We start from the raw sequence: 144179 nt of genomic DNA on the forward strand, positions 1-144179 counted from the left end.
TTTCATAGTTCATAACATGGACTGACATTAGTTAAACGAATACTGAAAAACAGTTTCTGGATAGCTGTTTCTTTCCAGGAAGTATCCAATACCCCAACTCTGAATCTCGTCCAGCTTCAAAAAGAAGACACTGATCTTCAGCACGAGTTATCCTCAACAACTCTAAAACTGCGTATTAAACAGATGGAAACAGGTAAGGAAACCTTATTATGTGACACATCTACAGTTAGGGATCGACCAATAGTACCAAAGCATTATCGACACAACGTCTCCAATACGTTGCAAAATCTTTCTCATCCAGGTGTTCGTGCGTCCATCAAGCTTATACTCGAACGGATTTGCTGGCCTGGCATGACGAAGCTTACATTATCGAGAAGCAATCTGCGTCAATCGAAGAAAACGTACAAACAACATAAACACAGACGTCCATTAACGGCCCTTCGTTAAAAAACCGGTAACCATGTCATGAAAAACACTGATACAAGTCAACCATTATTTATAATCGAACTTACATTGATACCATAGGATATTAGAGATATCCCACGTTAGCGGTAAATAAATCCCCAAAATCAATAGCACTGTAAGTGTTCGACACTGGATACTGATCAACCAACGGTACACATAGACCTCAGGTTAATGAGGGAACAAATGGCGTGCGAATCTATTCGTGGCCACTGACTACCATGGAACTACATATTCTAACGTTGTCTCAATGACTTGCGGACCAGTCTCCAAGTCTAAGGCCTGGGGAGTGGCTCCCTAAGAAAACCACTTACTTCGGTTTGAACAACCGGAAAGTATCCCACTGTAGCTGTAAATAATTCCCCAAAATCGATAGCTCATTAAGTGTTCGACATTGGATGCTGACCATGTTGTTTAAGTGGACTTGTTTAACTGAAGGCTTTCGGTCATGCATCCGTACCAGATCACGTTTCAACACGGCGTGGGACACAGCTCCTACGTTTCATTAGCCAGCTTATAGAAAAGGTCCTCGATATATTGGTAACGAATCAAATATATCTTTCCTGCCTCTTCTCGTCTGACTTCTGATTTCTATCTGACTGGGAACGATCGAATATAGAAGGTGCTACTGGTAGCTAGTTGTAAAACTAGAACATCCGTTGCATCGTCATTGGTGAGACCGACGTGATCTGGTACACCAAGTCAATATACTGTGAGTCTTCCATTTTGGAATATTATTATTGTTATTCTTTATTTGAATTTTATATATTGTGATATACTTTTTTTCGCGAATTTTTTTTTCCGGATATATTTTAATTAGACATTTTTCGTTATCTATATTACTATGACGGAACACTCACCCAAGGTTTTTAAGTTTAAGTCTATTCCCCCTATTTCGATTCAGTTAACGCCATTTTGGCCCGACAATATCGAGTCCTGGTTCTGCTATGCAGAAGCCGATTTTTGCATGCACGGAATCACGGACTCGCGCACACGTTTCCTCGCGGTAGTTAAGGCGTTACCGCGCGAGTTTAACAGGTACGTAACACCTAGTATGTTTACTAGTGATGTTGCCGAACCTTACGAAACGCTTAAACTATCGATTTAAAACGTGGAGACCTAACTGACCGACAACGGTTAGACCAACTCCTTAACAATATCGACTTACAACGTGGTTCTGCGACGGACATGTTGCTTAGAATGAGAGAAGTCATTGGCCAACGAACTTTCGATGATGGCCTATTTAGACAACTTTTCTTGTCTAAACTCCCTCAACAGGTGCAGGCAGTGCTTGTTTCATTTCAAAACAATGCCATAGATGAACTAGCTGCATCTGCCGATCGAATCTTGGAAATCACTAGACCTTCTAAGGCCGAGGTTTTTTCCGTCAAAGAAAAACCCCAATCGACCTCGACTGACATGGCCGAACTATGTCACACGCTTACAAGATATCTTAGAGTTCGTAATGACCGTAGTCGGTCAAAATCCTCACGTAGGAGCGTTTCACGTAAGAGATCTGTCTCTCGTGGTCGAGAGACAGACAACCCCGACTGGTGCTGGTATCACAACCAGTACGGTAAATCCTCTAGAAATTGCAGGAAGCCCTGCAATTATCCGACTCCAAAATCGAGTGACACGAAACACAGTTAGGGAAACTTCCCAGCCGGCACGCGTTAACGGCAACCGTAGCCGGCGAACACAGCCGTCTGTTATACGTCACAGATGTGACAACGAAAGTTCGCTACCTCGTCGACACTGGCGCAGAAGTTAGCGTTCTTCCAGCAAATCCCGACGACAGACTTCGCGAGTCTGTTTTAAGTTTACAGGCGGCAAACGGAAAGCCGATCGCTACTTACGGTAAAAGGTACGTCTACCTTAATGTGGGTTTACGCAAACCCATACACTGGATTTTCGTTGTTGCAGACGTCTCTATGCCAATCATTGGTATAGACCTGTTACAACACCACAATCTACTCATCGACACACGCTCACGAAGGTTAATAGACGGAAACACTAAGTTATCCGTTTGCGTAACTCCTTGTTCTGGTTGCAGGTTATCCCCAGTCACGATTAAGCACTCCATAGACCCCTTGTACCAATCAGTACTCGACAAATACCCCGGGATATACCAATCGCAATCGAAATTACCTTGTGTAACCAGCAATGTTACACATCACATCTCGACTACAGGACCACCTGTATTTTCGAAAGCTCGAAGACTCGCTCCCGAGAAGCTTAGGTTAGCTAAAAACGAATTTGACCACATGATGGACCTAGGGATAATTCGACCATCGAATAGTCCATGGGCATCCCCATTGCACATGGTCCCTAAAAAGGACAGCAATGATTGGCGGCCAACTGGTGATTATCGGCGTCTGAATGCTAAAACCATTCCCGATCGTTACCCGCTGCCTCATATTCACGATTTGACAGCTACCTTGAAAGGTACAACTGTCTTTTCGAAAATCGACTTGGTTAAAGCTTATAACCAAATACCGATGGCACCTGACGACATTCCTAAAACCGCCATCATCACTCCTTTCGGTCTTTACGAATTTCTACGAATGCCTTTTGGTTTAAGAAATGCGGCTCAAACCTTCCAAAGGTTTATCGACGATGTCTTCCGAGGTCTCAACTTCGTACATGCGTATGTTGATGACTGTCTAATAGCACGTCCGGACAGAGAATCGCATCTCAAGCATCTGGACATTGTTTTCGATCGACTCCAAAGGCATGGCATTACTGTCAACATTCAGAAATGCCAAATCGGGACTAACTCCTTAGACTTCTTAGGACACACTATTGATGCCCAAGGCATCCGACCCCTTAGGAGCAAAGTAGCGGCCATTCTGGATTACCCAGAACCGACCACGATCAAGCACTTACGAACTTTTAACGGACTCGTAAGTTTCTATAGACGGTTCATACCTAAATGCGCGTCCCTTATGAAACCGTTAACCGATCAGCTTCGTGGAAATGCGAAATCAATTAGTTTAGACGACATAGCCCGTAAAGCATTCGCCACAGTTAAGGAACACATCGCTAAAGCAACCCTGCTTGCTCATCAGGACACTCAAGCGCCCATTAGTATCGCAGTAGACGCATCCGACTCAGCAATCGGAGCAGTCTTACAACAATGGGTTAACAACTCGTGGCAACCTCTAGGATTTTTCTCGAGACGGTTGTTAGACGCGGAATCTAGGTACAGCACGTTCGGTAGGGAACTCCTAGCTATGTATTGTGCTGTACAGCATTTTCAACATTCCATCGAAGGAAGAGAATTCACGCTTTTTACCGATCACAAACCTCTTACCTTCTCTTTAAATTCATCTTCAGACAAGTACTCACCGCGAGAGTCTCGACAACTCGAATACATTTCGCAGTTTACTTCAGACATACAACATATTTCTGGAGCAAACAATGTAGTCGCAGACGCCTTGTCTCGAATTAGCTCCTTGAACAGTTTCCAAGGAATCGACCTTCTTAAACTCGCTCAGCTTCAAAAAGAAGACATTGATCTTCAGCATGAGTTATCCTCGACAACTCTTAAACTAAGTGTTAGGCAGATGGGAACAGGTAAGGAAACCTTACTCTGTGACACATCTACAGGTAGGGATCGTCCAATTGTACCAAAACATTATCGCCGCAACGTCTTCAATACGTTGCACAATCTTTCTCATCCAGGTGCTCGTGCAACAGTCAAACTTATAGCCGAACGCTTTTGCTGGCCTGGCATGAATAAAGACGTGAGGGAGTGGGCACGCTCCTGTGTTAGCTGTCAGAAAGCTAAGGTCGTAAGACACAACAAATGTCCCTTAGGCTCTTTCAAAACCCCTGACGCTCGTTTCGACCACGTCCATATAGATTTGGTAGGACCCTTACCCGACTCGAACGGATACTCATATCTCCTAACATGCGTGGACCGTTTTACTCGGTGGCCAGAAGCAGTACCGATTAAGGACATTACTGCTGAAACCGTGGCCCGCGCTTTCGTCGAACGATGGGTAGCAAGTTTCGGCTGCCCTTCCACAATCACTACAGACCGCGGACGCCAGTTCGAATCTGGACTTTTCCGTTGTCTAACCTCACTTTTAGGAATCACGCGCTTCCGAACGACCGCCTACCATACACAAGCAAACGGGTTGGTAGAACGTTTTCATCGACAACTAAAAGCCTCATTATCAGCTTCAAACGTTTCACAGTGGACAGACGCTCTTCCACTCGTCTTGCTAGGTATCCGCAATGCAGTGAAAGCTGACATTGGATACACGGCATCTCAACTCGTTTACGGAACGACACTCCGACTCCCAGGAGAATTCGTGGATCCTTCAGCTTCTTCATTGAACATGGATCTAAACTCTTACACGAGTAGGCTTACAAACGCTATGCGTTCAGTTAAACCTGCTCACACTCGACCTCAATCAACTGATGTTTTCGTTCAACCCGAATTACGACATAGTACACACGTCTTCGTTCGTCGAGACTCACATCGACGACCCCTCGAACCAGCATACGAAGGACCCTTCAAGGTTCTTCAACGTGAACCTAAGTACTATATGGTCGATAAGAACGGTACGAACGATAGCATCAGTATCGACCGACTCAAAGCAGCGTACTTAGAAGGAAACCCTAGCTACGTCGATTTTCCTTCGGTACAAGCAAACGACACAGCTACTACACTCGTAGTACCCTACACGACAGCCGACACACAACTTGATACTTCGTCAACATCGATAGATAAACCTAAAACAACGCGTTCTGGAAGACGAGTAAGATTTCCAGAACATCTTAACGAATATTGCACGTAGGACATAAGCTTTATCTTGAATTACCCTTGCATAGTTTATTATAAAATTTTTTTATATGCTCATTTTTTTTATTTATATAAAAAAAAACAAAAAAAAAACAAAGCATTTTTTTAATTTTTTTTGAGCGTATATATATATTTTTATATACAAAAAAAAACCAAAAGAAAACCATTTTTTTTTTCCGATCGCTTTTACGCTTTTTGTAAGTGTATTAGTTTATTCTTTTTTTTCCCGCTCATCTTGTTTCCCTACGCAAGTACGAGTGTATTTTCGATATGCACTCACACGTTCTATTTTTCCTCTTTTCCAGGACGGCTGGAAAAGAACGACGAAGTTTTGCAAGGAACCGGAATTTTTCATTGTACTATATTTCTTTATTGCTATGTTGTACATTTTGGTCCCATAGTTTAAGGAAAGACGACCAGACGCTGCTAAACGAAGCAAGCTATCAGAAGAGTGTTTACCAACGACAAACTCGTTGGGTTTAAACTTCTGGCTGGTCACGTCTTAGGGGCATCACTACCTCACTAGGGGGGGGAGTGATCTGTAGCTGTAAATAATTCCCCAAAATCGATGGCTCATTAAGTGTTTGACATTGGATGCTGACCATGTTGTTTAAGTGGACTTGTTTAACTGAAGGCTTTCGGTCATGCATCCGTACCAGATCACGTTTCAACACGGCGTGGGACACAGCTCCTACGTTTCATTAGCCAGCTTATAGAAAAGGTCCTCGATATATTGGTAACGAATCAAATATATCTTTCCTGCCTCTTCTCGTCTGACTTCTGATTTCTATCTGACTGGGAACGATCGAATATAGAAGGTGCTACTGGTAGCTAGTTGTAAAACTAGAACATCCGTTGCAACGTCACCACCTCTTACAGAAATTTTGTGTGGCACATATAAATGTTGGTGCCCTTTTGTACCAAGGTTTGCGTTCAAATAAATAAGTGTAGGATTAAAATGGTTTGTGCTGCACCATCCCAAACATCTGTTGGCACCCAGTGGCTAATCAAGTGCTTAACATGCAGCACAAAGAAGATTCCGGTACACAAAATCTGATCAGAGCCCAGAAACTATACCGTGAGTTTCAAGTCTGATTTCAACGATCACTGATGATAGTTTGGTGTTATCATAAAGTAGGAATGCAAAATCGTATTAAATCGGTCTTAATTGACACTATCATTGATACCTAACGTGATGTGATACTGAGACGCACATTATATCTACGTAACTAGTCAATTCCTAAATGTCAGTCCGAATTCATTTTAGTTCAACTTTTAAAACACAACAGTATCATGAGAGAGACAGAACACAGGCTTAAGATATTATACTCTATATGCATAAGATCTCGGCGACAGGATTCTGAAAGCAGTCACTGGACTGTGTCGCAAGCTCGTATGTGGGTGTAAAGGGACAACATGGACACTTCGAGTTTCGTATTCCCATTGAAAACACTTGACAAATTGAGTACTATTGAAGCTGCTTTGAAGGAGCAATAGTTTCTTGATCAGTTCGTAAGTTGTGACAGGCGTTTATAAAAGTTTAGGTGGCCAGATTGTTGGTGATCATTCATGATAATCCTCAGAAATCAGCCAAGACATACCTAGCCTACGTGCTGACGCCGGAACTGGCTATTATTTTTACCTTATATGGGACTAAAAGTAACATAGGTATCAGCAGTAACAGATTATATAATATTATTATACTTATAGGTGTTCTGTGTTCACGGTTACCAAGTGCAACCTGCCCAGAAAAAGAACACAAGCCATGGATGTTGCAAGCTAGACTTTCTTACACGACGCAAGTGATAAAGTGAATAGGCGTGGGCAGCTAAATGCAACCTAAAAGGCAAGCTAAATACACTTTACATCTGCGATTTTACATTACATCTGATTTTATATTAGTTTCTAATAAAAATGTATTCAAAAATAATTATCTATTGTCCATCTTATTTTTGACTGGATTCGAAAGCGTTAACAAACCCAACTGTACGTTTTTTTTATTAGGAACTCGTTATTGTTATATTATTGGTGCGTAGTCAACCTTTTACATGGTATTCAGGATTCATAAGTTGGATGGTTTCTATGACATTTGTTCGTCTACTAAAGAGTAACTTTCCTTCTTTTCGTTGAACATTGTGAATGATAGTTCAACACCTACCTAATGTACTTCTCCAAAACATACGATCAGATATTAAGAATTGGAAGAAGTTGTGTATCAATGGATAATTTGTACTTCAACTTTAATTAACACTTTCATGTGTAACGTATCAGTCTTTTAATTATGGCAATGCTGATTTATGGCAAAAGAACGGTTCTTTCCACCGATTATAAATAAATTGCTTTGGTACTGTGTTTACTGTGCTACGATAACAGGAACTAGTGGAATAAATGAGTATGAACTTCTGGGTACTCATTATTAAATCGCCAGGCTTTTCAATACTATCGGCCGAAAATTTTGAAGAAATATTGGGAAAAAACGAAAAATTTATCGACAAATATGGACAGATTTCCCCAAGGTGGTATAAGATTCTGGGGAAATATTGGAAAAAAAACAACATTTTGAGAGTTTTGTGCCATTTCTCCAAAATTCCTTCAAAATTTTCTACAACGGCTTCCCCAAAATTTCCCCGAAATCGGAAGATTGGGGAACCGATCAGTTCCACGAAGTATGCCCAGATCTCACAGTGACTACTTACAACAGATTTAATAAGTCGGATGGTTAGTGGGTATGTAACACGTGCAACATGAATGTTGGGGTTTCGCTGAACAACATCATCATTCTCTTGACAGGTCGGCTCAAAACGTTGTCAGAAAACTTGATAAAAGGCAGACCTAAAATGGGATAATAAACAAAGATGAGCAGTGAAGACAAGAAGAGGGGCCCCGACAACGCTAGTAGAGACGGAGCATTCAGTGACACTAGTGAGGACATCCCGAAGCTCAGAACGGTCATAACATTGACGGTACTAGACTCCCTCAGTGAACTTTGGTCTCTCAACATAGGATCCCCGAGTGCAACGGTGGTTTCCCAAAAGTCTGTTGGCGATCGGACCCCTGTCAACAAATCCAAAAAAGACCGGGTGTCACCGTCTAAGAAGGTGAACATCCCAGGTATTACGGTGAATTTAGCTGGTGATTTGGCCTTACAATCTACCTCCAAGACTGTCCATTCGGTCAGCAAAGAACACAGGGATCTGAAACGCACTTCAACCACAAAACAACAAGATCATCAACCTGTACCTGTACCCGAAAACGTGGGAGAACAATCATGGTTCACGAGGATTCTCTCATAATCATGAACCTTAGAAACAGCACTGACCTCCTCCTCAGTTTACAGAACATAAATGACAGGATGCTTTGGTAAGAGTTAAACAAGAAGCTCGAACTTCTCAAGATAGAGCCTTTGACGGTCACTCACTCACTCACTCGGGGAAAGAGCTTCAAGCAACAAAACGCTCACTAATTCTGCCAACGTAGGAGATGTGTTACTGGCTAGTTGTTTACTGAAATCAGGTGGGAATGTAAGAATACTGCCTGATATACCGTATTCTGAGCTCAATCTCATCCAAAACACTCCTGAGTACCCTTATGAATTCTTACGTGGAAGAAATATCACTGTGCAAGGTGTACCAGAAAACACGAACCCTGACCGCTCAAACTCTGATATTCGGTAATGGTAATTAGTCAAGCAGTCCTTGAAACTCAAAAAACATATTGACTTAACAAGTGGTGAAACTAGACAAGAAGGACGGGGATTCTAGACGTCGGCTGATGAAGGCAACCTTCCCATCCTCCCATATGGTGGCTGCAGCTCTCGAAACACTTCGTGCCAAACCATGCCGGTTGCCAACTGGAGTCCTATTGCATATAGACAGGATGCATGGTGCCATGATCAAGAACGAGAGCAGGTTGGAGCTGACTATTCCACTTGTGGACTGTCAAGACCACTAAAAGACGTAGGAAAGACCGGGGTTATCAACTCGAGAAACCCTGTGTAGGTGGGATACCTGTCCATTCACACGAGGCTCATATTGATGAACTGGACGGGAAAGCTCACGCGTTTCAAACTGAAAGCATAAACTACTTATATATGAGTACCTCGAATTTACCGAACAAAATGGACAAGCTATATGAACTCAGTGATGCCAATAAAGCGCATCTGAAACATAGATATCTTCTCAGTTTACTGTCCGGGAGATATCACTACCCGAGATATCTTTGTTTCTTAATGATAGAAGAACTGAAATGAGGGGCAGAGTATCTTTATACTTGCGATCTTGCCTGCAGGTATATCAAGTGCACAACCAAGAGTTTATCAATCTTGATGATTCCGTATGGTGCTCATTAAAATTGTCTGTCACCTCGAGATGTCATCTAAAGAAGGCTTACTGCCAACATTGAGTTGGACAGTCGTGAGCTGGAAGGATTATCCCGCTCACCCCATCTCGGATTCAGTCATACTCTGGTTCTAAGAGACTTCAATCTTACTAAGGTCAATTTCGCGGAACATACATACATAAGAGGTAGAAACTCTACTGAGCCTCAGTCTTTCACCCCCATTGAAGATCTGAGATTATTTGGTAATGTGAAGTCGGCAACTCGTTGGAAAAACATTCAGACACCGTCGCGCTTGGACAGCGTACTTACAAACGACGAATTCCTCATCGAAAATCTCTCACTCCTGTCCCCTCTTTGTAAAATTGATCATGCCGTCATAGCTTTTGACCATATTAGCAAAACCAAACCAAAACATCATACTAACAACAGGCGTCGGAATTACGAACGTTTGGTTGTGTCAGCTTTGCAGGTCAATCTACAGAAGGTGGACTGAGAAGCTCACCCTCAACTTGCTGTGAACTCCCATTATTATTTCTTACTTATTGAGTAGATAAAACAAGTCACGTTGGGACTCTGAGAAAAATATCGCCCCCAGAAATCCACACACAACTTTGTGGTTGTTGAACTTTTGACAAATTAACAGCAGCTTTTTTGAAGGTCGTGATGAGAGACGAAAGAAAAAGGGTTAGAGATCAAGAAGGTCAGTACAACCAGATAGTTCTTGTATAATTATTTTTATATCCTGTCACCGAGATCTTATGCATATAGAGTATAATATCTTAAGCCTGTGTTCTGTCTCTCTCATGATACTGTTGTGTTTTAAAAGTTGAACTAAAATGAATTCGGACTGACATTTAGGAATTGACTAGTTACGTAGATATAATGTGCGTCTCAGTATCACATCACGTTAGGTATCAATGATAGTGTCAATTAAGACCGATTTAATACGATTTTGCATTCCTACTTTATGATAACACCAAACTATCATCAGTGATCGTTGAAATCAGACTTGAAACTCACGGTATAGTTTCTGGGCTCTGATCAGATTTTGTGTACCGGAATCTTCTTTGTGCTGCATGTTAAGCACTTGATTAGCCACTGGGTGCCAACAGATGTTTGGGATGGTGCAGCACAAACCATTTTAATCCTACACTTATTTATTTGAACGCAAACCTTGGTACAAAAGGGCACCAACATTTATATGTGCCACACAAAATTTCTGTAAGAGGTGGGATACTTCCCGGTTGTTCAAACCGAAGTAAGTGGTTTTCTTAGGGAGCCACTCCCCAGGCCTTAGACTTGGAGACTGGTCCGCAAGTCATTGAGACAACGTTAGAATATGTAGTTCCATGGTAGTCAGTGGCCACGAATAGATTCGCACGCCATTTGTTCCCTCATTAACCTGAGGTCTATGTGTACCGTTGGTTGATCAGTATCCAGTGTCGAACACTTACAGTGCTATTGATTTTGGGGATTTATTTACCGCTAACGTGGGATATCTCTAATATCCTATGGTATCAATGTAAGTTCGATTATAAATAATGGTTGACTTGTATCAGTGTTTTTCATGACATGGTTACCGGTTTTTTAACGAAGGGCCGTTAATGGACGTCTGTGTTTATGTTGTTTGTACGTTTTCTTCGATTGACGCAGATTGCTTCTCGATAATGTAAGCTTCGTTATTTCTAGCACTTATCTGACAAAAGTGATTTCTAAATGGGATCAACTAACAGCACAACATCATTAGAAATATAGTACAGATGTTTTTGGCGAAACGTTGCTCCGTTGACCTTGAAATGGATAAGAAAACAGGCTAACAAATTATATCGGTAAATCTACTCATTGGTTGTTGGTTTGGGTCGTGGCCTAAAGCATGTCATAGAGCGTGGCATATACAATTCGTGGTATTATTATCTGGGAACGCTAAGTATTATTGCGTCAAGTCAGTACCAGTGACTTACTCTTTCCAATACTTGTGTCGCTCTAGATAATGGACATGCCTCGGATAGACCATAATTTATAGACGACCTTTGAACGAATCTTCAATGACCTTGAGCAATGTCGGCCAATCAGTAAACAGTCAGTATAAAAACATGTTATACAAAACCAAATAATTAAAGTGGATACACTTTTTTTATATGGTCCAAGACTTATCAAGGTTAGGAGAAGGTTCAAAGGTTCCAAAGTTGTAATGCATAAGGTAGAGGAACTCATCCATATGGCTCCATAATAGTTGGTCTCTGGAGCTATGATGAGGTCACAAAAGCCCTTTCAGCCTCGACCACATAGCTTCATTATTGTTTGTGTAATCCAGTTGTGTAAGTTTATCATTTTTATTATGGATATGTCTCTACAATACTCATACCACTGAACTTCCCTCCCAACCATCGATTGCTATCATCGATGGTTAGAGGCCTTGAATGACATGGCTCAAAATCGTTTGCAATGGCACAAATGCATCCACTCTTCGTGTTCTCCCAAATTCTAATCTGAATTGTTAATTCATTTAGTATTGTTTGTTTGAATCTTCCCGTCGATGTGTTAGGACTGCAACTGGTCAGTCTCTAATTGGCATATGTGCATACTGTGCGTATTGCCTCGATAATTCACAAGCATGGTAAGCAGAGATGGATAGTGGCTAGCAGTGAATTCTTAATGTTTCTTTCTTTTTTCTCTTTCCAAATTTACTTCACTGGATTGCACTCCTTGAATAACATTTTCAAACCCTAATCTTTCCGAATGCCCCCAAATGCCCTGGTACGGCCGAGAGTGGAGAGAGTCCGCTCTCCCTCTCGAAATGCTCTCATATGGCCAGCGAATATATAGCCTCTGCCAGGGAAGTCCTACTCACTGCCTTCTCGTGGTGGGGGTGTTGTTTACGAAATTGAGAGGACGAAAAGCGAATGTCCGGCGCTTTAACCGGGTTGGTGGACAAGGCGAGTCCACCTAGGGGAGTTGGGAAACCCTGATTTCAAACCAGTGGTGCACATGGGCTCCAGTATCCTGAGGGGACAGATGGCTTACGAATCAACCGTTGATCACCGGCTACCATGGGACTGCATCTCCCCACGATGCTCCACTGCCTTGTGGATCAGACATTCAGGTCAAAGGCTCCGGGTGTGGCCCCTTAAGAAAACCACCTGCTTCAGTCTGGGCACCTGGGCAGTATCACAGCCCTCACACAAATCGAATGAGATTTGTGAGGCGCATATGTATTTGGTGCTTCCTTGTACCAATATCTATGTGTCTAAATAAATAAAATAAATAATCTTTCCGAATACTGCTTATACTCTTACCACTTCTACCACTATGGGATTTGAATCGACAACTGCATCTCTGTGCTAATGTGGTATGGCAACTCGAACTGATGTACATGTGTACGCACAAAGTCCTACGTTTCTGCTGACTGACTGACTGATTTTTCATGATATATGAATACGTAACAATTGGAGTTGATATAGCACTGAATCGAATCATATGTTGTTTACTAGTGAGAACAAATACCTGTTTAAAACTATTTGTTCTTTCAGACCTGTTCTGCAATATTCATTTCTGGAAACATAATCAGTAATTTTTTTAGTTCTGCACGTAACAAGTGTGTAGAGATGAGATGTCAAGGAAAACTACCAATCAGAAATAATAGATGTTGTATCAAACAAACAATGAGTTGGGGGTAAACTCCAGTTTGCATTGCATTCTGTACATTTAAGTTGTGTTGGTTGTAAGCACAATGACTTGTGTTCATTACGTATATTTTGAACTGAGTCTTCTAACTATATATTATTAAATGCTTTTGTGATATTGGTTTACTAATATTTCATTAATGTTGAAACTGTTTCTTAATGGGTTGGGCAGTTTACCAACGGTAAACCGACAAGTCTATCTAAATTTTATCAACTGATTTATAGGTTACTTACTTCTGTGGTGCATTTTTCTAATGTATATCAGACTATTTGAATTAATGAGCCGTTTGTGTGAGAGGGTTTTTACAAACTGCAAACGAAATTATTACTAGACTATTGATTTATCTAATGAATGTATTACTTAGCTGGGTTATTATCTATCCACTAGGGATTAAAGTAATTTCTGATTGTTGCGTACATTGGACTCATCGTTAGTATAAATCGTGCTTGAAACCTTGTGTTATTCTAATCCTTACTTTAAAAGTATTCATTCACACACTAATTGTTATGCTATATTTTCAGGATCCGAGAAACGTGATAGTAGACGTCCTCTAACTGTTCGAGATGTGAGTTTGATTCGTTTAGCAAAGAATGGGGATTTGGATTCAATCAAACAAATGATAAAGGAAGGAGTAAACATAAACGAGCAAGATGAAACAGGTAAGGAAGTGCACCGATAGAAAAGAGGAGATTGTGTTTTATATCCCTGGAAACATGTGATTGTGTTTCTGTATAGAGCCTAAAGTTATACAGGATAAATTATATATTTTATATTGTTGTAGATCAGTATATAGACAGAATATAACAAGCATTTAGGTTGGATCAACTTAATTGGCTGTTTTTATTGTCTACTGATCTACGATTTGTGCGTCATATGATCTAAGTCACTTGTCTTACAGCTTGGCCTTTTAGACGTGGAATCTACCACTTAAAGGTAGAACTCCTTAGTATCTCAATGTAACTAGTTGTTTTTGATCATTAATCTCAGTTCACCGGACTTTTGTTTCGATCACTGATGCATGTTAGTACTTCATTTCATTACAGGGGCTGTTCTTCATGCGTTTCCACTTAAATTTGTAGGTTGGACTGTATTGCACGAAGCATGTGTGCGGAACCTTCCACGTATGGTTGATTATTTGCTGCGACATGGAGCTGATCCCAGTATCTCAAACATAAACGGTGACGTAGCACTTCATTGTGCTGCGCGAGTAGGATGTCTGCGTATTGTTCGAGCACTCTTATACTACAACGCCGACCCTCTGTTATCGAACCATAGGGGTGAGAAACCTTTGGACTTGTGTCATGACCCTGAAGTATCCAGTTTTCTCAAACAAGTATGTCTTGGCTGCATTTTTTAAAGGTTACATTTTGTAAAAAGGATTGTGTCGTAGGAATATCAGAAGCTTATCAAGCAGACCAGTTTCTCGAAAGAATTGTACTTTTGAATATTTTCTTAAAGACACTCCAAAAGCTTATGGTGATACTTTTATGCTATGACAACCCGGGCCGACATATATCTGTGACAGGCTCTACATTGATGCTTACTGACTGACATCTTTATTTATGTGGCCTTTAAACTTGAGATGAGGCCAGACCATGGTCGCTTAAGGGACTATATTATCAGATGATTGCGGAACTACAGTTCGATGATGACAAGGAGGCAGTTGTGAGGTTGGATTTTTACATCCATTGGTTGTATCACAGAAAGGTGGATGAGTGTGTTCAACATTTGAGAAATTCATTGTCTCTCAAACTTGAACCTTTATCTTTCGACACGATCGTTGCTTATATTTCGTCGACTGGCCTTCATTTGATGAGATGTACATTTGATAGATGGTTGCTCACATTGGTTGGTCGTGTCCATCTACTTTATTATGGTCAACTAAACAGTATTTTGTAAATGTGGTAGCTGTATTATGTGGATTAAAGTGATTTCCCCCTTTGTTGAGCATAATTTTTATTTCCAGATTGTTTATTTGATTATAAGTATATACGTCATCGCTGTCGTTAATTGAGAACACCGAGTGAGTAGTGGTAATGTTGCGGTTAGCATAACAATTAAGTGTTGTATCGGTTGGTGAGTTTATAAACTTTCATCGACTGTGAGAGGGTTGGGGCATATGTAATGCCTGATCAGCCACTGACCACCAGTGTGTCATGGAGGTTAGTATATATATGGGGTAGAAATAGGTTAGGGGCAACTAAATCGATTTATAAGGTCAACTCATGAAGTTAATGACTATTGATATGAGCTATACAGGGAGATTCAGTCTCCTTGATCGCGATTTGTGAGACAACTGTAGTCTGTCTATGTTGCTTGTTAACTAGGTGATGAGTCGAAATAGTTCCAGTGAATGTATACACATTTCTCAACATCTTGTAAATGTTGGACAATCAAGTATTATTTTGTATCTTTCATTCGTTTCTGGTGACTCGCTTATCTTCCTCTTCGTTTTTCGTGTCTGTTATTCTCCTCTAAATCTTGAGTTTCAGTTTTCATGCTTTTCACCTTCGATTTAATTAATACTTTTCTAAACATACTTTGTGTATTTAGTTTCCACTACTATTGTTATTATTATTATTTCGACTCTTTTTCATCTTTTGAACTTCCTGTTTCTACGCTAAAGTAAAATTTGGCAACTTGAACCAATTGTCATTCCAGCCAGTTCGTACGCAATATATATATGAAACTGCTCAATAATCTCTTCACTAATTGGTCAAGTTTTACTGTTTGCTGGATATTCTTTATTGTTATTGTGTTTATATTTTCAGCATACTGAAACTAACCAATCACACATGTTAGCATCTTCTGGTTCTGGGAAATCATCACATTTGAAAGTCCGCCAACATACACACGGTACAAAACATCTGATGTCCTCTTTTTCTGGTACGACAGTATCCAGCTCCATTGAACATCACGGTGGTGGGGGTAAAGATAACAGTAGTATAGCAAGTCCATCGAATATTTATTCAGACTCAGAGGATGATGGTCATTCACTTTCAGGTTTGAATATTACTACCAATATATCTCACCATAATATTAGTCCTAATAATACTAACCAGCAGTTAGATTTGAATTGCTTATCATCTACCGGTCATTATAACCATCCAACATCTAGTCCATCATTGCCGTCTGTACCCAAATCCGTAACTGATATGCACATCTCTTCATCAAAGTCATGTGAGTGTTTTTCACGTATGTATGCTTCTACATATCTTCTTCTCATTACAAACTGTTTTGCTTAACGTTTGTTGTAAATTTTATGCAATATTATGGTGTATTATTCCAATAACTATTCACAGATCTCGATCTTTGTTCGTGTTATATATAGTGAATTTTACAATAGCTATCAATACTAACTGACAGACTGTTTAGATTATACATGAGAATCGATAAATGTACTCATTGTTGTATGGATGAAGGTGTCTCACTTGATTATCAAATGTTATGCCTCACTCACTAGTTTTCGAGGTGATAGCAGTACAGGTTTATGATGTTTAGCTCCAAATATGTTGGTGTTGGAAAAAAACAAACTGAGTCCTGGTTAGTGTATCTTTCATTAGATTGTTATTATGATTACCACCATTATCAGATAATGCCTAATGGATGTATTATGAATAATAAGTAACTAGGTACCCCTTAACTATGACCTTACAAAACTGTCTAGTTATTATCCACTGAGTTTTGCGAAAGATAGGTGGGAACTTATGTGATTGCCGTGTACACCTTGTTTGTTGTTGGTATAGTAGAATCTGATAGACGTGTTTATCGACTTATATTATCATACTTCTGGTTGACATAGTGATTCGTTAGAATTATATGTCTGTGGTGATAAAGTCTTAAGGTAGGGAGAATGCTTCAAAAGAAAGAATAATATAGCAAAATGTCGAGTATGAATTGATATTAAGAGTCAAGATGAATACAACTACAGCAGTGCTATTGGTTACTCGTGACCGTGGTTAGTTGGGAATAGTTTGTTGAGATGAAAGTAATGTTTAGTAGCCGGTGGGATAAATTACAGCTCTACTATATGAATCACAAGTCGATCGGTTAATGGCTTCGTATCATACAGTCGGACGGTCATGATGTCAGATTTGAGCTGTATCATCTTGTACGTATTTGCCTAGTTAACGTTACCCAACAGTCAGCTGAAAGTAATGTTTGTTCTACATTTTTAGGATATTGTTTATCTTTATATTTTAGTAAACGGAATTCACTCATTGAGACATTATTATTGTAATTATTATCACCCTCAAAAATAAGTATATATATTTGGGACTGTACAACCTTGAAAAGGAATTTGCCGGAAAGAGACCTCTTCGCGGAACCAATCTTTCTTATTTAATGTCTTAATTTGTTCAGCTTATTTAAGTTCAATGTTTGCATTTGCGTTAGTGTATATACTATTGATGTAATGAAAGATATGTGGGAAATGACCTATATGTGTTTACGTTTTTCCATGTTTGTATGTCATTTGAACAGTAGTGTTCACTGATAACAAATGCTAAGTTATCATTAGTAGTGGCATTTGCCTTCATTAATCTCTTGTCTGTGAAGTGCGCATGTGTTTGTTTGCATAAACAAGCAGTCAGTTGGTCTAAATGTTTGTACAAATGAGTGACTAGATAAAGTTGTCATTTGTTACTATGTGTTTATGTTTGTGTGTTATTGTTTGGAGTAGGTAGGACGCATGGGTTGGCTATTTGGTGTTTGTATTGTTGTGTTTGTTTGTATATCTGTATATGTCTGTTGCAGTAGAATTATCATTCGTAATTACAATAGTAGTAAGTAATGAAATATACTGGATGATGTATGTGTGGGTTGTGTTTAGTAGTCATAGCTACACTAACTCATCTGTTGGTCAGGGGTTTAGGAAGTTTCTTTGCTTTTATTGTATCAACAGTCAAATAAGCGTATATACTAGTGATACACATGCGCATGCAGGCATACACTTGCGTAGAGACGATGATTAGGAGAGGGAGGAGGCGATGAAAGCAAACACTCACAACCAGCAGTTGCATACAAACAATTTTTATGCCAATAAATAAGCAAGTAAAAGTCTTCGTATTAGCTTTTAAATAGTTTCAGTGTTTTCGCATACGTCTACTGTAGTGGTAACGTTGGTGTGAGCGTGTAAATGATCATATTGTTCATCATATGAAGTACTTTTTTCATGACAAGTCAAATATGAAGTTATTTGGAGAAATACGATCATAATTGTTGTTGCTATTTTTGTGGTTTTCACATTGGAAATATTTCCATTATAACACTGGTCAAGTGTGTGATCACTTATTAGAAGAGACAAAAGGTGGGACATATATATATATATATGTGTTTGTGCATGATAGTAGTACATAAATAATAATCATAATAATAATAACAGTAACATACAAGTTGTTTGTTGAGATAATCGGCTAATTGTGATCTCTGTGTCTTTGTGTACGTGCTCATGTGTATATCTATCTAGTGAAGAAAGATCCCTATGCGTTTGAAGATGATGAGAATGATGAGACGGTGAACAATTCTGGGAACTCACTACTTCATCCTGCATCTGGTGTTAATAATAGTAATAATACCAATACACAGGCAACAGGCCATATTGGAGTTCATTCTAGTTGTGGTGTTAGTGTTGGTACTCCAGTCAATTTCAATAAGTCAACTTCTTCCAATTCTACCATTTCTACTACTACTATCACCACAATCACCACCACTACTACTACTATCGTCAATACAAATACGAATACTAGTCCAAATAGTAATAACAGTATTGGTAGTATTGATTCACTATCAAAGCACACACGTCAACTGTCTTCTTCCAATTTGTCAACTACTGTGGAGTGTGGAAATATAATTTTGGATAGTAACAACGATAATACATTGACAGGTACAATCAATAGTGCATTTACTACAACTATTGCTCCCAATAATAGTAGCAATTACACAACTAGTAACAATAACTGTGGTAGTGTTGGTGGACCTCCGCTTCGGCTTCGTTTTGCGAAAGAAGCCGGTCAATATACTTTGATGGAACATCAACAACAACAACAGATTGATTTATCCCTTTCGAATTGTGAGACAAATCTTGTTCCTTCATCAAGTGGAATTATTTGTACAACAAGTGAAGCGTCTCATGTCACTGTTGTTAGTGATAGCGACAACGATCACAACAACATGAATTTTCAAATGAATATTAATAATAATAATGGTAGCGACAATGTTAGTAATGAGCATAACTCCAATATGGGTACATCGATGACGATAAAAAGTGAGCCAGTCACCGTATCAGGTGATGAAGAATTGAATCATGTAAGTCAATTATTATGACATTAATCGTAACTGCTCTTGAGTGTTTATTTTGTACAAATTAACAACCAGCTGATTAACATTGTGTTGGATAAATGTGCTGAGTAAATTTTTTGTATATGTGTGTGCAGGGTAGTCAAATGTAGTCAAATGTTTAATCACCGTTTCCAGTTTGTTACATTGTTTGTTTTTATGTCTAGTGTATAGGCTCTGTCGTTGAAGTATTATGGAGGTGTTAATGTGTATGTGTGTGTGTGTTTGACCGATTTAGCGTGTTCTGTTTGTCAGTTCAGTTGTTTGTAATTGAGTGATTTTTTTCGCATTGGCATGCGTACAATGACTGACACTGGTTATTTGAGAATCCGTTTTCGGATTTTCGAAGCTGTCGAGTTACGAGTTTGTGAACCTGAGTGTTGGTCAGGTTATTATTGTAGGTTTAGACATTCACTTTTCAACCACTTTCGGGTGTGTTGAGAGCGGATAAGTGGTAAAGCTAGCAGTGAAACACACAGAGAAAGTATGAATCACAAAGCCGAGCTCATGATTATGTACATTTTGATTGTTGGCTTGTATCTCATCTTGATTTTGTAACCATTAATTTATAGTTCATACTTGTGCCCCCATCTCCCTATCTTGTTATTGTGAGTTAAAAACAGTAATTGAGCTTAGTTGTTCTGGGGATAGAATAGTGGAACAATAGTTTAGATACTAAACCGCTCGTTCTGTTATAGATCAAGTATCCGTTGTCCGTCCGTCTGTCTCGTAACCGCACTTACTGTAGATAGTACTGTTATAATTTCTCTTCATATGACCCAGTTATTCCTATTGCTTAGTATTCTTGGACACCAATACATTCGACAAGTTCCCAAATCAGAACACGTTTGAACAGGGGAGAAATTATATTCCGAATAACAAGGATAAATGGAGGTAAGAAGTGCAATAAGAAATACGTTACTATATTTATAGTTTTACATGAGAAGATTCTAGAGTCTTCTCCAGGTATCGGCTATAGCTGATTGGTTAAGAATTAGCCAATCAGAAATTGGCCAAGTAATAGGTACACTTGGTTAACCAGGAAATGACTTTTATTGCTGAGAGATGTGATATGCCCCAGTGGTGTCTTAATTTAGTGAGAAATAAATATATGTATGTGTGTGAATATGTACACACACGGTCGATTCGGTGTAGTCAATAAACTTCATTTTTCAGTTTCAGTGTTTTCACTGGAGTTGATATACGGGAATTTTGTGTATCAGTATCATCTATTGGAGACCTCATGTCACAATAAATACAATATTTCAAGTTCTGATTAGTGTTACCACCGGTTGTTTAATGAATGAATGAATGAGAATGTGATAAGGTTGATAAGAATATGTGACAGCTCATGTTTACTGTTGTTGTTGGGGAAATGATTATACTTTGCTACCATGATAGAGTTGTGTATATATATGTGTTTGGTATTGTAATGGGGTTTTAAGTGCCGAGTTTCTACGATATCGACTATGGTGAATGTAAGGAAAAGGAGTTTATGTCTTTGAATTGATTGTCTGAGTTGGTAAATATATTTTGTGATGGTTGTTTGTTTTGAAGAGAATTTGTTATGGGATTGTGTGTATTTGTATTTTATAGTGCTTCAGATTTGGAGCGTTGGTGTAGTGATTGTGGTGTTTGACGTTCAGACACTAAATGGCAGTTTCAAATCACGCTCCACCCATTTGGGTTCGGGCTACTGGGCAGTACCATTGGCCGTCGCTGTAAGAGTGCGTCTCATAAACAAGTACTCGGCGAATGAGTTGATGTATAAATGTTAGTCCTACAAAGGAGTTCGCTTCCATTTCGTCACGTTCTATAATTTAGACAGTATCCTAATGATTTTCGGAGTATGATGATTATTTTGTTTTTTATATTCATCTATGTCTACGAGGTCTTTCTTTTCTGTTAATTCTCTGTGACAGGTGTCTACATCATGCCATTCAGAGTCATCAGGAGGCGAAGAAATCTCGGCACAGAAGGTTCCTCCTTTACGTATTAAATTTGCTTCGGGTACTTCTGGAGATGAATCGTCATCAATGACTTCATCGTGTATGTCAGTTGGAGCAACTTGTGGTGGATTGATAACTCGTCCTATTAATAATGTGGAGAATAATTCGAGTAATGAGTCGAATATGAATGATAAATGCGACGTGAAACCTCGTGTGTCTGATGACGGTTTGATGACTGTGAATAACAAAAGTGATGGTAAGGAGGCTGGAGTCACTGTCACTTCTATCGTTTCGACGAGTGTCGTTTCAGTTCCTGAAAAAGTTTCATGTTCAAGCGTGGAGAATATCGGCGACGGTAACGACGGCAGTGGTGCTACCACCATTACTGCTACTGGCACTACCGAGACTGTCCACGATCAATATTCTAGCCACCATGAGAAGTTATCTCAGTCTTATGATCATGTTGTTGCAACGAATGTACACCATAACGAATTGAGTACAGAGTTGTCCATATCTTGTACTCCCCCATCGACATGTACCACAAGTACTGGGATGAACACTAGTGTGAATATTACAAGTGGTGTTAACACTGTTGAGATGAGTAGCAATCGTAGTAATGCAAGTAATGCTAATCGGGTGAAAGTGGATAATACTCTGGAGACGAGTGAGTGTCATGGAAAAAGTGGCAATAATAATAGTAATCATAACAACCACACTCACAATCGAAATAATAGTAATAATAATAATACGAATAATGGTAATCGAGAAGTGTCGAAAGTGAGTTTACGTGTTTTTGTATGTTTGTTGATGTACGTAGTTGCATTAGTCACTTGAATGTTATAATTGTGACAGAGCGTACTGAAGTGTAGTAAGATGTAGCTATTGGTGAGAAAGTAGATAGAATTTTGATCAGAACAACTTTTGGGAGAAATTTATCTATTCTGAATGTGAAGAAGACGGAATTTTCTTCTGCTTGAACTATTTGTAAACATATGTGGTTTACAGAATAAAATTGTGTGATGAGAATGTTTCACGCTGGCGTTGTTGTTGTTGACGATATAGTTTTTATTGTCAGTCTTGTGACAGTGTCTAGTGTGTGGTTATTGACGGTTGTTACCTTAAGCTTATTGTTCCAAGGGTTGTAATAGAAAACAAAGATTATGAGGAAAGTAAAGTGGAACTGATCACGTTGAATAATGAAACGAGATTATCAGGATAGGTTTAGGATGCGAACGAACTGTTTTTGAATACATAAAAGGAGTTTCAGTTTTCGTATGGGATTTGTTACTTTTTGTATGAATCTTTTTCAACTTGTCTGATTGTTTCGTTTTTCATGTATTCATGTTGTAGGATACTCACCGGCATCGTAGTGGGCGTACATTACGTTCACATACAGCTGCTCAACGTGAAAAAGAAGAGAAGGAACGTCACAGTAAGCATTTTGTTAGTGCAGTGTTTGTAGTGTTTTGATTCCATTTCCTCTTTATTGACAGGAAACAGTTTGTGATGGATTGTAGAAGAAATTGGTGTTGATTTGATAAGGTAGAAATAGGAGTGTGATGGAAGATTTGTGTATGTGTCATTAGTACTATGTAATTTGGAACTTATGAATTACCCTGTATTAAGTGGATGAGACGTGGCGACGACGAAGTAATGGTCTAGTAACTAGATTATATTCATAGTTTTGCTTGCATTCGTGTTGACTGATTGATGTTTGTAGTGTAATGGATAAATGAATGGTTTAATTTTGTAATAAGCTCGAGTTTAATACATGCACATTGTTATGTTGCCAAAAGAGTTAACATTGTATTTGATTGTGTGAATATGTAAAAATGTTATAACTCATCATTCAGTTGGTCAGCCAATCTTTGGTACCATAAAGCATTAAAAAGTGCATCATCATCATCATCACATAGAATGAATGACACAAAACTATTGTGTGAATCAATTGTCAAGGTAAAAATGATGTACTTGAAGTGGTGAAATACTTCAGAAAAGTAGCTCGCGTAAAACCGAAAGTGAGTAAGATTTGATTTTTCTTGAACATTTCATTGTGGTATTTATCAGAAAGAAACAAGTGATTGATGGAAGGCTTGATAACAACTTCGAATCTATGTTAGGAAGTCGTACATCTTTTATGAAGGCAGTTCCAGAGTGTAGAACTCATCTGTGAATGGCGATCGTTGATTGCTCATAAAGTCAGTGAGATTGTGATAATGTTTTCGATCAGTTTTGTAGAATGTATTTAATGTGCGTTGGTGACGGTACTTTTTTTTCTATTTAGCGGATGATGCTACTCCGATTAAGAAGCGTAAACTTCGTTCTCGTTCGGATACTGTGACAAATCATGAGAATATCAGTCAACAGAGTCGTAGTGGTAGTGGAATTGGGACAGTAAATGCAAATAATTCACCTATAACAACTGTTCATGCTGGTTCGTCAACTGAATCTTCTAATGTGTCGTCTTCAAATGCTGTTGCAAACATGGATGTGATTGAAGATACACATGGTTGTTTAACTGTGACTGTTTCTTCTCAAAGTGACAGTCACATGGGTAATGAAGAGAAGAAGGTGTCTATGGGAAGTTCTCAGTGTACAGTGCTGACTGATAAAGATACTACTGATATGCATATGACTTGTGTTTCTGAAATTGAAGGAGGACATTCTGTTTCATCGTCTACCACTACTATTACTACTACTACTGACAATGATAACAGCAAGAAAATGGAAGTGGATGAAAAACCAGAGATGTGTGGAACTGCTGTGTCAGTTGCGAAATTGAATATGGATGGATCGAATGATGTGGATGTTGTATCATCAGTCTCAGAAGTAGGAGCAACGACGGTGGTAACAACAGCAGTAGGTGTAGCAGGAATAGCAACATCGACTCCATCATCATCATCGTCATTAGTGGAACAGACAGGTGGACGTTCTAGTGAAGCAGATTGTGACATGAGTTATTTATTTTGTCCGTCTGCTCCTGGAGATGAAGATCGTAAAGATGTTGAGTTGTTGAAATTTCAAAATCCATATGGCAAAGCTGCTGAATTGAACAAGAATGTAAGTGTATGATTACAAATATATTAATTTATTTATAAGAATGTAAGTGGTTTCAGTCAGTTAGTATTAGTGATGATGAATGTTGACTGGTTGGTTGGTTGTTGGATGGGGATACATTTGAGTAGTATTTGTAATAGTGTAATGTTTGTTGAGAGTGTTAACAGAAATATTATAATTATTGCTTTGTTTTGAGTGAAATAACACTGTTTGAAGAGTTATATTTCGATAAATTTGACTATGTATGACAAGTGTACTAATGAGATTTATAAATTCTTTGCATGGTTTGTTTTGATGGATGGATGTTTGATGCAATCAACTATACTACTTCAACAGTTACGTGAACTTGTCAATAATTTGGTGAAGGTCCATCCGAAAGCACCTTGTGGTTATCAAGATTACCTGTTGGTTACTCGTAATTACCTATTGGCTAATCAACTGTCATTTGCTACATATGTGAAACGTGTAAGTTCTTTATTATTTTGTGCATTATTTTTTAGTAATGAGTGAGTGTTTTGTAGTGATAGTGGTAGTATTGGTTGTATTTAAATGATAATTATGGGCTTTGTATTAGTTGTAAATACTGTTTTGTTTGGTGGAAATGATTTATAATTTTAGTTGGTTGAATATGGTGTGATATTTGGCGACTTGAGTTTATGATTGTCATTCGTAAGTGTTTATTGTTCGTTGTGAAGTGTGTATCTTTTTGCTTTTTACAACCGCCTATAATAAGAACTGTTAATAAAGACAGGCTACTTGAATTCGCCACATCCATGTGTATGTACCAGTTGAACTACTTCTGTGGAGCCAGTTATGTAGGGCTAACGATTCGGCAAGTCCATCATCGCATTGCAGAGCACCGTCCGTGTTGGTTAAGCAAAGGACAGATAAGAAAGGTTAAGAGTTCTATTCTCGCTGACTTTGTAAACACAGGTCATCAAGTTGACTTGAATAAAGCTTTCAAGGTTATCTACCATATTCCATCAAATTTGCTACATGGTTTACGAGTTCATCTGTTGCATGTTACTGAAGCCATTGGAATCCATATTCATAAACCAAACCTTTACATCGGAAAGAGTCTTGTACAACCATTCTTGCCACCTTGTATATCCGTATAGAAGTGAGTTTGTAGCTGAACTTATTTGAAACCCTTTCCTTTGAAAAATATTTAAATTATTTTCTAATTTATCTCACTTTTGTATATTTACATATTCTCAACATTCGTCTCTAGATTCTTACATAACTACAATCATACTGACCTTTCATCCAAATATTTTGTTAGTCCCTTCTTTTTGTATATTATGCAATACAGCAACTGTTCAAATTTTCGAATGATTATTTTGATTACTATGGTCCCCCTCTTTCCAATTACTCAATATTATTTTGTAATGAATGTGTTATTATACAATTATTATGTAACATAACTACTCTTGCTTCATAACTTTCCTCCTTCCTATACTATATCCTTATATTCAACCTATCTTTTATATACTACCACTACTAAATGAACTACTTCTATGAATACAGTGTTCATCTTGTTGTGCTAACGAGGTATGGCAACTTGGACCGATGCATATATTTGCCTCGTCCTACGTTGTAGCTGACTGACTGAGTGAACATAACTACTCGATGAGTACTATTTCATTGCTGTAAATGATACATATATACATTAGTGTAGATTCATGATGAGAATGTATTTGAAAAGAAATTTCTTCATTCGATTCGTTTATCTTTGTGTTGTTTCAATATTGACTTGAGTCGAAATGAATTGATTTGTTTGTATATGATATTTTGAATTACGTTAGTTGCTGTGTATGGTGATGTGAGTGAGGTTTGTGTAGTGGTCCTAACTACGTTGATGATAAGTGACTAATTGATCATTCCAGTGAGCTGTATGACCTGTTATGTGATTGCACTCACTGATGGATGAGTGCCTACACTGTTAACTATTTGGGTGACCTTGATTGTTAATTTATGTACTAGAATGAGTAAGTGAAAACGGAAATATTGTGGTGTTTTACGATTTAGTAGTTATTCTAGCCATGAATGATTAAATGATAGGATGAGACGTATAAACATTGAGGCAGTTTATTGTATGAGTTATTTCGAACGTTGTTTGTTCTTTTTTGAGTTGTTTATCAATCAATCAATCAATCTGTTTGTCTTATTTGTTTATCGTGTAGTCACCACCGAGTCATTTGGAAGCGACATTTGTGGAATTATTCAATGAACAAGAAGAAGAACGCTATGCTCAGGCATTGAAACATCAATCAGAACGAGTGAGTGTTAGTATTCACTGTGTTGGATGTATTTTGTTTGTGTGTGGGGATGATTAGCAATAAAGTGATTGGAAGCGAAATATTTTGTCAATGTTTATTAGTAGTGATCTGAGCAGTATTTGTATGTGTGTGTGTGAATTTGTATGACGACAGTGTTGTTAAGTTAGAAGATATGACATATAGGAAGTGTGACTTGGAGTTATGTTAGTTGACGAAGATCGTTGACGAGAGTAATAAGGAATTAACTGTCCACTGTCATAAAAATCGTTTGGATGAATGTGAAATGTATTATTTTGTTGTATGAACAAGAGAATAGACAGTATTTGTTTGTCAATGACGAGGAAATTGGGATGGCATTAACGTAGTGTTGATATTTGTGGATTATTTTGCCAGTCTTTTTTATTATTTGAATTGTAATTTTCATAATGGTTAATTGATTTCAGGTCTGTATGTTTATGGTAATGACAAGTGTTTGTTTGGAATACACTGAATGTTCATTTCAACTGACTTTTTTTTAGCCTTTTATTATTATTGTTTGTAGGAACATTTACAACTGGGTGCAGAACAAGCTGTTTTACGTGCTCAAACACGTGGTGCATTAGCAGTGGCCAATCAATCGAAACCATATTCGTTTTGTTCAATATTATCTTATAATGATTTGACGTATATTCCACCGGTTGGGAAATTAGAGAATCGAGTGAGTAATAGTAGTAGTATATTTGTTTTCTCTGTTTTGTTTGTTTGTTTGTTTATATTGTGCATATAATTCGAGTTTATGAAATGAATCAGTGATGTGTTGTAATATTAGTCGGAACTGTGTATTGGAAGGTGGTGTTGTTGATGTTGTCAATCCTTTCTGTTTATCATCTGTTGGTGATATGGTCTATGTTCGTTTTGTATGTATGTATGTATTGTGTGCGTGTGTGTGCTGTGAAGCCAAGATTTATGTATTGGTGCTGGGAGTTAGTGAAGATTGTTTTCAAAATGATCGACTTGTGTTGAGTGTGCTTGTTTAGTTTTCCATGTATTGGCTTGTAAAGCTGAGTTTGTATGTGATTTGGTTTTTGGAGTTTTCTGTATGTTTCTTAACTTCGTTGTTCTCGTTACTACTGTTGACACAATACATTGTGAAATTGTGGTCTTTCTTGAGATCAAGATCCTTCTTCGACTGAAAAACGGAGAACAATTTGTTGAAGTTCTGCTCTCCATTGCTTAAAATATGTGTAGGCGTATATGCTGTGTTTGTTGACTCATATGTACATTTGTGGTGTATGCTACTTGTGTTGACAGACGTGGGTAGTATGTAACAGTAGTCAGATATGGAATGTCTGGCAGCGAAAGCTTGGGAAGATTGAACTGGAGAAATCAGAAAGGGAAACTATCAAGGAATTGAGAAGTGGAAAAATCATGAAGGATGTAGAGGATAATTGATGGATGATTTGCAGATGAAGTATTTGATGTATGTTTTGAACAGTACATTCGGATTCATTTATCCAGTTGAATTTTCTGTTTACTAATCTTGTTTTTTGTGGAATTGTGTAATTGTTTATGAGTGGTAGTCGTAGTAGTAGTAGTAGTTACAATGTATGCTTCAATATGAACGATCGCGACTAGTGTTGTCCTAGTGACTTCTTGTTGCTGTGACTGATTGTCTTGTTTTGAAATTTTTCTTCAACTGTGTGTTGTGTTGTTGTGTATGACTGTTATTGATGTTCTGGTGACTCTGTAGTTAGTTGAATTGTGTAATTTTGGCAACTGGATTTTGTTGTGTATTATAATTTTCTAAACCGAATTTTGTTTTACTGCTGTCCAAGTAAATTAATTGTTCACTGTATTCGATTGTACATGTTGTGAATGAGAAGAATACTGATGGTTTGTTGCATGTTGTTTTGTTGAGATAGGAATCAGATCACTCGGTGTAGTAGTGTAGTATGAGACGTCTGATGGTAGAAAGTATCACGTAACTACAACGGTTTAACTGAAGACAGCGCATATGAGTGTGGATATTTAATTGATGATTTACAGTGTTATCGCAGTTGTATATTTGTGGTGGTGGTATTGTTGTGTAGTTGTTGCATAGAAGCAACATTCTTTATTTGTCTGACATTTACTTGTCGATCGTTTGAACTGTGGACTTTATCAGCTGTGTGAAAATGACACACATGAAATAGTGTTTATGATTGTGAATTGCTATTCATCATAGGTGTATTGTTTTACATTGTTGTATTATCCGTTTATATATATATATTTCCAATTGTGTGTATGTGTTTTGATGTGTTACTGCAGGAAGAAGAGAATATACGTGATCGTTTTACCCCTCGTACATTTATCGGTTGGCTTCAAGACATTATCGATACATTTCAAAATGAAAAGGTGAGCTGAAGCATCATTAGATTGTCATTTATTTGGAGGTTGTGAAGCTACCTGATAATCCTGAACGTTTTAAAGTTAAACTCTTGATTGATTGATTGATTGATTAATATGGTTGAAGTTGTTTTGCGGTGAAATAACAAGATGAAGGAATTTGTCAGGTATGATGGATGAATAGAAATATTGATACAAACGACGAAGTCATGCATCTTGACGATGAAATGAGATTATATAAAAGAGCACTTACCATATAAAGTGTTAAGCTTATGAGTAAATAAAGTGTTTCGATATTATGATGGGCGGTGTCCGAAATGTGATACTGATACACGACGTGCTACATGCTGATCCCCTACCTGACTACTTAAGCGAAAATACATGATTGAACGAGAAAGTACTTTTCCCTACCGAATGACATGCATAAATGCTCATATATATATATATATATATATATATATATATATATATATATATATATATATACGTCGTAGAAAATCAACCCATTTCTTAACGAGTGATGTACAATAGTTCTCCAGATTAGTTGTGAATATGATCGAGTGACCTTCTCGTTTGGACACTTCTAATTGTCTCATTATGTCACTTGTCAGATGAAAGGTTAATTCAGTCAGTAATAATACTCTATGGATGAAATCACTACACTCTGTTCACGACTCTGTGACTAGGGTGTTATGGTTGTCTGATGAAGTTTGGTTGTGTATGTGAAGACGTTGCGGATTGATCGTAGCGTGTGTACTGTAGAGAGTGTAACGACACCAAGTGCTTTGTTTTATATCTGTTCATGGTCCTCCACTCACTTGTGTGTTTGTGTTTGTACATTTTCGTATTTAGAAGAAATTACTCTGTCGACAACTTCATGAAGCTGAATCATTGATGATGGTACAGAAACTTGATTGGGAGATGAAAACTCGTGAAACATTGGCATCGAACATCGATTGTATTGGTGTTGTGGATGTATTTAAAGACATTCCAGCTAATTATGTTCCACTGATCCCAGTGCCTAATGACTTTCCAATATTTGCTCATGATCCGGTACATCGAGCGACGACGACGACGACCATAACGACAGCTGGGCAGGGGGTGGCAACAGCGACGACAATGTCAACCATACCGAGTACTCCGATCCCCATCACTCCTACTACCAACACCACCACACACACGGCTGTGAATAATAGCCCAACAGTATCAGCAACGACAACTACACCGACTATCAACTCATGATCGACATGAAGAAGGAGATTTGTTTTCATTTTCTGAGTAATGAAATCCATGTATTTTGTCATACTTCTCATTTCTTAGCCTCGATCTGATTTCGCCTTCTCATCCCAACAAAAACAACATATAAACTGACTTTCTCTCCTTCTTCCTCTTCATCGTCATATTGATTTTGTGTTTTTGTGTGTGTGCATGTGTCTGTTTGTTTGTGTACATATTTTGTATGTTGATGGATCGACTGATTTTCTATGATTTTCTGTTGTCATCATCCTTGTCGTCGTCAGTATTTATGGGATAATAATGTGGTTACTGAATGTGTATCAGGTGGATTGATGATGATGAACAGTTTTTGTGTGTGTATGTGTTGGGGTCTTATTTCTGTGTTGTGGTGAAACTGTTTTTATGATGTAATTTGCCAATGTCAATATGATTGGTTATAATAATTACTAATTTTACAATGATTTGTATAGTTTCCTTATTTATGTATTCATTCACTTATGTGTGTAATTAATGAAATGCATGTTTATGTACCTGAATTATGCAACTAAATATATTTATTTTATCCTTGGAATCCCGTGGTTTTCCCTATTTTGAAGACATCCTATTCAATAGTATGGTACCTAAGTTTGGAAATATCCCCAAGTGCACTGATATGATCGAGTGTGAGGAAAGTCCACCCACCTCTAAATGTTCACTTGGCCACGTGAATACAGCCATTGCGAGGGAAGTCGTACTCACTGCCTTCCCGTGGCATTGCTGTTGTTTACAAAATTGAGAGGACGAAAAGCGAATCTTCGGCTCTTTAACCGGGTTGGTGGATACGGAAAGTTCACCTAGGGGAGTTGGAAAATCCTGATTCCAAATCGATGGTGCACATAGGCTCCAGTATCCTGCTGAATGAACAAATGGTGTACGAACCAATCGTTGGTCACCGGCTACCATGGGACTGCATCTCCTCACGATGCTCCTGCACTACCTTTAGGTCGAAGGCTCCGGGTGTGGCTCCCCAGGGAAACCACCTGCTTCAGTTTGGGCACCTGGGTAGTATCACATCCTTCACACAAATCAAATGAGATTTTTGTTGTGTATATATATCTGGTGCTCCTTTGTACCAGTATTCATGTGCTCAAATAAATAAATAATTAATTAAACATATTCGATGATATACAATCTCTTTAACTTAGTAACAACAATATCTACAAAAAACTTTGCAACTCATTATTGATTTATGGTTAAGTAAAATGATTGAATATTGAAACCAATCACCTTGAGTAACTAATCATAGACAAAAAAGAATTGTGCTGACATATATAAGTAAATATCTAACTAATATGATAGAAGTTTTCTTGAGCACTTATTTAACTAAAGTCAATACGTTATTCATACGTAAGTTTGCGTAGATGCATATGAATGGATATGTGTATATATGCAAGTGACATCAACATTTATTCATTAACTTAAATATACCAAGTAAGTGATAAAACTGGAAAAAGACATTTATATATGTTATAAACGGCAGGTTAGCTTTGTCTACGCAAAATACTCAACATCCATTGGCCGGATACTATCAGCAACAGCGTTTTATGGGAGAGGACAAACCAGCTTCCAGCTGAACAGGAAATTAGGAAAAGACGTTAGAAGTGGATAGGACATACATTAAAGAAGTCACCAAGCTGAATCACGAGACAATCGCTAACTCAGAATCCGGAAGGGACGCGAAGAAAAGGAAGGCAACAGAACACATTACGCCGGGAAATAGAAGTAGATATAAAAAGGATGAATAGAAACTGAAACGAATTGGAAAGGAAGGCTCAGGACAGAGTTGAATGGAGAATGCTGGTGAGCGGCCTATGCTCCTCGACGAGGGGTAACAGGCGTAAGTAAGTAAGTAAGTAATGAACGGCAGGATACTTGTTAAAACTCTACGGTTTCTTGTTATAACAGTCCAATTCACTTTTTACACGTATGTGGGAAGTTAATTTACCTTAAACGAATATCTACACTAGATTCCCCCGCTTCAGTGTCTATTCTACATGACTTCAACACACAACTCAGATCAAGAACACGAGATTAGCCTGACTAGAACGTCAATATATTTCCACACCAAAATCCGACACAGTCCAACAACAAGGAACAGTCAATCAATAATAATGATAGGGGGATATATAACACCTGTTACACTATCTACGTGTCTGATTCAGCAAAACAACCAATCATTGTCATTCTCTCCCACACATCAATATATCATTTTTATATGGTATTGTAAAGATTTTGTTTGCTTTATAGAGGAGGGGAGAGGGAGGAGGATTTTTCCTGATGAATTGAAAAGCAGGAAGTGTTAAGCAGTAGAAGTTTCTGTAATGAGAGTAGAATAAAAGAAAGCTAGGGGTGACCAATTTAGTTCATGCAACTATTTACTGTTAAACTTAGTCTTCTTGGTAGATGCGATCTGTGAAGTCATTGTAAATGATGGTTAGAGACGGGTGTTGGTATGGGTCGTTATCAGTTGTAATGGTCCAGAAGAATCCATACCTTAGATCTCTTAGATCTTCAGTATATTTGTTTTACGAATTCATTCGTTCTTCTCAAAGTGTATTTTCTATTACCACTGATACTATAACTATCTCTACTACTCTGAAATTTCTCTTGATATGGCGTGGCGACTTGATTCGATGAATATATGTCCCAGGTTCTATGTTGCTTGTGAGTGGCTGGTTGACTTACCGACTGACTGAAATCTTCAACTAATACCATCAGAAATTTATTTTAACACTCCTGTGTTGCTACTGAACTTCACAAGTCAAAACTACTCACTACAGGAATTTCAGGTCAGTTCTGGTTATTAGTAATAATTGCTATGTTTGAAGCAATTACGAGTTCACCTAGTCTGCGAATGGAACAAGGACCTGTGACCAAAAACCAATAAGCTAGCCATTCTGATGCGTCTCAGCGCTGCCGACTAGAGAGAGAAGTCGAATATTATTATAAATGTATGAATCACTATAAAATATTACCCCGAATGAAATATCATAGGTTAGTACCGTAGTTCTATTGTACAATCAAAACGCAACAAAACTCTAAAGGATTTTAAAGCAGAATACAATTAAAGCATACTATGCTTTAGTTCGTATAAACGATAATATTCCCTTGATGTCGATACAGAAATGTTTCTACATATTAGACTGAGTTGATTATGATGTTTATATTAAAGAGTTATCTGGTGAAACCCTGACTCGAGTTAAAGTACATCTGAGGTACATAAAAATACCATCTAATTATCCTATAGTGATAAATATTATGACTTTTGTCCCCATCAACCATCACTTAACAAAATCGTCTATCAGAATATATCGATTTCTAGAACATTGTCCCTGAGCTAAACGAATGACACATCAACCAGAACTGGCAGCCTTTAGTCAACTCTGAATCTTTACTGGTTCTCGATATATTAGCATTTCGCCTAGCCCTGCCCGTTTAATCTAAGACACAAACTCAGCCTCCACTGTATGAATAATATATTTCAGATGTACGTAGTTTATATACAAACAAAGCAGACCACATTACACCACAAAATGAAAAATAACAATTATACAAGATCAAGCCAAAAGTAGCTGGAACTGTGAAAGACTATAACTGCTAGATTAGGAATAAGTTAAGAATAATAGTAACCGATAGGCCGAGTGAAAGCTTATTTATTTATTTAAATTATTTATTTGAACACATAAATATTGGTACGAAATGGCACCAGATACATATGCGCCACACAAATCTCATTTGGTTTGTGTGAGGGCTGTGATACTGTCCAGGTGCCCAAACTGAAGCAGGTGGTTTTCTTAGGGGACCACACCCGAAGCCTTTGACCTAAAGATCTGATCCACAAGGCAGTGCAGGGGCATCGTGAGGAGATGCAGTCCCATGGTAGCCGGTGACCAACAATTGATTCATACGCCATTTGTTCCCTCAGGTTACTGTAGCCCATTTGCACCATTTGTTTGGAATCAGGCTTTTCCAACTCCCCAAGGTGAACTTTCCATGTCCACCAACCCGGTTAAAGCGCCGTACATTGGCTTTTCGTCCTCTCAATTTCGTAAACAACAGTAATGCCACTGTGAGAAGGCAGCTAGTAGGACTTCGCTGACAGAGACTATCTATATACGCGTGGCCATGTGAGAGCGTTTAGAGAAGGAGAGCGGACTCTCCCCACTCTCAGCCGTACCAGGGCATTTGGGGCGAGTGAAAGCTTATGATAAAAGGAATATGAATACACATATAATATGGTTACTTAATAGTTATACAACAAAGATATTTGTGTAATAACAGTTTATAAATAGTTCCCGGAAGTTACCAATAATTTAATCTTCTTAGTAAACAATAATAAATATGTTTTTGTGATATCCCAATGAGTAGAAAAATGTATTTCTGACGTTTCGTGACTCAATTTAAACCACTTCTTCAGAGTAAATAAATAACCGAGACAAAATTAACACAATTTTAAATATCAGAAGGAGGTTTTGTGGAAATCGTGAATACGCACTGCTGAGGAGTCCCACAATAGGACGAAACTGTCGTCCAGTGCTTCCAGGTTTTCCATAGTGTTCTAACTTCAATTGACTCATGATCTCAACTATATAACAATTTTAAATAGTACAACGGATACAAAGTAGAACATATTCAGTACAATCAAAATCACAATAGGTGTGAATATATCCTGTTTTGGTCAGTGTGGTTCTATAGGACATCACTGTATCTATTTGTGTGTATGATGTTGGGCATGAAATATGTATGATTTGCAATATAAAATTGTGGGGTTGACATTGTGTGTTTGTGTATATAGATTGTGTAGAAAAAGAAGAGTCAAATGTAGATGTTTGGATAAACAGCCTAACCATAAAGAAAGGTGAGTAGCTGAAGCTTTTTATTTATTGCTAGATCCTGTTACCCTCAATAAAAAAGAAGATTTACCATCCATCCAACTTGGACCATTTATCAAAGCTAATATATTTAGTTCTATTCACATCTCACACCATTATCACAGATACAAATTCAACTCTAACTTTTACACTATTACATTTTTTGCGCTAATTAAAATGAGCACAAATACACAACCATGTATCACAAAAGTGACCTTGATCTGCGCTATTTTGCTATTATACTAAATATTTCTGTTTCGTCCCTTTGTACTTCTTAAAGTTGTGTTAATTAAATTCACTTATTTGTTTTTGTTCTCTGAAGAAGTGGCTTGCACTATGTCACGAAACGTCAGTGTTATGTATTTGACCTAGGCTATAGCCAGTTGTTACGTCTGACCGATTGTGAACGCTATATTTGCTTCCCTAAGCTAGTTCCGTACCCCCGAGCTAGAACTATACACCGACTTGAAGACCAGAGAAAAGGCACAAAGTGTGTAGGAAGCGCTTTACTACATGATTCAATTATGTACAGAAAATACAGGGATTTTATAGTAATTAAGAGACCTTGAGTTTCCATAGTAGCAGTGTGTTAAACAGCCAATCAGGATCTCGTTATTTTAGTAGCATAGCTGATTGGTTGGGGCTCTTTATGAGCCTCTGGAGGCTCTGATAGAGTTAACTGTAAGCCGACTTAACAGTCAGAAATTTGAATTTCTACTCATTTGGATATAACAAATATCTCCGTCCTCAGGTCTACCTTACATTTGCTGAAAAGTTCAATTTGTTCTTTTGATGTCTACCTCCAATTGTCGGCGGAATATGTTCTCTGACCTGCCTCTTTTCCTTTAGCCTTGAGAATTCCTAGTTACAGCAAGCCTTGAGTTGAAGTTTTGTGATTTCCGAGATGTATGTCCTATCCACATACAGAGGTCTTTGCTTCATTCCCTCTTTAACTGGAAGCTGGTTTATTTTCTGTTACAGTAAGCTTCTGGTGTCTGGCTATGTGTAGTTCGTTTATGTTCTCTGTCCTTATCCTCTTCTCATTAACCCGTTATTTCTTGTATTTTTGTACTACTTATCAGTATTCAGTAAACAGTGATACTCTTAAGAATTTCTACGCTTATACAGTAACGCAAATTTATTTTTCGCATAATATTCTAAAGCATTCATATATACTTATAAAGTCACTATACTTAACATTATAACTATTTGCCCTCAACCTCTGTAACAGTTATTCTCAATTTTATATAGTCCTTGAATCTTTGTTTAAACGCAACGACTTCCATATTTATAAATAAATAATATATTTGTAATATCCCAATGAGTAGAAAAATTAGATTTTCTGACGTTTCGTGACTTAGTGTAAGCCACTTCTTCAGAGAATAAATAACCAAATTAACATTAATCCAAGTTTAAATAGTACAACGGAACAATCAAAGAATAATTAGGTGATCAATCAAAAACAGATCTCAATAAATCAATGTCAAGTCATTTCATTTCGGTTAAAGTGATTCATAAGGGATATGTATGTAATTTTGTGTGTATGTATGTATTGTTAATGACGAAAAATGTGTGACCTTTGTAATGACAAAGGATAGAGTTTAATTTGTAATGTAATGGTGTGAAATTGTAAATAATATTAGACTGGTTGACTAGGATAGATAGTCCAAGTGGGATGTATGGTAAGACCTTCTTTTCTATTGAGGGCAGTGGGATTAAGCATTATACGGAAAGCTTCAGCTATTCTTCTTTCTTTGTGATTGGAAAAACCTTTCTGTAGTATTTTGATGTTTTTGTGGGGAGTAGTGTAACGTCATGTACTATATTACACCTATATAGTTTATTCTAGTTTCTGGACAAGCCAATTCACCTATAATGTTATGAGTCATATTTTGATCTTGTTAATTATTCGCTTATTGACCTTGACTATATTTTTTATATGAGCGCATGTGTATGCACATTTCGTATCTTATTCATCGCATGTCTGTCATTCATTTTTGTCTGACTATAAATGTTGATTAATGCTTGCTCATAGTGAGTTGGCTTCCCAGCCATCTCCACTATGCGTCATCTTTCCTTCGCTTGCTTACATTTGCTAATGTGCTCACTGCCTTCTAGCCCATGTTATTTATCAACAAAAATGTAGTTGCTGCTTCCCTTTGTCTTCTGATATTATACACCGTTTACGATGATATAATAACGGTTATCGAGACTATCGATTAACGAAGCACTCCACTACATATTGGTTAGCCCGAAATGCGAACACGCAACATAATTGGATGCCTCGCCGAACGAGCACGGATCAGAATCGACAACCTCGATGTACGAACTCACAACATAATTGGCGACCGCAACGAGCGAGCACAAATCAAAGATGCAAACGCCGACGACATATTCCTAATAATCATTATATGCTCATTATTACAATAATGTCATATCATCATCTAACGTGGAATTATTACTTTTGTTCGTATTAACGTTAAACTATGACATTTACGCAGTCAACTCACTAATCGAACAAATTATAATTATATGAACATTACACGTTATGATATTCGAAACTCACTGGATTATTTTTATTATCCAATGACGTAAATTATTCCTGATTCAAGTGAGTTCTTTCCAATTTTTTTCATGTCGTTTTCGGTCTAATATTACACTCTATCATAGACATAAGTTTGGAGTCATACTCCCGATAGTAGAAACTTATGTTCTCGACGCAACTAATGTCTATTCATCTCATTGGTACGCAGCAACCGTCGTGTTTGACGCCGCATTACCAGCCGATTAGTAATGATTATGTTCATATTATCTATTCATTCACATGTATTACTGAATGCTGCATTATCCATTACCGATAATCACAATTCAATTACTGCGATTAATTTTCTATTCCCATTGCACTGTACTCCAGAACATAGAGTTTAGAGCTGGTCTCTCAAAGATTCACTCTTGTTCGTCACATTCAAGTCAGTCTCATTCGCTGTCATTTATTATCATATGTATTGGTATTTTTATTACGCCTTAAAACGGTTTCGTAACAAATGAGGTTGAGTGCATATCCCTCTAACTACACAAACCACGCTAGGCTTCTAGACCAAAAAGGAATACGACTTCGCATATCTCATCTAAGCAGTCACTATCCTGTTCCTCTGGTCATTCTACTAATACATATTTAACGATAACTCAACGCAAGCGACAACGCACACTGACTTCTCACTTTATTATCATTATCAATAGCAGTACAGCAATGAATTTCAACCGTTGATGCAGTTATCATCCTAGGACTCGATTATTTTTACCACACACGAACTCCAGGTATGCGAATTCGAATCTACTAATCGCTGATCGACGCTATTTACTTTACTGCGGCTTATCGGAACATATTTTGCTGTCCTTTATCCTCATATTCAATCGGTACTACAGACCAATTTCTATTATATTCTATATTACTTATTTCCACGATTTATTCCGCTGTCATACCTATTAACGATTTATTACTCTATTTTCACGATATTTCGAATTGCTTATACGAACATGTTATTTTATTATTAGGACAGTCACTACATAAATGCATGTTAAATTTTTTTTTGTACGCTTACTAATTTGCTCATAATCACATGCTAACATTTCCATTTCTGTCCTCATTTTGAGAATATTCATGTACCTTTTTACATAAGTATGACACTTTCGTTTAATAAACTCGCTCCTCGATTGACACTAACTTATTCGATATAGTACAACTTTTTTTTTCTCTACATATTATTAACGTTATCCACATGCCATTTCAGTGTTATTTTCAAATTAATATGCTAATACTTTAATTTCGTTTTGTGAACGCATATACACCTCCTCTCCCTTGTTTATTTTGCATACCAGTGTTTCCTCCGGACACTCTGGGGGGAGCTATGTGGGGAGTAGTGTAACGTCATGTACTATATTACACCTATATAGTTTATTCTAGTTTCTGGACAAGCCAATTCACCTATAATGTTATGAGTCATATTTTGATCTTGTTAATTATTCGCTTATTGACCTTGACTATATTTTTTATATGAGCGCATGTGTATGCACATTTCGTATCTTATTCATCGCATGTCTGTCATTCATTTTTGTCTGACTATAAATGTTGATTAATGCTTGCTCATAGTGAGTTGGCTTCCCAGCCATCTCCACTATGCGTCATCTTTCCTTCGCTTGCTTACATTTGCTAATGTGCTCACTGCCTTCTAGCCCATGTTATTTATCAACAAAAATGTAGTTGCTGCTTCCCTTTGTCTTCTGATATTATACACCGTTTACGATGATATAATAACGGTTATCGAGACTATCGATTAACGAAGCACTCCACTACATTTTTGAAATCAATTTGATGATTATTGAAAATGGCATGAACCGCTAATATCGATTTAATTTGAAGTCTATCTAGTCCTACAGGATTATTAGGAGGTTTCTTTGTGTACCTAATATGTTCTTTGGCGCGAGTCATGATTTCGCGAGATGACTCTCCAATATAGAAGGCATCACAGTCGACACAACCTAATTTGTAGACGCAGTTCTGTGTAGACATGAATGGTATCTTTTCTTTTAATCGAACTAAAGTATTTCGAAGAGTGTTCGTTGTTTTGTAATATACTTTAATTCTGTGTTGTTTTAAGATTCTTTGGAGTTCTTCAGTTGTGCCGTGACGGTATGGTAAAACTGCAGTACCAATCCATGGCATTTCATTCGAATTATTGTTATTATTACGTGCCGAATTGTCTTGTTTTAATATGCTTCTGATAACAATCCACCCAATGCTCAATTTATTCAAAATTATCAAATCAAAACTTGGTAATGATACCTACGACTTCCATATTTGTTTACTTTTGGTTCCTTTTCTCCTTGTTGATAAACCGTTGTCAACATTAGACACAGCTACCATTTGAACCATCCTATGCTATAATTATTCTTTATATTATTACTGAAGGAATCCTTTTTCCTTTCAGACCTTTTTACTCATTAAGCGCCACAGACAAAACGCCCTGTCGCTACTACTGATTGAATGGTTTAGTGAGGTCATTGGATCGGCGTCGTTGTAGTGGCTTTGTCGCTCGACTGATGCTGAGAAGATAACCTAATTTGACTATTTAGAGGAAGTAAAAGTCGTAACAAGGTTTCCGTAGGTGAACCTGAGGAAGGATCATTAACATGACCCAAAAATATATAATGATGAATGTACCTGGCTTCGTGCTGGAATGCATGTACCCTGGCTTAGTGGTATTTACCCTAGGCTTCAGTGGTTGAATCAAGAGCCACAGACACCTCACAAGTTGAGGTTTGTAACTAATTAGTTTATCCTTCAATAAAGAACTGTTCTTTAGATAAGTCATTTTTGTATGATATTTGGTTTCGTGCCTATCTGAATCGTGTGATTAGACACTTCGATAGAATTAATAATTTATATATACAACAAGATATAGATTATGTTTTATACATTGAAGAAATCACCAAACTGTATCACAAGGCAATCTCTAACTTCGAATTTGGAAGTGAAGCGGAAAAGAAGAAGGCAGATGTGAAAAGGATGAAAAACAACTGGAGAGAACTGTAAACGATTGCCCAGGACAGGGTTGGATGGAGAATACTGGTGGGCAGCCTATGCCCCTCCACGAGGGGTAACTGGCGTAAGTAAGTAAGTAAGTAAGTAAGTAAGTAATAGATTGTTTTGTACATGGCATTCAAGACGGATTATCCTAATTTAGGATACGAATAAGAACCAGGAAGTACTGGACAACTACTTGGTTCTACTATGAAATTTGTTAGCACTACACAATATTTATCATCTTAAGAATCAAACTCAGCATTTGCTGGTCCGTCAAATTACTTAGTTGACATCTATTAGTACACATTTCTAACTACAATCAGTTCTCAATGTAGGATAACAATCAATCAATATAATTGATAAGACCTGTGAATCACAAATCACTAGTGAGTACAACGCCCTCAAATGCCCTGGTACGGCTGAGAGTGGGGAGAGTCCTCTCTCCTTCTCCAAATGCTCTCACATGGCCACGCGAATATATAACCTCTGTCAGGGAAGTCCTATTCATCGCCTTCTCACAGTGGCATTACTGTTGTTTACCAAATTGAGAGGACGAAAATCCAATGTACGGCGCTTTAACCGGGTTGGTGGTGTAGTGGATTAATTCCTCTATATCTGACTCCAATAAATAAATAATATCCCGCTAACTGATTATTTACTGCAGGCTAGATCTCCTAGTAGAATTACGGGTTTACTCGAGATTATTCAAAAGCCTGAACACCAGTTATAGAAATAGTTTATTGTTGAAGCTCGGTAAAAAATCCACAAGCGTACAGATAGCAAGCACACCGGGAAAACAAGTGTGTGTGTGTGAGTGTTAAAAATCCATATATATTTATGAGTGTTAACGGTTGTGGATAAATTATTGATTGTCTTTGTTCACAACCAATGAGAGAACAGATTAAAGATTGATGTGCAGACATGCGCTCAATCAGACTCACACATAAATTTACAGTTGGTTAAATGTTAGGATTACAGAGAGCACACAAAAAATACAGTAGTTGAATGGGCTTGCTACATAAGCTCCCATCCAGAACGTAGATGTGTTTTTTTCATAAAAAAAAAGATTTTTTTTATTAACATCTATGTTCGACAAAGTGATAAAAAAATTGTTTATAAAATAAATGTACAATCCGATGTGATGAGTAAGCGTTAAGCCGTAATAACAGTTTGTATGTGTTGAAACGTTTTATGTATGTGTATAAGGATTGCATGAAGTTAAAAGTAAGTATAATGAAGTTCCGTGGGGCCAATAAAGAACAGTTAATAAAAATAGAGAACAATTTGTAGCATTTGAGCTAGATAAGTATGGTTGTAGCTACGTACCTATCCGGAAAGTGTACTCTCCTACCTGATCTTGTAGTAGTTTCTGTAGCCGTTGAACTTCCGTATGAAGTATTGATTGTTACAGGTAGTTTGTGTAGTGCTTGCTTTGATGCGGATTTGCATGATTTCGTTGTCTGCTTCTTGATGTGCTCTGAAAACGCTGGTTTTATTCTGTCGATGCTAACAGTAGCATGTTTACCAGCTTTTTCTATCGTAACTGTTTTGTTGTCTCTTCGGACAATTTTAAAAGAGCCGTCGTAAGGGGTCTGTAAAGGCTGTCTTGGACGTGCAAATACTAGTGGTCCCTCTGTCTTAGTGTGGTGTACGACAGTATGTGTCCGTTTGTCACCTTTGAAACACGGTTTGTCATTCTCGCGATGTGGTTTGACCAATAAATGTATAGACTTCTCATTAGATAGAATTCCTTTGATTACGCTGCTGTGATCGGCAAGTACCAGTTTCCAGTTTCTAACGTCTACAAGTATTTTATGTGATTGCAGGAAATCAACACCGATAATGGGAACAAGAACATCAGCTATGATGAAGTTCCATGAGAAGTTGGATTTGGGACCGAAATGCAATTGTAAATGTCTTTTACCGTATGTCTTGATCTCGGATCTATTCGCGGCTCTTAGTTTCAGTATGGGGTCAGGTGTCTTTTTCTCGAGTGCAGTAGGTGGTACTACACTAACCTCTGCCCCTGTGTCGACTAAGAACTGTGTTCCGGTTCTTCTGTCCGTGACATATAACAAACGACTTTCGTGTGAGTTGTGGTCGGTGACCGCAGTCGTCACTAATTGTCGGCCTTGATGTTCCCTTTTCCATGTGCTTGCAAAATTACAGGGAGGAATACACTTTTTAGCTTGTTTACCGAACGTTTTATGGTACCAGCAAATGTTATGTCGGATGGTGCTTGGACTACGACGTGTACGACTTCTGGACCTTCCTCTACACTCGCAGTGGTGGGCATTCGAAAGTTGTAGCTGAGCTATCTGTTTAGTGAGGGCGTCGACTGTCTGTCGTAACTCGGCGATCTCGTCGGTTGAGTTTGTTTGTACGTGTGATACCGAGTGAGTCCTGGTCCGCTCGTAAATTCGATCGGCTATGTCTGCCAGCCTATCAAAATCGATATCCTCGTCTCCAATTGCGAGTATCTGCTGTATGTTTTGTGGGAGGCGTCTGAGCCACAATTGATATAATAGACGTTTATCAACTATACGATTCCCTAAAACACTTGTCATATGGCGTTTTAATTGGGAAGGTGTGTTATCACCTAGCTCTACATTGGCTAAAAGTTGATCGATAGTCTGCTGGTCAGAGAGAGATGTGACACGTATGACCTCTCTTTTTAGGCAATCATATGGTGAGTCAGGATCCGGTTTAAAAATGACGTCAGGCACTTGCTCAATAACGTCATCCGACAGCAACGAATTTGCGTAACTAAATTTCGTGATCTGGCTTGTGATTTTGTTTGTAACAAAAAAACTTTCTAAGCGTGCAAACCAGAGTTCTGCCTTTCGAGGATTAAAAACAGGTAAAGGTACAGAGATGGCACCCACGGAAATAGACTTAGATGAAAGGCTAAGCGAATTATCGAGTGACATGATACAAAGAAATAATATCTGCAGTAATAATAATAAGCTGTGGATTGAGATATACAATATGAAGAAATAACCAATAACAACAAAAAATATATGAGAGACTCACCGAATAAAAAAAACTGTCACTTTGGGTACAAATATGTGAATATATCGATATAATTCCAAAGGAACAAAGTTATGAGTAAATAGATTATGACTGTCAATGAATTGTTAATAATTGTAACAGTAATTCCAATGTGAAGTTCTTTATGATATGATTAGAGAATGTTCAGCAGACTTGTAGAGAGATGGTGCGCGTTGAAAAAGCGGATCATAAACTTTGTAGAAAAATGGTGCGTGTTCAAAATGCGGCTCACCAATTTTGTAGTGGATATCGAGTCAGGGACGAACTATGATCACCACTACAGTGGACACGGAATGTTCATGTGGGGGAGTTGGAAAAGCCTGATTCCAAACCAATGGTGCACATGGACTGGCTCCAGTATCCTGCTGAGGGAACAAATGGCGTATGAATCAATCGTTGGTCACCGGCTACCATGGGACTGCATCTCCTCACGATGCTCCTGCACTGCCTTGTGGATCGGACCTGTAGGTCAAAGGCTCTGGGTGTGGCTCCCTAGGGAAACCACCTGTTTCGGTTCGGGCATCTGGACAGTATCACATCCCTCACACAAATCAAATGAGATTTCTGTTGTGTATATATATCTGGTGCTCCTTTGTACCAGTATTCATGTGTTCAAATAATAATGAGTACACTTAAAAGTTAAATTAATCATCACAACACCCCCCCTCTCTCCTTTGAACTAAATTGATTAGTTTTAATTATTCGATTATTTTTTTTAAAATTTATCAAATGACCTTGTTCTCGTGTGTCTATTTTCCTATGTTTGTATGTATGTGTGTGTTCATCTAATAAAAAAGAAATATAAATATGAGTCATTGTTTAAATTTGAATTCATTTAAATTCATTTCACTTTTTTTTCTTCTTGTATCCAAGTTGAATTATGCAAGTAAGATTTATTTAATTAAAATAATTTATTGCGTCATTGAAAGAAAGTTTTAATAGTTGAGATCATGAATCATTTGAAGCTAGACCACCATGAAAAAAGCCGTTTCGTCCTATTGTGGGACTCCGCAGCAGTGCGCATCCACGATCCCGCCTCGTGATATTCGAACCCAGGAATTATCAGTTCCACGCTCGAGCGCCTAACCACTAGACCACTGAGCCGGCATCCAACGATGTTAATGTCTAACTTCTCTTCTCGACGAAATCATTCACTAAAACTATACATTCGTATATGCATAGTTGTGTGGTAAATAGATACCTGTGGATGTATAGGAAAGATTGGATTATAAATGTATTATGGATAAACTTCTACTTTGGGCCACATCAATATACATCTATAAATTTACTTGCTCATTTGGGGTAGGTTAGATTGGCCGCACAAAGAGATCACTTTCCAAACGCATCTGAGAACACTATCCGGTATGGCTTTTAAAAGGAAAATTCAAAACAATTACTAGTTCAATACAGGAGCATTTAATCAACTATTGATAAATCGCTCCAAAGGAGTCTCCTTGTGAAATAATCTACACAGTCAAAGGATCGGATCGAATGGAGGTTTAATCAAAACCTTATGCACTGCTAAGGCAATTGGCAATCCACCAACTCAAGCCCGAATTTGACGTACAAAATCGATATGTCCAACTTCTCATCTTTCCTTGGCCCTAATTCCCTTTTGTAGTATGTTTTGGGTTTTATTTTTATTACTATCACCTTGAAACACGTTCTATTGATTATTATTCGGTTTTTATTATTATGACCTTAATGTTTTGCATTTTATCCTAATATCTGTCAATTGGACAATTATCTGATCTGTAAATTATTTTCATCCTTATATTCCTTCCTTAACCCTTGATTATTGAATGACCTCATTTGATAATAATAGTCTGGAATCAATTTTATGATGCAATCTTTCCTATCCTTCTATAGACATGTATTTCCCATATAACTATACGAATGTACAACGTAAGTAAATGATTTCGTCGCGAAGAGAAAAAATTCCTCGCTGAATTCTCTTTAAGATATACATATTTTAGTAGTTGAGATCATGAGTAAATTGAAGCTAGATCACCATGGAAAACCTGGAAGCACTGGACGGCCGTTTCGTCCTATTGCGGGACTCCTGAGCAGTGCGCATCCACGATCCTGCCACATGAGATTCGAACCTAGAACCAATCAGTTTTGTGCAAGAGCGCTTAACCTCCAGACCACTGAACCGGGATCCAACGGTGTTAATGTCTAACTTCAACCAATCCATGAAATTGAGCGATACATCCACCAATGTCTTCAGTGAGTTACTATCTCACAACAGACCTGGTTGAACTCCATTTACCACTGCTTCTCACTAGAACTCCAGGAAATACCTCCTGAAGCCAGTCACTAATGAGCAATAGGACGAAACGACCGTCCAGTGCTTTCAGGTTTTCAATGGTGGTCTAGCTTCAATTGACTCATTATCTCAACTGCTAAAATTACTATAATATCTACAAAACCCCTTCTTGTATTTAATATTAGTTTTAATCACTGCATAATATGTATGATAATTGATTATGTACTTTAAAATTTTTAATCTTAGCTATCAGAATTAATTTCAAATGCTATACAATATAAGCAAAGATGAATAGTGGCTAGCAGTGGAATCCAGGACTTGCGTTTCGTCCAATTTGGGACTCGTCAGCTGGATGTACCTGCATCTCAGAGTTGATGATCACTCAGCACCTTTCTCTTCAAACGCCATCGCATTATCTACTCAGCTACTGAGTCCTGGATTCTACTGCTAGCCGCTATCCATCTTTGCTTATAATGTTTGCGAATTAAGGCTATATCGCAGCAATACGCACAGTATGCACATATGTCAATTAGAGACTGACCAGTTGCAGTCCTAAACATCAATGGGAAAATTCAAACAAACAATACTAAGTGAGTTATACAATATAGTTTGTTTGTATTCACTAATGCTTGAAATGATGTGGTAAGCATCAATATTGAGATTTAGGTAATTCCATTCGATGAGTATCAGATATGTTAGTAAACATTCAGCTTAGATTACATTGCTAGTTAGAATTATGAACGAATAAACTTTTGTATGATATTTAAAAACAATTTTGGTTGAAATTAAATGTGTGATAGTAAACTTTTAAAGATCAAGGTTACTTACTTACTTACTTATTTACTTACTTACGCTTGTTAACCCCAGAGCATAGGCCGTCGACTAGCATTCTCAAACCCACTCTGTCCTTGGCCTTCCTTTCTAGTTCTATTCAGTTGTTGTTTATTCTTCTCATATCTGTTTCCATTTCTCGGCATAATGTGTTCTTTGGTCTTCCTCTTCTCCTTTGGCCTTGAGGATTTCATGTGGGGGCTTGTCTTGTTACGCAGTTGGTTGCTTTTCTCAAAGTGTGTCCTATCCACTTCCAACGCTTCTTCCTGATTTCTTCCTGCGCTGAGTTAATCAGTACATATTCTATGAATTGACTAAAACAAATGTTAGATAACTAATAATCATATAAAGGAATGTAGTTAATAGCATCAGAATATTATGTTATTAGAGGTAATGGAAATTGTTGAATTTTGCAACGTCACATCACTAACTGACTTTAGTTGGACAAAAATGATAAAAATTAAGAATCATTGGAAATCTAAGTCGTCTAAGTATAAGATTCCAGATAAATGAGGTTTCAATGTTCAGTAAGTGGTGTAAAATTAGAAAATCCGACAATTTTCATAACAATTTGTGTTAAAAAAATCATCAAACGGTCACTGAAAACTAATTTTGAGGGGGAGTTTTAATAAGAATAATTTAATCACTTATCGAATAATATCATCAGTGTTAGTGTGTGAGAACTCCGCCTGTAGTTGTTCTAAGGTTACTGCCGGTCCCAAGACGGGGTGAAGGAGGAGGATTGGAAGTGAGGTCAGTAACCCCATCCTATAGAAAACAACCTTGCCAATAAAAACGTTAACCAGAATAAAAGAAAGTAAGTAATGTATGTTTCTCTCACAATATCGTCAATCAATTGAATTTATGTATAACATCAGATGCCAACCCAGTGTTTAACTGAAAGATCCATTTTGGATTTCTGACGCGGCCGTTGGTACAAACTCTTGCAGAGTGTCACATTGAACAGAAAGGAATATTTATTTTTCAAAAGAATATTTCACGTGAGATCTATCCACGACTAATAAAGAATAGGTTTGTCGCTAATAAACATTTGTTTGGCAGAAAAGTACTTTATTGTTTGAGACAGGGAAAAACTTAAGTGTGAACGGACAAAAATAATAGAATAAGGAGTATTGACGATAACAAACAGATCAACTCAGTACAGTAAATCAATCAAATTAACACCAATTGCATCATACTGATACATAATCAACAAATTAATCACATATAACTTCAAATGCAATCACAAAAATAATTGGGATCGACTCGAAACACCACGACCACCACAACCACAAATGACAACAATCAGTCACAGTTGCAATCAACACAACACATTGTCTACTTTATACAATAGAGGAAATCCTATAATCAAATATTACAAAATCAATAAACCAAGATAACAACAATATCATTAATTAAACATACATCAAATGTACTGTAGTAACATAAGGTAAATCCTGGAGTTCTAGTGAGAAGCAGTGACCAGTGGAGTTCAAACCACGTCTGTTGTCAGATAGGAACTCACTGAAGACAATTGGTGAATGGTTGCTCAACTTCGTGGATTGGTTGGAGTTAGACATAAACACCATCGGATGCCTGTTCAGTGGTCTATCGGTTAAGTGATCTGGCGCGAGAATGATAGATCCTGGGTTCGAATCATACGAGGCGGGATCGTGGATGCACGCTGCTGAGGAGTTCCGCAATAGGACTACAGGGCCGTCCAGTGCTTCCAGGTTTTCCTTGGTGGTCTAGGTTCAATTGACTCACGCTTGCAACTATGAAAAATCATCAACTACATAAACTGACGTCACGTGAAATTATTGTCTATTTTTTTGGTTGTTCTTGAATCCTTCGAAATGTACAAAGTGTCAATATACTTATCAACTAATTGACGATTCGTCTCAAAAGCACATTCTCCTTGACTGTACGTTTTCACTATTTCATCGAGAAATCAATGATGCTTACTTTCACTAACAACAAAAGTTGTTCAATAATCAATCTATTCATTGTGACACAATTTCATACATTGATAATCATACACCGACTCAGAATTAAATGGACATTATTTCAAGAAAATGAGACAAGTGAAATGCCAGCCATTCAGAAACTACTTACTTACGCCTGTTACCCATCGTCTAGGAGCATAGGCCACTCACCAGCATTCTACATACAACCCTGTCCTGGGAAATCACTTCCAGTTCGTTCAACTTGTTGTTCATTCTTTTCATATCTGCTTCTATTTTCCAGCGTAATGTGTTCATTGGCCTTCCTCTTTTCCGCTTCCCTTCAGGATTCCAAGTTAGCGATTGCCTCGTGATGCGATTCGGTGATTTCCTTAATGTATGTCCGATCCATTTTCAACGTCTTTCCCTAATTTTATCTTCAGCTGGAAGCTGGTTTATCCTCTCCCATAAAACGCTGTTGCTGATAGTATCCGGTCAGTGAATGTTGAGTATTTCGCGTAAACAACTGTTTATAAATACTTGTACATTCTTGACGATGAATGTAGTAGTTCTCCAAGTTTCAGCTCCATACAGTAGGAGTGAATGACTTGACGTTCGTATTGAAGATTCCGACTTTGAAGTTTGTTGAGAGTTGTTTTGAGTTCCATATGTTCATCAATCGTAGAAATGTTGCCCTTGCTTTGCCAATCCTCACCTTTATATCTGCATCCGATCCTCCTTGTTTACCAACGATGCTTCCCAAGTAAGTGAATGTTTCCACCTCTTCCAGATTTTCGCCATCAAGTGTGATCGACTTGATGTTCTCCGTGTTGAATTTGAGAATCTTGCTTTTTCCTTTGTGTATGTTTAGGTCTATTGATGCAGAGGCTGTTGCTAACATTTGTTGTTTTCGTCGCTACTAACCATATCAAATTGGTTGTACATCACACTTTCAATACTGAATCGTATAATTCACTGAATCAACTATCATTCACTTCTATTCACTCCACATAAATTCCCTATCTCACTCTTTCTTTCTTTTTCTTCCTCGCCCTCTCATATGAAATACAATGAATACGAAAATCACTTCATCATCAAATTCATTTTGTTGCCATGGTATGTTTGAATTTTGTTTATGTAAACATAGTTATATAATTCATGTGACAAGTGGTTTAAACTTGCACTTTTTCATATTACTAACGAAATAATCATTCTATATACAGATTCACTCGATCATATGATTAAGTCACTGGTACATTCATATCAATACTGTTCCAAGTATAAGTACAAGTTAATAAAATAATTAAGAATTATCAGAAGGAGGTTTTGTGGGGATTTTAGTAATTTTATATGGTTGAAATCATGAGTCAATTGAAACTAGACCACTATGAAAAACCTAGAAACACAGGACGGCTGTTTCATCCTATTGTGGGACTCCTCAGCAGTGCTCATCCACGATCCCGCCTCGTGAGATTCGAGCCCAGGATCTACCAGTCTCTCAAGCGAGCGCTTAACCGATAGACCACTGAGCCGGCATTCAACGGTGTTAATGTCTAACATCAACTAGTCCACGAAATTTAGCAACCATTCATCAATGTCTTCAGTGAGTTGATATCTCCCAACAGACGTGGTTGAACTCCACTAGTTACTGCTTCTCACTAGAACTCCAGGAAATACCTCATGGAGCCAATCACTAGTGAGTATATGATCATTATCAGAAGAATGAGACAAATTTATTAATAAAATTATACTTTTAAAAGTAAACTGTTATAATCTATAAACATATATGATGATAGGATTGTTATTGTTGAATGTGTTTAACTGTTTGTATCAGTAACATATGGAAAATTGAGGACGAGAAATGTTTATATTAAATGTTAAGTGGATATCCATCTTTAGTTGATACCATCTAGATAATTAATTTGATGCCAAACAATAAACTTAAAAGTGTTTCTTACTAGTATGAAACTTGTAATCTGTTAATAGCTATAATCCTAAGAAATAACAGACTTAGGATCCCTGAGATTTGCGCTTAATCTTTAGACTGTTAAATTAGAACCCTATGGTCAATATTTCAACTTTAATTAACTCATGATATGATTTGACAATCATCAAATGCCATCAACTACGATCTTTCCACTCATCGCTAGGGTTAAGTCCACCAGTCATAACTTACCATTTGAAGTGAAGGAAATCATCTCGCAGTAATTCACTAACGAGATTGCTGAGTCTTAAATGAGATCATGAACCGATCATTATTACACCATCACTGAAGACCCGGAAGCACTGGACGGCCGTCTTGTCTTAGTATTGGACTCCTTAGCACTGAACACCCATAATCCTGTACGAAGGACTCGAACCCACTATTATATTATGATGAAAGATATCTTTGAATTAAAATGACTTCTTCAACAACCACAAGCGAAATATGAGAAATTTTTAAATTTGGTGGTCACAATCAACACAACACATATCAGTATGATATACTTACTTACTTACTTACGCCTGTTACCCCTCGTCGAGGAGCATAGGCCGCTCACCAGAATTCTCCATCCAACTCTGTCCTGATCCTTCCTTTCTAGTTCGTCCCAGTCAACATTCATCCTTTTCATATCTACTTCTATTTCCCGACGTAATGTATTCTTTGACCTTCCTCTTTTCTGCTTCTCTTCAGGATTCCAAGTTAGGGATTGCCTTGTAATGCACATTGGTGATTTCCTTAATGTATGTCCGATCCATTTCCAACATCGTTTCCGAATTTCCTCTTCAACTGGAAGTTGGTTTTCCCTCTCCCATAAAACGCTGTTATTGATAGTATCCGGTCAGTGAATGTTGAGTATTTTGCGTAGACAATTGTAAAAAATACTTGTACCTTCTTGACGATGGATGTAGTAGTTCTCCACGTATCAGCTCCTTACAGTAGGATTGTCTTGACGTTTGTATTGGTGTTAATTTGATTGATTTTTCATTCTTACTGTCATTGTTCGCGTAGTTCTTTGCTACTGTTAGTATTCCATGTAATTATTATTGATAATTAAATTACAACAGATGACTCAAATAAAGAACATTTTTTTGTGTGATTGTGGGTATTTCCACCAACCCTCACTTTCAGTGAACATGTTATTTGTTTACCTGGATGAAAGTTCTTTGTAGTATTGTTTCGGTATCGAACATTACCTGAGAATATCTTGAACACATAATATGAACAAATGTAAGTGTTAAATGAAGATTTCTTTCTCAGTTACCCGAAGTGTTTTTCACAATTTCTCATTGCTAATACTTCATGAAACGCTGTTCTTTTAAGCAGATATTTCAGGTTTATCCTATTCATAATGTTTATTTTTAAAAGGAGGTGATCTGTCTCATTGAGGGCTTCATCCACGCTTAAAACTGCCTGATGTATATTTACATCTGCTAATGGGGTATTGAAACTTGAACCGATGTACATACGTATAGATTCTTCCTTGTGACTAACTTACTGACTGACTGATATGTACATATATATATTCACATATAAGGATATGGATATAGATACAGATATACGCCCTTACATACTCGAATAGTTAAGTGGAAGGCTGTGACAAACCTACATTACCCCAATTGTTTTATGACTTCAATTCTACGGTATGAAATGAACAAGATTATTCGTAAGTATATCGAAATTATATTAAAATTATTTCTTCAAGAAAGACTAAATATCAAAGATTATTTTGCAGATAGAAGGATTAAATTTGTGAAATAAAATATGATAAATAAAATGGTAGCTCAAAACTGAAAAATAGATAAATAATGCCTATCTACATTATTGGAAAAATTATTAAATATAGCTTAAGTTACTTATTTTTAGTAAGTACAATATGTGGTTTGAATAATTTTTTTCTGGAACAATCAATCGAATGGAATTCATCACTCTACACTAACTTCATTGACTACGAGAAGGCATTTGATAGCGGGAACAGGACGACACTATGGAGGCTTCTTCGACACTACGGCGTGCCTCAAAAGTTAGTTAATATCATACGAAACTCCTATGATGGACTAAACTGCCAAATCGTCCATGGAGGACAACTCACCGACTCGTTTGAAGTAAAGACCGGTGTTAGGCAAGGTTGCTTACTCTCACTCTTTCTCTTTCTCCTGGTGATCGACTGGATCATGAAGGCGTCGACATCTGGAGGAAAGCACGGGATACAGTGGACAGGCATTATGCAGCTTGACGATTTAGACTTTGCAGATGATCTGGCTCTTCTATCACAAACGCAACAACAAATGCAGGAGAAAACGATCAGTGTAGCAGCAACCACAGTAGTAGTCGGTCTCAATATAAACAAAGGGAAAAGCAAGTTTGTCCGATACAATACAACATGCACCAATCAAATTACACTTGACGGAGAAGCTTTGGAGAATGTGGAAACCTTTACATATCTGGGCAGCATCATTGATGAACACGGTGGATCAGATGCAGATGTGAGGGCGCGGATCGGCAAAGCAAGAGCAGCTTACCTACAACTGAAGAACATCTGGAGCTCAAAACAATTGTCAACCAACACCAAGGTTAGAATTTTCAATACAAATGTGAAGACAGTTCTACTGTATGTGGCGGAAACGTGGAGAACTACGAAAGCCATTATCCAGAAGATACAAGTGTTTATTAACAGTTGTCTACTCAAGATACTTCGGATCAGATGGCCAGACACTATCAGCAACAAGTTACTGTGGGAGGCAACAAACCAGATTCCAATGGAGGAAGAAATCAGGAAGAAGCTCTAGAAGTGGATTGGGCACACTTTGAGGAAATCACCCAACTGCATCACAAGGCAAGCCCTCACATGGAATACTGAAGGCCAAAGGAGAAGAGGAAGACCAAAGAACACATTACGCCGAGAAATAGGTACAGACATGAGAAGAATGAACAAAAACTGGATAGAACTAGAAAGGAAAGGGCAGAACAGAGTGGGTTGGAGTATACTGGTCAGCGGCCTATGCTCCATTGGGAGTAACAGGCGTAAGTAAGTAAGTAAGTAAGTATCTTTCTACGATTAGTTCTTTGATTGATTCCCAACAATCCCTCACATATCATATCTTAACTCAGATTATCCATATTTATTCTTATATATTTTAGAAAGAATATTCATCCAGTATTCTACATCAATCCAATCCAAGTCATAACTCATTCAAGAAAACAAAATTATCCCCCCAAAAAATCAATAAAATTATTGAACGTTTAACAAACTATGATAAAACAATTGGACCGCCTGAATCAAATAGTGAAAAAATTTATTTAGGTTATGGTAGATATGAATATCCACATAGAAAATATTTCAATAATGAATCTAAAAAATTAACTCAAACAGAGGTAATATGAATAACGTTTCTTTTCATTGGAGATTATTTTAATATAATGCAGAAATCAGTCAATCAGTTGGTCAGTCACAGCGTAGGACTTCGTACGTACGTACATACATCAGTTCGAGTTGCCATACTACATTGGCACAGAGATGCAATTGTCGATTCAAATCCCATAGTAGTAAAAGTAGTAAGAGTATAAGCATTATGTGAAAGATTAGGGTTTGAAGATGTTATTGAAGGAGTATAATCCAGTGAAATAAATTTGGAAAGAGAAAAAGGATAAAGACATGAGGAATTCAGAGGATTAGAATTTGGTAGAACACAAAGAGTGGATGCAACTTCGCCATTGCAAACGATTTTGAGCCATGTCATTCAAGGTCTTTAACCATCGGTTGCTATCATCTCGCGAATCCCAACCAAGTAGTCTACACCTACCAACATGACTCAGCCCACTTGTCAGTGACTTCATGGATTTGTGCCACGTTTTGGTCTGGCCGCCCCTAGCTTTCTTCCAACCTACTCCTACACCATGAAACATTGCACGTCGGGGCAGTCGGTGATGGGGTATACGTAACACATGTCCCAGCCATCTCAACTGATCAAGTTTCAGTACTTCATCAATCGATTTGCCAACCTTACCTAGTACCCTTTTCCCAACAACTGCATTACTTACTTGGTGGTCCCAGGATATACTAGTAATGCTTTGAAGACACCTATGATCGAATACTAGTAACATACGAATATCCTCTACTCTTACCGGCCATGTTTCACTGCCATAAAGTAGGACGAAACGAACTGCTGAGCAGTAAACCCGTCCTTTGGTTGCTAGACGGATATCTCGCCTACTCCATAAATGACGCAAGTTGGCGAAAGCTAGACGAGACTTCTGTATCCGTGCTTCAGGTGCCAATGCAACCCAATCCTGATTATTTGTTTAATTTTAAAAGATGAACTACTTTCTAAAATATTTCATTCATACTACATTAGCACAGAGATGCAGTTGTGGATTCAAATCCCATAGTGGTAGAAGTAGTAAAAGTATAAGCAGTAATCGGAAAGATTAGGGTTTGAAAATGTTATTAAAGGAGTATAATCCAGCAAAATTAATTTGGAAAGAGAAAAAAGAAAGGGACATGGAGAATCCAGAAGATTAGATAATTCAGAAATAATGATATAACAAAATTTGGAGAAGAATTGAGTAAAGTTCATGGTTTCGAGCTAGGGGGGATCTAATTAAAGAATCCTTAAAGGAACCTCATTGTTGATCAGATGTTAAATTTAGTTAATATAAGCGATTGTCTCACGGTTATTCTTTAGAATCTTTCCAATGAACATCACATTTTCTTTTTTCCCTACAGATAAACCTTGTTTGATAGGATTGTTAAGTCTATAGGCATCAAATCCTCATGCCTACATGCTATTTCAAGATTAGAGGATGAGTTAAACATTACTAATGAGAGACAGTTTTAAAAGAAGTCACTAATGCACCTACTGAAAGTCTCAGTCTACATTTCCTTGTTTGAATGGGAAGGATAATCACATCTCTACTTATGATTTGTGTAAATGATAATTCAGTTTGGTAGTTAAACCTTTATACCAACTATAGTCTTCTCATTTGCTTAGAGAGTTTAGTGTACCTTAGGAAGTGTATATCTTAATTGAATTCAATCGCGGAAAACAGCACAGTTATTATCATTGTTTTCTTGCTAGGCCAGTTTGTAGAAATTATTCCAGTTTTAAGACAGTTTTTACAGAAATAATGAGGAGTCCCCTAATATAACGAAACGGCCGTCCAGTGCTTCCAGGTTTTCCATAGTGGTCCAGCTTCAATTGGCTCGTGATTTCAACTATGAAAAAATACTGAGATCTCCACAAAACCCCTTCTGATTAATAATGCTTAAGTTAAAAAAACTCAACTTGAGGTTGAGAATTCAGGTTAGATGAATTATTCTACTTCAATTCGTATAATTGTGTTAAGTCTTGAAAAGAATGATTATGTCTGTTAGAGTTTCTGGTTGACCTACAATGAATTCTATCTATGAATGATTGAGGATTTCTATAATATAGCACAAGGAATAGGAACTTGAGTAGACCGGATATCTACCATACAACATTACTTCAACATTAATAATCATTACATTAATAAAGAAGATAGGACTTTGGAAATTACTTTAGATTCTGTAAAGAAATCGATAAGGAACAACTTTGTCAGTAGCACTTAATGACCATGAGACACATAACAAGGTAAGTGAACTTAAAGCGATAGGGACTAATCAGAAATATAAGTCAGAAACTTTTTGTTGAAGTTATTCTTAAAAGAAAGAACTAATATATAATAACAAATGAATATGATAATCTGTGTTATAAGTTGTGCCCTTGTGCCCTTTTAATATATTACGTAATGATATCGGCAATTAGAGAACAGTGATTTATCGACCAGACCAATAACACATAAACCCATACAAGCAGTCTAGAGTACTTATCGGTCCTTCTCCATGTCTAGCCCTGTTTGTTGAGTTCAGAACACAAATCCCAGACTGTGAGGTAAGAATCGTGTATTTCAAACATACTGGGTTTATATACAAACCAAACAGACCACATCGTATCATAAAATGGAAAATAACATTTGGACAAGATTTAGCCAAATGTGGCTGTGGATATGGGGAACAGTAATTAGTAGACTGGGGATAACTCAGGAATGGTAAATCGTACAGTAATAGTCTATGGGTCAAAATAAAGCTTATAATAAAAGGAACATAAAATATGAATAGTTAAGTTACTTAACAAGTATACAATAAGAAATATACATATCATATTGGTCCATAGATAGTTCTCAAAGTTACCATTCATAATTCACTTCGGGATAAAACATCTAAACACTGCAATTTGAATACATTCGGTAGGTAAGAATCATTCGCTTCATATGAGACCTAAAGTTTTTGGATTTGATGTCATAGTTACTAAATTTAAAAGATTTCTTAATCAGATATTAGAAAATTGTAAGTAGTGTTGCTCAAATTCAAGGCTGAATGAATGATATTGGTGTAACTATAATTTATGGACGACTTTTGAGTGACACCAAAGTGACTATGAGAATGTCCACCTACTTACTATGGCTCAATGAGGGTTATAAAGCAGTTTGAAGAATAAGGATTATGATTTACAGTTGATGATTAGGGTTAGGAATTAGATTTAGGGTTTTCATCACGAACTGACATCAGCTATAATGCTGAAATGCTGTTTAACCAAATAAATGAAAGAATTTCGTGTCAAAATCCGAGACTCGTTATCCTAAATCTGATTGGTTTGTCCATAGATTATAGTTTCGCCATCATATTCATTAATAATAATAATAATAATAATAATAATAATAACTTACCTCTCAATTACCCACTACTAGATTTGACTTCACAATAAAATCATTTAGGCAAACTAGGTTAGGCAGATAACGGAACCGACAAGTGCTCTAGACTGCTCGCACAAATTTTGTGTATCATCAGTCCGATCAATAAAATCACTCCTCTCCAATCGGCGGTCTTATCACGTGATATATTAAACAGGACACTCAGGCCACACAGACAGAATTGCGACACTACGGGTCATCGTTGAGCTATCAGTTGAGTGGAATTCGTCACTATACATCAACTTCATTGACTATGAGAAGGTGTTTAACGGTGTGGACCGGAGAACATTATGGAAACTTCCTCGACATTATGAAGTTCCTCAAAAGATTGTCAACATTATCCGGAACTCATACAACGGACTACAGTGCGAACTGGTGCATGGAGGATAGCTGACAAATGCATTTCCAACAAGGACAGCAGTCAGACAAAGCTGTCTACTCTCACCCTTTCTCTTTCTTCTGGTGATTGATTGGGTTATGAAGACTTCGACATCAGAGGGGAAACACGGAATACAATGGACATCTCAGAACCAATTAGACGATTTGGACTTCGCAGATAACTTAGCCCTCCTATCTCATATATACGAACAAATACAGACGAAAACAACAAATGTAGCAGCAGCCTCTGCATCAATAGGCCTCAACATACACAAAGAAAAAAGCAAGATCCTCAAATACAACACGGGAAACATCAACCCAGTCACACTTGATGGAGAAACTCTGGAAGAGGTGGAAACATTCACGTACCTGGGAAGCATAGTTGATAAACAAGGAGGATCTGATTTAGATGTAAAGGCGAGGATTGGCAAAGCAAAGGCAGCATTTCTACGATTGAAGACCATATGGGACTGAAAAAACTGCCAACTAACTTCAAAGTCGGAATCTTCAATACGAACGTCAAGTCATTCACTCCTACTGTATGGAGCTGAAACTTGGAGAACTACTACATTCATCGTCAAGAATGTACAAGTATTTATAAACAGTTGTTTACGCGAAATACTCAACATTCACTGAGCGGATACTATCAGCAACAGCGTTTTATGGGAGAGGATAAACCAGCTTCCAGCTGAAGATAAAATTAGGGAAAGACGTTGAAAATGGATCGGACATACATTAAGGAAATCACCGAATCGCATCACGAGGCAATCGCTAACTTGGAATCCTGAAGGGAAGCGGAAAAGAGGAAGGCCAATGAACACATTACGCTGGAAAATAGAAGCAGATATGAAAAGAATGAATGTTAACTGGAAAGAACTGGAAAGTATTGTTTGGGACAGAGTTGAATGGAGAATGCTGGTGAGTGGCCTATGCTCCTCGACGAGGGGTAACAGGCGTAAGTAAGTAAGTAAGTAAGTAAGTAAGTAAGTAAGTAAGTAAGTAAGTAAGTAAGTAAGTAAGTAAGTAAGTAAGTAAGTAAGTAAGTAGGTAAGTAAGTAAGTAAGGCCACACAATATAACACAAACAATAACCAATGGTTTTTCTCATCTTTAATCTCGCGAATCTCGCAAGGCGGGATCGTGGATGCGCACTGCCACTGAGGAGTCCCACAATAGAACGAAACGGCCGTCCAGTACTTCCAGGTTTTTCATGGCGATCTAGTTTCAATTAACTCATGATTTCAATTATATAAAATTACTAAAAATCTCCACAACCCCCCCCCCTTCAAATATCTATCTATATCTATATTCTTTTTTATTTCTTAGATAGATAATTTAATTGATAGATTAAATAATGAAAAATTACCAAACCTACCAAATACTTCATCTTATCCAAATACTATTTCATCTATGAAATGTAATTCAAAAAAATTACAAGAAATTATTGAACATTTAACCGCTTATAATCAATCCAAACTTCCTATAGAATCAACATTAGCTAGAAAATATCTTGGCTTTAATCGTTATGATTATGGTTGGTCATTTGAAAGTCAAGCTAATCTAACAATGAAGAAGTTAACTAAAGAAGAAATTTTGAATGTTATTGAACGTTTATCACAATATGATATCAATAAATATCCACCAGAATCTAAAGGACATATTAAGAAATTATGATATTACTTAAATGGGTATAATTATATTACTTAATTCCAATAATCAATCATCTTTATTATTGTCAGTTTTATCAATGAATATTAAATGGTATATTATTATAGTGTTGTTATATTTCATAGTTGGATATAGTTGTCCCCCCGAAATACCCTGGTACGAACGAGGGTCGGGAGAGTCAACGCTTTCTTTCGAAATACTCTCACATGGCTACGCGTATGCAGCGACTATCAGGGAAGTCCTATTCATTGTCTTCTTACGACTCCAGTGTTGTTTCCGAAATTGAGAGGAAGAAAAGCAAATTTCCAGCACTTTAACTGGGTTGAGGGATGAGGAGGATCCATCTACGTGAGTTGGAAAACCCTGATTCCAAATCAATGGTGTACATACGCTCCAAGATCCTGGGGGGACGAATAATGTACGAACCAATTATTAGTAACCGGCTACCATGAGACTGCATCTTCTTACGTTGCTCCACTGCCTTGCAGGTTAGACCTTTAGGTCAAATGCTCAGAGTGTGGCCCTCTAAGAAAACCACCTGCTTCGGTTTAGTCACCCGGGTAGTATTACAGCCCACAAACAAATTAAGCGACTTATGTGGCACATATGTATTCGGTGCCCCTTTGTACCAATGTTTATGCGTTCAAATAAATAAATAAATATGGTTGCGTAATCATAGTTTGTCATTGATTGATCAAGCGTATATTACATAGGTAAACATAATTATTTAGGATATGCCATATCATGCGACTATAGATGCTACAGTTTAATGATTTAATTAAAAACTAAATATCAGCAGTCAAACATATATATATATATATATATATATATATATATATATAGGACGAAACTGGAGTCCTGGATTTCACTGTTAGTCACAAACTATCTCTGTTTATAATACTTGTGACTTAAGGCAATCTCGAGGCAATCCTCACAGAATGCACATATGCCTATAACAGACTGATCAATTGCAGTCCTAAACATCAATTGGAAGATTCAAACAAACAATATAAAATGAATCTGCATCTGTCCACTCAGCAGCTGAGTGGATAATGCGATGACGTTTGAAGTGAAAGGTACTAGGCTTCAGTCTCAGAGTGAACACCAACCATCCAGTTGACGAGTCCCAAATAGGTTGAAACGCGCGTCCTGGATTCCACTGCTAGTCATTATCCATCTTTGCTTATATAAATCTTGGTTATATTGTGTGACTAATGAGTAGAATTGTCATATTGTTGATTCAACCGATGCCTTCTTTAACTATGCCCTAGGATATTTTGCCATTAGTATTTGAGAAGAGTGAATGAAATAGTTTATTTATATACATAGTGGAAGTTAACGATGATACTTTACTTATTAGACTTCTTCCATGAGTACCAACTAAGAAACATTGCAAATTTTTAAGTAAATGAATATTTAAGAGTGGTGGAAGGATTTGATTGCATATTATTCGGTATTATTCAGTTCATTGTATCTGAAACTTGGGAAGAAAGTGAACACTAAAGCAAAGGTTTGGATATTATATATTATTAAAGGAATATTATGAAATATGGCGAAGGCATGATGATGAAAAGATGTATATGTGTTTGGTATTACATTATTTCCTTTACAGTGGAAGTTAGATCTAGTTATTCAAGTTGAAGAAGAGGCATGAATCATTATTGGCCTGGTAGGTATGCAGATATTATCACAGAAACCAAATGGTAAACCGTTTAAGTTTGATAATTGATGATCTTTTACTGAGTAGTTATTTTTAGTAATAATGAGACTACATTTTAGGGAAGAATTTGTCTTCAACGCTTCTTCTGTTTGTAAAATAAGCCAGGAAGATTTGAATCTGTAACAAAGACCAAGGAACAACTTTTAGGGAGTATATTGAAGCCTATTGGAAATATCTTGATACTACGCTCAACATCGACGATAGTGTTCTGTTCCATCGTCACTATAGAATCTTCAGTAATAATTATACTACTTACAAATGTTTAGTAGCTAAAAGTAACAAACTAAATTTTGGAACAGTGTGAACGAAGAATAATTTTAAAACTTTTCGTTAACTGACTGAAATAGCATATATGTTCAACAAAATGTAAAAGTAAAAACAACGTTTTGACAAACGTTTGTTAATGACATCTTATTCTCAAGTGATATCTGGTAAATTTTGGAATCTACTACCAACAATCCAGGTTTTCAATGGTAATAATCACCATGTGCTTACTAATGACTAGCTTGAGGATGGAGTTCCCGGAGTTCTTGTTAGAGGCCGTGACCAGTGGAGTTCAACTGTGTCTGTTGTAAGGCAGTTACTCACTGAAGACAGTGGTGGACGATTTCACAATATTGTGGATTGATCGAAGTTAGACATTAAACACTGTTGGATGCCAACTTAGTGGTCTAGAGGTTAAGCGTTCGCTCATAAGGCCGGAGGTCCTAAGTTTGAGTCCTGCATGCGGTGTCGTAGATGCATACTTCTGGATGAGTTCTATACTAAGACTAGACATCCGTCCAGTGCTTTTAGGTTTTCAATGGTGGTTTAGCTTAGATCGACTGATGAATTCTACTATTAGAATTACTACAATCTCTACAAACCTCCACTCTGATGAGGTGAATTATGTTGGACAGTTTATGAACAATAATTTTGCAAACATTTTTGTTGATGATTATTTTCAGTGAAATAAAATAGTTCAAATAAAAAGATAATTTCAGAAGGAATGATTTACTACCCATTATTTGTATGTGTTAAAAATTTCTAAAATTGAAAGAAGCCTAGAAATTGTGATTGTAATTTCGTATTTTTAGACCAAAAAACAGTTTTCTCTTAGTCAAATCTCAAATCTGACGACTCCAAAAGATCAAGGTGATTTTTGGTAACATTTTTGAATAGAAACTAGACTATAATCACAATGTTATATCGATTTGCGCGCTGCTGAGGAGTCCCACCATAGGACGAAACGGCCGTCCATTGCTTACAGGTTTTCCATGGTGGTTTAGCTTCAATTGACTCATGATCTCAACTATATAAGATCATAAAATAGTTTATCTACTTTAAGACACAGGGATTATAAGAGCATTTTCATGTTTGTTGATAGGAATCATAAATCCATTTAAAATTCTGATCTTAAATATCAAAGTAGGAAAATGCATCGATCAATGGTTCATCGTCATTTTAGAGTCACTGAAAAAGGAACTGATGTATGAAAACTAAAAATGCGTCGATTAGTAAACTTACCTTTTTGTGATACAAGATTTTACTATGAAAATAGATTGTTGTCTCCTTCATAAATGGAAACTAATAATTTTGTTCCTAACGGAGGAGCTCGACTGGTTATTAATGTTATTATTAATTAACACAGATGAATGGAGTGAATCTAGGTAAATATTGAAATATTAAGTCGAAAGTGTTATTATTTGTAGTGATTAGAATTTTTTCGATTTCTGATATTTGAGATTGACTTCTAACATTTCACTGACGAGTCTCTAAGAAAACTAAACACCTACCATCAATTCCTTTACTAGACAGTGTTTAAGAATATAATAAAAATTTGTAAATCTATTACATAATTAAGTAACGGCTGAAGGAGTACATATATACAATAACTAAGATGATAACATTTGGTCTTTAATATCACCTTAAAAGTTTGCAATGTATCGAACTGATGTCGTATATCCAAGAGATGTTTGGTAAATGCACGGTTTAGAGTTGTTCTTCCTCTTGTTCTCAGGCTTTTTGAAACATGCTCAAGAAAATCTAAGATATGCCCTCCTTTATGTTCAGCCAATGTAGTTGCTCTGGCAGGTACGCGTAAATTCATAAATACAAACTTTATTCAAATTTTATACTTGATATTGTTTTAAATAAATGTATTATGGTAAATTAAACATTGTACTTCGATGTGAACATAATTAGTTATGGTGGAACCATAATTCTATGGGCATACTTGATATGAAATCCATCGACCCATTTTGTCTCAATAGAATTATAGCATTATAACTGGTGTTAGTTCGTAATGAAAACGCTAACTTCTGACTCGAACTCTAAATCTTACTTGCCTACACTAATTCATAATCATATATTAAACCTAATAATAATTAGTTGAAGTCAATCAAGATCACTTTAGTGTCTTATTATTATTTAAACACATAAATATTGGTACAAGAGGGCACCAGATATATATGCACAACAGAAATCTCATTTGATTTGTGTGAGGGCTGTGATACTGTCCAGGTGCCCAAACTGAAGCAAGTGGTCCTCTCAAGGAGCCACACTCAGAGCCTTTGACCCAAAAATATAATCCAAAAGGCAGTGGAGCATCGTAAGGAGATACAGTCCCATGGTAGCCGGTGACCAACGATTGATTCATACGCCATTTGTTCCTTCAGCAGAATACTGGAGCCAGTCCATGTGCACCATCAGGCTTTCCCAACTCCCCTAGATGAACATTCCGTGTCCACCAACCCACTTAAAGCGCCTTACATTGGATTTTCGTCCTCTCAATTTGGTAAACAACAGTAATGCCACTGTGAGAAGGCAGTGAGTAGGACTTCCCTGACAGAGGCTATATACGCGTGGCCATGTGAGAGCATTTGGAGAAGGAGAGAGGAGTCTTCCCACTCTCATCCGTACCAGGGCATTTGGGGGATTTAGTTTCTGAAGAGTTTCAAAATGTAACAAAACAGTTATTCTAATTTTACTGATTGTCAGCTTATATCCAGTCGATATCGGATCATCAGCATGAACACTTTCAAATATAGGATGATGTACTGTTGAGGATGTGAATAATAAGATACATTATTAACATGAAGAGTTACTCGTTTGAATTCCTTATCATCTTGATAATTTTAGTAAAAGTAGGTAGGACTATACGATATATTCTAATTTATTGAAACATTCAGTTCCATTTTGAAAAAAGATTCCAAGAATCAATGTCAATTATTACCTCTTTCTAATGATACTTTTATAGAAAAATATTTAGAATGCTTTTGACTAGTGAATAGAACTGATCAGTCTCTTATTGGCATATATGTATACTGCGCACATTGCAATCGTAAACATCAATGTGAAGATCCAAGTTAGCAAATTAAGCTTCAGCCCATTGCACAAGCAAATGGTTGTCAGGAATAAGTAGCTGAGTGGATAACGTGGTGGTTCTTGAGGCGAAAGGTACTGGGTTCGAGTCACAGAGTGAACATTAACTCTGAGATGCACTTACATCCAGCTGACGAGTCCCAAATAGGATGAAACGCATGTCCTAGATTCCACTGTAAACCACTATTCATCTTTATTTATCATGCTTGTGAATTAAGGCTATATTGAGGCAATCCGCACAGTATGCACATATGCCTATAAGAGACTGATCAATAGCAGTCGTAAACATCAATGGGAAGATTCAAACAAACAATACCAAGTGAATTCACTATATATATAAGCTACATATGGAAATTATTAGATTTGTATGGTCGATTTTTATGTCAGTTTGTGCTAATACCTATTTGTTTGTGTGAGTGTGTGTGTTGTTTTTTCTATTTTATTTGAGAGGATACTCTTATAATAAGTGAGTGGAAATTATTTCTCTCACCAAATTTAACTAACTAGCTATAGAAGGGGGTTTTGTGGAGATTTTAATAATTTTATATAGTTGTAATCATGGGTCAATTGAAGCTAAACCACTAGAGAAAACCAGGAAGCACTAGACGGCTGTTTCTTCCTATTGTGGGACTCCTTAGCAGTGCACATCCACGATCTCGCCTCATGAGATTCGAACCCAGAACCTATCAGTTTCACACGCGAGCGCTTAACCACTAGACCAACTAGATAAAAGTAAGTAGCTATATATTGTAAGCAAAGATTGATAATGGCTAGCAGTGGAATCCAGGACGCGCGTTTCGTCCTATTTTGGGACTCATCGGCTGGATGTACCTGCATCTCAGAGTTGATGTTCACTCTGGCACTAGCCATAGGTTAAATGTTTTCAGACATATCATTTCAATAATAAACCTTAAATGTTTATTATTATTTTTTCTATATTGGTCAAGTCTATCAACACATACAATGGACTATTCACAAGAAAAAAATTTCTCCCATTTTTCATTTTGTTCACACACAAACACACTCTGTTACCCTGTATAAGTATGATGTTTCTTTCACACATTATCCTTAGTTTGTAATATAGACATACTCTCTGTTTGATACCTAAATATGTGCCTATGTATCTAAGTGAATGTGTTTTAGTACTACATGGGGATGTACTTATAATTTTTGTAGACTTTTTTTTATGGGTGAAACATTAACTTAGTCTGAATCGGATTTATTGTCAATCCATAATTCTGTCTGTATTCAACATCTTTTTCTTCTTCCTTCTATTTGACTTTACTGATTATGGACAGTGTAAAGAAAGAAAAAATTCATGTAAAATAATGTTAACAGTCTTATGATAAAGTTGTACAACATTCTTGATATACATGGAAACTACTATTTTTCATAATACTACTACTAATAATAATAGTAGTAGTAATAGTAATAGTAGTAATGACAGAAGTAAGAAAAATGTATGGATTCAGTAAGAAAAAAGTGTATAAGTGATGGACTGTAAATTGTAATAACAATTGATTTAAGCAAAGATGGATAGTGGTTAGCAGTGGAATCCAGTTTGACGCGCGTTTCGTCCTATTTTGGGACTCTTCAGCTGGATGTACCTATATCTCAGAGTTGATATTCACTCTGGGACTCGAACCCAGTACCTTTCGCTTCAAAGGCCATCTCGTTATCCACTCAGCTACTTGGTCGTGATAGGCACTTGATTGTGCAATGGGGTGAAGTTTAAATTCACTTGGTGTTATTTTACTTGAACCATCCCATTGTTGTTTAGGTTTGCAATTGATCAATCTCTTATTGGCATATGTGTATACTGTGCGTATGGTCTCGATATAGACTTAATTCACAAGCATGATAAGCAAAGATGGATAGTGGTTAGCAGTGGAATCCAGGACGCACGTCATGTCCTATTTGGGATGGGTTATCAGGACTAAGTAGCTAAGTGGACGACGAGATAGCGTTTGAAGTGAATGGTATTCGGTTCGAGTGTCATAGTGAACAACAACTCTGAGATGCAGTCATATCCAGTTGACTAGTCCCAAATAAAACAAAACGCATATCATGGATTCTACTGCTAGCCACTATTCATCTTTGCTTAGAATGATTTAAGCCTTTGTTAAGAAAAAAAGACTATTTAACTCAGCTCTAAACGATAGGGTAATATAGACTGTATATTTCAACTAGTCAATAGGTTCTTTATTTTAGATATATAAATGGAATAATGTGTTGTTGAAGAGTAACATACTAGGACGAAATGGTCGTCCAATACTTCCAGGTTTTCCATGGTGGTCTAGCTTTAATTAACTCATGAATTCAACTATTATATATATATATATATATATATATATATATATGTATACATAGTTCATCGTATGAGTAAATATGCACATGGTCAATAAAAGATACATTTTGAGATAGTGAAGAAGATTTGTGGCCGAAGTTTGTGCTGATGATGTCGTTCAGAAGGACGATGAAAGCTCCACGACCAAACCATCCAGCTCAGAGAACAAACCTACATAAAAAAACATTTATCCTTAACTTGTACACTATTCACATAATTTATCATATCTATCAATTCAATTAAATTGTTCATTAATCTAGACTTGAATATATTGAAAAGGTTTCACATTTGTAATTAGTCGATGGAAACCATAAACTACATATCATACATAACTAACATAGATAACTTTCCAGCTTAACTAATGCAACTCTGTAAAAGAAAAAGAATAAGGGGAAAACAAATCAATCATGAAAGAAAACGGTTAAACTTTGTTATGCTTAATTAGAATAACATTTAATAGAATGTAGTTGTAAATGTCTTACTTGTTGTAAACAATCTTCTTCAGTCTTCAACTGTCCTAAGATTGCATCTAACCATTTAGTACCAAGTAGATTGATTCACAAACGTCAAGTATTACTATGAAACTTGGAAAGAAGTCAATTATGATGTTCATAATACTGACATTAGCTCATGATTTATATACAAAAAGCGCTCATGCACGAGACTGATAGGTTCTGGGTTCGAATCTCGTGAGGCGGGATCGTGGATGTGTACTGCTGAGGAGTCCCACAATGGGACGAAACGGCCATGCAGTGCTTCCAGATTTTCTCTGGTGGTCTAGCTTCAATTGAATCATGATTTCAACTATATACAATGAGAAATTATTGAAACGCATAATTTAAATAATACTCATCTATGTATATTAAATCTCTGTGTATAATTTAGTCAACGGTTGTAGATACTGTTTACAGAAATTCATTCTCAATCTACATAACTGATACATCATCAGTTTATATCAGATAACGACGACATACTTACTTACGTAAGCCTGTTACTCTCAATGGAGAATAGGCCACCGACCAGCATTCTCTCACCCACTCTGTCCTGGGCATTCCTCTCTAGTTCTATCCAACTTTTGTTCATTCTTTTCATGTCTGTCTCCATTTGTCTGCGTAATGTGTTCTTTGGTCTTCCTCTTCCCCTTTCGCCTTCCGGATTCCATGTGAGGGCTTGTCTTGTGACCCAGTTGGGTGCTTTCCTCAGTTTGTGTCCTATCCACTTCCAGCACTTCTACCTGATTTCCTACTCCACTGGAATCTGGTTTGTTGTCTCCCACAGTAGCTTGTTGCTGATGGTGTCTGGCCAACGGATCTGAAGTATCTTGCTTAGACAACTGTTGATAAGCACCTGTATCTTCTGGGTGACGGTTTTCATAGTTCTCCACGCTTCCGCCACATACAGTAGAACTGTCTTGATATTTGTACTGAAAAATCTGATCTTTGTGTTGGTTGAGTTCAGGTATAGTGTTTGGAGCAAACATGCATCATTATACTTATAAAGAATATGCAACCAATTAACGAGATACTTATAATGATGTTATATACATTTGCTGTATGCGTTCAGAAGACCGATATAAAAGATTACCAGTATCAATTATTATTCCAATAACTCTTCTAGAGAGACTATAATTTATGGACGAACCAATCAGATTTAAGATGGCAGATCTTGGATCTTGGTGCGAAATTCATTCACTCATTTGGCTAAATACTATTTTGGCATTATAGCTGATGTTAGTTTGTGATGAAAACCATAAGTCTAATTCATAACTCTAACATTCAACTATAAATCATATTCCTAATTCCTGACACCAATATATAACCTTCATTTAATCCTAGTATGAAGGTGGACATTCCATGGTCATTTTAGCGTTACTCAAAGATCGTGCATAAATTATAGTCATACCATTATAAGCAAAGATGAATAGTGGCTAGAAGTGGAATCAATGACAAGCGTTTCATCCTATTTGGGACTCGTCAGCTGGATGTACCTGCATCTCAGAGTTGATGTTCACTCTGGGACCTTTCGCTTCAAAGGCCATCTCGTTATCCACTCAGCTACTTAGTCGTGATAGCCACTTGCTTGTGCGATGGGGTGAATTTATATTCACTTGGTGTTGTTTACAAAAGACTGATCAATTGCATTCCTAAATAACAATGGGAAGATTCAAACAAACAATACTAAGTGAATTTATAGTCTTACCATTTTTCTTTCACAGATAAGTTACATAATAATATGTCAGTTGTGATGAAAAATGATGAAACTTATATCATGTTTAAAAATAGTTTAACATCATGGATAGGTTGAAGTTAGACATTAACGCCGTTGGATGCCGGCTCAGTGGTTTATCGGTTAAGTGCTCTGGCGCGACACTGGTAGGTCCTGGGTTCGAATCTTGTGAGGCGAGGTCGTGGGTGCGCACTGCTGAGGAGTCCCATAATAGTACGAAACGGTCGTCCAGTGGTTCTAGGTTTTCGATGGTGGTCTAGCTTCAATTGACTCACGATTTCAACTATGAAAATACTGAAGTCTCCACAAAAACCCCTTCTGATCTATAACACAGAATTGTCTCAGTCTACATTTACTAAAGAACTATTGGACAGGCTTGTTCATCAACATTCTTTAGGGTGGTAAATCACATGTCAGAGGTTTTTTGTAGAGACGATTTTGGTTAAAAAAGAAATTTGACAATACTCTATCTGGAATATGATTAATGATGCATTTCACTTTCTTGAATTTAGATTGATATAAATAACCACAATGAAGTTGATTTAACATTCACCAAGATGGTGAACATCACCCACGTCATAATACGAGTTACGAGGATAAAAACTTTATAACAAGCACAAACATTAGGAAAATTAACGTAAGGCAGTTAAGAAATAAAGACACCCAAAATACAGCTTTGCGTGTAACACATGCGCGAGAACTCATAGCTTTACATATTTTTTATGCCCGGATCGATCTATAATTGACTTGTAACGAATTGTTTTGTTATAACGTTTAAGTAACCAGAAAATATTGGAATTTCTTATTTGCCTGTATTAATTTACTTGGTGGGCCCAACTGATGTGATGATAACCGCGTAATGACGTCTCTGGGGGTCTGGGGTGTGCTACTGATACCGACAGATATAAGTAGTATATTTCATCAATCGAAGGTGAAATGCCTGGTGATAGAATGTTAAGATCTATGAAAAGAGAACGAGAACAGATAATGATTAGTGTGGAAATGAAGGAACAATCAAGTCTGAAACAACTGACTGATATTTTGTAAATGAAGTGTATGCTGTATGGTTCTCGGATTTCACAAAGCGATTCTATAATTTTGTGTTCAAGCACATTTGATTGTCCTCGTATGTGTTCTGATTCACTTCAATGGTAGCTTTGAGTGATTCTATTATCCTTGTGAGAAATATGCTTACAAGAAGTGTCACAACAACTGGAGTGATAAGACTTTTTTCGAATTGAAACCCTATATATAACAATGTATTAATTTCTCTAGTTCATTACTTTAAAAGCAAATTATCTAAGATACAAATAATCTCCACACATCGCTAACTCTTATTGTTTAACACGAATTAAATGAAGTACAATACTATTTTAATCCTATACATAGCTGTTATTTGAGTAGGATATTGTCAAATATCAGAAAAGGTTTTTGTAGATATTATAGTAATTTCACCAGTTGAGATCATAAGTCAATTCAAGCTAGACTACAATGGAAAACCTGGATGCTGGCTCAGTGATCTAGAGGTTAAGCGCTCGCGCGCGAGAGTGATAGGTCCTGGGATCGTGGACGCACACTGCTGAAGAGTCCCACAATAGGACGAAACGGCCGTCCAATGCTTCTAGGTTTTCAATGATGGTCTAGCTTCGATTAAATCATGATTTCAACTATGAGAATACTAAATATCCACAAAACCCATTGCTTATTAGTTTATTAATTTAAACGCTTAAACATTGGTAGATGGAGGCACCAAATATACATGCACCACATAAATCATTCTATTTATGTAAAAGACGGGATACTGCTCGGGTGACCAAACGGAAACAGGTGGTCTTCTTAAGGAGCCACAGCCCGAGCGTTTGACCTAGAGGTGTAATCCACAAGGCAGTGGAGCAACATCAGGAGCTGAAATCACATGATAGCCGGTGACCAAAAAGAGGTTCATATGCGACTTGTTTCCTCAGGATCCTGGAGCCCATGCACACCATTGCTTTGGAATCAGGGTTTTTCAATTCCACTGGGTGGATCCTCCGTACTCACCAGCCCGAATAAAACGCCGGACATTCACTTTTCTTCCTCTCAATTTCGTAAACAACAGTAATGCCGCGAGAAGACTATGAGTAGGACTTCCCTGGTAGTGGTTTTATACACGTAGTCATGTGAGAGCATTTCGAGAGGGAGAGCCGACTCTCTCCACTCTAGGTCATACCAGAGCATTTGGGTTTTTTTCACTTCTCAACTGTGAATCAAACACTTTATATTGAAGATATCACAGGTATTGTAGTTTGACACCACTTCCCCAGTAACACCTTCTATAATCGAATCACACCCACCCAGCAAAATCAAAAGGAGGTTGTAAGATATATTAGATGGGTTATCAATATATCGAGAAGTGACTGATCTAATCTGACTAATGATCGTAGGAGATGTTTTGCACGCCGATCTGAAACATGATCTGGTACGGATGCATGACTGAGCGCCTCCAGCTAAATGAGTCCACTAAAACTAACATGGTCAACATCCAATGTCGAATACTTACAGAGCTATTGATTTCGGGGATTGATTTACAGCGACAATATTTTGTAACTAGGATTATTATTATGAATATTTTAAATTGCTTATAGTTAAACTATATTTTGCAATTAACATTTATATAAACAACAATATCTAAGTTCAAAGTTAAATAATAGAATCATATTAGACATTGAACATTTGTTTAATTACATCAACAGTTGTTCAATTGATACACACCTGTTATACATAGTTGATTTATTATATACAAAAGCAAATAATATTCATTGTGAGAAACAATAATGGTAATAATAAAATATAATTCAATTTATTACAATGAACAATATTTGTATATTTTTTATAGATGCTTACTGGATTTCCCTATTGTAGTAGCCAAGTGTTTATTTGTTGACAGAGAATAATAAAGTAAGTGATTTTATATGAAGTTAAATCTACTTAGTATTGTTTGTTTAAATCTTCCCATTGATGTTTAGGACTGCAGCTGGTCATTCTCTTGTTGGTATATGTGCATACTGTGCGTATTGCTTCGATATTGTTTTAATTCACAAGCATTGTAAGCAAATATGGATAGTGACTAGCAGTGGAATCCAGGACATGCGTTTCGTTCTATTTGGGACTCGTCGGCTGGATGTACCTGCATTTCAGAGTTGATGTTCACTCCGGGACTCAAACCCAGTACGTTTCGCTTCAAACGCCATCGCGTTACTCACTCAGCAACTGAGTCCTGTTAGCAATTCGCTTATACAATAGGGTGAAGTTTAAATTCACTTGGTATTGTTTACTAGAATCTTCACATTGATGTTTAAGACTGTAACTGGTCCCAGAGTGAACATCAACCCTTAGATGCAGGTACATCCAACTGACGAGTCCCAAATAGGACGAAACGCGCTTCTTGGATTCCACTACTAGCCACTATCCAACTTGGCTTACATGAAGTTCGTTTTATAGTGTTATATTCTTCCAGCAAAATAATATTGCGTTTTATGTTAATGAAAAGAAAGAAACGAAATATAATGGATTCATTGTAGTCTGTGAATATTGTCTTACCTATGTTTATCTAATCATGATTTTTTGTCACTGAACAACATTGATTGAGAAATCATTGATAACTAGGAGGTATTAGATAAACGTTGAGGACTTCTTGCCAACCCTGACAAATTAATTCATTTAGAGAACAAAACTTTTAACGTCTAGATCTCACGGTATGTATGATATAGTTAAGCTATTGTGTTTTGATGAGAGGTCAATGCTGGCTGCGGTTATCTAAGTAAACTGTAAAATAGTGAATTTCAGAGGATATTTGGTAATGATCATGTTATATTTTAATTACTTCAATGAATTTAAGCACCTTTTTCTGACTAAACTATGCATTGGATTCAATAAAACAATCTCTAATAGTAACTAATTTGTTAATTATGGTTAACCTTTTTTGTGAAGGTTGTTTTATACAGAATGGTGTTACCGACCCCATGCCCAACCCTCCTCCTTTACACGGACTTGGGACCGCCAGTAGCCCTGGAAGAGCTACAGGTAGAGTTTTACATATCTGGGTAGTATCACCGATGAACAAGAAGGATCAGATGAAGACGTGAAGGCGAGGATTTGGAAACAAAGGACAGCATTCCTACGACTGAAGAATATATGGAATTCAAAACAACTGTCAGCCAGCTAGCCAGCATAAAACCCAGAATCTTCAATATGAACTTCAAGACAATTTCACTGTATGGACCGTCTTCATGATTCTTCAATGTACTATTGTTTTTGTTTTATTTTCATGTTGAATCAACAAATTATCATGATTTATTTCTGTTTTGTTTACTTATTGTTTGTTTGTTTTGTTTAACTATTGATTGTACTTTCTTCATGTATGTACCACCTTATCCATAGGAAATATTAACTACATCATTATCTGTTCTGTTGATCATTTTGTTTTTGTTGCTAAACACATTTCCCATATGATTATCATTATAGCACAAATGTAATGGATATAATATACATTACTTATGTGTATATTCCTTATGTATTTGAAGTAAACTAATTTAAAATTAAGTTATAACAATCATACTTAATCCACAAGCATTATAAGCAAAAATGGATAGTGGCTAGAAATGGAATCCAGAACGCGCGTTTCGTCCTATTTGGGACTCGTCAGCTGGATGTACCTACATCTCAGAGTTGATGTTCACTCTGCGACTTGAACCCAGTACTGTTCGCTACAGACACCATCACGTTATCTTCTTACATGCTGAGTCCCGCTAGCCACTTGCTTGTGCAATGGGGTGAATTTATATTTATTTGGTGTTGCTAACTTGTATCGTCCTGATGTTATTTAGGACCTCAATTGATTAGTCTTTAATTGTCATATCTACATCCTGTTCCAATTTCTCAATTCAACAAAAGGTAAGTATCTATTTGCAACACTGAATTGTTTAACTTCAGAACCGGCAGGGAACATCAATTTCCTTGAGACTATAAATTGATTTTGTTGAACAAATATAAAATGGTGCGAATTCTAAATTATCAGAGCTTCCTATCAAGTATCTCTGAACATCCCATTACGACCATATATCTCAGTAAACCATAGAAATTATTATTTAATCTGTTAAATCAATAAATAATTACAATAAATGGCGTTTGAAGCGAAAGGTACTGGGTCCGAGTTCCAGAGTGAAAATCAACTCTGAGATATCGGTACATCCAGCTGACGAGTCCCAAATAGGATGAAACGCACGTCCTGGATTTCACTGTTAGCCACTATTCATCTCTGCTTACCATCCTTGTGAATTTAGTCTATATCGAGGCAATATGCACAGTATGCACATATGCCAATTAGAGACTGACCAGTTGCAGTCCTAAACACCAATGGGAAGATTCAAATAAACAATACTAAGTTGAAATCAATTCATCTGCCTAAAAAACAATCACAATCAACTTGTCTGTTGTTCTTCTCCTTTCGTTTTTAAAAAAGAATAATATTGCAATAATTCCGATGAAACTATAATTTATGGATGACCTATGAGGGATGCTAAAGTGACCTTCAGAATGTTCACCTAGCAACAAGAATCCAATAAGGGTTATACACCAAAGTGAGGTATTAGAATTAGAATTTACAGTTGATAGTTAATATTATGAATTAAATTTAAGATTTTTATCACGATCTAACATCCTCTATAATACCAAAACTCTATTTAGCCAAATGGATAAATGAATTTCGCGCCAAAATCTGTTATCTTAAATCTGATTGGTTCATTCATAAATGATCATCACATCATAATAAAACAGATTAAAACAAAAAGAAGACAACTTTGTTATAATCTACTATTATTTCTTCACCATAAATGTCAATCATTTTAAAAAGAATTTTAGCCAAAAAACAAAACAAAACATACATTAATGGACTTTCATAACTGATATGATTATTATAAGCCAAAATAAATGAATTTTCTTCTTTTTCTCCTTTTTTCTTTTTTTCTTTTTCTGATGTAAATTCCATTATTGAATAATGAACATATTCCCTTATTATTTGTTTATAATTCGTTAAATAATCAAGTATCATAAGTATTATGAATTACGTAATATTATGTTAGAATAAAAGACAATACTGTTATTACTATGGTTATGATTATTTATTATTGTATTTGTTTGTGAGATAATGGTATATGATTGAAGGGTAATTGCTCTGTTTTACTGCTTTGTGGATTGATTGAAGTTAGATATTAACATCGTTGGTTATCGTCTGAATAATTTAGAGATAAAGTGTTTACATACGAAATCGAAGGTTCTGAGTTTGAGTCTCGTTTGAGATATTATGGAGATATTATCTTCTGAGGAGTTGTATACGAGAATGAAATGACCATCGAGTACCTCTAGGTTTTCAATGTCAGTTCAACATTGATCGATTTATGATCTCCATAAAAACTTACCGATCTTCACAACTCTATATTACAAAAGTTCTATGATAAAGAACCAACGGTACAGCAAAAAGACTTAATAATTAAGGTATTCAACTTGTAACTAATAAGAATGTAAATCTGAATTCAGTATACATATATGCCCATAAGAGACTGACTAGTTGCAGTCCTAAAACATCAATGGGAAGAATCAAACAAAACAATACTAAGTGAATTTAGAATGCAGTTAGGTTTGTGTAGTTGAATTGCATCATTTGGATTCACAAACAATTGGATTGATTCATAAAGCTCAGAACATTACCATGTACTCAGTAATTGAGTTATATTATGAACGAACAAGGGATACAATAAATTAAGACAATATTCAGAGAAAGTTTCTTTCACGATGACATCATTTACCTAAACTTCATAGCTGTGAACCACATGTGGAGAAATTCAAACACTTCACTTCTACCTGAAGTTTGTGTTGACGATATCGTTCAGAAGGATGATGAAAGCTCCACGATTAAACCATCCAGCTCAGAGAACAAAACCCTATCAAAATCATCCACTTGAGCTACAAATCTTCTCCACCATCTCATAGTCATATTTATAATTAACTAGATACATTACACTATAATGAAACAGAAAAATAATGGATATAGATCAGCAGCAGAAAATAATCCTTCTTGAAGTCTATCTAGTGGTATCTTGTATCGTGATTAAAATGATTACTAAAATCAATCACGTTACTAAATTCTTGGAATGAGGGTTTCGTGGAGATTTTAGTAATTTTATACAGTTGAGATGATGAGTCAATTGAAGATTGACCACCATGGTTTAAGTTGCACATTAACACCGTTGGATGCCGGCTCAGTGGTCTATCGGTTAAGCATTCGCGCGCAAAACTGGTAGGTCCTGGGTTCGAATCTCGCGAGTCGGGATTGTGGATGCGTACTGCTGAAAAGTCTCACAATAGGATAAAACGCCCGTCCAATGCTTCCAGGTTTTCCATGGTTGTCTAGCCTAACTGACTCATTGTCTCAAATATACAAATTCTTGGAAGTTTGGTGAATGCAGATTACATCACTTTACCTGATTCACTTTTTAAAACTTCTTATGAAGCCAAACGTAATGATTTAAAGGGATCATATATTAGGAGCTTATATAACGCAAAGACTTTAGCAATACGCCGACTCCAACCTAAAGATCTCAATTCTTAGTTATAGTTATCTTACAAGTAACATTTTTCTTTTTGACAGACAATTTATTCCCTTTAAACTCCAAATTTGTGTTCACATTTGAAAACAATTCAACTTGTCAACTTATATGTAGTCGATATGATAGTAACAAATTACAACATTAATTCATCCGAGTTCCTGTAAATAAACTACAGTTTCGAATTTTATTTCGTGTTGTTTTTTGTTTGAATCTTCGCATTGATATTTAGGACAACAGTTGATCAGTCTGTTGATGAGTCTCAAAATGGGACGAAACACGCGTCCTGAATTCCATTGCTAGTCACCATCTATCTTTACTTATATTGTAGTTTTGTTTAAATTTAGTTAAGAGAGCTAATTGGATGAAATTAATATATTCTACGAGTGCGCAATGTTTACAAAACTGTTTCTACTTCAAATTTATGATTAATGAGTTTATGGTACTTGCATCTATTCGGTTTACCCTTACAATTAAATACAGCCTATATTTCAAAAATCTTTCTTTTCTCTATTATTCTTTATACAACTAATTGCTATGCTTGATGCTATTACGAGTTCGCCTTACTCGGTAAACCGAACGAAAGTGAAAGACATAGTGACACGATAGGTTATTCAAATCATTGTCCTCGGCCCTTCTAACTAGATCAAATAGTCTTGAAGGGGAGTACAGAATGTATTTTACAAGTACCCATAAAATACGAGGTCACTAATCACACGAATCAAGCTTATTTATACGATGATAGAAACACCCTTGGGAGAGCCACAAAAGATCATACTGAAAAAATCCATCAACCAATGACAGTCAAGAAATTCCGAGTGGGAAATGTAAGGTGTGGGTCATCTAAGTATCTCTTGGTGCGAAAACATAAAATTCAAATTATCAGAATAAAATTACAAAATTAGAACCTTTTCCAAGTGAGTTCTAGGGATCTAACGTCCACAACACTAATATTGCTAAAAGACTAAAATGTCAATGATCTTCATCTAAACAGAAATATTAATAGTTAGACTCATGAGTCGATCTAAGCTAGATCACCATTCAGAACCTGAAAACACTGGGCAACCATTTCGTCTTAGTATGAGTTTAACTATTAAAATTACTACAATCTTCACAAATCTCAATTCTGATAATAATCATTTTCTCATTAGTGACTAGCTTCAAGATGGATTTCTTGAAGTTCTAGTGAGATGCCATGACCAGTAGAGTACAATCCGTTTCAAGTGGAAACAGTTATCCACTTCAGACAATAGATGAAGGATTATGTGAGATCATCGATCGATTAAAGTTAGACATAAACGCTGTTGGTTGCCTGCTCAGTGATCTAGAGGTTAAACGTTCACAACCGAGACCAAAGGTCCTAGGTTTGAGTCCTACACACGGTATCATGGATGCGCACTATTGAAGAAGTCCATATTAAAACGAAATGACTGTCCAGTACTTCCAGGTTTTCACTGATGGTCTAGCTTAGATCAACTTATGGATCCAACCATTCAAAATACTACAACCTCCACAAATCCCTATCTCAATAAACAGAAATCCCTAGTTTATATTACTGACCAAATTGATATTTAAAGCTGAAAAACTTTTATTCAGTGTTACCTTTTAACATATTTGATAAAATCTTTATCAATCAATCAATCAAATAAACAAATTTTTTCCGGTTATTACTTTTAGTTACCAAGACAATTTCGTATTAATTTTCAATCCATGTTATTGCGTTCATCATACTGTTTCTCTATTTTCTAACCTCATTTTTAGTTATACTACTACTACTATTACAATTACTACAATTATTACTACTACTATTACTACTACTAGTACTAGTACTATTACTAATATCACTCCTCCCCCTCCCGCTTCTCCTCCTCCTCCTCCTCCTCCTCCTCCTACTACTACTACTACTACTACTACTACTAATAATAATAATAATAATAATAATGTAATTTCCCATTCTATTCAATCTAAGTTTTTGGGCATTTCTTTTTTTAAAAAAGAAAAGTTTATTAGCTAAGTTTCCACCTTATATTTACCTAACAACAGGAGTTTTGTACATTAAAAGATAATTGACTATTAGTAGAATATAGTCATTAACCAATTGAAATTATGTAGTTTATAAAGTGAATTTTAAAGAGAAAAAAAGAAGAAAAAAGAAAAAAGGGAAAAAAAGAAGAAAAAGGATCATCATTATAATGAAGTTATTATGTTTGTCTTAAAATGGTTTCTAATCATTTCATATTAAAGAGTTCGTTTAATTAGATTATACAATGAAAATGAGGAAATAATGAACAGTTGTTTTGTTCCAGTATTGGACATATTACCAATGACCATTTGAAGTTACATCAGGGATTGGATCTAGAACTTTTCAATGAGTGATTTAGGATGATTCGTTCATTTTAAAGGTAGGTAATGTTGGGAATTGATATTAAACAGAGAATTACTAGTATTAAGGGTAAGCACATATTGTGATGTGGTCTACTTATATCCATATAAGTAGTATATGGTGATGGTCAGACATAGAATGTATTTTAGTAGAAGATCGATAAGCGAAGAACAGGAATAAAGCGCAATCGGTACGAAAATGCATGAACAATGAAATCAAAGAAGATGGAATGATATTTGCAGAAGGAACAGTCAAGATTGAGACAATTAATGGTACCTGAGTAAAACATAGAAAATATACATTCAATACATGATTTGTACATCTTCCTTCAGATGTCTTTTACATGTTTCATGATTCTTTCAATTGTGTTGCCATTCTCTGTTTATATTCCTGTTCTCTTCAATTCGATTTTCTCAATCTACTCCTGACAAACATTCCACTTCTGATTGGTGCTACATACTATTTATATCTTTCAACATAGGTAGTATACACTATGGTAATTAGTGAGACATAGAGCACTTATTTTTTAAATTATTTTTTCTGCTTAACGTTTTTGAGCGAGTTAGAATTCAACGGGATGGGGTCGTTAACCCCATGCCCAACCCTCCTCCTTTGTCCGGGCTTGGAAACGGCAGTAGCCTCCGGAGGGGCTACAGGAGGAGTTGAGATATAGAACACTAGTCTCATTTAAAAATATTGAGATATATTAATGATAAGTTTATAACTTCCAAAAGATTTTCTATTTGTAATATGCTATAGCAAGTGGTAAATATTAGAAAAGTATTTATATTTACATTTCATGATAACTAAATAGTGACATTTAGTTTCGATTTGATGCTAACCAACATTTGAAATACACAAGTAAAGTATGACTATGATATTTAGGGAACTTATATTCTGTGTACAGTTCCGAATAGCATCATTTTGAGTCATGATTGTTAAACGTATTACTCAGCTATTCCAATCATTGAAATCTGATTAAGTTGTATGAAAGTTTAATGTTTCACATTGCTTACTTACTTACTTACTTACTTACCTAATAACGCCTCTTATCTTTCGTGAAGGAGCATAGACTACCGACCAGGATTCTTCATCCAACTCTGTCCTGGAAAACCCTTTTCATATCTGTTTCCATTTCTCGGCGTAATTTGTTCTTTGGTCTTCCTCTTCTCCTTTGACCTTCAGGACTCCATGTAAGGGCTTGCCCCGTGATGCATTTCAATGATTTCCATAACGTATGTCCTATCCACTTCCGAAATCTTTTCCTAATTTCCTTCTCAGCTGGAAGCTCGTTTGTCCTCTCCCATAGTAGGTTGTTGCTGATGGTATCCGGTCAATGATTACTGAGTATTTTATGTATACAATTGTTTATAGATACTTTTAAAATTTTGATGATGGTTGTAGTAATTCTCCAAGTTTCAGCTGCGTACAGTAGAACTAACTGTCTTGACGTTCCTTTTGAAGATTCTTACCTCGATGTTAGCCGGCTGACAGTTGTTTTAAGTTTCATATATTCTTCAATTGTAGGAATGTTGTCCTTTTTTTCCAAATCGTCACCTTTACATGTGCATCGGATCCTCCTTGTTCATACATGATGCTACTGTCCAGGTATGTGATAGTTTCTATACACTTATCGAATAAAGATTACTTACTGTTTCCCATAGTGTTGTTTTGTCCTACTTTACCCATAATGTTCAAATGAATTTAGGTTGAAAAAAAACTTGAAAAACAATTAGAGTCAAATATAAGGTTCACAGTAACAAAAAAACACACAAAAAAACCCAAAACAAACCCGTTACACTCTTAGAAAATATCTCATAAATAGTCTAATTTATAAGAAGATTTAAATGAGATCATAATTAAAAAAAATGTTGTAAGAACGGTATTCTGTTATGTGTAACATTAAAATAAAAATTTTTTTTTTATTATTTATTCACACACAAGAAATATGTATTACTGAATGTAAAATGGTATACCCTCCCCTCATCACCCTTCACCAAAACACCCTCCCTCCCCCTCCCCCCAACCACTACCCAACCCTCCAAATAAGGAAGTCAACAACAACGACAACAACAAGGAGCACGACTCATTAATGGACAATTTAACTTTCTAATTTGTTTGAATGAATTATAATTGTATATTTATTAGTTTCCGTGGCTATTTTAAACAATAAAAATATAAACTGTAGTGTTCATTATAAAGTTCATTGTTCACTATAATGTTCATTATGAATCGTTTTACGGGAATACTTGAATTGAATTTAGGTATGATAGTAATAATGATAATTACTAGTATACAGTATGAAATAAGTTCTAAATAACTAGAAAGCAGATATACTTATTATTAAAATGATGTATAACATACTTTATGGTTTGAAATTTCATGCTGTGCTATGGTATCCACAAGAAAAAAAGGTCGTTTTAAACAAAATAGGAAGTCAGAAGGGGTTTTTGTGGAGATTTAGTATTTGCATAGTTGAAATCATGAGTTAATTAAAGCTAGACCACCATTGATAACCTAGAAGTACTGGACGGCTATTTCGTCCTATTATGAGACTCCTCAGCAATACGCGTCCACGACCTTGCCTCGTGGGTTCGAACCCAGAGCCTAGCGCCGGAGCACTCAACCGATAGACCACTGAGCATCCGGCATCTGATGGCGTTTATGTCTAATTTCAACCAATTCACGAAGTTGAGCGACCGTTCACCAATTGTCTTCAGTGAGTTTCTATCTCACAACAAACATGGTTTGACCTCCATTGGTCGGATTTCAATCTTATTATGACTACTCCTCCGTTCAGATTTATACTATCACTTCTGTTGATATACTAGTTAACGAAAGTCCTAATTTCACACATTGAGGAAATCACTCAACTGCGTCACAAGGCAAGCCCTCACATGGAATCGTGAAGGCCAAAGGAAAAAAGGGAAGACCAAAGAACACATTACGCCAAGAAATCAAGACGGCTATGAGAAGAATGAAAAAAAATTGGATAGAACTAGAAAAGCAGTCCCAGGACAGAGTGCGTCTGAGAATGCTGGTTGACGGCCTATGCTCCATTGGCAGTAACAGGCGTAAGTAAGTAATTAAGTGAGAAAGTCCTAATTCAACAAGGAATGTCAGTTCCTACATGATTTAATGTGCGTTTTAGTAAATAATATCGAATAAAAGGTAGCCTTAGTCAAACATAGCTTTCTGTTGATTTCACTGACCACCTAGCATCGAAATATGTATTATTTTACTGAACTATTTACTGGGAAGTTGTTTGATTCTAGTCGATTTCGACTGAAGATACGGATAGATATCTGACTCAGTGAAAAAGAAATGGCTAAATTTTAATTTCATATAAAAAAGTAGTCATAATTTTCCACTATTGGGTTAAAATGATATCAATCTAATTGACATTATTCAGCAAGGTGTATATTCAACCATAAGGTAAAACTGCAGGATGGTGACGTCGAGAGGAATGTTCTAGTGGGGAGGTGTTGGCTGTAGAAGTCGTTGTCGACGGAGAGAATGAGTAAGGCGCCCGGTCACTGGGTGGACATCTGGTATAGACGTCTCGGTGAGTTGCTGAGGAGCAGATGTTGTAAGTCTCATGTGCTGGGTGGACATCAAATATAGATGACCCAGCTCTCCGACTCTGCTAAGGAGGTCAGAATGCCAGCAAACTCGACATTCCGAAGGAGAGTGTGGCACAGACTATGGCAAAGAAGGAAGTGTCACGATAAGCTGAACGACCGCAATACTAACATTCATTTAAAGGAGTGGGACGAGTGTGGTGTATGCTACTTATGTTGATGGACATAAATAGTATGTAGCACCAATCGCAAGTTGGAGATTTTAAAGATTCAATTAAAGAAAACAGAAAGGGAAACAGAAAGTAAGTGCAATAACATTGGTGGGGACAATTGGATGTATCCGGACTCAACATTACGGAGACTGTAAAATCTGAAAATCATGCAGTAAATACTTCATTTGCAAAATAATAATCAATTGTCTCAAACTTGACTATTCCTTTGGGAAATATGTGTCAGTCGTCTCAGGTTTCATTGTCCCTTCATTTTCATGCCAACTGCTTTCCGTTTCCGTTCTTTTCTTCTCGATCTTCTACTAAAATACATTCTGTTCCTGACTATTGTTGTATACTACTTATACGAATATAAGTAGCCCACACCATACTACTACTACCACTAATTTTACTACATTGACTTCAATCTAAGACATCTGTTCAGTGAAAAATCTCTCTAATCCTAAATCTCTTTTAAGTAGCAAACAAGATTATTACATCTGAAGAGAATAATCAAAAACAACGGAAAGATATAATTTACATATTGCAATTTGTTAAATAACTCCGCCTGTAGCTCTTCTAGAGTTACTGCCGGTCCCAAGCCCGGGTAAACGAGGAGGGTTGGTCATGGAGTTAGCGACCCCATCCCGTAGAAAACTAGCTCGCTAAAAAAACGCTAACCAGAAAAAATAATTCATACCATTTAAACTCTGACCTGGCACTTGAAGGAATAATTATGACGTCTCATGATGAAAGCTGAAATTCTTCGGAAGTCACGAGACCGATGCACCTTCTAACAACCAGAGCAACACTCTTTATAGGTACATGGAACGTCCGGACAATGTGGGAGACAGGAAAGACCAGCCAAATAGCAATGGAAATGAGAAGATACAACTTGGCAGTACTCGGAATCAGCGAAACCCATTGGACACAAACTGGACAACAAAGGCTAGGTACAGGAGAGATGCTGCTGTACTCCGGTCATGAAGGGGAAAATGCTCCACACACTCAGGGAGTTGCTCTAATGCTGTCCAAAGAAGCACGAAATGCACTTGTGGGATGGGAATCTCATGGACCCAGGATAATCAAAGCATCATTCAGAACAAAGAAGCAAGGGATCACAATGAACGTTATCCAATGTTATGCACCCACCAATGATAGCAACGACGATGATAAAGATCAGTTCTATGAAAGGCTGCAATCAATTATAGCGAAGTGCTCACGAAAGGACTTCACCATCCTGATGGGAGATCTAAATGCTAAAGTTGGAGTGGACAACACAGGATATGAAGATGTAATTGGACGACATGGATTAGGAGAGAGAAATGAAAATGGGGAGAGACTTGCAAACCTATGTACATTCAACAAATTGGTTATAGGCGGCACAATATTCCCACACAAGCGCATACACAAAGCTACATGGATCTCACCGAACCACACCACAGAGAACCAGATAGACCACATCTGTATCAACAAAAAATTCCGAAGATCAATGGAAGATGTGAGAACCCGGAGAGGAGCTGACATAGCTTCAGATCGCCACCTGGTTGTGGCCAAGATGAGACTGAAGCTAAAGAAACACTGGAAAACTGGACAAACAGCACTACAAAGGTTCAATACAGCCTTCCTTCGAGATACTGACGAGCTCCATGAATTCAAGATAACTCTCAACAGCTCCAATTGAATCCACCGAACATCGAAGCAGCACACACTGACCTTCCTATATCTGTCACTTCACCAACGATCGAAGAAGTCAAGATGGCCATCAGACAAATCAAAAGTGGGAAGGCGGCAGGACCTGACAATATACCAGCAGAAGCACTGGAGTCAGACATTGAAATAACTGCAAACATGCTTCACCTTCTATTCAAGAAGATTTGGGAAGAGGAACAAGTGCCAATGGACTGGAAAGAAGGATATCTCATCAAGATACCAAAGAAAGGAGATCTGAGCAAATGTGAGAATTACAAAGGCATCAGTTTGTTATCAGTACCAGGAAAAGTTTTCAACAGAGTGCTGCTGAATCGGATGAAAGACGCAGTAGACGCCGAACTTAGGGATCAACAGGCTGGATTCCGTAAGGATAGGTCGTGCACAGACCAGACTGCGACACTACGGATCATCGTTGAACAATCAGTTGAGTGGAACTCATCACTATACGTCAACTTCATTGACTATGAGAAGGCGTTTGACAGCGTGGACAGGAGAACATTATGGAAACTTCTTTGACACTATGGAGTTCCTGAAAAGATTGTCAACATTATCCAAAACTCATACGATGGACTACAGTGCAAAGTCATGCATGGAGGACAGCTGACAGATGAGTTTCCAGTAAGGACCGGTGTCAGACAAGGCTGTCTACTCTCCCCATTCCTCTTCCTTCTAGTGATTGACTGGATTATGAAGAATTCAACATCTGACGGGAAATACGGAATACAATGGACAGCTCAGAATCAATTAGATGATTTGGACTTCGCAGATGACCTAACCCTCCTCTCTCATACACACGAACAAATGCAGATGAAGACAGCGAATGTAGCAGCAGCCTCGCATCGATAGGCCTCCACATTCACAAAGGAAAAAGCAAGATTCTCAAATACAACACGGAGAACACCAACCCAATCACACTTGATGGCGAAACTCTGGAAGAGGTGGAAACATTCAAGTACCTGGGGAGCATCGTTGATAAACAAGGAGGATCGGATGCAGATGTAAAGGCGAGGATTGGCAAAGCAAGGTCAGCATTTTTACAATTGAAGAACATATGGAACTCAAAACAACTCTCAACAAATTTCAAGGTCAGAATCTTTAATACGAACGTCGAGACAGTCCTACTGTACGGAGCTGAAACATGGAGAACTACTACAACCATCATCAGGAAGGTACAAGTATTTATAAATAGTTGTCTACGCAAAATACTCAACACTCATTGACCGGATACTATCAGCAACAGCGTTTTATGGAAGAGGATAAACCAGGTTCCAGCTGAAGAGGAAATTAGGAAAAGACGTTGGAAGTGGATAGGACATACATTAAGGAAATCACCAATATGCATCACGACTCAATCCCTAACTTGAAATCAGGAAGGGAAGCGGAAAAGTGAAAGGCCAAAGAACACACTACGCCGGGAAATAGAAGCAGACATGAAAAGGACGAATGTTAACTGGAAAGAACTGGAAAGGAAGGCTCAGGACAGAGTTGGATGGAGAATGCTGGTGAGTGGCCTATGCTCCTCGACGAGGGGTAACAGGCGTAAGTAAGTAAGTAAGTAATTTGTTAAATAGATCGAATGAAATACTATGGATTGATACTGTAGTTTAACCATACCGTCATGGTACAACAGGATAACTTTAAAGAGTCTGAAAAACCACGAAACTGAAGCATACTGCAAAAAACTAACACCCTTCAAAATGCCTTAGTTCGTATAAAGGATTAGATTCTTTTTATGTCAACAAAGGATTGCATCTACAAGTTATAATGTGCCGAGTCATATTGTGAAATCTTGACCCGAGCTAACGAAAGCCTTAGGCACACTACAAATGACACATTTTTTATCCATTAACAAACACAGATAAACAGACATCTCTAATAAATCAGATTGATAGCAGAGAAATGAAATGGACTTGGTCAGACCTATTTTTTGGCTGATCGTACCGAATAAGTTTGCTTTATTCTTTCATGCGATTTAATCTCCGGTTAGTTTAATTTCGCAGTACAAATAACGATTTGATCAAGCAGTGGACGACCGGTAGAGCAGTGGACGATCGGTAGAGGACTCCCCAGCAGTGCGAATCCTCGACCTGCACGCAGAACTCGAACATAGGGCCCTCAGTTTCACGAGAACGCTTGAACTCCGAACTAGTTAGCCGTCATTCAGCGGTTTCAGTGTCGAATTTTAATCAATCCATTATTCTGCGTAACCATTTAACCATTGTCTGAGGTGGGTAAATGTCTCACACCCGACACTGTTGGGACTCGATGAATTACGGCTTCTCCCTATGAATCCAAAAACTTCATCTTGAAGTTGGTCACAAGCAAAAAACGTGATTGTTACCAGTATGTGGAATTTTTTATCTATTCTCTGAAGAAGTGGTTTACACTGAGTAATGAAACGTCAGAAAATTTAATTTTTCTACTCATCTGAATATAAAAACTACATTATTTCTATGATCATTATTGTAGTGGCTTATCTTCGAAATCATTCCTTATGCCTCGTTTGTCAATCACCCTGATAACGGTTATTAAATAAATTTCAACGGTGTACGAGTTCAGAAGGCAACATGAAGCGCCGACTACAGCTTATTATTGGATAGAGTAGATCCTAAAACTACAAGCATACCAAGCGAATTTGAGCAAAAAAGTCAATACGTACGAGCAAGCGAATACATACTATTAATGATTAATGCTACTTAAATCTGTCGACATCAGTAGCACACACCACTCTGGTACTTCTTGTCTAAGGTTTAAAATATGAATAATAGGATTTCAATTCACTGATTCAATGACATAATACTTTTTCTAATAGTTGAAAGAAGAGCTTGTTTTCCATTCTATATGAATTTATAGGAGTGATAATTAACAAATTTAAACTATACTGTAGGGCAAGTGAAATGTCATTGAACCCTAATCAAATCAATAGTACACCGATCCCCGTCAAGGTCAAGGACAATTAACACGCATCATTTAATCGTATGCCATGAACTGGGCCATGCGGTCGTGGTCTGACTATCTTCTCTACACTTGTTCTTACTAATATATTTCCATAATGACGTCCTTTGTTTTATACGGTCTTCAAAGCAACCATAGTAACATGATATATCGAAGGTGTAATCCACGTTAGATACTGACCGTGAGGTGTGACTTTGGAGTTAGCTTTTAGCCACATCATTCCCATCTCACTCAAAAAGGCCCCTAATCATTCGACATAAATCATATATGTTCATGATCTATAACATAATTATTCATTCATTACTTATTTATTAACTAGTTCTTGAGATAATCTTTATTTTGACATTACTGTCAACATAAAATTTATCTTTCAAAGTTGAAACTATGAGTCAATTGAAGCTAGACCACTATGAAAAACCTGGAAGCACTGTTTGACGGCCGTTTCGTCCCACTATGAGACTCCTCAGCTGTGCGCATCCATAATGAAACAAAAAAAATTTTTTTTCGGGGGGGGGAGGGGGGTAGAGGTGGGGAGAATAAAACCCTCAAATAGAGAATTAACTTATTTATATCCGTAATTCTGATTGGTTAATTTTGAATTCCCTCTCAACATAATTGTTTCCACTAATTGATTCTTTTACTTTCATTTAAAACAATGAATGATTCATTTAAACAAAAAAACATATAAACATAGGATATTGAATATTTAACATTAAAAAAAATCAAATTGTAGCGTAGTTTTCTTTTTTATTAAATATGTAGACAACATTTGTTATGATGTTTCTGTTTCTGTTTTAATTCTCAAAGGTCAACTGGTTTAACAAGATATTGATATTTTTTTTATTTTTTAAAACTTTCCATAAAGGGCGGGAATTAAAATTTAAACCTCAATAGATATATCTGTATATGTATATTAGTTTGTAAATTACACATAAAGATCAATTTCAATCATACTGTCTTATTTGTGCATGTGTGTGTGTGTGTTCCATGAAGAACGTTTACCATGGTAACAAATATTTAACGCTAAGTATATATGATATTGATGAATTACATGTATAACATACAATGTGAAGTAGATAAGGAGGAGGAAGAAAATTAAGAGTGAAAAAGGTGAAGCAAATTTTTTTCGAACTAAGAAAAATAAGACCAGAATAGTCAAGTTAAAATATGCACATCTTTTAGACAATCATTAATACTATCCAACCAATTCATTTACTGTTTCTTTATGAATCATATTATTGATATGAATGAATAATGTTTATGAACTAGAGTAATAAAAAAAACAACGAAAAGATTAGTTATGGAATAGATGATTGAGAATTCTTCAGATCATTTAACCAACGTAGTACATTTAGATCACTGTGTCATCACTGGTCATCTTGATTTCTTTGATCGTTGGTGGATTAGTGACAGATATAAGAAGGTTTGTGTGTGCTGCTTCGATGTCCGGTGGATTCAATGGAGCTGGTCTATTCAGCAGTTCCTAGAAGTATTCTGCCTATCTGTTCTTCTGTTCTTGAATCTCTGTGATTGTCTTTCCTTCTTTGTCCTTGACAGGTCTCTCAGGTTTCCTATATCTTCCTGCGAGTTTCTTGGTTGTACCATATAGTTGTTTAATATATTCTTCTCTTATAGCTTTTTCTACTGTCAATGCTAGTTCTCCCATGTATTTCTGCTTGTCGGCTTTAATGCTCTTGTTCACTTGTATGTTTGCTTCTGTATATTCATCTTGTGTCTTGACTTGTGTCTTCTCTGCTCGTGTCAGGCTGTTGTTAATTGCTAATTTCTTGTTCTTCCTTTCCTCAATCTTGTCCAGGGTTCCCATAGAGATCCATTCCTTATGATGATGCTTCTTGCAACCCTGAACCTCCTGATTCGTTGAAGTTAGTACTTCTTTGATCCCTTTCCAGTCCTCCATCATAGTGGTTTCTTTTTCTTTCAGTAGATCCTTTAATGGTTGGAACCTGTTGTTCAGAGTTATCTTGAATTCGTTTAGTTTGTTAGTATCTTGAAGGAAGGCTGTATCGAACCTTTGTGATGCTGTTCCCCCAGTTGTTCGGTGTTTCTTTAGCTCCAGTTTCATCTTGGCCACAACCAGCTAGTGGTGATCTGAAGTTATTTTGGATTGTCTCCTGGTTCTCACGTTTTCCTTCAGCATTATGAACATTTTACTGACGCAAACATGATCTATCTAGTTCTCTGTGGTGTGGTCCGGTGAGATCCATGTAGCTTTGTGTATGCGCTTGTGTGGGAATATTGTGCTGCCTATAACCAATTTGTGGAGTGCACAGAGGTTTGCGAATCTCTCCCCATTTTCAGTTTTCTCTCCCAGTCTATGCCGTCCAATTATATCTTCATATCCTGTGTTGTCAAGTCCGACTTTGGCGTTTAGATCTCCCATCAGGATGGTGAGGTCCTTTTTTGAGCACTTGGCTATGATTGAAGATTCGAATAGAACTGATCTTAATCGTCGTCGTTGCTTTCGTCGGTGGGTGCATAACATTGGATAACATTCATTGTGATCCTCTCCTTCTTTGTTTTGAAGGTTCTTTTGATTATTGTAAATCCGTGAGATTGTCACGATCCCGCTTCACGGGATTCGAACCAGCGACCTATCAGTCTCGCGCGCGAGTGCTTAACCTCTAGAACCACTGAAAAGAGATCCATTTTCGCTGAACTTCATGTTTTTAATTACTTATACCAATCAACACCTACTTTCAACATGGTTAACCTTGTAAAATCATGTACCTATTTATATATTCGATAATTTTCATGTTTCATCACATTTCTTTGAAAGACTAAAAATGTGGACGTGAAACGTTAGATTTACTACAAATACATTCTTCTTCTTTAATGTCTTATAGCAAATCACCACCCCATATACTATAAAACTGTTCGATAAAATTTACATGAAAATTTTTATGTTACCATAGCAATTTGTTTTAATTATATTATTATTATTATTATCAGAAGTGGTTTTGTGTAGATTTCAGTATTTTCATAGTTGAAATCATGAATCAATTGAAGCTAGACATCCATAGAAAACATGGAAGCACTGGATGGCCATTTCATCCTATTATGGGACTCCCCAGCAGCGCGCATCCAGCATCCTGCCTCACGAGATTCGAACCCAAGACCTACCAGTCTCGTGAACGGTTGCTCAAATGTCATGGATTGGTTGCAGTTAGACATTACCACCATCAGATGCCGGCTCAGTGGTCTATCGGTTAATTGCTGTGGCGCGAGACTGGTAGGTCCTGGTTTCGAATCTTGCGAGTGCGGGATCGTGGATGCACACTGCTGAGGAGTCCTAAAATAGGACGAAACGGCCGTCCAGGTTTTATCTGGTGGTCTAGCTTCAATTGACTCATGATCTCAACTATTAAAATATAATTTAATTAGAAAAACACAAAAAAAGTAATAATAATATTTTCAGAGTCGAAATCATGAGTCAATTGAAGCTAGACCACCAGAGAAAACCTGGACGGCCGTTTCGTCTTATTGTGAGACTCCTCAATTGATTCATGAACTCAACTCTTAAAATGACTATATAATATCCACAAACCCCCCTCCTTCTACTACTAAATTTTTATTTTCTCATTATAATCTTTGTATTATTTGGAAACATTATTGAATTATTTTAATGAAGATTTTGGAAAAAAAAATTTAAAAAAAGAACGAAACACTATTCATTTTAATGGGGGGAGAGGGGGAGATAGATTTTATTGTTTCTTAATGAGAATCATTAATTAAATCATGAGAGCTATGTAAACAAAGATGAACTACATAGTATTGTTTGTTTGGATATGTAAACAAAAATGAATTGCATAGTATTGTTTGAGTGGATAACGCGATGGCATTTGAAGCGAAAGGCACTGGGCTCGAGTCCCAGAATGAACGTCAACTCTGAGATGCAGGTACAACCAGCTGACTAGTCCCAAATAGGACGAAACGCTTGTCATTGATTCAACTACTAGCCACTATCCATCTTTGCTTACCATACAGTAAACAGTTAATTTGCAAACTATCAATCAATGGTATCAATCTTAATTGTTCCTTCTGTAAATATCAGTTCATTATCTCTAATTTCATTGTTTATGCATTTTCATACCGATTGTGGTTCTTTCCTGTTCTTTCCTTATCAATCTTCTGCCGAAATACATTCTATGCCTAACCATCACTATATACTACTTATGTGGATATAAGTAACCCACACCACAGTATGTATGAAACTATGTATGTATTATATATCATTCATAGTAAATATTTATTGGATAAGGTAATGAACAAGAACACAGATGATGGCAACTAATTGCATTTTTAATACCAAATTACCGAATATCTTGGTAAAATGTTGTTATATTCTAGTGAAGACATAAGTACGGGCAACTTCCAGGACCTATTAATGGACGATTATTCTACATATATTCTTATTGTATAACTTTTGAGTAACCAGATTTTGCATATCTACATTCATCTCATTGTAAGCTTCATTTTGACCTATGGATTATTATTATATGATTTACTGTTCCCAAATTGTATTCAGTTTGTTGATTACTGTATCCCACGTCCACAGCCACATTTGGCTTGATCAGGTACAAATATTATTTTCTACTTTATGGTGCGATACAGTCTGTCTGTCTCGTATATAAACCGAGTATGGTTGAAATAAATGATTCACATAGCAGAAGCTGTAATTGGTGTTCTGGACTCAAGTGGAAGGGCTAGACGGATAGAGGACCAATAAGGACGCTAAGCTGCTCATACCGGTCGAACCTCATCTGTTTGGCACAGTGCTAAGATTAGATAAGTCGTATTTTGATTGGTTAATAAATCACGTGATAAAAGCCGGACATAAAATCATAACGAATCGGATATGGTTCTATTTTTATAAAGTCATAACAAATGTGAGAACCATACACTAAGTACTTCATTTGCAAATCTTTTATCATTTGTCCTTAATATTCTGTATGAATCTTCTAGTTCATAATTCTTTTCTATTTTCCAATCTATTTCCTTTTAACTCGATCTTCTTGAACTTCTGTTGTCAGGTTTTTCACTTCCGATTAGTGTTACATACTACTTATGTCAACAGATATAAGTAGTATACACCATAACAAAAATTTTAATCAATTTATGACATTGTCTTATTGGTAATGATCCATTTCGTTGAATTTTATGTATTCATAATCAATACATTCATCAAACTTATAATGAAATGCTATGATCATATTCATTATGTGAAGTTGTGCAGTTGTACAGTAACTCACCGACAATCATCCTAATCATAATGAAGTGTTATGACAAAGTGAGTGTAATATGAAATATGCAAATAATACAGTAAGTTTGTTTAAACTTTAATGACTAGCTTCATGAGGTATTTCCTGGAGTTCTAGTGTGAAGCAGTACCCAGTGGAGTTCAACCAGGTCTGTTGAGAGATATCAACTCACTGAAGATATTGCTGAATGTTTGCTCTATTTCGTGGATTGGTTGAAGTTAGACATTAACACCGTTTGATGCCGGCTCAGTGGTCTAGAGGTAACGTGCTCTCGCGCGAGACTGATAGGTCCTGTGTTCGAATCTCGCTCGCGTGCGGGGTCGTGGATGCGCACTGTTGAGGAGTCCCACAATAGGACGAAAAAGCCATCCAGTTCTTCCAGGTTTTCGATGGTGGTCTAGCTTCAATTGACTCATGATTTCAACTACATAGAATTGAAAAAAAATAATTCTTTTCTGAATTGTTTTAATTAGATGTCTGAATGTTAACTCAGTAGCCGAACATCTACAGTTCTTATTATGTTATCATAAACTTCGACAGATTTTTTTGTATTGGTTAATAGTTCTCTTTCATAATCATTCATTTAAGCATAAATTTACTACTGGATTATTAAAATGTCGTCGATATGTAATGATTCGATTATTATATCCTGGTTACAGGTGTATATGTAATTGAATATAACGTAAGTAACAATTTGGGGGGGGAGAGGGCTTCAAAGTCAATTTCTATCAAACTAACAAACATCATGTAATGACTGGCCCTATATTAAGCCCACATAGGCTATTTTAACTTCTGGATAGAACAATTTCTCCATTCTTCTTATGAAACTACATTTTGACCTTGTTAATTATTCGTTTATCCATTTGGACGGTTTTTTTATATAAGTGTATGTATGTGCACTTCTTATCCTGTTCATCATATGTCTAGCTTATTATTGGCCTGATTGTAAATATCGATTCACTCTTGGTTAAATCAACTTAGCCAGCATGTTTTCTTCAATCCGTTTCATTTCGTTCTGTCTCTCTGATTGTCTGTTCTGATCAAAAATTATACAAAATATTCAAAACTTCCTCCTCCCATTTGACTTAGTTCAATTCCGCTATTCACTAAAGCAAGTTAAGTCGATTATTATATAAGAGGATAGCCGACATGATTATTTCAATGACAATCATTCATACGATCATCACACGATCAAACTGGAGTCAGATACACGAAGGCCACCAAAATATAACATAATCTAGTTCGGAAATATAATGGTCTCATAATTGATAATATTTATTCATAGAGGATATTAAGAATTCCAGAATTTGGTTATCCTGAAGCAGACTTTATAGCAATGTGATGTATAATGAAAAGTGGTATTCATGACTAAGATCACTACAAGTTGATGAGTTCCAGTGAAGAAAATAAAAATTCCGGCGACAGTATAATTTATGGACAACCTTTGGACGAATCCTAAGTGACATTAAGAAGTATTAGCCAATCAGAAAACAGTTAGTATAGAGTAAAAACATATTATACAAAACCGAAGAATTAAAATAGATACACTTCTTTTACATCGTTTAAAAACTTCAAAGTTAGAAAGAGGTTCAGAGGTTCCAAAATCGTAATACATACCGTAGAGGAACTCATCCATATAGCTCCATAAGTTCCTATTCTAGCAGAATTCTTCCTACAACATTTATTGCATCGAAAGACAACACCATCGTGGTAGTCTCCGCGAGGTCCATAAGTCATTTAATTACAACGATCACAAATAAAAGAACTTCTTATTAGTTCGATTTCTTGTAACCTTTCAATTACCACGTCTTCCCTAAAATCCTCTGTGAACCGATCGTACGTGAGCATCAAGTACTGAAATTGGCGCCGTGGCTTTGATATCCCCTAAACGCCTCTGATTGGCTCGTCCATGTATTATAGTTTCGTCCCTTTATGATTTATGATTACTTACTTACTTACTTACGCCTGTTACTCCCAATGGAGCATAGGCCACCGACCAGCTTTCTCCAACTCACTCTGTCCTGGGCCTTCTTTTCTAGATCTATCCAGTTCTTGTTCATTCTTCTCATGTCTGTCTCCATTTCTCGGCGTAATGTGTTCTTTCGTATTCCTCTTCTCCTTTGACCTTCAGGATTCCATGTGAGGGCTTGTCTTGTGACACAGTTGTATGATTTCCTCAAGGTGTGCCCAATCCACTTCCAGCACTTCTTCCTGATTTCTTCCTCCATTGGAATCTGGTTTTTTGTCTCCCACAGTAACTTGTTGCTGATAGTGTCTGGCCATCTGATCCGAAGTATCTTGCGTAGACAACTGTTATTAAACACTTGTATCTTCTGGATAATGGCTTTCGTAGTTCTCCACGTCTCCGCCACATACAGTAGAACTGTCTTGACATTTGTATTGAAAATTCTGATCTTGGTGTTGGTTGACCATTGTTTTGAGTTCCAGATGTTTTTCAGTTGTAGGTATGCTGCTCTTGCTTTGCCGATCCTCGCCCTCACATCTGCATCTGATCCACCGTGTTCATCAATGATGCTGCCCAGATATGTAAAGGTTTCCACATTCTCCAAAGCTTCTCCGTCAAGTGTAATTTGATTGGTGCATATTGTATTGTATCGAAGAGTCTTGCTTTTCTCTTTGTTTATATTGAGACCTACTGCTGCTGAGGCTGCTGCTACACTGATCGTTTTCTCCTGCATTTGTTGTTGCGTTTGTGATAGAAGAGCCAGATCATCCGCGAAGTCTAAATCGTCAAGCTGCATCTGGCCTGTCCACTGTATCCCGTGCTTTCCTCCAGATGTCGACGCCTTCATGATCCAGTCGATCACCAGGTGAGAGATAAAGGGTGAGAGTAAGCAACGTTGCCTAACACCGGTCTTTACTTCAAACGAGTCGGTGAGTTTTCCTCCATGGACGATTTGGCAGTTTAGTCCATCATAGGAGTTCTGTATGATATTGACTATCTTCTCAGGCACGCCGTAGTGTCGAAGAAGCCTCCATAGTGTTGTCCTGTCCACGCTATCAAATGCCTTCTCGTAGTCGATGAAGTTGATGTACAGTGATGAATTCCATTCGGTTGATTGTTCCACAATGATACGTAGAGTTGCGATTTGATCTGTGCACGATCTATCCTTACGAAATCCAGCTTGTTGATCTCGAAGTTGGGCGTCCACGGAATCCTTCATCCTGTTTAACAATACTCTGTTGAAGACTTTTCCTGGTATTGAGAGAAGAGTGATGCCCCTATAGTTGTCGCACTTGCTGAGATCGCCTTTCTTTGGTATCTTGATCAGAAGTCCTTTTTTTCCAGTCTATTGGTACTTGTTCTTCATCCCAAATCTTACTGAAGAGGATGTGGAGTATCTTGGCAGTTGCCGATACATTTGCTTTCAGTGCCTCTGCCGGGATGTTGTCTGGTCCCTCTGCTTTGCCGCTCTTGATTTGTCTAATGGCCATGCTGATCTCTTCAATTGTTGGTGGGCCAACATCGATTGGGAGGTCCGTGGGTGCTGCTTCGATGTTGGGTGGGTTCAGTGGAGCTGGTCGATTCAAGAGTTCTTTGAAGTGTTCTACCCACCTGTTTCGTTGTTCTTCAATGTCGGTGATTACTTTGCCTTCCTTGCTTTTCACTGGTCTTTCTGGTTTACGGTAATTTCCAGCAAGTTTCTATGTTGTATCATACAGTTGTCTTATGTTTCCCTCTCTTGCAGCCTTTTCCGCTGTCATCGCTAAATCTTCCACATATTTACGTTTGTCGGTTCTGATGCTCCTCTTCACTTGCTTGTTTGCCTCTGTGTATTCGGCTTGTGCCTTGGCTTTTCCCGCTCTGGTTCGGCTGATATTGATTGCTGCCTTCTTGTTCTTCCTTTCTTTAATTTTATCCAGTGTACCAACAGTGATCCATTCCTTGTGATGGTGCTTCTTTTGGCCCAGAACCTCTTGACATGTTGAAACGATTACCTCCTTGATACCTTTCCAGTTGTTCTCCATGGTAGTTCCCTCTCCATTGAGTAGATCATAGAAGGCCTGGAACCTGTTGCTGAGGGCTATGTTGAATTTGTTGAGTTTGTCAGCATCTCGAAGAAAGGCTGTATTAAATTTTAGTGATGTTGTCCGCGCCGTTGTCCAGTGCTTCTTGAGTTTTAGTTTCATCTTAGCGACCAGCAAATGATGATCAGATGCTATATCAGCTCCTCTTCTGGTTCTCACATCCTCCATCGTCCTCCTGAACTTTTTGTTGATGCAGATATGGTCGATTTGATTCTGTGTAGTGTGATCCGGTGAAATCCAAGTGGCTTTGTGTATGTTTTTGTGTGGGATGATTTATGATTATATTAATAATATGTAATTACAAATAGATAGATAAATGAAAATTATCAGAAGGGGTTTTTTGAGGATTTTATTAATTTTATAGTGCTGAGATCATGAGTCATTTGAAGTTAGACCACCATGGAAAACCTGGAAGCACTGGACGGTCGTTTCAACCTATTGTGGGACTCCTCACCAGTGCGCATCCACGATCCCGACTCGCGAGATTCGAACCCAGGACCAAACAGTTTCGCGCCATAGCACTTAACCGATAGACCACTGAGCAGACTTCAATTGACTCATGATCTCAACTCTATAAGATAAATGAAAACTTAAATGTTATGCAATACAGTTGAAACAAAATAATGATGAAATCAAATTTACACACATACACACTGTTTTTTTGTTATTTTTGACCCAAAACATAGTTAATCAGTCATGGTCAGTTAATTCATAACTGAAACATTAAATATTCATTTATCATTATAAAATAAAGCCAAGATAAATATGAATTTAAATGAAAGTTTACTTTCATTTTGTATGACACTCTATGCTCATAAACAACAAATAGATGAGTGAAGTCAACATCATATTAAGCAAATCATTCAATGAATCATTAAAATTTATGAAATGAATTTAAACAAACAATATGGCGATTATAAGCAGAGTGGATAGTGGCTAACAGTAGAATCCAGGATGCGCGTTTCGTCAGCTGGATGTACCTGCACCTTAGAGTTGATGTTCACTCCGAGACTCGAGCATCGTACCGTTCGATTCAAACCCTATCGTACCATCCACTTAGCTACTGAGTCCTGAAAGGCCATCCCAAACAGGATTCCATTGTTAGCCACCATCTATTTTTGCTTATCATGCTTATGAATTAAGGCTAGATTGAGACAATACGCACGGTATGCACATATGGCCAATAAGAGACTGATCAATTGCAGTCCTAAACATCAATGGGAAGATTCAAACAAACAATGCCAAATGAATTTAAACAATAGAGTCCTCTATGACATTCTATTGATGAATAAAAATCACCTTTCAAATAAATCACATTTGTATAACAATTTATTATTGCTTATATCAGCACATGATAAACTTTAGTATTTACACTGACGACTTATAGAATAGTAACCAATGATATTCTTATCTAGATCATTTAGTACTGGTCAAATTCTGAGGTTACAATACAGTCAATAGTCTAAGTAACTTGATATTACCTAAACCATACTCTATATTAGGCATTTGGTAATAATCGCTAAGATGTCCTGCTCTACCTAGTTTACTTACTAGTTAACCCTAATAAGCCACGTACATTTGTGGAACATATAATGTCAATCAGTGGCATTATGTATATTAAATTATAAACTAACTATCTCAGATTGGAACAGTATAACAAGAGTTCTAATTTTGATGGAGTTTAGTTCTCTGAGCTGGATGGCTTGGTCGTGGTTTCGTCGTGAAAGCTCCACGACCGAACCAAGACTAAACTATCCAGATCAGAAAAACAAAACTCCATCAAAATCATCCATCTGAGCTACAAATCTTCTTCACCATATCAAAGAGTTCCAATCCTTTAAATAATACAATTTCTCCTCGAAATTACAGATACATCTTGTCGATAATTGCCAACTAGTAATGAAACGTTACTTACTTACTTACTTACACCTGTTACCCCTCGTTGAGGAGCATAGGCCGCTCACCAGCATTCTCCATCCAACTCTTTCCTGAGCCTTCCTTTCCAGTTCTTTCCAGTTTCTATTCATCCTTTTCATATCTGCTTCTATTTCCAGTAATGAAACGTAGTTATAGCAATACTAATTACCTAACATTGTAATCTTTACTAAGAATAAAAACCTTCCTCATCATTTTCTTCAATGTATTATAAACACATATAAGTAGTTGAAAGTACGAGTGAATTGAGATAATTCCTGGAGTTCTAGTGAGAAGCACTGACAAGTGGAGATCAAACCATGTCTGTTGTAAGATAGGGACTCACTGAAGACAATTGGTGAATGGTTGCTCATACAGCGTGGATTGGTTGAAGCTAGACATTAACAACATCGGATGCCGGCTCAGTGGTCTAGAGGTTAATTGCTCTATCGCGAGACTGATAGGTCCTGGGTTCGATTCTAACGAGTCGGGATCGTGGATGCACACTGTTGAAGAGTCTCACAATAACACGAAACAGCCCTCCACTACTTCCAGGTTTTACATGATGGTCTAACTTCAATTGACGCATCCTTTCAACTATGAAAAATACTAAAATCTCCACAAAAACCCCTTTCTGACATATAAGTAGTATATTACTACACAGTACTAAATATAATAATTCCATATATATACAAAAAAGAAAACAAACCTTGAATAGAAAAATTCACATTTACCCATTGTAATTTACCATTTGGATAGAAAATTTATAACTAAGATATCCCATTTGTTTTGTCAGTAGGTTTTGGTTTTATTTAATTTCATGCTGAGAGAGATAAATGTTAACCGGCACAATCATCATATATACACATATATCTGTGTACTTCATCCAAATACATTTCTCTTTCCTTTTTTTCTTTTTTCTCTTTTTTCTTTTCTTTTTCATTATAGACATTTTATCAGAGAATGATAATGTCAAGAGAATTTCAACAGCGACAACAACAACAAAAGAGAAAAGAAAAGAATGCACCAACTGAATATGTTTATACCATGGAATGGAATTGTCGATCTTTCATGCCCAACCCTTCTCTTTTATCCAAAACTTGAGACGGATAGTAACCCTAGATGATCAATCAACAGACGGAGTAAATTACAAAAATTTTTTTGTGTAGTTCAGATTTTTGTATTTTTTTAATATTTGAAAAATAAGAAAAAAAATTTTACTGAAATATTTTACAAGAAAATTTGTGAAGTTTGATAGTCATTTGATAGAATGTATGGTAATATGAATGGGTCTTTGTGAGGAACAGTATATACATATATATATATATATATACTGTGAGGATGGTCCACAGGTATAGTCGAGGAAGCTCTAAGAAGCCAAGAAGGAGCTGGACATATTACATTCAATCAGCTTTTGGAAGAATATTCTAGAATTGCTACATGTAGCTTCCCTATTGGACAATGCTGATAACTCCCTGTGTGCCGATTGGATAACTATAATGATGATTTTGTTTCTAGTAAAAACTATAAGTACCTGACAATTTTGTACCATAATCGACACTGTTTGGAATAACATTCCTTCTACTTGTGTTCTGCCTTCTGATTTGTGACTTGGGAGGGTTCTAGCGTTTGAGTGCTCAAGTATCGTGCTATAGACTAAGAAATCTAAGTTCGAGATACAACATATACATACATATTCTTATTGGAACACAACAACATTAGTACAAGGAGAGGCACCACATGTATTTATGTGTCGTAGTTCATCCTTTGATGTGTGTAAGGGTTAGGATACTACCTAGATGCTCAAATCGCAGTACATTATAACAAAATATCTTGATGATCAGTACTAAAAATAGGATGAAACAAGTACATATTATAAAGACGGTTAATCTACTTCATTGTCTTGTTTGAGTTGATGCATTCATTTACAACAGAACAGAATATTTTTTTTCCGACTACAGTATAATACATATTTACTTACGCCTGTCACCACTCGTGGAGAAGTATAAGCCGCCGACAAGTATTCTTCATCGTACTAAGTCTTGGGCAATATTTTTTACAGTTGTTTCCAGTTACCATTCATCATTTTCATTTCTGATTTCAATTCCCTACACCGTATGTTCTTTGGTCTTCTTCTTCTCCGTTTCTATTCAGAAGTCCAAGTTGGCATCTGTCTTGTGATGTATATTGAAGATTTCCTCACTGTATATCCTATCCAATTCTAACATTTTTTCCTAATTATCTCTTCAGATGGAAGTTGGTTTGTTCTCTCACACAGTAGGTTATCGCTTATGGTATCTGGTCAACGGACATCGAATATTTTGTGTAGACAACTATTGATAAATACATGTACAATTTTGATGATATTTGTGGTAGTTCTTGAAGTTTCAGCTCCGTACAACAGAACTAACTATCTTTACATTCTTACTGATGATACTGACTTTGATATTGGTTGACAGACAGTTGTATAGAGTACCATACGCTCTTCAGTTGTAGAAATGAGGCTCTTATTTTGGTAATTCTCCTCATTCATCGATGATGCTCCCTAGATATATGAAATTTTCCACCTTTTCCAGGGTTTCTCCGCGTTGTATTTGAAGATCTTGCATTTTCTCTAGTGTTTTTTGAGATCTACTAATTCACAGACTGTTCGTTCACTGACTGTCTTGACCTGTATTTGTTTGTGTTTATGTGATAGAAGAGCTAGATGATATGCGGAGTCCAAATCGTCTAGTTGCATCCAACCAGCTCATCGTATTTTGTGCTTCCCCTCACTTATGGAAGCCTTCAAAATCCAATCAACCACCAGAAGAAAGGGTAAAAGGGGGAGAGTAAGCATTCTTTTATGATTCCATTGCTTACTTGTAGTGCGTCTGTCAGCTGTTCTCCATAACTTTTATCCTGTTCACTATAAAAACATGTTTCAAGTGAATGTGTATTTTTTTTGTCAAAACAATCTGCAAATTTTTAAAATGTCAGTAAACTATAAGCAACACAAACAAATAGACAAATTAGTGTAAATGTTCAAAACATTAAAACAAAATGAATAGCAAATGTTCCTATACTATCTGTTTTCAGTAATTTCCGCCAAGTAACTAGTAGTATGAAAGATGAATGTTGGATTGTTTAAAGGTAAAATTGTTATTACACTATTATTTCATTAGCTCTTATAGTCAGTAGAAATTTGAACGCACACTGATGACTTTGTTCATAACATGCATAAGCGAAAGTTATAAAAAACTGATCTTAAAAGATTTATGGTATATCAATATTATTATTTTCAGAATTCTCTTAGTGTGTAGTAATACATAAGCAAATATGGATAGTGGTTAGCTGTGGAATCCAGGATGCTCGTTTCGTCCCTGTACCTGCATCTCAGAGTTGATGTTCACTCTGGGACTCGAACCCAGTACTGTTTGCTTCAAACGCCATTGTGTTATCCACGTAGCTACTGAGTCCTGATAGCCATTTGCTTGTGCAATAGGGTCATTATTGTTTAAATTATGCTTATAAATCCATAGAAATCAGTGTGTTTTAAGCTGTCAAATTGTTTCACGTTTTATCGAATCCATGATATTTAAGATCCTACTCCTCGTGACCGTTTTATATTTCGGGAACAAAAGAAGAAACACAAAAGATATGTCTAGTTGGTCATAAGATTGGTTTGTTGTAGTGGTCGGGTTATATTGATGATTTTTGGAAACGTTTAAGGAGTTGAGTTGAATTATTCGTTGGAAAAACTCGAAAGACTGTATATTTCGTGAATTAATAAACTTATAAAAACAGATCACAAAGGTCAAACTGTTCAAGAGAGGATTGGCAAAGCAAGGGCCTCATTCTTAGAATTGAAGAAGCGTATGTGACTCAATACAACTGTCCATCAACCAATATCAAAGTCAGTATCATCAGTAAGAATGTCAAGACAGTTAGTTCGATTGTACGGAGCTGAAACATCAAGAACTACTACAACCATAATCAGAAATGTACAAGTATTTATCAATAGTTGTCTACACAAAATATTCAATGTCCGTTGACCAGATACCATCAGCAATAACCTACTGTAGGATAGAATAAATCAACATCAGTCTGAATAGGTAATTAGGAAAAGATATTGGGAGTGGATAGGACATACAATGAGGAACTAATCAATCCGCGTCACAAGACAAGCGTTAACTTGGAATTATGAATAGAAACGGAGACGTGGAAGACCAAAGAACACATTGTGTCGAAAATTGAAGTCAGAAATAAAAATGATGAATGAGAACTAGAAACTACTGGAAAAGATTGCCGAGGATTGAGTTCGATCAAAAATACTTGTGGGCGGCCTATACTTGGAAGCAGAAGTGAAAAGAATAAATAGGAACTCGAAACAACTGTAAAGGATTGTCTAAGCCAGAGTTGTATGGAAAATGCTAGTGGTTAGCCTATGCTCATTCACGAGTGGTAACTGGTGTAAGTAAGTAAAAAGTTCAAATCATGTTTAAAAAAATGATTCCACTTAATTCCAGGTAGTTTATTTACTTAACTTATGTAATTCAGTTATCAGTTTCTTGCACCTTTTTTTGTAAACCCGTGTGCTGAGAATTCCACATTATGCAAAACAAAAGTGATATTGAGTATAGCCATTTATTATAATAATAAGACAGACGAATCTCTGAATGAAATTTACCGATCACTCAATTGTTTAAATTAGTTTGTTACATAGTGCACGCAGTGTTAAGTCACCTAGACTAGTGATCACATTGCAAGTTGGTCGATAGCATTCGATCTGCACTAAAAACGAACTTGACACATATGGCACTGATCACCACCCAGTGATCAATCGATTGTGAATACGAGAATGAATGACGAATAAGTTTATCTTATACAATCCTTATTCCAGACAAACAATCGAAGAAGCGAAAAGAAGAGAGAGAAGCGAAATAGAGCGCAGTAGAGAAGGCATGTTAGCCAAATAGGTTTAATGAAGTGTGAATCGATATTTACAATCAGACTCAAAGTAAGCTACAGATATGTGATGAGTAGGATAAGAAGTGCACATACATATGCTCATATAAAAACAGTCAAGGTTGAAAAACGAATAATTAACAAGGTCGAAATGTCGCTTCATAAGAAGAATGAATAAACTGGTCTGTGGAGAAGTTAAAATAGCCTATGTGTGCTTAACATAGGCTACATTACAAATAGGACACTACAAATCTATCCATTGAAGTAATCATATAATTGTACAATTCAAATAAGTAGGAAATTAAATTTCTTACGTTTCTTGATTAAGCGTAAGCCACGTCTTCTTACTTACCAACTTACTTACGCCTGTTATTCCCAATGGAGTATAGGCCGCCAACATGCATTCTCAAACCCACTCTGCCCTTGACCTTCCTTTCTAGTTCTATCCAAATTTTGTTCATTCCTATCATGTCTCTCTCCATTTCTCGGCGTAATATGTTCTTTGGTCTTCCTCTTTTCTTTTGGCCTTCGGGATTCCATCTGAGGTCTTGCCTTGTGACGCAGTTGGGTACTTTCCTCAATGTGTTTCCTATTCACTTCCAACGCTTCTTCTTGATTTCTTCCTCCACTCGATGGAAGTTTTCCTACTTTTTAAAAACAATAAAGCGGATTCAATGAAGAAAATGTTCGAAGTATTCAAAAACGATAAAAGGATGAAATTAATTGTTGTGTCAAAACTATGAAAGTCAATTGTCCAAATGACAGATATGAGGAAACGTGAAACATAAAGGTCATAATTATCATAATGATAACTGATTATGGTTTAATATTACAAATCACTAATTTAAAACAAAACAAAAAGAAAACAGGATCAAAATATACTACAGAAAAGAATCAAGGCCAAGGAAAGATGAGAGATTGGATATATATCGTTTTGGAATACAGAGTTCGAACTTGTGTTGATGAACTTCCAATCTCTCATCCCCTTTTTTGGGTCCCAGTTTCTTTCTGTAGTATGTAGTGGGTTATTAAAGCATAATCAGTTATTATTATGATGATTATGACCTTTATGTTCTACGTCTTTTTCTTTATACCTGTCAATTGGACAATCAACTTTTATAATTCTGACACATCAATTAATTTCATCTTTTGATTGTTCTGTAATTTCCTTGATTATGATGTAATCTCCGTTGGTAATTGGAGACTTGAATCAATTTAAGGTGAAATCTTTTCTATCCTTTTATTAGATATCTATTTACTACATAACTATAGATACTAATGTAAATGATTTCGATCAGAAGGGGTTTTGTGAAGATTTCAGTATTTGCATAGTTGAAATCATGAGTTAATTGAAGCTAGAACACCATGGAAAACCTGGAAGCACTGGATAGCCGTTTGCTCCCATTGTGGGACTCCTCAGTAGTGCGCATCCACGATCCCACCTCGCCGGAACACACAACCGATAAACCACTGAGCCGGAATCCAATGGTGTTAATGTCCCACAATAAGACGAAACGGCCGTCCAGTACTTCCAGGTTTTCCAAGGTGGTCTAGCTTCAGTTGACTCATGATTTCAACTATCTGAATGATTTTGTTAGGAAGAGAATACTTTCTTTTACCGAATTCTCTTTATTATTTTTATTCAGTGGTATAATGAGTTATTTTAATTAGGGAGAAATTTAACTCCAAACATTGAATCAGTGATTAAAATTGTGGGTTGTTTTGAAGTTAGACCCTGGATGGTGAGCAGATTGAAGTAGTTGAGAAGTTCGTGTATCTAGGTAGCTACATAAGTGCTGGTGGTGGCGTGAGTGATGAGATCGATGCACGTATAATGAAAGCCAGAGCGGCTTATGCCAATCTGGGCCACCTTTGGCGCCTTCGTGATGTTAGTCTGGCCGTAACAGGTCGGATCTACAACGCGTCGGTGAGAGCACTTTTGCTCTATGCTTGTGAAACCTGGCCTCTCCAAGTTGAGGACGTTAGACGACTCTCCGTGTTCGATCATCGTTGTCTCCGAAGGATTGCTGACATCCAGTGGCAACACCATGTTAGTAATGCAGAGGTTCGGCATCGTGTGTTCTGGCTCAGAGACGATAATTCAATTAGTGTCACCATCTTGAAACACCGACTTCGGTGGCTTGGAGGCTGAGCGTTCGAGCGCGAGACCGATAGGTCTTGGGTTTGAATCCCACGTACAGGATCGTGCGTGCGCACTGCTGAGGAGTACCATACTAGGACGAAACGGCCGTCCAGTGCTTCCAGGCTTTTTATGGTGGTCCAGCTTCAATTGATTCATAAATTCAATTATTAAGTTACTAAAATCTCCATAAAACCGCTTCATGAAATAAACTCATCAATCAATCAGCATAGACATTATAGTTCAAAGCATAAATATTTGATGTATTTGAATTTTGTTCAACTCGACGTTTTTACGAAGAATCAAAAATTCACTTAGATGACATAACATATAATAAGATCATTTTGATAGTGTAATAAGAAGACGAAGATTATCACCGATCTTGATCGACAACTTAGAACTACCCTGGTAATATTAGTTTATGATCCAGAGTGGTAAGCGTTTTTTAGCAAGTTGGTTTGCCATCAGATGGGATCACTAACCCCCGGCCAAACCATCCTCCTTTATCCGGGCTTGGGACCGGCAGTAGCCCCCGGAGGAGCTACAACCAACACCAAGATCAGAATTTTCAATACAAATATCAAGACAGTTCTACTGTATGGGGCGGAGATGTGGAGAACTACGATAGTTATCATTCAGAAGATACAGGTTTTATTTACAGTTATCTACGCAAAATACTTCGGATCAGATGGCCAGACATTATTAGCAACAACTTACTGTGGGAGACAACAAAACAGATTCCAGTGGAGGGAGAAATGAGGAAGAAGTGCTGGAAGTGGATTGGGCACACCTTGAGGAAATCACCCAACTGAGCCACAAGACAAGTCCTCACATGGAATCCTCAAGGCTAAAGGAGAAGAGGAGGACCAAAGAACACATTACGTCGAGAAATGGAGACAGACATGAGAAGAATGAACAAGAATTTGATAGAACTAGAAAGGAAGGTCGAGGATAGAGTGGGTTTGGGAATGCTAGTCGGTGGCCTATGCTCCATTGGGGGTAAAAGGCGTAAGTTAGTAAGTTAGTAATCCAGTGTGGTGAATTTCACGTCCATTTCACATAACTTTATTATCTTTGTTTCCTTTTACCTTCCATTTCTAGACTAGTTCACCTTTTATTTTTCACATATAAATGTTTTTAGCAAGTATATGTGTGATCGGATTGTTCGAAATGCATTGCGCTAATCTATCATAACATAGTTCTGATAATTTTCGTCTTTATATATTACACTATCGAAATTCATCAAAGGGACTAATTACTTTCAATATATATAAATCCTCTATCAATTATCACCACTAATGTTATGTTCTAGTTCAAGCCACTGTCTTGAATATTATTGACAAACATCTTTAAACATACTCAGATTTGAAATTGCTGCCCTAAATACTGAATGTTTTAATGCTGCTGTAAGGTTGGAGTCTGTGTGACCATCTCATCAATTTAATATAACATAAGCAATCATGTTTACGATGAAATCTTAAAAAATATTTGTATGTAGAAGGGTACTGATAACTAACGTTTATACGTTATGAAATCACATCAATTATACTATACTTCTAGATCTACATGGTATTGTTTGCTTGTAACTTTCCATCGTTACATAGGACTGCAATTGATCAGTCTTCTGTTGGCAAATGTGCTTCCTGCAAGGATTGCCTCGATATTGACTTAAGTCAAAAGCTTTATGAGCAAAGATGGATGAGAATCCAGGATTCGTGTTTCGTCCTACTTGTGACTCGTCAGCTGGATGTACTTGAATTTCAGAGTTGATGTTCACTTCGGGACTCGAACCCAGTGCCATTCGTTTCAAACGCCATCTTGTTATCCACTTGGCTAATCATCGAAATATCGTTGCCAACTGACGGTTACTTTATACTGTTTCATAGTAAAAGAAGTTGATTGCAAAAAAAGCACACAAGAGTTCGTTCACTGACTGTTGTCGTTATTCCGTTTCTGAGTCAGAATACCGTATTTAATATATCATAGTGATGATGTAGTACTTCTTACAAAACATCCCTATCAGTTTAAACTACTGAAAATCAAAATGTAGTCACTTGAATACAATTTCAAGATATTTAACTTGCTTCTACAGAATCAAACGAATGAATATGAATCAATTACTTTCGTGATGGCAACTGATGATGAAATGAATTTGAAGAAGTGAGGAAAATCAATCACATGTTTAAGTACTCAGATCAATAACCATCTAGACTGCAATTGAAATGCTCCATCTTGTTTCTGTCGAACACAATTTTCTACTTGTATTTTCTTTATACGATTTAGTGATTATCTTTCGAAATCAACATAACGAAATATGAGATCGGACATGTGAATAGTCAGTCAGTCACAACGTGGAACTTCGTACGTACGTACGTCAGTTCGAGTTGCCATACCACATTAGCACAGAGATTCAGTTGTCGATTCAAATTTTCCCTATACGATTTAATGGTTGTCCTTTGTAATCAACATAACAGAATATGAGTTTGGATATGTGAAATATTGTCTATGACTATTCTATTATTGTATTTATTCATTTCAACATTGCACTTGCTTATCAACTACAACATGACTCAGTCAAATGTGAATTAATAGGAAACGAGAACACTTGACTAACTGGAGATACACGAATATCTCATCATTACTAAACGTGGATATTCCATTATTGAGTTTCAAAATGTTACGTATTGGAAGTATATCTCCATTTGATTTGAAACCAGTATTTCTGTCAATAACAGACATCTGATAAAACTTACCTTCAATTTGATGTTGAACTGATAAACTCAAATATCATTGTGTAAAACTAATCACACTCTACATTATTACCCTCAGTCCACTGAATTGAACTATTGACATCAGTTCACTCTGCTTGACATTCCCCAATTCAATTCAAATGTTGTTGGCATAGAATGTACAATTACACAACTGTAGTTGATCTTTGAATACTATGTACGTTGCAACTATCAACTGTGATTCCATTCACCAACATTTTGCAGTATAATACCACAACATGATGTAATTAAATTCATTTGAATGTGAATGAATAACATTTCAGAATAGACAATCACTCATAGGTATTTTAGATTTCACTCATTACACACAAATATTCTCATATGCAAACAAGCTGGGGAGTGAACAAATCGTTTATAACTGTGTAATTTTCAGTGTTTCTCTCATTAAACATCAGTCATCTCATAAGACTTACATTCAGTTTATTCGATTGGTGAATTCTAAATTTCATAATGCCATTAAGCACTATCAACTTCAATCATCTACACTTCTGAATGGATTCGAATTCACAACATAACAATACTAAGTGAATTTAAAACCTCACCCTATTGAACAAGCAAGTGGCTATCAGGACTCAGTAGCTGACTGGACAACGCGATGGCGTTTAAAGCGAACGGTAGTGGGTTTGAGTCCCAGAGCGAACATCAACTCTGAGATGCAGGTACTTTCAGCTGAAGAGTCTCAAATAGGACGAAACGCGCGTCAAACTGGATTCCACTGCTAGCCACTATCCATCTTTACAGTAAATTGTAGATAGTTGAAAATTTTTTTCAATTAAAATAACATTTATCCAACTGAATCATAGAGATTTGTTGTTTGTTCACATTACACTATGTTGTGTTCATAATTGTGAAAGGCTAACACATTATTTTCCTTATTATTATTATCATGACCATTGTTCTTCGTGTTATCCACTTCAGGTTTTACGAGGAGATGAAGAAGAAGAAGAAAAAGAATAGGGGTAAATAAACAATCATTTGAAGATGAAATATATAAACATGCTTGAATTCGGTGTATTTGTATGTGTGTGTGTGTATGTGGTTGTATTCAGTTATTTGATGAAATAGTCGAACCAAATATACCCATAATGGGAATACATTTCAGTATATTATAAAGGTTATTCATAGCAACTATGAGTTATTTATTTATTTATCAATTTATGAGCATAGTTGTTTGCATTTTTAATGTTGTACAGTTGTAAATTTTATACTCTAGCTTTGAATTTTTGTTTGAATAAGAATAGAGATTAGTTTCGGGACAGCTGTAGGTTGACTTGGTGAACCTAGCGGGCTATTTATTTGATTTGATCATATGAACGTCTGAAACGATCCATTCTTACATGTTATTTACATTATTGTAATTGAAAAGTCACATTTTGAACAATATTTCATGGGGTTTTCTTTTATTGATTATAGCAGAGATAAGCAGTTCTTGACGTATTTGTTCAATTCATTTTATTCAGAAAGGGTTTTTGTGGATATTGTAGTAATTTCAATGGTTGAGATCATGAATCAATTGAAGCTAGACCACCATGAAAAACCTGGAAGCACTGGATGGCCATTTCGTTCTATTGTGGGACTCCTCGGCAGTGTGCATCCACGATCCCGCCTCGCGAGATTTGAACCCAGCACCTGTCCGTTTTGCGCGCAAGTACTTAACCTCTAATTCATTATAAGTCATTGAGTACACCAAATGATATGACAATTGGAATATGCTTTGAGAACTTACTAACGATATCGCTTTTTTAACAACCATTTTCTTCAGCGAAGAAAGTTTTCTGTTCTAGAGGAAATCATTTATTAAGCCGTATATTCGTATAGTTACATGAAAAATATATGTCTATAGGAGGATAGAAAAGATTGCATTATGAATTGATTCCAGACCATTATTATCAAATGAGGTTGCGCAATAATCAAGGGGTAAGGAAGGAATATAAAAATGAAAATAGTTTGGAGGCCAGATAACTGTCCAATTGACAGGTATGAAGAAAAAACGCAAAACATAAGGGTCATAATAATAAAAACCGAATAACAACCAAGAAAACTTGTTTAAAGGTGGTAATAATGATAATAATAATACCTAAAACATACTACAAAAGGGAATTAGGGCCAAGGAAAGATGAGAAGTTGGACGCATCGCTTATGTACGCGAAATCCAGGCTTGAGTTGATGGTTGCCAATTTCTTCAGCAGTGCATAAGGCTTTGATTCAACCTCCATTCGATCCAGTTCGTCGACTATTTAGATCATTTTAAAAGATGACTCCTTTGGAGAGATATGTCCATAGTTAATTAAACGTTTCTACATTGAACTAGTAATTGTTTTGAATTCTCCTTTTAAAAGCCATACCGGATAGTGTTCTGAGATGCGTTTGGAAAGTAATCTCTTTATGAGGCAAATCTAACCTACCCCAAATGAGCAAGTAAATTTATAGATGCATATTGATGTGACCCAAAGTGGAAGTTTATCCATATCACATTTATACTGTGATCTTTTTTATCGTTCCATAGATATCCATTTACCACAAAACTATGCATATGATTTTATCGAGGGGAGAAAACTTTCTTTCACTGAATACTCTTTATTTTAATTAACCATCTTATCATCAAAATCAACACATGATTAAATAATTAGTATTAGTTAACTATGCCCCCAAATGCCGTGGTACGGCCGAGAGTGGGGAGAGTCAGCTATCCCTTTCGAAATACTCTCATATGGCCACACGTATACAGCCTCTACCAGGGTAGTCCGACTCACTGTCTTCTCGCGGCATCAGTGTTGGTTACGAAATTGAAAGGACGACGAAAGAATTTCCGGCGCTTTAACCGGATTGGTGGACACGGAATGTTCATCAAGTGGAGATGGAAAACCCTGATTCCAAACCAATGGTGCACATGGACTAGCTCCAGTATCCTGCTTAGGGGACAAATGGCGTATGAATCAATTGTTGGTCACCGGCTACCATGGGACTGCATCTCCTTACGCTGCTCCACTGCCTTGAGGATCACACCTTTAGGTCAAAGTCTCCGGGTGTGGCTCCCTAAGAAAACCACCTGTTTCGGTTTGGGCACCTGGGCAGTATCACAGCCCTCACACAAATCAAATTAGATTTTTGTGGCGCATATATATCTGGTGCTCCTTTGTACCAATGTTTATGTGTTTAAATAAATAAAGTAAGAGTTGACTATAATGGTTTAATAAGATACACAATATTCATGAAAATGTTCATAATCAAAACAACTACTCATCATTATTACAGAAATATGATTGATTGTAATTATTTCATAATCATAAGAGGGATTTTTGGAGATTTTATTAATTTTATATATTTGAGATCATGAGCCAATTGAAGCTAGACCACCATGAAAAACCTGGAAGCACTGGATGGCCGTTTTGTCCTATTGTGGGAATCCTCAACAATGCGCATCCACGATCTCACCTCGCTAGATTCGAACCCAAGACTTACCAGTCTCGCGCCAGAGCATAATCACTAAACTTTAAAATTACAAGTTAAAACAAAACAAACACTACATCTTTTTTGGAAACATATCCATAAAGATCACATTATTGATCGTAACATAATGAAGAAATCATCGTTTAAGATATAGAGTATACATCATTTACATCAATATCTTTGTGTGTACCTTGTATTTGTACTATCATTATCTTATCTAGACGCTATTACATAATACTTGATTTGAATGTATATCTATTAAATAACAATTGAATGAAATGTTTGTTGTTTTAAACAATTCATTGAATGACCTTGTACTTTACACGCTAGTTTCTAATAGAGGTCAATATAATATTTACAGAATTGGTTGATTGATTGATTGATTTAGTTAGATTATTGATAACTATTCTCTTTTTATTTTAATAAACTATTTAAACTATTTTGAGTGTAATATTCAATACTGGTTATAGTACTAAGTTGTAGATCACTAACGTAGATGTCGAATGATTAGGGGCCTACTTGAGTTAGATGGGAATGATGTGACTAAAAGATAACTTCGAAATCACACATCGTGGTTAGCACCCAACGTGGATTACACCTTCGACGTATCATGATACTATGGTTGCTTTGAAGACAATATAACACAAAGGACATTATAATGGAAATATATTAGTAAGAACAAGTACAGAGAAGATAATGAGACCACGACCGCATGGCCCAGTTCATGGTAGACGATTAACTGATGCGCGTTGGTTGTCCTTGGCCTTGATGGAAATCGATGAACTGTTCGATATTCAGTGACCTAACTGCCAGATGATCTGATTAGGGCTCAGTGACATTTGATTGGTCCTACAAGTTGTATACATAAGATGTAGAAGCACACATATTAATACGAAATACTGATATCTATCATGTTGGCTCATGTTAGTTTCCCATAATATTTTGTTCCTATTAAACAAAGTCATCATCACATGAAAAATCAAACACAACATTCTAATATGGATAGTGGCTAGAAGTGGAATTCAGGATGCGCGTTTCGTCCTTAGCTATTGGGTTCTGATATCCACCACTGAAAGCCACTATACATCTTTGCTTATAAAGCTTGTGACTTCAGGTAATATCAAGGCAGGCTACACAGGATGCACATATGTTAACAAGAGACTGATCGATTGCAGTCCTATATAACAATGGGAAGATTCAAGTAAACAACACCATGTGAATTTAGAACATTCTAATAATAATAAACCTTAATGTGCTTTGAATTAAATTTACTAATCTAGAAGTTGGTGAGCAACTGTGATTTAGAGAGTACTGGAGAGAATTTTGATTCAATCACTGCCAACTGTTTCCAAAACGATATCACTTGAAATATGGCTGAAATTTATAAGACATTACTTCGCCGTCATATATCATTGATTGGATGAACTTAGAACTATGGAAAATTGGATTTCAACTTAGAGATTGTGATGATAACGTTTTCAAAACATGACTAGTAAGAGGAATCTAGTTAAAATATCTAAGGTACCTGTTATAAACGGGAGGATAGTTGTTACAACGCTAGGGTTTCTTGTTATAACATTCCTTTCACGTTTTACACATATGTGGGACGTTATATTACCTTAGACGAATATCTACACTAGATTCCCTCCCAGTGTCTATTCTACAGGACTTCAACACAACTCAGATCAAGAACACGAGATTAGCCTGACTAGAACGTCAATATATTTCTACACCAAAATCCGACACAATCCAACAACAAGAACAGTCAATACATAATAAGGATAGGGGAATATATATATGACACATATAACATCTGTCAAACTATCTTAATGTCTGACTCAGCGAAACAACCGATCATTATCATTCTCGCCCGCACATCAGTACCATAACGGTAAATCATAAAGTCCGACAAGTAGATTCATTTGACGAGAATTCATCAACAATTATTTTTGGATATCCTTATTGGCAGAGAGGCAGGTCAATTATTTGTTGGTTAAGATTCATATCTTTTTTGAAGTCAACTGTTGTCCCAAGTTTGTTTGTCGTCCATACGTGCAAAAGTCTGCTACCCGTTCAACGGGTTAGGAAATAGATTCCAACTGTTTGATTAGATCAACTAGGTTTAGACATCTAGAGTTTATATCATTTTTAAGCTAGATATGAGTTAAATAAACTACGAAATGAAGAAAATATCCATATGGTGCTTCATTAAATTAAGCCATTTGATTGGTACTTCCTTAAGATTCATATCGTCTATTAGATAAAATTAGTTCCTCATAGTTGAAATCATGGGTCGATTGAAGCTAGACCACCATCGAAAACCTGGAAGCACTGGACGGCCGTTTTGTCCCATTATGGGACTCCTCAGCATTAGTTTCATCAATTTGTATAATGACAGAGTGATATTCTTTAAATATCCCTTCTAGATATGTTATTAAATGGATCTTGTTTTTAAACACAATCTATATTCAGAGTGTTTACAGGTTGACTGATTATTTAGTAAAAACCAATCACATAGTTGTCTAGTCTTTCGTATTGAATGTATTCTGTCAATTTATTGTTCATATCTTGACGTAGGTTTGTTCTCTGAGCTGAATGGTTTGGTTGTGGAGCTTTCATTGTCCTTCTGAACGACATCATCAGCACAAACTCCTTTGATTGAAACATATCTAACACAGTATAATACTATTTCAAACTAGACTACATGACATCATATTCTAATTAATGATTAGTTAACTTAAACTATTCAGACGTGTAACTTAACTGTTAAGGAGTGAATAACTCAATAACAAAACATTTTTTCTAGGAAACTGTAAAGAACGAACATAGTTGAAATCTTTTGAACAGGTTTCATTCTCCAATGCATGTGAATATGTCCTGTTAACCAGTACCATCTAGGAAAAAACCAATGGTAATATGTTAATTGTTTACTACTCATAACTGGTAAGCAATAGGCAATTACTCCCTGAAGATAGTGGTGGACGGTTTCTTAATAACGTGGATTGGTTGAGGTTAGGCAATAATGCAGTTAGACGCCAGCTCAGTAGTCCAGAGGTTAAGCGTTCGTGCGTGAAACCTAAGATCCTGGGTTCGAGACTGTGGATGTGTGGATGCACATTGATGAGCGGTCTCATCCTAGGACGAAACGGTCGTCCAGTGCTTCTAAGTTTTCAATAGGGGTCTAGCTTAAATCGACTCATGAATTCACCTACTAGAATTACTACAATCACTACAAACCCGCCATTCTGATTTACAAATGACCAAATATTAAAATACACCGCTTACTATTGAATGACATGTTCAAATAACAAATAATTGAGGTTTTGTACTTATAGTTAAGTACAGACCATGTAAAGTGATTTTCACCCTAGAACTTGATTATCAAAATTTTTATCATATTAGTGACCTTATTTGTATTTTTTCTAAAAAAATATCCTACAACGTACTGAATCTAGTTTATAGAGTTTTTGATTAGTTCATCTAAACATGATTAATTTTATTGAGTTATCAAAATCAGGACCTACCAGTCTACCCCCTTGTGATAATGATCATATGCTCACTAGTGACTGGCTCTATGAGGTAATTCCTGGAGTTCTAGTGAGAAGTCTCGGTCAGTGGAGCTAATCCATGTCAGGTAGAGACAGGTATCTACCTCAGTACATTGGAAGTTGGTCGCGCAATTTCGTAGATTGGTTGACGTTAGACATTAACACCGTTGGATGCCGGCTCAGTGGTCTATCGGTTAAGGGCTCTGGTTCGAGACTGATAGGTCCTGGGTTCGAGTCTCGCTCGCGAGAGTGGGTTCGTGGATGCGAACTGCTGAGGAGTCCCATAATAGAACGAAACGGCCGTCCAGTGCTTCCGGGTTTTCGATGGTGGTCTAGCTTCAATTGACTCATGATCTTAACTATAAAAAATTACTAAAATCTCCACAAAAAACCCCCTTGTGATCATGCTGGTAGATATTCACTCATTCGTTTTTTTAAGTTGCCTGGTAGTACGCACGATATAGTTATCTCCAAAGAAGCAGCTGAACTTGTAAATATACATAGAGGAGGACATTCTACTCAGCCAATCTTGTGTTGACTTTCTCGAGTCGACCAGCGATGTCCACTCAAACGAATGAAAAGTTACCTGAGTTGGCTTCCTCTATGAGCATTTATAAGTTCAGCTGCTCCTGTGAAGATAACTATGTCGGGCGTACTACCAGTCAACTTAAACAACGAATGAGTGAACATCTACCAGCATGGTTTGGGAAGGGCCAGATAAAAGCAATACACAGTTGTATCTTGGCACATCTAATTGATAGCGGTCATAACGTAGATAAATCGTTAACAAAATCAGTTGGTCAATTATGTATTCCATGTTCTTTTTTTAAAAAGGATGTCGGTACTATGAAAAACGGTTGAAATTAAATCTCAAACTGTGGAAAAATAGTATTAACACCATATTACAAGATCAGTTTAAGATCGGTTTTACAAAATGCTTAACATTATAAGGTGGCTGGTATGAACCTTATTGGTTCATATTTTTCGTTTCAGTCAATCTGTACTATACTATTGTAATGAACGATAACACAAGTGGGAACAATCGATTGTATTTTAATATAAAAACTTACAGAATTACTTAGTGAAGTCTCAGAATCATACAGTAAATAATTCATTTGCAAGATGTCAATCAATTGTCCCAAACTTCATTGTTCCCTCGTTTTCACACCAATCATTCTCCGTTCTCATTTTCTTCTCTACGATCTTCTTGACCTATTGTCGCCAGACATTTTACTTTCGATTGATGTTTCACACTACTTATATCTATCGACATCAGTAGCACATACCACACTCTGACCTTCTTCGATTATAATTATTAAATAGTTGTCATACATTCAACTTGATGAAACTACAATTTGTGAATTTTCAGGAATTTCTTCTGAAATTCATTCACTCGTCAGTATTTGATTAGTTATTGAACTGGACGATTTTAGCATTTGCACAGATCACTTTACATAATCGATAATGGTTGTTTCAAAGACATTAAGCTTTGTATTGGTATGATCACATAATAAACATTCGCATTATATTAGTAATGTATAATAGTCCCTTACTAACTATCAAGCTCACTACAATTGATTGGTAATTTATTGTTTTTTGGTACCAACATCATTCGAATTTCATAGAGACAGCTTTCTTATCTAGTTCATAGTCTGGAAAATGTATAAAGGAATCTATATTTACCAAGTATTGGATCACTGAATATGTAAATTGTATTCGATTATTCATCAGAGACTTATGTACAGTTATGCAAGACATAAGCTTAACTTTTTGACCAAGTGGATGCATTTTCCATCAAATGTTTCCAACAAACAGATTTGATCATGAGTTGAAGTCATCTGAAGAATAAATTCATTCAGTATTGTTTGTTTGAATCTTCCCATTGGTGTTTAAGGACTGCAACTGGTCAGTCTCTAATTGGCATATGTGCATACTGTGCGTATTGCCTCGATATAGCCTAAATTCACAAGCATGGTAAGTAAAGATGGATAGTGGCTAGCAGTGGAATCCAGTTTGACGCGCATTTCGTCCTATTTAGGACTCGTCAGCTGGATGTACCTGCATCTCAGAGTTGATGCTCACTCTGGGACTCGAAACCAGTACCCTCGCTTCTGGAGAATAGTTGACAAAGAAGGAGTTTCACACTCAGTAATGTTCACCTACAATACTATCAGCAATCAAACACAGGACTTTGAGATTTTACGATGGTCATTATACCTTTAAACTACTGTCTCATTATTTATAGTTTGCATTTCTTATATCGGAAAATTCGGGAAAATCGCGTCAATACACGTGACAAATCCCATTTCGGTTTAATAAGTTTAGTTTTAGGGGTCTGCTTTATCATCGACGACTAATCTTGGGATAGTTGGCTGGTTTTCTAGTTTATGTTGTTCCGCCAATGGTTAACATTCTGTAATTACTCATGTTGGAGCTTTAGACAAACTTGAAATTTTATAGTTGAGTCTATGAGTCAATTGAAGCGAGACCACCATGCAAAACTTGGAAGTACTGAACGGCTGTTTCGTCCTGTAGTGAAACTCCTCAGCAGTGAGCACCCACGATCCCGCCTCTCGAGATTTGAACCAAGGACCTATCAGTCTCGCACGCGTGCGTTTAACCTCTAGACCACTAAGTCAACAAATCTAAATGAGAAAAAGTAATTCATAATGAAATCCGTTAATTGGAAATACTATGGTTTTCGTGGTTTATTTGATTGATTCATGTTATTTAGACAATTATTAAAAACCAAGTAATACTGGATAATCATTTCGTCTTTGTGTGTAGCTCATCAGTTAGGCAAATCTGTAAACCCACAGAAATCGAACTCATGAGTTTTAGGTCCGACAACGAAGATCTAATCTATAGACCATGAAGTCAATAGATAGTAGTCCACACGTGATTTATTAAGTTCTATTCAAGCATGACACTGATATTCTAGAACATCTGAGGAATTTTGGAACTTACATTTAAATAATGAGATCGATTTCTTTTGACCGTGAAAAATCACCTTTTACAAGTACGATGATTATTTCATGACTTCAATCGGGTAGCCTATTACTTATATATAGGTACTACTCCCCCTTGTGGTCCCATGACTTTCTACCCGAATTCAATCTCCATGAAACATATTATTTCAGCCTTACATAAAATCTCGTCAGTGATATCAAAACAAATAAATGCTTCTCAAAGAACTCAATAATATATTTCGGGGACTTTCTTACCCTGTAATGATAAGGTCATTTAGCTTACCATTACTGATATTTATTACTGTAATTGATCAGTTTCAGTTATTGAATATATATAATGATTGGATTGTTTTCTTTCAAAATGTTTTTGTATATTTAGTCAGTGAATGGTAATTAAATCCAGAACGCAAAGTTAGTCCTACTTGTTGATAGTCTATTGACATTTAAAATGATAGGTACTAAGTTCCGATCTCATTGAACTGAAGATCAATATTGTGATCAGGTACTGTCGGATAAACGTGCTTCTTTGATTCCGCTACTATCTATATGCTAATTATACTAGATTTGACTATTTTCTTTTATCAAAATCTACAAACTAGTGTGTTGTGTGCCGCTAATGTCGACAGATATAAGTAGTATATGTCACCAGTCAAAAGTGCAATACCTAGCAGAAGAAGATTGGGAAAATCGAAGGAAACAAGAACAGAGGATGATTAGTATGGAAACAAAGAAATAATAAATTCTGAGACAATTGATTAACAGTATACAAATGAACTATTCATTGTATGAATCTGAGATTTTACTAAGATGTTCTATAAAGTATCTAAATACAATTAATTCCCCCCCACACTTATTTTTCTCATTCACACTACACTAATAACTTTACAATACCTCGATTCCTTACAAAAGAAAATTTATTGAATATACTACACTTCAATAATTTAGTTATTCAATACTAATCAACATTTTGTGCCTATTTATACGTATAAACCAATCAGATTATTACTTTAATGAAATTAAATTAACCAATCAGATTATTACTTTAATGGAATTAAATTAACCAATCAAAATTCAGCAATAATGATAATATATTTTATATATATATCTATATAGAAAATCAAAATAGAATATTCAATTTTATTCAATATTAAACAGTGATGTATATATTCAAACAAAATATCATAGTAACAATTTAATAAAAAGCATAATATAAAGTGGATCAGGATTAATTTCTATAAATCTCATATCAATGGATTATGTGTAAATTATTTTTTTGTTTTTTTGTTGCTATGAGAAAACAAATATCAACTAGTAACTATGCTAAAAATGAAAAAATATTATTTTAACTGAAATAGTCAATTAATAATTAGATACAATGTATTTATATGAATTTTTTCTATTCCCAATTATTACTTCTTTTATATATGATGTTCATGGACAAAATCAATTATATTCATTACGTTCAAGACGTTTATTACCTGCTGATTCTTATACAATATTAGGTCAAGCTGGTTTAAGACGTTTAGGTCAATGTAATATTACATATGCATGGTTAACATCTCCACCAACATCAAGTTTAGATGCATATGGTCATGCTACAGCATGTAAAAGATTACAATTATTAAATGGTGAAATAATACCTATCTCATCTTATGATCATCCAAATAATGATTTAATGAATAATGATGAAGATATAAATCAAGCTGATAAAGAATTAAAATCTATTAATAAAGAATGGTCAGCATCATTAATTGATTTAGAACGTTTAGATATATTAATACGTGCTGAAGTCATAGGTATTGGTCAATCAAAACAATTAGCCAATGATCCAAGATATTTTTTTCTTGCTGATCGTGTTGGTGATTTAAATTTAATGGCTGTTCTACGTCCAGATAAACAATTAAAACTTGAGCTAATTAATCCATTAGCTTCAGAACATTTAGTTTTAACACCACAACATGTTCTTTGTTTACGTAAACAATGTCCTTCAACTATACAAGATGTAAATATGAATGTATCTAAACAAGATAACACTAGTATGATAGCCGGAACTAATGTTAATATTGCAGCATTAACTAAAGCTGAACGACAAAATCGGGAATTATATATGCAGTTAGTTATATCACGTGTTGCATGTGCTTTAATTAGTTTCATGTGTGTAGTTTTTGCAATGACTTCATTAACATTATGTATACGTCTTAGACAAAATCCACATTTTTATAAAAAACGTATGATACGATCATCTCAAGCTAGTATTTGTAAAGAACCTCATCCATCGCCGACACCATTTTGTCAAGTTAATGGTAAAGTAAATATGAGTCAAGTATCACCATTATTTATTACAGATCAATCTCCAAGACATTATGGTATAACACATATACCAAGTGAAACAGCTAGTATGAATAATATTGTAATGACAGCAAGTAATATGAGTACATGTGATCCACAAAATGGTTTACAAAATATTCCTATTTCATATTCAGCATTAGGTACACAATATGCACAAATATCAGGTTATCCTATATCTGGTGCACCTATTGCATCATATAATGATAATTCTGGTTTAATAACTATCTATCCAATACCATCACGTGGTTCAATTAGTTCAACACAACGTGGTTTATTATTACAATGTCAAAATGGTTCAGTTAGTCCAGCACCTTCAAATCATTCTGATGGAAAAAATGGTATAACACGTACTGGTTCATTAGGTAGATATTCACGTAATAGTGTATGTTATGGTGATAGTACACGTAAAAAATTATTATATCAAATGAAGAAATCCCATCAAAATTCATCACAAACAATTAAACAACAACAACAAAATGATCTTACTACACCATTGACTAATAATCGTCCTGTGCCCATAGTTCAACAACAACACCACCACCTCCAACAACAACAACTTCATCCATCTATGAAACATGAAGATAACCTATCAGGTAAACCAGACGACTTAATCTCTTTTCAATATACACCTAATTTTACAACAGTATTACATCATTATCCAACAGAATTACAATATAATGACATTAAAACTATCCCTAATATAGATATAGAAGAACCGAATTCAGATCTCATAAAATCTAATCAATTTAATCATGTCAATGAACCATCTATTAGTGTTATACGTAAACCAGCTCATGTCAATTAATGATTTCATTAAATTGATAAACATTGAAAGAAACAACAACCAGAAAAAGTTTTTTGGTTGCCAAGTGCCTTTATTCATTTAAGAATTTCATATGACTGACTATCATCAATCAAAAGGTTAAATCTGTTACAGATTCATTATTCTCAATATGATCAAAGTATATAAACAAGATTTTCTAACATTGAATATTCTGAGTATTATTATTTCAATTTGATAAAATGGATATTTACATATAGAAATAAACAATTTAGTAAGTTGATCAAATTCATTATGTATATCACTATGTATGTATGGATGGATGTATGTGTGTGTATGTAATTACTTATTTACTTTTGTGTATGTGTGCGTGTGCGTGTTAATTGAACATTGTACATCATATTAGACCGGTTTGTGTTTTCTCTTTACTTTTTTTTTGTTAAAAGCGACTTAATTAGTGATCTTTTTTTGTTTTTTTTTAAAAAAAAATTGGCATTTGTTTTAGTTTCTATTACTATTTTCTTTCATGTTTTGAACTGGTTGTATTAAGTACTGGTTCACTCTATTGTGGTTTTATTCCATTTTGGTTGTTTTACTTTATGACATAAACAAGTGAATTTTTCAAGTGATATTTCCAAAAGGAAACCCTAAATGGATAAAGTGTGTTTTAATCGCTTAAATTATTTATCTTGAACTCTCACAGAAGAAACAGTTTACTGTCATCATGATTGTTTTTCTTTTCTTTTTTTGAAAATGACTTGTTTCAGCCTTGTAAACATCTGTCATCTATTATGATGTAATGTGAAGATTAAATATAATGTACCCTAATAATATCGTGAAAAGACGTTTTTAAACTTTCATTGAAACATCAGATTATTGTATTCATCACTAAGTAATGTTAGTTGAGGAATCCTCCGGTAACTATGAAGCACAAAAAAATAAATGATACTTCGTAGATGGAAGCTCTTCAGTGATGATGAAACGATCCCCACAATTATTCAGAACTGATAAGTATGCGTTTTGATCAGGTGTATATTTTTATTGGAGCATAAAATGAAGAAGTGTTGAAGTAGAATGTGCTATAATGTCTAGTAACGATGTTTTAGTCCAAGAAAAGAATGATCCACCGATTATTCCAGTTCAACTTTTGTTTAAGACTTATATTGAAATATCTTGAAAGTTGGTAATCTTCGCTACATATGTTGTCAAAGAATAACTTATTAAGTATTTAATATTTTTGTCAGTTCAGTGATTTGTGGAGATTATAGCATTTTTACAGTTGAAATCATGAGTCGATCTAAACTGACCCATCATTGAAAACCTGAGACCACTGGATGGCTGTTTTATTACAGTATGAGACTACTCAGCATCGCGCGTTTCCGATACCGCATGTGGGACTTGAATCCAGGAACTTCGTTCTTGCGCGTGAACGCTTAAGTTCCAGACAACTGAATCGGCATCCAACAATGTTCATGTCTAACTTTAACCAAACCATGATCTTGTGCAACTCTTCATTAATTGTCTGAAGTGGATAGCTGTCTCAAACCTGACACAGATTGAACCCCACTAGTCCTGGCTTTCCACTAGAACCCCAGGAGTTACATCTCAAAGCTATTCACTAGTGAGCACATGATTTTTATCAGGATGTGGATTTGTGTTAATTTTTCAGTTTAGATAGATATCATAAATGGAACAATACTGAGAAGTTCCATACTACAACGAAGCGACTATTCAGTGCTTCCACGTTTTCAATGATAATCTAACATTGTTCCATTCATTATATCAATCCAGTCAATTAAGCTAGCTCTAAAAAAGGGTTGCCGTATTCTCGATATCTATTTCACTTACATGTGAATATCATGAATATTATGGTTAGCGTTATCTGGTTATCATTTTTTTAGCGAGTTAGTATTCTACGGGATGGGGTCACTAACCTTATGCCCAACCCTCCTCCTTTTCCCGGGCTTGGGACCGGCAGTAGCCTCAGGAGGAGCTACAGGTGGAGTTATAAATATTATGAATTAATTATAATTATTCAACAAAAAAGGCAACTGACTTAATGTTTAATCATCATTTATATCTAATCCATCAACTATATAAGATACTATACCATAGTAACCAAACAGTTAACAGAAAAAAAAGAAAAAAAGGTTTGAAATCAATTAAGAAATATTTTCATTAAAAAAGAAAAAGAAAAAAAATTTTTTAATTTTAATTCATGGGGTGCTGGGGTGCTGTAACACAATGAATACACAAAAAATTGTTTCTAATATTGATTAAATGATAATGAAACTTAGTTAAACTGTATATATCAAAAAATTTTTTTGGTGTTTTTTTTTGTACTTAGAGTAAAGAACAAAATTAGAAATAGATTTAATAATCAGTTATAAAACAGTGTGAATCTATTTAGGTATAGATATGTTTCTATGTATATTTATGTGTTTTGTGCTAGATGACAACCAGCATCATACAAAAAAAAGAAAAAAGAGAAAAAAAAGAAAAAAAACATTCTGAAAGCACATCATTTCATTGATATAATCAATAATTTAACAGATTTATATAGTTCTCTTTTCTTTCTTTTTTTCTATTTTTGTTTTCTTCTTTTTTCTCCTCTTTTTTTGAAATCCTTAAATAAGATTATCAAAATATAGATTACGTAATTTTAAGAAAACTTCTTTTTCGTGTTTTTCTTCTTTTTTTCTTTTGGAAATCTTTAGATTACATAATCAAAATGTAAACTAATTTCAATAAAATGATATTTTTGATCCTGTCGAAGATAAAATATTGATTACGTAATTTTAACAAAACTTTTTTTGGTTTTTCTTTTTTTCTTTTTTTCTCTTTTTTCTTTTTTTGTTGCTACCTTGTTTAAATTTAAAAAAAATACAGTAAACAGTTAAGAGAATAGACATGAAAAAAAGATTAAAAAAATCATAATATCTTGATTGTACTTTAGTTTATAAAATGATCACTTGTTCTTTTTTTTCTTTTTCAAGGACTAAACTTATATTTCTAATCTATTAAGTATAAACTAAAGTTTTAAAATTGTTTTGTTTGAATCTTTCGATTGATGTTTTAGGACTGTAATTGATCAATCTCTTATTGGCATATGTGCATTTTGTGCTTATTGCCTCGATATAGCCTTAATTTACAAGCATTATAAGCAAAGATGAGAAGATTCAAACAAACTATACTAAGTGAATTTAAAACTTCACCCCATTGCACAAGCAAGTGGCTATCAGGACTCAGTAGCTGAGTATATAAGGCGATGATGTTTGAAGCGAACGGTACAGGGCTCGAGTCCCAGAGTGAACATCAACTCTGAGATGCAGGTACATCCAGCTGAAAAAACGCGCATCCTGGATTCCACTGCTAGCCACTGTCAATCTTTGCCTATGAAGTTTAAAATATTTCAAAACTATTTGCTATCAACTAACATTGAGACTATAATTTATAAAAGAATCGATCAAGTTTAAGATAGAAGGTATTAGATTTTGGAACGAGATATATTGACTAATTTGGCTAAATACCATTTCGGTATTATAGCTGATGTCAGTTCGAATGGTTTCTAACCCTAACGTTTAACTGTAAATTCTAATCTCAGTTCCTTGCACTAATTTATAACACTCATTTAACTACAGTAAAAAAAATGGACATTTTCAAGGTTAGTTTAGTGTTACTCAAAGGTCGTTCATAAATTATAGTCATATCCAACTAAATGTTTTCATACTTCTATCTTGTTTATTTCTGTAAGATGGTAGATCAGTCCGGTCAGGGTGAGTTATTATGATGATTGATTTCTATAAGTTCTGGATTAAAATTATAAGTCAGATCATTGGATATTGAAAAAAAAGTTTAAAACTGTGAACTATTGGAGTTCTATCTAATGGTTTAACTAATAATGGAATATTTAATTACCTTAAACTTAATCAATATATGCAGTTATCAATGTGTTTAGCTGATAAGTTTCATTTAGTTGAGATCATGAATTAATTGAAGCTAGATTACAATGGAAAACCTGAAAGCACTGGAAAGCCGTTTCAGCAGTGCGCATCCACGATCCCGCCCCTCGAGATTCGAACCCAGGAATAAAACTACTGAAATCTCCACAAAACCCTTTCTGATAATAACAATCATATGCTCACAAGTAACTAGATTCAAGAGGTATTTTCTGAAGTTCTAGTGAGAAGCAGTGGCCAATGGAGTTCAAACACGTCTGTTGTGAGATAGTAACCCACTGAAGACAATGGTGGACTTTGGAGCGATTTCGTGGATTGGCTGAAGTTAGACATTACCACCGGTAGATGCCGGCTCAGTGGTTCTAGAGGTTAATCGTTTACGCGCGACACCAAAGGTCCTGTATTCGAATCTCGAGAGGCGGGATCATGGATGAGCACTACTGAGAAGTCCCACAATACGATGAAACGGCCATTCAATGCTTCCAGGTTTTCCAAGGTAGTCTAGCTTCAATTGACTCAATTTCAACTTTAAAATCACTGGGTTATCATTATCTTCTGTAATCTTCTGTTATCACATTTTTTGCTTCATTCATTAAAGGTTAAATAAAAATGAATAACTGAAGCTACTGTATTACGTAAAGTTTACTATTATGTCTAAAATAGATATAATCAATATTGATTTAGTGATAAGGTCAACTTTATAATCTCTATCATGAAAATTCATGTAATAACTATATGACTTGGTTGCCAAATTTGTATCAATTGCATATTTTTTATAATTGTGAGAAAAATATCCAAGAAAATATAGTGATCAGATTGAATAGATCCCCCCTTCCCCCATCGGTTACCACGACGCGCTATACTGACTAGTGTAGGGGATGATTGGAAGAAAGTTAGGGGCGGCCAAACCAATACGTGGCATCAGTGCTTGAAGTCACTAACTTCTAGTCTGAGCCATGTTGGCAGATGCAGACTACTTGGTTTGGGTCCACGTGACTATCGTAACCAATGGTTGGAGACTCTAAGTGACATGGCTTAGAATCGATCACAATGGCTTAGGTGTATACACTCCTTATCTTTCCTTAAACCTTGAGATTAAAATTGTTTCATAACTTTCTTCCTTCCTATACTATATCCTTATATACAACCTATCTTTTATATATTACCACCACAAAATAACTACTTTTATGAATCCGGTGTTCATCTTCTTGTGCTGATGAGGTATGGCAACTTGGATAGATGCATAAATGTGCCTGGTCCTACGTTGTAGCTGACTGACTGACCTCCCCTCCCCCATAAAAATTGGCTAAAATGTAAGTCACAATAGATTGTTTAGATTGTATAGAAGAGTTGAATTTTAACGTAAGGAGGTTCAACACAATCGACAGAAAGATGTGCATCTAGGTTTCCTCCCATTAGACATTTATCAGCAATTTACTTTTATAAACTTAAATCATTAGGCTGCATAGTTGTATAGACACTAATCAGAATCAATAAGCATAGTACAATTGATGTCTAGTAACCTAGAATTGTGATCATATTACAACCTGATCAATAGAATTGGATCATAACTAAAGACGAAATGAACAAGATATTGGTAACTATTCAGAAATTAATCAATATCGATTCTCAGCAGGAATCATTGATCATACCATTAGTAAAGTGTAGCTAATAATAGGTTATTAATTCATAATTGAAACTTGAATAAACTGAATTCATTATCATATTTTCATCTCTGGGTATATGCAATCTTAATCAGAGAAAACGTCACAATTTGGTAAGAGACTTGATGCTTTCTATTTACTGGTAGTAATTATTAAATTATAAAAAAAAACTTTAGAATGGTGTAGTATGGTCTACTTATATCCATATAAGTAGTATATGGTGATGATCAGGCATAGAATGTATTTTGGCGGAAGATCGATAAGGAACGAACAGGAATGAAGCGCAATCGGTATGATAATGCATGAACAATGGAGTTAAAGAAGACGAACTGATATTCGCAGAAGGAGCAGTTAAGATTAAGACAATTGATGGTTATTTTGCAAATTAACTGTTTACTGTATGGTTATCAGAATTTAGTCAGAAAGTCTGTAATTTGTCCCTACCCATGTTTGTGTTCATTACAATGGCTAAATACTATCCCTAATTCGAACTCAGATTGATCTTTACAGTAAGCTATTTTGTATTTTGATGGAGTTTTGTTCTCTGAGTTGGATGGTTTGGTCGTGGAGCTTTCATCGTCCTTCTGAACTACATCATCAGCACAAACTTTAGGTAGAAGTGACGTGTGCTTTTTGTTTCCAAGGCATTCATAATATTTTAAAGAGTATAGTTATGTTATTTCCCGGAAGTAAATGAACATAATAAACAGGGTATATGAACAATAATAACTGACTAATGTTTAATTAGTTATTGTGTTTCAAATACTCTGAAATGCTAAAGACTAAAGTTACACAGATCGATCCAAAGAACTTTTAGTGCAGGTAAACTACAATTAAAGTTTTCCACACATCCAATGATCACTCCAGGGTCGAAAGATAAATTGCCGAGAATAAATAGAAGCAGATATGAAAAGGATAAACAACGACTAGAAAGAACTGGAAAGGGTTGCCCAGAATAGGGTTTGATGGAGAATGCTGGTGGTTGGCCTATGCTTCTTCACGAAGAGTAACAGGGCTAAGTCTGTAAGTAAGCACTTCTTTCTCCATCTATCAGTTCAAATGCTCATGTGGAGCAATTTATATTGGCAGATGTTCTGGGAAATCGTATATTCGGGCTCGTGAGCACAAGTCAGTGTGTTTGCGTGAACGTGTATTTAAAACTGTTAAACAGCTCCATTTTAGCTCATTTAATTCAACCGAAACATACAGTCAAAATGAAACAATCTTTGACAATAATATATCATGTTATCAGCAGTCTACCTAATTCCATCAGACTGAGAATCCTACAGACGGCTGAAGCAATTGCTATTCAAATAAAAAATGCCAGAGATTTCCATCCCAAATAAATATGTTCAGCGACTAGTTTTATCCTGGCCAATTTCGGACCCAACTAGTTAATGATCAATTTTATAATATGGTAACGTAATTCGATTAATGTTCATTTTTATATCCTAACCTTATCTTATCTACACATCTTACCGTTGTCATTATTACTATTATTATACTTGCTAACTTTTTTGAGAAATTTATTCAACATTCACCCCTATCTACAAATTCTTGCCTAATTCATATTAATTTCAATAGTTGAGATCATAAGTCAATTGATGATAGATCACCATGGAAAACCTGGAAGCACTGAACGGCCGTCTCTTCCTAGTGTGGGACTCCTCAGCAGTGTGCATCCATTATCCCGCCTCGCGAGATTTGAACCCATATTCATATTATTCTATATATTACGTAATTTCTGATTTATAATTACATTATTCTCTCTCATCTCATGTTAACCATAATTATTCTAATCACTCAATCTCAATATTTCATCTCACTTATCAACTGATTCTAGTTAACACTTCATATTAATCATCCCAACATTAACGATCTGATTGGATTTGGTTTTGTATGACTGGGGCTGAAGTTTGTTCTGATGATGTTGTTCAGATAAAGGATGAAAGCTCCATGACCAAACCATCCAGCTCAGAGAACAAAACTCCATCAAAATCATCCACATGAGCTACAAATCTCCTCCACCACTTATTTGTTGTATTTTATCAGATATCATATTGTCCTTTATTTTAATGGCAAGCAAAGTATTAAATCACAACGTGCTATGATTCGTCTATATAAAAGTGATTTACAATATGTTTCCACTGTGATTACTAAAAGGTCATTATATCAGTCTTTAAAGTTGAATACCATTATAACTCATATATTCTGTGATAAATATTTATCGTCAGCATGGGAATTTGTGGAAATTTTAGTATTTTCACGGTCAATCTACGCTAGACTAACATTGAAAATTTGGAAGTGGCTGTTTCGTCCTAGCACGGGACTCCTCATCAGTGTGCTTCAAGATGTAACTCCTAAAGCCTTAGTTAAAAGCTGTAACTAGTGGGGTCAAAACCCTGTCGGGTGTGAGACAGTTGTACTGCAGGCACTGTCTAAAAGGTCGTGCAGGATTATGGATTGATTGTTATTAAACATTAATATCATTGGATGCCGGTTTAGTTGTCTACAGATTCAGCGTTCACGCACGAGAAGGAGTGCGCGGGATCATAGAAGTGCGCTGCTGAGAAGTCCTATACTGGAATAAAACTGTCATCCAGTGCTTTCAGGTTTTCAATCATGGTTTAGCTTGGATCAACTGTGAAAATATTTATTTACCTGACTGATTGTAATACGGATATATATTTTCCTAGATGCTAAAAATTCTGTTATTTTTCTAATGTCCAAATTTGATGGTATTGTTTTGTATCAGATCAAGTGAGTGGAGTAGAATCAGTATCTCTTGATCAGTGAACTATTGCATGTTGTAGCGATGAACAGTCTTTATTTTCAGAATGAAACATCACTACCTAAAAGCAGAATGAAAACAGACGAAAATGGGGATTTTTCTGTAAAAGATCGTTTAAGATATTTTTCCATATAAGTTGAATACATCAAATACATTGACTTTCTTAGAAGATAGTAAATTCCAAGATATTGTTAACTTATTATAGTGAATTTCTCAATGTGTGTAAGTTTTATTTTTGGAATTATGTTCATTTGAAGCGTTGATAGTATCGTAAAGGATCATCTCTATCTCTGTCTGTAAAGGATGTTTGATCCTCAGAACTCACTTAGAAATAGTCCTAATTCTGTAACTTTATTCTGAAAGTTTGAATTTTATGTTTCCGCACCAAAAGACGCTTAGTTAACCTACAGCTTACATTTCTCACTCCGAAATCCTTGACTGTCATTGGTCGATGGATTTTTTTAGTACGTTATTCTTTGACTCTCCTAAGGGTTTTTCTATCATTGTACAAATAAGCTTGATTTGTGTGCTTGTTGACCTTGTACTTTATAAGTGATTGTAGAATACATTCTCTACACCTCATCAAGACTTCTTAATTTAGTTAGCAGGCTCGGGAATAACGGATTAGAATAGTCTATCATGTCACTGTGTCATTGACCTTCGTTCCATTTACCGAATAAGGTAAACTCGTAATAGCATCAACCATATCACTGATGCAATTTAGAAGTAGAAAGTGAATTGTAGTTACGATTCTATGGTATCCTCAATAATTTTGACTGATAGCTTATTCTGTAAATCATCTTGAATACAACACAAAATGTTATAAATCTTTTAAAGTAAAGAAAGTAAATGCATCTACAGTTTAAAAAAAGCCAAATAAAGTTGAATTAAATTTAGATGAAAGCCATTGTTTGAAAAAAAGTAAAAATGGGTTAATGTATGTTGTATCTAGAGCTTAGATTCCTAATATACCGCATATAAGTTGAACACTCGAACACTAGAACCTTCGAAGTCGTAAGTCAGAAGACAGAAGGCAAATGAAAGGAACTCTACTTCAAACAGTGTTAATTATGGTACAAAACTCTCAGGTATTTATAGTTTTTAATAAAAACGAAATTATCATTAAAGTCATCTAATCCACATTCAGTGGTTTTTAGCATTCGTCCAATGGGGAAGCTACATGTAGCGATTCTGGAATATTCTTCCAAAAGATGATTGGATGGAATATGTTCAGCTTTTTCTGAACTTCTTAGAGCTTCCTTGAGTTCATCCATGGTTTGTCCTCACAATGTAGGATTGTTTCAGAGGTGTAACTAAAGATGGCTCTCACGATTAGTGGTTAGTGAATCGGTTTATTTTATAAACGGCATACTATAGATGGACCACTTTTGCTTTGAAAGTCTTGTAAGGGGTTGCTAAACTTGTGAAGGTTATTATTCGAAGATTGACATCAGGTAAAAAATATTTTTACCAATACACAACTGCTTCATCCTGGTATAAGACTTATTAGGAGCTCACAAACACTATCTCAAAAGTGATTAGAACGTGACTTTAGGATTCTACGGAGATATTTTTATATAGCTTTCAAAGTCCAGTGAACCTAACAGCGAATCACATATTATCCCATAAAGTTATTGCTTGAGAGATCTTAGATTAACAATATCTTTGATTACATATCTTTGTGTTAGTTGACAAACATCAGCAGGCGTACTATACAATCATGTAAATGAATATTCTTCCAAGTGTATTCCAACGTACAACACTCAGTTTTCTAGGTCTGGAACGTTAACACTAAGCTGTTCGGGTTGCAGTCGATCACTTGTAGTATTGAGATATTTTCATTGATTAATTATTGAGTAGGGATTTTCCTGAAATGGGATCCACGAAAATAAACAAAAGTGAAAACCATCTTTTTGTGAAATAGAGAGAACAACCAACATTTCATCTTTGCTTTGAGTGAAATGTGAAAAATAAGTACAGGAAGACGATGGAGGTGTAAGAGAAGGAGAAATCAACGAGTACTAACAGGTAGTATACACACTTAGTTTTCATAATATGAATTTATTCCTTATAAATGATGTGTGTAAACATACTGACGTTTGTCTGTTGGTGGATGAACTCGTCAATTTGTGTGTTTAAGTTTATAAATAACAACTGCCTATACAAGATACGTCAAATCAGAGACCATCATTCGGCTGCGGGAGAGAGCGAATCAAATTCCAGTTGAGGAAATTACAAAACGACACTAGTAGTGGATAAGTATATTTTGCAGAAATTGTTAATTCCAATCTCATAGTAAGTCCTAACTTGGAATCCTCAAGGGAAAAGAAACACATGAGTTCAAGAACTGGGAGAAGACATCGAAACGATGAATAGGACTTGACAGAAAGTGGAAGAAGAGTCCAGTGAAGAGTTGATTTTCGATTCCTGGTGGATGATATATCTCCTATTACAGGAAATGGGTTTAACTAAGTAAGTGCCCATGAATCATAGAAAATTACTTAATTTAAATTCATGGATTCTTTTGTTATCGAGGGCGAGATTATTTGGTTTCTCAAAAAAAACGAAACAAAAAAAGACGTAAAAAAGTGGATCCTCACAGTTTAAGACTGGGGATAAGAAAGATACCTGTGGAACAATGAGATGGAAGGCAAAAACGTCCACATCTTTTTAACTCCTAGGTAATTTGTGGAATAAAGTGGTCTTGAAAATCGAAGATCTGAACTCTAATGTAGCTAACTAAACTGGTCAAAAATCTTCAAAACATATATCTTTTTTTCATCAATAGTTATTCTTTGAGTTTCCTCAGTTCAACTAATTTATGCTTGGATTGCTATTGTCACATGTTATAGATATAATATATATCAATCAGTCTTAATAACGTAGAACTTGCTAAAAATCAAAGTAGCCCCTATATTGACATATATGGTAAGTACAGATAAAAGGGAATTAGCGAGATTGTACAAAAAAGCAGAAGTAACAGTGTATGACATAGAATTGATGACCAATTGCAAGCCACATCACTTAATATCTTTGTTACGTCTGGCCGATTGTGAACGCTATATTCGCTTCCCTAAGCTAGTTCCGTACCCCCGAGCTAGAACTATACACCGACTTGAAGACCAGAGAAAAGGCACAAAGTGTGTGGGAAGCACTTTACTACAGGGTTCATTTATGTACAGAAAATACAGGGATTTTATAGTAATTTAAGAGTCCTTGAGTTTTACCGAAAGTTCTAGAATACTGCAAAACATAGTAGCAGTATATTAATCAGCCAATCAGGATCTCCACATGTGACTTTTCACTCTCGTTATTTTAGTAACATAAGTTCACATAACTTCTAATTAATCGCTGATTGGTTGAAATGCTCCTTGATGACCCCTGAGCTTGTTATGTCGCTTGCGAGAAAAATGCAGGGTCATCCCAACAATCTTCAACATCTAATAATCAACATTATCACATGAATCCTAACCAGGTAGATTGTACCTTGGGATTCAGATCAGACTACTAAATAATATAGATGAAAGCGTGAGTCAATTGAAGCTAGACCAACATGGAAAACCTGGAAACACTGGACGGCCGTTTCGTCCTATTATGGGACTCCTCAGCAGTGCGCATCCACGAACCCACTCTCGCGAGCGAGATTCGAACCCAGGACCTACCAGTGAGAAGCAGTGACCAGTGGAGTTCAAAACCACGTCTGTTGTGAGATAGGAACTCACTGAAGACAATTGGTGAAGATTCAAAAAAACAATACTAAGTGAATTTGAGTTGAAGATTGTTTTGATAAAAGTTAACAATATATGAAAACTTTTCGCCCACCAGACCGAAAGTCCTGGGTTCGAACCTCGCGAGTGGGATCGTGGATGCTTACTGCTAAGAAGTTGCATAATAAGACGAAACATTCCTCCAGTGCTTCCTAGTTTTCCATGGTAGTTTAACTTTAATCGGCTGATGAATTCAACTATTAAAAAATATATGATACTGAATAAACCGACTGTTACTATTCTATTTGTCCGGAAGTACAAAATATAATTGTGCTCTTGGTTTCAAATGCAAATATGTTGTTATATGAGCAGACTAGAAATGTTTCTTTTTCTTTAAGAAGTCGATGATCATTTGAATTGTAAGCTTAATATTTAAGAACTACCCAATTGATTCTGTTCTACAATAATAATACATTTCAACGTTCAACCTTCATTAGTACACATTCATGCTTCAATATCAGTATGTAGTAAATGAATTTATAAAATATTGATTATTGAATGAGAACCTGTTGGAATCACTCGAGAATTCCTCATTAAGGTTTTTTAGATGTCAGGAAAATTCTGAGAACATTTCGTCCAATGGGCATGAGTTACAAAAAGTGATAGGAAAGTTAGTTAATTTAACATGAATCCAAAAGTTTCTTGGAAGTCAAAGGCTACCAATAAATTTATATATACTCTAGTTTCCTGAACATTTATAGATCGTGCATTTTCTATATCGTGTGGGGTTCAAGCGTACGAAAAATCTGGATAACCAAGAAGCGGTTGGGTAGTTAATATCCATTGTTTACAGTATGTATAGTTTTAATTTTCACAATCGATTTATTCGCCATTCAGTATTATGAAATCATAAATGAAATCTCTCATTATAATTTTTCCAATAATCAAAACGATCCTTTTTAACGCGATGACATTTGAAGCGGACCGTATTAGATTTGAATCCCAGAGTGAATATCAAATCGGAGATACATTCAACTGACGAGTCTCAACTAGGATGAAACACGCATCCTAGACTCCACTGCTAATCACTATCCATCTTTGTTAATCAAGTTTTTATAATTTAAGGCAATATCAAGAAGTTCCACACAAGATGCACATATACCAATGACAGACTGCAATCCTAAATAACAATGGAAAGATTCAAGTAAACAACATTAAGTGATTATTATCAGAAGGTGGTTTGTGAATATTATAGTAATTTTAATGGTCGAGATCATGAATCACTTAAATCTAGACCACCATAGAAAATCTGGAAGCGCTGGATGACACTGGATGCTAGCTCAATGGTCCAGTGGTTAAGTGCTCTGGCGCGAGACTGATAAATCCTGTGTTCGAATCTTGCGCGCGCACGGGATCGTGGATGCGCTCTGCTGAGGAGTCCCATAATAGGACGAAATGGCCGTCCAGTGCTTCCACGCTTTTCCATGGTGATCTAGCTTCAATGGACTCATGATTACAACTCTATAAAATTCCCAAAATCTCCACAAAACCTCCCTTTCTGATAATCTTGTACATTCATTATGATGACTAACCATAGTTGTTGCTTGTTGTTTTCAATCTAATAATTGTACAAATAAATGAAAATGATTAATTTTTCCTTCAATTTAAAGAAATGATAAACAGTAATGCAATATATATAATCATCATTCATTATAAGGATAGAGCATTCATCTGATTTATTTATCATTTTACGCCTTATATATACCCATATATATATATATATATACATATGTAATGTCTACAGTACAACTATTCAATGTTTCAATGATTCATACATTTAAACAAGAAAAAGAGAAAGAACGAAAGGGAGAGAAAGAGAAACAAGTAACCTAAAGGTCAAATCAGGTTCATCCTCATCACCATCGTGATAATAAACATCTTTGATGATTAAATGATGATGTATATTATAAATGTATACATATATATATATATACATATATATATATATATATATATAGAGAGAGAGAGAGAGGCACGTGTATACACTTCAAATATGATTAAATTATATTATGTTATCTAAGTAATAATAATAATAAGTAGTATTGGTAGTAATAGTAATAGTAGTAATAATGTCCATTATCCCTTTCTATACAAAACTCTATGAGGTTTTGTTGAACAAAGGATGTTTTATAAGTAAGAAACAATATGGATGGTTCATTCAATAGTAGAAAATGTCTATCTTTTTTCTTATTATATATCACCCCCTGTTAAATCAGTAAAGAATTACGTATCATATTCATATTTCAATCTTTACTTACTCTCATTTATATCCTTAATATCTCTGTATTTGTATCTGTATGTAAACAAGTTAGAGGTGGAGATGTTACACATATATGTATATAGAAACCAGTTAAGAACAAGAATGATAACTGATGAAGTTAACCGAATTTAGGGAAGTTTCATAGAAAATTCTTAAATGACAACAGATGAAAGAAAGGTTGTATATAAAGATATAGTACAGGAAGAAAGACAGATATGAAGAAATTTTAATCTCACGGTTTAAGAGAAGACAGAGAGTGTATACACCTACGCTATTGTGATTGATTGTGAGTTATATCATTCACAGTCACTAACCATTGGTTACGATAGTCACGCGGACCCCAACCAGGTAGTCTGCATTTACCAACATGGCTCAGACAAGAACTTAATGACTTCAAGCGCTGATGCCACGTTTTGTTTGATCGCCCCTAACTCTCAACTGTCTCCAACACCAGTGAGCATAGCGCGTCGTGGTAATCGGTATTCAAAAATACGTAACACGTGACCCAACCATCTCAGTCGGTGAAGATCTACATCCTCATCAACTGACCTACCATCATTCCCTAATACCCTGTGTCTAACCTCGCTATTACTTACCCGGTGATCCAAGCAGACGCGAGCAATATTTCTAAGACATCTGCCATCAAATACTAGTAACTTGCGAGTATCTTCTACTCTTAATGGCTATGTTTCGCAGGCGTAAAGTGAAACAGAACAAACTGCACCGCATTATACACGTACTTTAATTGAAAGACGGATATCTCGCCTTCGCCATAGGTAACGTAAGTTGGCAAAAGCCAAACGAGCCTTTTGAATCCGTGCTGAGATTTCGTCAGACACCAACCCATTAGGGCTGATCAGACTTCCAAGTTAAGTTAAGTTGTCGATGCGTTCGACTACTTCACTCTCTATCCTTAGTTCAGGTGTTGACACAGGCCAGTCCTGGAGTAACAATTTACATTTAGAGGGGGAGAAATGCATTCCAAACATACTGGCATTGTTACTCAGTTCTAACAGAAGACTGCATTTTGTCAGCGTCTTCACCAAACAGGACTATGTCATCTGCGTATTCTAAGTCGATAAGTGGACCTCCTGGTAGGAGATCAATGCCCGAAAATGCAGTCGACGAGAGTGTTATTTCCAGCAGTAGATCTATGATGAAGTTGAACAAAAATGCGGATAGTGGAAAGCCTTGTCGGATACCACTTGAGGTTATAAAATCAGATGACAGTTCGCCATAAGCTCCCACTCGACTGGTAGTGTTCGAATAAAGAGCCTTCACAAGGTTTATTTACTTCTGAGGCACACTTTTCAATGACAGACAGGAATATTCGAAGTAGCAAATGGATATAGAAGCGACAGAACTTCAGGTTTCCCTGGATTTTGTAAACATTCTTTAAAATGACTAGATACATAGAAAATTACACATAGGCTAATGAAAAAAACGTTATACACAATAAACTTATATCAGATGTAGACAATGAACATTTCCAATGCTAAACTCCTATTCCAACTTTCGAACTCCTATCATTTACAATAGATAAATACAATTAAACATTACGAATGTAATCGTACTTCGAATCTAAATTAAAAACAAAGATTTAAAGACTCTTACATCCGTTTAAAATTCTATTTTGAAAAACTGCCCCTAAATGCCCCTTCGTACCAATATTTATGTGTTTAAATAAATAAATAAATATATTTTTGAAAAATTTTTAGGAAATAAACAACAAAGTTAATAGTGCTTTTTGGTGTTTTGTTCTCTGAGATGGATGAAGCTTTCATTATTCTTGTGAGCAACATCATCAGCAAAAGCTTCACTCCTATCTGAAATTTGTACCAATGATGTTATTCAAAAGAACGATAAAATCTTCACGACCAAAACATTTAGTTCTGAGAACAAAACTTTACCAAAATCATCTACCTGAGCTACAAATCTTCCTCACCATCTCTTCATACTAGTTCCTACAACTTGTCAATTGTATTACATATAATATTGAGTTCTTCAGGCTACTGAAAATTTTCAAGACTATTTTTCGAACATACTTTATGATGGCTTGTTTAAATATCTGGGCTACTTGTTCCTGTCATCTAGCTATTTCAACAAGTTATCTAATTTTGTTTGTTTTACTACATCATTATGATTATTAATCGCACAACCTATTCAGGTACGTTTCTGAATAACCTTTCTCTGTAAAGGTTACAAAATGCCTAATCAGAGGTATCGTGTTTGCTAACAATATGCAGCGAGAAGAATGTACATTATCCAGATGTCGATTGACTGAGCTGCTAGCTTCTAACTGGCGATCACTCAATATTTATCGTCAGGAAAAACGAAGAAGTAAGAAACGGAAACTTGTTGAAGTACTTTGTGCTGAGAATTCTATATTGTACCAAAAATATAATATTGAATAAAGCCATTAGTAATAATAATAAACATAATTGATAACATATTTCAACACAAATCAATCATGTTTGTAATAAACTTATACATTGAATACAATCTCTCTAGTTGCTAATCTATTCGATAGCTTTACTGTAATGATTATGTAATACATGCCTTCAAATGTCCTAGTATGGCCGCGAGTGAGGAGGGTCAACTCCCCTTCTCGAAGTGCTCTCACATGGCTACGCTTATACAGCCACTGTGAAGGAATTCCTACTCACTGCCTTCTCACAATGGTATTACTGTTGTTTACGAAATCGATAGGACGAAAAGGGAATGTTCGACGCTTTAACCGGGTTAGTGGAAACGGAAAGTTTAACTAGGGAAGTTGAAAAACCCTGATTCCAAACCAATGGTGCACATGGGCTCCAGTATTCTGAAGGAAGAAATGGAGTATGAGCCAATCGTTGGTCATCGGCTACCATGGGACTGCATCTCTTTACGATGCTCCACTGCTTTGTGGATCAGATCTTTAGGTCCAAGGCTCCAGGTGTGGCTCCCTAAGGAAACTACCTGTTTCGGTTTGGGCACCCGGGCAGTATCACAACCTCCACACAAATCAAATGAGATTTGTGTGACCCATACGTATCTAATTCCCCTTTGGAGTAATATTTATGTGTTCAAATAAATAAATAATGTTTTACATTCATGCTATAAACAGTCTTTCATGAATTCTTATGGATTCTAATTAATGACCTCCAATCATTCGATTATTATTGTTAACATTTCAGTAGTATAACATTTAATTACTTGATTAATTACTAATAATAATAATGGTAGTAGTAGTAATAATAATAATAATAATAATCAACTTCAAACGACTATAATTACGACTATAGAAGTAGAAGATATAAACCATCTGTGTTACCCTAGATTATGTAATCCCTATACAACTAAGATTACTATTATGATTATACTTTTAATTGACTCAATCAGTCGAACATATGTTGTTGAATACATAGTAAAACTTTAAATGAAATCCAGACAAATCATATGGATCTTCTTTTTTCAACAAAAGAAAAAAGTAACTTAACTAAGTAATTGAAAGTGTTCATTTAATCTGTATAGTTACAAAATGTATATATTCGTGATTGATATGATTGATGCTATTACAAGTTCATCTTACTCAGTGAATGGAACGAAGGTCAATGACACAGTGACATGATAGGCTATTCTAATCCGTTATTCCCGACCCTGCTAACTAGATCAACAAATCTTGATGAGATGTAGAGAATGTATTCTACAAGTATCCACAAAATATGAGGTCACTAAGCACATAAATCAAGTTTATTTATACAATGATAGAAACGTCCTTAGGAGTGTCACCAAATAGCTTACTAAAAATATCCATCAATCAATGACAGTTAAAGATTTCCGAGTGGAAAATGCAAGCTGTAGGTCATTTAAGCGTCTCTTGGCGCAAAAACATAAAATTCAAATTTTCAGAATAAAATTACAAAATTAAGACCTTTTTCAAATGAGTTCTGAAGATCTAACGTCCTCAAAAGTAATTACTTAATAATAATGCAACTCTCTTTCGTAGTTTTCAAATCTGAAAACACTGGATAGCCATTTCATTCTATTATAGAACTTTTCATAAGTGCATATCCACAATCCCGAACTCACAACTTGAACCCAAGGCCCTAAGTCTCGCACACGGTTGCTTAACCTCTAGATTAGTAAGTCGGGATTCACTGGTATTAATACCTAACTTCGGTCAATCTATAATCTTGCCAACAATTGTTGCTAGTTATAAATAGACGTCCACATTCATAGTTATACAAGCGTTTATCACTAATGGCAGTACAAACAACATTAAACTACAAACCTCTTTCTAACATTCTTTCTGTGTGTACATCAGAATAAGTTAAATGATTCAATATATATTATTCATCTATTCAATTGTCTATTTCAATACTAAAATGTGTTATTTCAAGATTAGAATGTTGTTTATTATTATAAATCTACTTCACTTAACTATTTACGTGTCAGGTCAAAATGTGTTAACATGTGAATTCAATCAACATTATAGGTCACTCAAATGTTTGATTACTTTAATAGGTTATGGCATGAATCAGAAAATGATTTCATCATATTGTAAGCAATGAGAGAGAGTAATTGATAGTAAATGTAACCAGAAATCTTTTGTAGTTCAGATCATGAGTCAATTGAAGCTAGACCACCATGAGAAACTTAAAGCACTGGACGGCTGTTTCGTCCTATTGTGGGACTCCTCAGCAGTGTGCATCCATGATACCGCTTCGCGAGATTCGAATCCAGGACCTATCAGTCTCGTGCGCGAGCGCTCAACCACTGGACCACTGAGCTGGCCAGCATCCAACGGTGTTAATGTCTAACTTCAACCAATCCACGAAATTGAGTAACCGTGCGCCATTGTCCTCAATGAGTTACTATCTCCCAACAGACTTGGTTGAACTCCATTGGTTACTGCTTCTTACTAGAACTCCAGGAAATACCTCATGGAGCCAGTCACTTTTGAAATTGATTAATCATTGAAAAGAAATCAACTGAAAACATATGGAATTAGGTCTTATTCTAGTTAACATTCATTATCAAGAGATATCTTATAAATATTAAGAGGATTAATACATTTAATGAGATTTGAACACTTTTTTGATGGAGTATTGCCCTCAGAGTTGGATGATTTAGTCATGGAGATTTCATGGTTCTTCTGAACGACATCATCAGCACAAACTTCATCGACCTGAGTTAGAAATCTTCTCCACCATTCGAACCCTCGTCAACCATCCTTATAGTTAGAGATATAGTATTATTGATTTATTCGCATTACAATTAGAACTATCTAACTCAGGTATACTGGATAATTTTAGGAAATATTTTAGGAGAGAACATATTTCACACATTGAGTTAGGCCTGTTATATCCCGATAAAAATAATAAATTGTAACTTTTGGGATCCATTTATGGACCAATACTATGCGTATATTTTTATCGTATAATTGTTAAATAACTAAACTATTCATATTCATGTCTCCCTTATTATGAGCTTTATTTTGACTGATGAACTATTGTTATAAGGCTTACCATTTTTGAGTTATCCCCTGTCTATCAATTACTGTCTCCCTTATTTACAGCCACTTTTGGCTAAATCTTGTACAAATGTTTTTTCCTATTTTATGATACGATGTAGTCTGGCTGGGCTAGGCAGAAAGCAGGACCGATAAGTACTCTAGACTGCTCATACAGGTTTCGTGTGTCATTGATCTGATCTATAAATCACTGCTCTCTAATTGGTGGTATTCTCACGTTATACATTAACAGGGCATCCAAGCCGCAAGTTACTACAAAGCCATAGTAAACAAAGCTTTGATCTATAACTTATTTTCGCTTTACCTATTTGAACTTACTTACGCCTGTCACCTCCAATGGAGTATAGGCCGCCAACCAGCGTTCTCAAACCCACCCTGCCTTAGCCCTTCCTTTCTAGTTCTATCCTACTCTTGTTCATTCTTCTCATGTCTGTCTCCATGTCTCAGAGTGATGTGTTCTGTGATCTTCCTCTTTTACTTTAGCATTGAGGATTCCATGTGAGGTCTTGCCTTGTGAAGCAGTTGGGTGACTTTCTCAATGTGTGTCCTATCCACTTCGAACGCTTCTTCCTGATTTCTTCCTCCATTGGAATCTGGTTTGTTCTCTCCCACAGTAGGTTAATGCTGATAGTGTCTAGCCAGTGAATGTTATATATTTTATGTAGACAACTGTTAATAAACACCTGTATCTTCTGGATGATGGCTTCCGTAGTTCTCTAAGTTTCCACCCCATACAGTAGAACATACAGTAGAACTCGCTAAATATACCAATATGAACTAATCATAATGATTTTTTTAATGCTTGAATTTACTTGCGTTCTACTTTTTAAACTATCTAATATCTAAATTCATTCAGTATTTTTCATAGTAGAAAGCATGAGTCAATTGAAGCTAGACCAACATGGAAAACCTGGAAACACTGGAAGGCCGTTTCGTCCTATTACGGGACTCCTCAGCAGTGCGCATCCACAAACCCGCTCTCGCGAGCGAGACTCGAACCCAGGACCTACCAGTCTCAAGCCGAAGCCCTTAACCGATAGACCACTGAGCTGGCATCCAACGGTGTTAATGTCTAACTTCAACTGATCCACGAAGTTGAGCAACCATTCACCAATTGTCTTCAGTGAGTTCCTATCTCACAACAGACGTGGTTTTGAACTCCACTGGTCACTGCTTCTCACTAAAGCTCCTAGATATACTTCTCGAAGTCACTAGTGAGCATATGATTATATTAATTATCAGAAGGGGTTTTGTGGAGATTTAGTATTTTTCATAGTAGAAAGCATGAGTCAATTGAAGCTAGACCACCATGGAAAACCTGGTTTTGAACCCTCCATACATCAAATCAGAAGACAGAAGATTAGTGGGGAGAACGTTTATTCCAAACAATGTCAAGTATAGTACAGAACACTCAGGTTTTTGTAGTTTTTAGTAAAAACGAAATCGCTATTACAGTCATCCACTTTGGATGCAGTGATTTTTAGCACTTATGCAATTGGGAAGCTACACGTTGAGATTCTGGAATGTTCTTTCATAAGATGAGTGGATGTAATGTCTTTGGCTCTTTCCTGGCTTTTTACAGCTTTCTTTGAATGCACCGGAGGTTGTCCCTACACCAATACTATGTTTGACGGAAATCAATCAATGACTAGCTGAAGAATACAGCCTCTGAATACGCATATTCTTGACTTATCTTATTAAAGTTATGATTACTATTATTATAAATGTTATTTCACCAAGTATCCAGTCAAAATATGGGTTAATCAATTTACGAAATAAACAACTTGTGCTAACCTTGACCTTGATGAATAAATATTCAATTACTTTTGTTATTAAACTATTTATTTAAGAATTCACTTTTTAGTAAACTTTTCTTTCAGCTTATAGAAATAATGTTTGACGTTCAATAGCACTTCTGTATGTTTCGTTCTATTATGGGACTCCTCAGGAGTGCGCAGCCACGATCC

The 144179-nt window shown here is 36.2% G+C and overlaps 3 protein-coding genes and 1 non-coding gene across 4 annotated transcripts; 3 read left to right on the plus strand and 1 right to left on the minus strand.

Moving 5' to 3' along the window:
* Positions 1-10276: 10276 nt before the first annotated feature.
* Positions 10277-31087, plus strand: Smp_126440 (putative ankyrin repeat domain protein; the record flags this gene model as incomplete). The annotated part of the gene is made up of 14 exons (XM_018795164.1): positions 10277-10313; positions 13819-13956; positions 14377-14630; positions 16069-16477; positions 18765-18919; positions 19091-19603; positions 21556-22359; positions 22933-23014; positions 23867-24642; positions 24976-25104; positions 26823-26918; positions 27460-27615; positions 29205-29291; positions 30135-31087. The coding sequence occupies 14 exons, from the start codon at positions 10277-10279 to the stop codon at positions 30522-30524; spliced, it is 4026 nt and encodes a 1341-aa protein (XP_018649504.1). The 3' UTR covers positions 30525-31087.
* A 19132-nt stretch (positions 31088-50219) lies between these two features.
* Smp_126430 (hypothetical protein) lies at positions 50220-59909 on the plus strand (the record flags this gene model as incomplete). Its single annotated transcript, XM_018795166.1, has 3 exons — positions 50220-50222; positions 54229-54462; positions 59562-59909. The coding sequence occupies 3 exons, from the start codon at positions 50220-50222 to the stop codon at positions 59907-59909; spliced, it is 585 nt and encodes a 194-aa protein (XP_018649505.1).
* A 6701-nt stretch (positions 59910-66610) lies between these two features.
* Positions 66611-66682, minus strand: Smp_tRNA_01764_Pseudo_TTG.1.1. Its single transcript has one exon. It is a non-coding gene (tRNA).
* Positions 66683-120501: 53819 nt separating this feature from the next.
* On the plus strand, positions 120502-122719 carry Smp_126420 (hypothetical protein; the record flags this gene model as incomplete). Its single annotated transcript, XM_018795167.1, has 1 exon — positions 120502-122719. The coding sequence occupies one exon, from the start codon at positions 120502-120504 to the stop codon at positions 122278-122280; it is 1779 nt and encodes a 592-aa protein (XP_018649506.1). The 3' UTR covers positions 122281-122719.
* Between the last annotated feature and the right edge of the window lie 21460 nt (positions 122720-144179).

Source organism: Schistosoma mansoni, chromosome 1 (genome assembly GCF_000237925.1).
Source record: "Schistosoma mansoni strain Puerto Rico chromosome 1, complete genome".
Taxonomy (NCBI): Eukaryota; Metazoa; Platyhelminthes; class Trematoda; order Strigeidida; family Schistosomatidae; genus Schistosoma; species Schistosoma mansoni.